Source organism: Sphaerodactylus townsendi, linkage group LG01 (assembly GCF_021028975.2).
Source record: "Sphaerodactylus townsendi isolate TG3544 linkage group LG01, MPM_Stown_v2.3, whole genome shotgun sequence".
NCBI lineage: Eukaryota > Metazoa > Chordata > Lepidosauria > Squamata > Sphaerodactylidae > Sphaerodactylus > Sphaerodactylus townsendi.
The window spans coordinates 75,628,262-75,772,440 of record NC_059425.1 but is presented as its reverse complement, the minus strand read 5'-3'; the positions used below and the strand labels follow the sequence as shown (position 1 = coordinate 75,772,440).

Sequence of the window (144,179 nt, the reverse complement as noted above, 5' to 3'; positions counted from 1 at the left end):
ACTTCAAGTTTTTCTTAAAACTAATCTTGCTGTGTAGGACCAGAGAAGCGGCTCTGGCCCCACAATTACCCTAGTATTTTCCATGTCTCATCAATGTTTTATTGTTTAGTCTGAAAGATAAAGGCCTACCTAGTGAAGGTACACCTCACTGCTATATCTGCCCTCCATGCTCCCATAAAAGGAAAGCCTATCTTCACACAACATAGATCAAAGGATTGGCTAATTAACCTTTATCCACCTCTCATTTACCCAATTCTGCAATTGAGTCTTTTGTAAATCCCCTCAAAACTCATGTCACAGTTCTGCAGGTCTGTAAGATGGAGCTATTCCACCAGACCTACAGTTGAGGCAGCTGGCAACCATGCTCCCTTGCCCTATCCCAGTGGTGGCAAACCTATAGCACGGGTACCAGAGGTGGCACTCAGAGCCCTCTCTGTGGGCACACGCAAACAGATGTCCCCACCCCCCATCTAGGCTGGCCTGGGCCGCTGGGCTCGATTATTAGCATTAAACCTAAGACCTAATTTTGGGGAAGCAGTGTAGGTAACCCTGGTAAGTGCTGTTAAACCCCACTGATTTTCATGCGAAGAACTAAAGCGCAATCCTTTACCTGGGAGTAAGCTTGGTTGCTGGCAATGGGGCTTGCTTCTGAGTAAACCCTCCTAGGGTTGTGATTCACCCATTGGAAGAGTTGCATGGATGCTTCAAAGCAAAGCCACTGACTACCACCAAGCTTACTCCCGAGTAACGCACGCCTCGGAGCCAACCGTTTTTTCTAAATTAAGACCTCAGTATTCAGGTTAAATTGCCTTGTTGGCACTTTGCGATAAATAAGTGGGTTTTGGGTTGCAATTTGGGCACTCAATCTCGAAAAGGTTCACCATCACTGCCCTATCCCATTCTTTTGTCCCTTTTCTTATCTCCCTTAATTAGGTTGATTTTAGCATCATGGGTTAACATGGCAAAAACTGAACTGTTTGTATTTTAATGTTATGTATTTCTGTAAGCCACTCTGAGCCTGTAAGTCCAAAAAAAACCCCAAACAAATAAATACATGTCCACACCATTTGGGCCAATGGTAGGGTTGGGAAATACCTGGAGACTTTTGAGTAGAGTCTTAGGAGCGTGGGGTTTGGTGGGGGGAAAGACTTCAAGCGGGTAGAATACTTTCCAAAGCATCCATTTTCTCAAGGTGAATTGATCTCTGTTGCCTGGAGATCAGTTATGATAGTGGGAGATCTCCAGCTACAACCTGGAAGTTGGAAATCTAGACAGTGGCCACCTGTTCTCTGCAACTCCTGTCACCCAAGACTGCCTTCTTGTAACTGTCGTTTTGGCTAGGAGTATGAGTGATATTTGAGCCCTCAGATCAGGCCCTTCTTTCCTCAAGTTCCATAATGAGGTTTTATATTGCCCCAGCCCTCCTTTCCTTCCAAAAGTAGGTCCTCTTTCCACCTCAACCAACACATTGTATTTCCCTTTTTTCCCCCTGTATCAAAGGTTGAAAAGGCATTACATATTCTGTTTGGACTGGTGGTTGTCTGCATGGCCTACCACCAAAGGTCAAGTGTATAGAGTCCCCCAGGAAGAATTCCAGAGGACAATTCTGTAGAATTATAGGTCATCCTGTCCTGCTGTTCAGTCTCCCTTCAGAGAACCTGGCTTGGTTCCTTGCATGTGCCGCTGAGAAACTGAAGCTAGTTGACAAAGCAGGTCATCCTACCTCTCAGGGTGATGGCTGAGATAAGTATTCTGCCTGGAACTGTATCACCACAAAATGAGATATTTTTTTCCTGATATGGATAGAGAAAAATCATTTGGCTTTCGGAGCTGCCTAGTAAGATAAAGCTTTGCAGAGCTGTAAGGGTGTACAGCTGATTTTAGGAGAAAGACACTGTTTTGTATGTCTATGTGCCTGTTTACTTCCCACCTGCTTTACCAGTGTATGTAGAACTAAACACATAACAATAATAGACATCTCCAGCACTCTTCCTCCACAAAGAAGCTGACTCAGAAGTTATTCATACTGATCTGAGAAACAATTTTTGAGGGTCAGAAAAGTACTAGGCTTTTTAGATGAAATGTGCTAATTCCAAGGACATATACTTTACTAATCTACATCTTTAAAACATTTCACTGTAAAGCATTAGCTTTATTTAAAGATCAAACTAATTTTACTTTCTCTTGTTCTCAATTAATTTAGAGTACAGATGTTTGGAATTCAGTCATGCATACAAAAATTATACAAGCTATTTGTGGAGATACCTAAGGATTAATATCTGTAGGCCCTGATCCTTTTTGCGTGAGTCAAACTATTTCCCCAGTACATTGGACAGAAAGAACTAATCCTTTTTTATTTGCTAGTGAAATGTAAATATGAGTAAAATGGGTAAGTTTCAAAAGATAGACATCTTGTTCAACTAACTTTCAAAGACCCTATCACAACTTAATATGACTATAATAAATTTATAATATTCTAAAATGTTATTATACACTGTCCAATAAAATAATCAATATAAAATCTAATAATCAATCTAAAATAATACAATACTTTCATCATAATAGTATACAGTATTTAAGAATACAATGTGAGGAGTAATTCCTTGGAGCCAACCACAACTCAAATTTCTTCCAAAGTATAATCTGGAAAGGAGTCATTTAATCTCTGGGAAATGATACATGGGAACCCTGGACAAAGGATGAAAGGCTTTCTGCTCAAAATGTCCTTCTCAATTCACATAGTTAACACAAAAGCACAAAAATTGATTTGCCTCACATTTTGAAGCACATAATATTTCTGTATTATTAATTCTACCTTAGGAACTGCAATGGAGATTATAACTAGAGATGCAAGGAAGGGTAGCATTTGTTCCGTTTTCAGACATCAAGAGTGAAACATCCCATGAGCCATGCGCTGCATATGATTTTCCTATAAGGTGGCCACCACAAGTAGAAGGACATATATATGCTGTATTTGAAGAAAGTCATGAAAAGAGTATAATTTTTTTGTTAAAAAATAGGCAAACTAGTGATAAATGAACCTTTGTAGAAATTATTCTGCTGAATTTAGTGGAACACCTTCCTTACAACAACAAAAGAGACTTGTGGTGAGCTTTCAGTGGAATTTTTTTAAAAATCCTTGACCGACCATCTGGGTGCACCCAATACAAACTAGAGCCTCTGAGTGGCAGCTGTGAGAGAGCCAGGACTGGGCGTGCCCGCATGAAAACAGTGCCCCCAAGATGGCAGCAGCAGCTTGCTGGTGAGGACAGAACTATGGCTGGGCCTGTTCATGTGGGAGCTGAGGCCGCAAGGCAGTGACAATGGCGACAGCTCGCCAGCAAGCGGAGAGTCATGGCTGAGCGTGCCTGTATGAGAGCAGAGACTATGCAAATCTCAAGACAGCAACAGAGGCCAGTGGCAGCGGCCCCTGAACAAAGCTCAACGGGACTCCCTCAGGCAGCTCAGACTGGGTGGACCAGTGGCATAGTGCCGAAGGAGCAGGGGGCATGACACCCCAGGCAGAGGCTTGGTGGAGGCATGGCCAGGCCATGGCAGGAGCATGGTGGGGGAGTTCCAGGGTGTTCCAGGGCAGGGCAGGGCAGGGGGCGCCGCAGCAGGGGCACAGGGCACACGCATGCCCTGGGCACAGTTTCCCCTCACTCTGCCTCTGGGGTGGACCTTAGAAGGAATGCAGAGGTGGTGGCAACAACACCAGTGGTCACCTTAGTAGTTAACATTAATTTTAGTCATAACTGTTATGTATTAGGTTTTAGCTTAGTTATGTTTAGTGTAAGTTTAGCCAGTAGATGCTGTTAGTTTAATGTTAGTTGCTAGGTTTGAGACACTGTATTATTTATTAGTACCGTGTTTCCCCGAAAATAAGACAGTGTCTTATATTAATTTTTGCTCCCAAATATGTGCTATGTCTTATTTTCAGGGGATGTCTTATTTTTCTGTGTTCTGTTCGTCAGACATGCTTCCAAACAAAAACTTTGCTACGTCTTACTTTTGGGGGATGCTTTATATTTAGCACTTCAGCAAAACCTCTACTACGTCTTATTTTCAGGGGATGTCTTATTTTTCTGTGTTCTGTTCGTCGAGCACGTTTCCAAACAAAAACTTTGCTACATCTTACTTTCGGGGGATGCCTTATATTTCGCACTTCAGCAAAACCTCTACTACATCTTATTTTTAGGGGATGTCTTATATTCGGGGAAACAGGGTATTAGTCATAGTGGTTATGTATTGTTGGCCTAGTTGGGTTTAGCTTTAGCTAAGTGATATGGAAATTGTGTTTAATTTTAGTTGCTAGGCTAGAGTAATTTATACTGTTGCCATTTGATTGTTGGAATGTTAGTCCTAGATTGTTATATTGCAATAGCAGCTGTAGACTGCAGTTTCTAGGTTATAGTGTTCTCTGTAGTTATGCTACAGAATGGGAAAGCACCATCCATGTTTATTACTGTCTATTTATTCTGATTATGCTGCCTTACAAAGTTTTGATATTATAATTATTGTGGTTGTTGTTATAATGCTATGTTTACTGCTATGAATATTTTTGTTTATGATGCTTGACAATTGATGTTTGTTATTTATAAAGTTATGTTTACTACTGTTCATAATGTTATATTTACAGTGCTATGTTTACTGCTGTTATGCTGCTATGATTATGATGTTATGTTTGATCCTATGTTTATTGATACTATGTTTTGATGGTTGTTGTATGATGTCACGTTGTTGTGCACTGCCCTGAGCCTCTTGGGGGAGGGTGGTATATAAATTAAATATCCAATCCAATCCGATAGAAATGTAATAATTGAGAGGTATAACCTATTTCAGAGAAATAGACCAACTAGGAAAGGAGAAGTAGCATTATGTATCAGAGATAATTACACCTGTGAGCAGGTCCATGACTTAAATCTTGGAAGTCAGGTTGAGAGCATCTGGGTACAAATTAAGAGAGAGGGAAACAACAGTGATATTGTGATGATTTATTATAGACCCCCCAAGCCAGGCTCAAGAGCTGGATGTGCCAAGACAGGTGATGTGCCAAGACAGGTGACAAGACTTTCAGGAAAAAGAGAAGAAATAGTAATGCGAGATTTCAATTATCCTGATATTTGTTGGAAGACAAACTCTGCCAAGATTATAAGGGTCCAACAAATTCCTCAATTGCCTTGCAGACAATGTCATGGTCCAGTGGAAAGGGGATGCCAAGCATAACCAGACACACATTGTAGAGTTTGAGAAAGCTGATTTCAGTAAACTTAGGAAACTACTGGGTGTGATCCCATGGTTAAGAATACTAAGAGAGAAAGGAGTGCACAATGGGTGGAAGTTTCAAAAGTGAACTCTTGAAGGCATAATTTCAAACTGTAGTAATGCACTGCTGACCCAGCAGCACCGTGGTAGAACGTTGGGACGCCAACGGACCTACGGCCTTCTGGTCGCGACCAAGCACTCTGCACTCCCCATCCCCTATGAGTCCACGGGTCATGAACTTTGTCTGAAGCTCATGTCAATCGAGTAGCTAGGGACAATGGTCTTGCCCCCAGGTGAGGATTAGGCTCAGACGCTTACGCTCCTCTCCGGTGACGTAGTTGTGGGTGAGATCATGCATCACATGATGATCTCCGGACCTCCCGCCTCCGCTCTCCGAACTCCCCCCCGGTCCCTCCCCTCCTCCTACACGATAGAATAACAATAAAAGGTGCCAGGAACTGGTGCACGCTGGAGACCGCTTAAGAACACGGACCCCTCCCGGGCTCCTGCTGCTGGCGATCTCCACCAGATAATGTTATCCCCGCGTCTCGCCTCGCTTCTTACGCTGACCACCGGGTCGCACTACAAGCTGGTGCCAAACCCGGAGATCTCCTCAACCTCCACCCTGCTCACCGTCATTTTGGGAAAGGGTCAGCGATAATCGAAGATCGCGCAGGATCGGCAGGCATCCAGGGACCACCGCTTTCGTATCGCGCTGTCCCTCTGGATCGGCGTATCCAGAGACAAGCGTCCTAGGGGACACTCTCGTCCGACGGAACACCGGTGAGTATGGGGAGCTTGCAAAAGCAGGGCTTAAGGACAAGCATCGCTGGGATCTAACCGAAAGCTGCTAGCGAAATCACGGCAGTAGGTCCCTCGTGAAGAGTAGCGAGCTATGCAAATTGGTTGAGAGGAGATTGGAAGCTCAGTGTCCATGGTACCCAGAGGGGGACATTGAATCTTAAGGACTGGGGAAAACATCGGGCTTACTCTTAGCGACAGAGCCTGGTATTCATACCGATGTCACTGGCTACTGACGAGTATGGAGACAATGTTATGTCAGCCTATCAGCCTGCAGGACCTATGGCTCCCTTGCTGTAGGTCAGCCTCCTTTCGATCTTTCACCTTCAATTTCAACCCGGAATTTTCTCTATCCACTAAAATTGGACGCCTGTCCTCCTTCTGCCCCCCCCTTGCTCCTTCTTCTTCGCATCATTTCAAACTCTCCCGCTGCCTGGCCGCCTCCGCCCGCCCCCCCTTGTTCCGCCTTCTATTTTCCTCCGAAGCCACTGTATCGTCAAGCGCCACACATAATGGCTGGTTTCAGAACCTCGCCAGAACGTGATTAGCCACGCGATCTGCAGAAGAAAGAAAACCCTGAGCCCGGAAGAGCGACGCCGAGACTCTTTGCATTGTGCCCCGGCCCATTTCACAGATAACCGAGGGGAGGGTGGCGCCATTCAAGCTGAGTTGTCGAAAATCGCCCTCTTTAAACTATGGCAACATCCTCACCGAAGCTCCGCCAAAGATTACGCGAGACGTAGGGAATCCTCACTTCAGCCCCCACGCGGAGAGGTAATGCTGGAGGCAATCGCTTTAGGAATCACCTAATGGTTCGGACGACTGGAAAAACCACCTTCGCGTATGCCCTGGAGCTCCTGCACAATTTGTAGCGATCTGGGAAAGCGAAGAGTTCCGGGCCAGCAATAAGCATCAGCAGGGCAGCTACCGGGCGGCGCCACTACAGCAACAGCTCAGCTTTATGGTTTTCGATGCTTTCGCCAACCCCAAACGCATCAGATTGTCCTGCTCTTGAGGCCACTCTCTACTGTCGCCTCTGAGTCGCTCTCTATAAGGCATTTATCAAAGTCCCCAATGCCGGCCAGCTAACCCAGAGTTTCTTCCACCATCCGGCAAAACCCCGGCAGAGCCCTATGGCCGAAGTTTGTGAACCAGGCTCCAGGAAGTTTCAAGAGGCAGGTAGGTAGCTAAGAGGCTCCAAAGCGAAGGCTCCTCATGCTTCTCGCAAAGAGAAGCGCTTCCAATGGAGTGCGCCTCGCGAGCAATCCACGGCCTGGGCAAAAACTCTGGAACTGGCTCAGCATGCTTAAGGCTTGCCGTAGGACATCGGATCCTCCGCTTCCACCAAGTTAGCCTCCTCGCATGGCACTTCCAATCAAGGGAGGCAGCTCCTTTCTAGGATGACTGCTTTAACTGCAGCAGACCCGACACTTCTCGGCGGGAGTGCTTAGGCAGTCCGGGTTGGGGGGGGGGTCACAACCCGAGCGATGAAGGAGGGTCCTCCCCCAGGTGGAGGAGAAAGCCACCTAAAACCGGTGCCCATCGAAGTGCCAGAAAGGTTTCCACTTGGAGAAACTTGACTGCCCATTCGGGAAGACTCCTCACTCGGGCGCTCTCCCCAGCCCAGGGACCAAGGAGGAGAATACTAGAGCAGACCCAAAACACCAAGGCCCCTGCCAAAACCACCCCCCCCTCGCGGCATCTCGCCTGCGATGCCCACCCAGCCCATCTCCTTTAAGTTCCCCACTCCAGGATGGCCTTGTCGCCTCTAACCCAGTATGACGCAGCCCATCCCTACCACGGGACTATTGGGCTAGTACTGCCTTAAAGGAGCCTTCTGCCGCTGAACAGGGGACTGGTTCATCGCCCCCGAGGTGATCGACTCCACGCACTAAGGACCCATCCATCTCCAGAGTCTGGACAAACATCCCACAGGAGTTGCCTCTGTCGGAGCCAGCTGGCGCGCTCAAAGTTGATTCTCCTTCTGCCCCATGCGCGTGCTTCGCTGCCGCACCTGGCAATAAAGGCTATTACAAGCCCCAGCAGCCAACACGCGGCGCAGGCCTCACGCACCGGGCCGCAGCGGTGGAGACGCTTCATCGGGAGCTCCCGCCCATACCTGGAGCCTTCCGCCATAGAAGGATGTATGTTCAAGGGCCTGGTGGACACCGGGCGCTGATGTTACCGCCATCAGAGCAGCCGAGCGAAAGTCTCACCAGTGGGCCGGCCCAGGCCTCTGCCTCGCACATCTGGGGGGTGGGGAGACAAACCACGAGACGGGAGACATCCCCATCAGCCACGGTCAACAGCCCAGGACTCCTCGAAAGGCAGCTCACGAAGTCCATGCCCTACTTCCATCGCTTTGTGACATTATCCATGTCAATCTCTGGGGAAGGGACCTCATGAGTCCAGTGTCAAAATCCACTTTGGTTCTGGGATGGGTAAAGCCGCCACTGCAGATCATTGATCCTACCGGGTGCTCTTCCGGGGTAAATTACTTTCTAATTTCCATTAAGAAAAAACTGTTTCCCTCTCCTCCCTCTTCTCTTTCTATGTTTTCGACTTTAGTAGAGGGGCGGGAGGGCCACAATGGTGGCCTGACTGGGTTCCTCCCTGGATTAGGTCTGGGGTCTGGCTCCTGATACCCCATGGCACTGCCAGGGACAGGCCCCAGTGTTAAAAAGGGCTGCCACCATTATGCCTCCTAATACCTGTCCAAAACCTTGCTTAAGCAGTTATGGCTGCTTGGCAGCCTGGCAACTTTATCAAAATTAATCGCTAGTTATTAGGACGCTTAGGAATGTAAAACCGCCTCTCAAGGAGCGGGTTGTAGCTCATATGGGGCAGGCGGCAATACCTCTCAAGATAATTCGACTACAAAACTTTAGCACCATCCAGCTTCTCGCTATAGCCACCAAGGTCACGGGTAAGTGCAACTCCTTTGCAAAGAAACCCCTCTTCTTTGTTTGTGTGTATGGAATCTGCCTCCTAATTGCCTGATTGCATCATTCTCCTCCTGATGCACTCCATCCCCAAAAAAGGCGCCTAAAAGCCCCTTTTGTGTTGCTGGACAAGCATGTATACCCACAATCCCCCCCCCAGGACCCGCACTCTGTCCCTCCCCTCGGTGGCTCGGACCCTCAGCCTTGGTCGCACTCCCTGGATGACGGCTCTCTGAAGCTACTTCCCACCAGGGTCGCTCACCTCCTGCACCCTCCCCTGTCAAAGACAATTAAAGAAAGAGGGAGTAGGGCGGCCCCCAGGAGGGATTGCATTAAAGCAACCTTCTACAGGCTGCAAAACAAAAAATGCCTTCTTATATTAAACTCTAAACTCTAACCTCTAACTCAAAGCAAAACTCCGATCCTGGATCTCCCCGCCATCCAGCTTTAGGAGAACTGAGCTCTCTGAAGTGGGACTCCGCCCCCCCCCCCATAACCTTGGGAAAGGGGTGTGGTTTCTAGTCCCTCTCTTCCTACAGGTCCCTGTGGGACTCCTCATTCGCCATGACAGGCCAACCCATGGAATGGCTTGTGGAGGGAAACTAACCCTAATCCCGGAGATGGAACACATCTTCTAAAGGATCTCGCCCCAGCGGGTCTTCAACAGGGAACGGCTGCCGCCAACGCCTTCAAAGACCAGAATTTGACCTGGGGAGACGCTGGGCATGCGACCACCAGCCAAGCTCCTAGAGACGCTGGCGCCAGCAAGACCACACCCTCGAGACACCTCGAGAACCTCTGTGTTGCTCTCTTTGCTGCGTCATCACTCACAACTCAAAGTGCCACCATCAACTTTTGCCTGCTCTGTTGCCTCCTGCCGGCATGGCGACCGGCCACCCCTGACGAAGCCACCACGCAGACCAACATCTGGGAGCAGTTTGCTGTCACAAGCTAACGCCTCATCATCTTTCTGCCTGCTGGCCAGGTACTCTAGGAGCTCGGAAGCCTGCTAAGCTCCTGCCTGCTCCTCGCCTGGGTAGCGCCTCGAGACTTCCTAAGCTGGAAAGTCTGGGCTAAGTCTCCTTCATGAATGCCTCATCCATCAGGGTACTTCTATGAGCTGACTGGGGACCCGGCCGTCTAAAACCCCGGGTTGGCGCTCTCCCTTTGTCACCAAGACTGTCGCATTAACCACGAATCCAACACTCCGCGCTCGTGATCACCGGGCGCAAGCTAAACTGGGAACCAATTCGGGCCCGATGCGATTCGGTTCGGCTAATTGGAACCGGGTGCACATTATTGAGTGACGATTTCCCCGTGTTCGAAAACATCCTGCTCCCTGTGGGTTGGTTCTGCGGAACTCCAAGTGGGAGAGAACGCTTTAATTACATTCCCACGGCACTCTGCCGGAACTCTTTGTTTGCCTCAGTCGCCTCACCATCGTCTCCACCCTAGGCTCCACCCCTCGAGCTCCTGGATACGCCGGACGTCAGCCTCCGCTTTGCCTTCAATCCCTCCTGTCGGAGCGACGCCAGTCGCCTCCCAAGCGGAGTTCGCCTCCCTTTCCATAGCTTCCCAGTGGGAGTCCCCGACTCGGCTTCTTACAATGCTAAGACCATTACCGGCTGGCTCCGTGCCCCCTATAAGTCCATCAATCCCTACCTCCATTGCTCTGGATATGCTCTGGGCTCTCCGAAAGCAGCAGGAACCCCCCGCCGTTTGCACCCTAGACAATCGTGTCAGCCATTGATTACTTATTGTTATTACATCACCAAGGTTGTGAGAATGCACATAATATGTGTTGTTTTAATCTTTCTGGACAATTCCCCCAATTGATTCATATACTATGAAAGTACGTGAAGGCTGCAAGAAGTTGTATCTAATCTGAAATAAGGATGTTTTGTGCCTCATTGGTGGTCAGCCCTGGGAGCTGGCTGGGCCGGGAGGATGGTTGAGTGCTATTGTGCGAAGCTACTTGCATTGGTTTAATTGTTGTGCCCTTGCTATCGGATCTTGTTTACGCTCAATGTGTATCTGTAATATTGCCTGTAACGCAGGTGTAAGAAGCCCCCCACTCTCTTTACCCCTCGCAACCAAGATCTAATGTTACACAAGCTTGGCTCGGTCAGCTTGACCAGACGGCGGGAGGGAGAGACAAGCGGCCCCTTTAAATCACCCCTTAGCATTTCGGGTCCCCTTCTCTAAATGTAAAAAAGGAGGAGATGTAGTAATGCACTGCTGACCCAGTAGCACTGCGGTAGGAAACGTTGGGACGCCAACGGGACCCTAACCTGACCTCTCTGAGTCGCACTGCACTTCCCACTCCTCATCCCCCCCTATGAGTCACGGGTCATGAGCACTGTCTGGCCTTGAAGTCACCGGGCTTAGGGACAATGGTCTGCCCCCAGGTGAGGGATTAGGCCTTAGACAGCTTCACGCTCCTCTCTGCATGAAGCCAGGTGAGACCATGCATCACATGATGACTTCCACCTCCCCGGCCTGCCGTTCTCCCGAACTCCCCGGTCCGTCCCTCCTCTCCTACACTGGAGAATAACAATAAAGGTGTTGTGGAACCAGCACGCTGGAGACTTCGCAAGGGAAATGGACCTCCTCGGCTCCTGCTGAAGGACATCTCCACCAGATGTTATCTCCGCGTCTCGTCTCGTTCTTACGCTGACCACGTGGGTCGACTACACAAACAGTTCCAGTGAGGAAGAAAAATGGGAGGTGTTTTAAATAAACCAAAATAGATGTCTGTAAAGAACTTTCAACTGAGCTAAGATTTAAAAGGGCCAAATACAGGAAATGGAAAATCAGGAAAATCACCAAAGAACAATTCAAACAAAGAGACGGGACATGTAGGGGGAAAGTCAGAAAAGCTGAAGCACTGACCAAGCTCAAGCTTGCTAGAGAGATTAAAAACAATAAAAAGACTTTTTTTTGTTAGGTCCATGGCAAAAGGGGGGGGGAAGGATATGAGAGGGTCACTGCATAGAGAAGATGGCAAAATGCTAACAGGGGATGAAGAAAGGACAGAACTCCTCAACACCTTCTTTGCCTCAGCCTTCTCCCAAAAGGATAACATTGGTCAACCAAAGGAAATGGAATAGAACATGCTGTGGGGGAAATTCAGCACAGAATAAATAAAATGGTACTACAGGGATACCTGACTACTTTAAATGAATTCAGATCTCCAGGATCTGATGAACTATATCTCAGTATATTAAAAGAACTGGCAGAAGTAATCTCAGAACCATTTGCAATAATCTTTGAGAATTCCTGGAAAACAGAAGTCCCAGAAGACTGTAGGAGAGCTAAAGTCATTCTCATCTTTAAAAAAATGGGGGGGGGGGGTGGAACGGACCAAACTATTACTGCCCAGTCAGCCTGACATCAATACTAGGAAAGATTCTAGAGTGGATTTTTAAGCAGACAGTCTGTAAGCACTTAGAAGGGAATGCTGTGATCACTAAAAGTCAACATGGGTTTGTCAAAAACAGGGTCATGCAAGACTAATTTTATCTCTTTTTTGCTATAGTGACACGCTTGGTAGATAAAGGAAATGCTGTGAATGTAGCATACTTTGACACCAATAAAGTCTTTCACAAGATCCCCCATGGCATTCTTGCAAGCAAGCTAGTAAGATGTGGGTTAGACAATGCTACTGTTAGGTGGATTTGTAATTGGTTGACTGACCAAACCGAAAAATTGCTCTCCAATGACTCATCTTCATCCTGGAGAGAAGTGACTAGTATGGTTCCACATGGCTCTGTCCTGAACCCAGTGCTATTCAATATTTTTATAAAAGACTTGGATGATGGAATAGAGGGCATGCTAAAAATGGTAAAAGATCTGGATTCCATCCCCTGTGAGAAGCAGTTTAGGGAGCTAGGTATGTTTAATCTGGAGAAGAAAAGGTTAAGGGGTGACATGATAGCTGTGTTTAAATATTTGAAGGGCTGTCATGATGAAGATTGAGTAAGCTTGTTTTCTGTTGCTCCAGAGATGTAACGGTTTCCAGGTAAAGAAAAAGAGATTTCACCTAAACATTAGGAAGAACTTCCTGATGGTAAGGGATATTCAACAGTGGAATGAACTGCCTCAGAGAGCGGTGAAGTCTCCTTCATTGGAGGTTTTTAAACAGAGGCTGGATGACCATCTATCAGGAGTGCTTTGATTGCGTCTTCCTGTATGATGGTCCTCATGATCCCTTCCAACTGTACCATTCAATGATTGTATAGGGAAACTGTCATGATGCATTTTTAAGTTCCACTGATCTTCTGCAACACTAAGTCACACACATGATTGGATGCAAAAGTCTGGCAACAAGACCAAGAACAGCTGATTACCCAATATGCAAGGATGGAGCTTGTTATTGGAGAGCTTAATGCAACCTTACAAAATCGGAGTCAGTGCCCTATTTAAAGATGGTTCAGAAGATTGTTCATGCAAGTGGTGAGGCCCAGAAAACCACAGTAGTCGTGTCCTGATTTATGGCAATAATTTTAACAATTTGTGAAAGTAGTAAACAGCAGTACAGTGAATATGCATAAATAAATATGCAGTCTTGTTGTTAGTGGATTTGCTAGGTTTCAGCATGAAAAGGGAACACACGGTTTGGAATACTGGAACACTCCCTGGTTAAAGTAAACAAGGGACACATTTAGAATGAAGTTCATTTGTCAAGTTGACAAGGGTTGGAAGCATCTTGCATACCAAATGAAGGAGCATCTGGCTATCACAAATACTTGAGCCTTGCTTACCTATCTTTTTATCCCTTGAAATGTGTGAGATAACAAGCTTCAAAGTACAGCACAGAGAACAATTACATAGAACATTTAAATAAATAGAAACCAATCAACAGAACTTTGTTGCTGCTGTCCAGAATTTTAGATGGAAGACAATAGAAATAAAATAGGGGATGGGGCGGTATATCATATCTAAGAAATAAATAAATAAAAATAGAGAAATGCAGAAGATTTGGCCTAGTAGCAGAAATGGATGGACTGCAGAATCCTTGTGCAGCAGGATGATGCAGAAAAGTTTATGAATTAGAACTTGCTACTCATATATTTTGATGTGAAGCAACAAAGCAGAAGAATTCTACTGAGATTAATAGAGCCGAGTGGGCATCGTGATGTGGATAAGGAATACAATCTTAATTCCAGCAGACTGTAATTTATTTACTTCCCACCTTTATTTGCAGTAGGAACATCCAAGTCAGTGAACAAATACAAAATTTAATACAACAAAAACAGTCAGTAAATTACCAACAAGACATGGGGTGGAGCTGAACAGATAGAAAAGCTCAGATCTTGATTAAAAGTTCTCCTCGACAAAAATGATAGCCTGCCCCTTGTGTTACCGGTCGAAAGGACTCCCCTCTCCCCCCATATGGGTCAGTGATAGGTGCTGGTAGACAGCCATCTTGGGGACCACAGCACATATAATAAAGAGTTTTGCAAAGTCCCGGGGCTGCATGGCCCTGTGTGGTGCAGGCAGTGGAAGCAGCACAATCTGCTGGCTCATCCCTGACATACAGATTGAACAGATACGTGTGCACTTGGTCACCTGTGGCAAGAAGGAGATAGATATTGGGGAGCCCCACCAAGTGACCTCCCCCCACCTGCAGAAGAGTTGCTTACCAGGTGGTTGAAGCCAGACATAACAAAGATCTGTCAATCAAAAACGCTGCCCAAGAACTCAGTCATGAGGTCCATGAAGGTGCCTTCGTGGTCACAACTGCTCTGGATATTCAAACTATAGAAGTGGTGTCAGTTTGGTAGATCTGTGGTTCATCCTGGATATGCACTCCTGTCCTGAGGCTATGAGTGCAGTGCTCAGCCCCACTGACATTTGTGAAGCCCACAAATGGAGAGAAGACGGGATTCATGGGCGCCAGCTCTAATTCCTTTTGGGGAAGTATACATGATCCTGCAGGCACAGCAGAATGGCATCCTGAAAGTCAAGAGACAACAGCTCTCCAAAGACTACCACTTCCTGGCATGAGCCCAAGATAAGGGCTGTGCAGCATCTTCCACAGGATGGGGATTGCAGGCTCTTGGTCCTATAGTGAAGTGCCAAGAGTTACTGGGGATCTGCAGGGTGCTGCTGAACAGCATCGCTTAGAACAGCATCACTGTGCCACCTAGACATACAAAACAGGCATGAGGTAGATCAGCTGAGTCATTGGTGGGGGTGGCGGATGGAAGACCCACCATCTTGGTGCAGCCTGTGGGGCTGGGGGCAATGTATTAGAAACAGGGTTCATGTGGAGGGGCCTCCCTGCATAACAGGGCCCAAAATGGGCTCAGCCCCATCTTCTGTTGTAATCCTGAGGGGGTAGGTTCCATACCCTGGATACATCTTGCTGCATCAATCTGCAACTGATTGGCATGGTGAAGAATTCTGTGGCCCATAGCTTCCGTGGTCCCTGGCCCTTCCCTTGCACTTTCCTGTGGCTTGCTGGCATAGCCATATGCATTTTCATTAGCTTCTGTAAACCAGTCTTCTGCAGATCTAGTTCAGATACCTGCTCAGGTATATTTTATTTTTTATTTATTTATTTATTTATTTATTTATTTATTTATTTATTTATTTATTTACCGCCCTCCCCAAAGGCTCAAGGATTCCATGAGAATCACTTTCAGGAAGGGGTTCGTGTTATTTCTCCATTTCCTTGATTAGTTTTAAATATTAATCAGTATTTTAAACACGCAATCAGCTAACAAAGAATCTTCAATGAGATGTAAATAGAAATTGCCATAATTTTCAAGAAAGAAGTTGTATTAGAGAAGATTCTGCCCATGTCACTGGGACTCTCTATTCAAATATGATTCTGTTTGAATCTGAGTTCATACTTGAAAAATCTTTGTGGATAGATATTATAATTTTGTTTAATGAACTAATAGTGCATACTTTGTCCAAGATGGTAACACACCATTGCCTTGCACACAAGACACCCAAAGCAATTAAGAATGAATATTAAAGAATTCCAGAGCTCAATGTCAAAACAGTAGCAGATTCCAGCCAAGCTGGAATCATGTCTAATAGCAAAAAGGACATTGAGCTCTCCTCATTTACCAAAGACCCTGACACCTTTAAGAAGGGCAGTCTTGGAAAAGAAACTGTGACCTCCTTTGCAGTCAAGATTCTTTTCTTCTTCCGCCCCCAATGAATATATGGCTCATTAGTCAGTGTTATAAGACAGCCAACCTTGAGAGGCACTCATTTAGAATGGAGCCAAACCATCAGTAAAAGAAGGCCCTTGACATTTTCTTTCTCTTCTTTGATCCACTTAAAAGGGCAAATAAAAAATGTGATTGATTCATGGGGTGGTTCAATATCAATAAAGCTGGCTTGCTGCCAGCCCTTGTAGTTTGTAACCATAACTCCTCCAATGACTTGGGGTTCAGAGGTTGGACATAAGCGCACAGCCTAGTTTGAGGAGAACCACATAATGTGCATTAAAGCAAGCTTTCTCAATGGATAGTTTGAAACCCTAGGCTGGATCCTTGCTGCATTGGGAAATGCATTGTCAGATTTCCCTTTGCACAGAAATCTACTAAAAGGAGTCTGGCATATATGGATGATTCTGTGCTTAGCCTCTGCCTACCAATTGAATACTTAGAGTCAGGCAGTCTCTGCTGAGCACTGATGAAGCACCTGGTTGTACAGGATCTCTTTCTCTCCTCTTTCCTCTCTCCTCTTTTGATCCGCAGGAACAGCATTAGAAAGGGAGTAAGAAAAGGGAAATTGTTAAAAATCATGCACACCTTTCTGTCGGTAGGAATTTTGCACTGGATGCATAAGCCCTTGCACCACTTTCTTACCTGAACTGGTGAGGGTTAACCTTTTGGAATAATGGGGAAATTAGCTAGAGGCAGACCAGCTTCCTTGACAGACAGCCTGTGACAGGCAGGTAGTAGACCCAGAGGTGTAACTTCCAGGGGGTGGAAAATTACCCCCCACAGCATTCCCCCCCCCCCCCCCCGTGGCGCCCCTCACATTCACCTTACTGAAACAGTGCAGGCTGAAGAAGTGGCCTGTTCCCTTCAGGCTGAAAACGGCCTGGTGGGAACTATACTTCCCAGGAGACCTTGCAAGCCCCAAGGTCTCATGGGTAATGTAGTTCCCACCACAGCTGAAGGGAACAGGCCACTTTTCCAGCCTGCATTGTTTCACTAAGGTACTGAGTATTCCTGAAAATAAGACAGTGTCTTATATTAATTTCCACTCTAACAGATGTGTTAGCGCTTATTTGCAGGGGATGTCATATTTTTTGCACCCCAGGGGCCAGGGGCACTCCAGGCAACCAGGCCTGTCTGCCATGCCCCCTGTGAGGCCACATACCTCATCCCATAGTGCTGAGTATGCTTTGGCTAACCAAGCACGATGCGGACATCCAGTGGAGGGACAAGGTGGTCAGATTCACGGAACCCCCATATGGAACTCACACTCGCACCCAGACCGGGTATGAGGCAGTGGGGCATCCTCCTGTGCCAAAAGCGTGGGCCCCTTTAGCAGCTCGCAAGGAGGCGGTGCCCTCCATCCCCCAATACTAAGACTTAAAGAGAGTCTTCGAGGAAGGGGAATGTGGTAAATTACTACTTCACTTAAACCCAGATGGGACTCTCAGTGACAACAAGGAGTAAAGCCAAACAATCAACTGAACCACCCTCGCCCACCCCTCTCCAAAAATCACTAGAGAAGGATGCTGACAGGAAGCGTCAGCCAATAAACTACAAAGTGGGTGACTTTGCTTACCTCTCCACAAAGAACCTACGGGGCTTGCAGGGTTCATGCAAACTAGGGCATAAGTATATCAGACTTTTTAAAGTGATAAAGGTGGTAAATCAAGTAGCTATGGAGTTGGAGCTGCCCCAAAACTTACGCAACATACACCCTGTGCTCCACTGCAGCCTACTGAAGAAAGCTGCTCCTGCTGATCGTTGGCACCCAAAGATTGATGCACCATCCCACAGTGGATTTACGAGGAACTACACCATGAGGTGGAAACTATTGTGGATTCACGCTTGTATAGGGGGCACCTCCAATATTCCAATTCCAAAGCCTTTATTGGCATTATAAATTACAGAGTTAGTAGAAAAGGGGCATTTATCTACTAACTGAGATATTAAAACATTAAAATACATTAAAACATTAAATACATTAAAACAATGTTGAACATTCACAACCACGCCTTGTAAACCGCACATATAAATTAATTTAACCATTACTACTATGTAGGCAAAGATTGCGCCTGACCAAATAGTGCCTCAAAAAACTTGCAACATTCTCACATACAAGATCACAGGATCCGTTGAGTAGAAAGTTCATCACAGATGGTAACCTGACAGCGTTTGAGCTCTCTACCAATGGACAGATGTACATGGAGCGTAACGACTCGTATATTGGACATTCCAATAGTACATGTTGAACTGTCTCAGCAACGGCCATGTTACATTGACATAACCTGTTCTCATATGGAGTGTTATTATACCTGCCAAGAGTCATAGCGTTAGGTAGAGCAGCAATATTTGATTTCTTGAAAAGACTACCCCCCTGGGTTTAACGAATGGTTTGATAAGGAAAAGGTCTGAGCCTGCCGTCTAACCAAAGCCTTTCATAGAGCCTACCCTGATAAGCCGGGGGGGGGGGGAGGCCTTAGGGGGGCAGAATGTTAGGAATGGCTCTGCCCTCCTGGCATCCGTCAGGGAGACACCATGGTTCACACCTGGAAGAAGGAATATTGGTTCCAATGTATAGGGATTGATCTATGCTTTTACAATGTAATCTACTCTCTGACATGTTAAGGTATCTTCCCTCTGTTTGATCTTTCCTGTATGCTTGTAAACATAGATAACTAGGCTGACCTCGCTGGAGGGGGAAAGAGGAAACAGCCCAGCGGGTGGCAAACCAACTATCGCTGCTTTGTCCTTGAGACGCTCGCTTTCCACAACAATTCTGTTCATATCTCGCATTCGTAAATTCTCTGGGAAAATTGGAGGGGGACTGTCAAGGAGCAATCTTGGGGGATAAATGTGTCTGTAGAAAACAGGTAATCAGAACTGGCTTCCTGAGTCTAGGGAACTTGTGCCTACTCAATAAAGACTACTAATCTTGTATCCAGAGTCCCCTTATTGTTACCGCCAGGAAAATATAAAAATATTTTCCTAAGCCTATAGACAGACTACACTGGCTAAGGACCAGAGCAAAGAGACCAGTGTCACCCAGAAGTCTCCATAGGGTCTGGAAAGGACGTGTATATATGATTGTGCCAATATTTCATATTGTGTTCTTCCTGCTTTTATTTCTTTTAAGACTTAGTGTAAGCCCCTCAGTGTTAGATTTATTGTTTGCCCAATGTTTATGCTTATGTCTTAGTTAGGTTTTCCAGTCGATTCAAGGTTTATTAATGTTAGTTTAGGATATTCTTGTGTACATATATATGTGGGTGCTCTTTATTATATTGGAAGTTCTTTAGGATTGTATCTAATGTTTAAATTAGAAATGTTACTTTAGATATTTGTATCTGTTAGTAAAAGCAATAGCTTGTAGCAGCTGACATTAAGACCCAAGGAAGTTAGTTCTGGAATTCAGTTTGGACCAACACACAGTAAATCTCTTTAGCAAAACAAAGACACTTTTGGAATTACAAATTGAATCTGATGATGGCACCCCAGATGTCCCAGCTGTTGAAGAACGTGCCAAGATCACCATTGGACCATTTGAACTTTCTTTTGTTGTGGGACTGAGGTGTGGGAGCCTCAGGACATAACTCAAGGAAACAGCCTATCTCAGTGGTGGCGAACCTTTGGCACTCCAGATGTTATGGACTACAATTCCCATCAGCCCCTGCCAACATGGCCAATTGGCCATGCTGGCAGCGGCTGATGGGCATTGTAGTCCATAACATCTGGAGTGCCAAAGGTTCGCCACCACGGGCCTATCTGATAACCAGATACCTGGGTGCGTTAACAGCCTCACCCAGTTTTATGAATGGACACCCTTCACCCCCTTCTGCACTATCGTAAAGTCTCTCGGGAAGACGCCTGACAGCGAGATCTCATGGTCCCATTCACAAAGTTGTAACTGTACCTTTATTTTATGTGTTGATGTTTCTTTATTGTTGAGAGGTAAGGGACCTGCCCCCTTACCTGCCCCTTGCCCTCTTTTGATCTTTGTGTATAAAAGGTCCTGCGCTTGGCTACGGTGGCGCAATATCCCCTGCCTGAGCTGTATCAATCACTTTCGAATAAAAATATTATGCTTTCGAAGAACACCGGCTTCCTGCCCCTCACTACGTTGCCTGAACTAAGATCGCTTAATGTTACCCGAGCAGCAGCGGTAACATTATTGGTTAATGGTCCAAGACCTAACAGCAGTACAGGAGGTTCGCTGACAAGATTAGGCTGTGGACATTTGCAAGCTCATTGCAGTACTGGAGCCAGGTGTGTTTTCTCAAGGCTAGGCTGTTGTTAACCAGATATGAGTGGCTATGCTCTTAGGAGGGGCATTGTCTAAAGCTCTGCATTCCTAATTTGGGAGGGGAAAGAATGATGTCATATGTCAGGGAGACCCTCTTGATATCAAGCTCTTGCTTAATTCCTGAGTCAAGACTGACATCCATTTTACCCTTGCTCTGCTCCATGATATCAAGATATATTATGGGTAGGGCACTGTAGCTTATTCCAACATAAATGGCCCCCCATTTGATGATGAATCTGCCTGGAATCAGCTCACTGTTAATTCTCATGTTATTCTGAAAGAATATGCATGTTTTTTGTGGGGGGAGGGGTATGGTAATATAGTGCTGCCTTTGAAACTGCCTGGAAATTTCAGTGGGTTCAAAATGCAGTACTCAGGCTACTGACAGGAGACAGACATTGGGATTGCTGAAAGATCTGCAAAGATTGCCCTTTCCAGACACAATTCAGAGTGCTGCTTCTTATCTTTAAGGCCCTAAATAGTTAGGGATCAGGGTAGGGTTATCCATTATCCTGCTGCAATCTCTATTTTCATCCAATCCTTACTTTCCATGCTGTTCTAGCCTGGTGCTGTTGTGAACGTTACAGATTCATGGTAATACAGAAAAGCCTTTATAGACCCTATACAACGTTGAGCTGCCAATGTGTGTATACAATTCAGGGTTTATTTTGGTCAGGAGCAAGTCTAACTCCCAAGTGGTGCTTTTACAGGTAAATTTCAAGGATACTGCTGCTGCCAGTAACAGTGCCTTTTGCAAAGCATCCTTTGGAGGGGAAACGAGCAGTATCTCCTGAGAGAGGATGTCTGTATTACATAAAAATATAGTCTACCATTCCCTGGGAAGTCAGTAACCCCATAACCTGAGTTCAATACCAACAGAAGACAGTTCCAGGTAGCCAGGTCACAGTTGACTCAGCCTTCCATACTTTCCAGGTTGGTGGATGTATTTTTCTAAGACAATGGCAAACCACCCCGTAAATATAGTTTGCATAGTAAGGTTGTGAAGTGACGTCACTCCATGTGTCAGAAATGACCCAGTACTTGCACAGGGGACTACTTTTACAGACTGGAATCAGTCCAGCATGATGGAATAGAATAGAATAGAATAGAATAGAATAGAATAGAATAGAATAGAATCTTTATTGGCCAAGTGTGATTGGACACACAAGGAATTTGTCTCCGGTGCATATGCTCTCAGTGTACATAAAAGAAAAATACATTTGTCAAGAATCATAAGGTACAGCACTTAATGATTGTCATATAGGTCTAGTAAGCAATCAGGAAACCATCAATAGTAATGAAAACATTAAATGTAAAATCATATAATAAAATAAATGTCAGCACAGGCTATAGTCATACAGTCATAAGTGGGAGGAGATGGATAATAGGAATGATGAAAAAAGTAGTGCAGTAATTATATAATAAATATACCATAATAAATAGTTTGACATTATCGTAGGGAATTCATTATTTGTTTAACAGAGTGATGGCATCTGAGGAAAAACTGTTCTTATGTTCTAGTTGTCTTGGTGTGCAGTGCTCTGTAGCGACGTTTAGAGGGTAAGAGTTGAAACAGTTTTATGTCCAAGGATGCGAGGGGTCAGTAAATATTTTACAAGCAGCCGCTTTTTTTGACCCGCTATGGCAGTATACAGGTGGTCCTCAATGGAAGGCAGGTTAGCAGCAATTGTTTTTTTCTGCAGTTCTGATTATTCTCTGAAGTTCTGGTAATGCGATCTTGTTGCTTGCAGAACCAAAACCACACAGTTATAGAGGTGCAGATGAGCAGACTCAATGATTCCTCTTGTAGAACTGTAATCAGCAGCTCCTTGGGCAGTTTGAGCTTCCTGAGGTTGGCGCAGAAAAAAAACATTCTTTGTTGTGCTTTTTTTGATGACATTCTTGATATTAGGTGACCATTTTAGGGTCATGAGATATGATGGAGCTCTTACTAGAAATTTAAAGGTCTCTACTGGGTTGATACTTGTGCTTTTGTCTAGTATTGTGGAGAGGAAGTAGGATGGGAGGGTTTCTCCTGAAATCTACCACCATTTCTCACGGTTTTAAGTGTGTTCAGTTCTAGATTGTTCCAGTGGCACCACGAGGCTTAGTTGTTCAACCCTCCACGTCAATTGTATCGCGGTTTCATCAAGCATTGTCTCGGTAATTAAGGACCAATCACTGTTGTATCATCTGCAAATTTCAGTATTTTAACAGATGGATCGTTTGAGATGCAGTCATTGGTATATAGAGAGAAGAGAAGTGGTGAAAGTACACAGCCTTGGGGGGCCCCTGTGCTGTTTTTACAGGTGTCTGGTGTAATTTTCCTGTATAGCTTCACCTGCTGGTTTTCTCTATATCTGTTAGGGAACGCTTGTAATCCACTTACAAATATGCTCAGAGTACTGCTAGCTGGATTTAGTTTGGTTAGAAAGAATGTCCGGTCTGATAGTATTGAATGCTGAACTAAAGTCCAACAAAGAGAGGACCCTTGCATATGGTCTTAATGGCGATTCAAGATGCTGTAGGGATATAGTGCAAAGCCATATTAACAGCATCATCTGGCTCTATCTATTTGCTTTCGGTATGCAAATCTGCAAGGGTCCAACAGTGGGATCCGCGGATGGTTTTCTAAATGGTACATCACTAGCCTTTCAAAAGTTTTCATAACTACAGATGTTAGAGCAACTGGTCTGGTAGTCATTCAGTTCCTTGATGGAAGGCTTCTTCGGCACTGGGACGATAGTGGGCGTTTGAAGCAGAAGGAAGGAACATAGCACACATCTCTAGTGATTTGTTGAAGATTTGCGGTGAAAGATGGGGGCCAATTGGACAGTTACACAGACTTTTAAGCAAGAAGGTGTTATCTTGTCTGGGCCTGGTTAGCTTTTCCAGAAGCTTCTGTCTGTGAAATAGATCTTGCACTTCCTTTTCACAAGGAGATCAATTAGGGTTGTAAACCCAATGTGAAATGGGTCTTCAGTTGTAGGAAGTCATTTTGGCTATTGTCGGTTGCATCTGAGATAGAGGTTGTGGAGGAAAGGTGACTGTAGATTGTTTCAAACCTACAGTAGAACACATTCAGGTCGATCTGCCAATTGCTGATTTCCTTCAGCTTGGGAAGGTGGTTTTGCTGTAACCTGTGAGTATACTTTTTTTTGAGAGTTTTCCACATGTTTGCTGCTGTTTCGTTTGGTGAAAACTGATTTTTTAGCTTTTCAGAGTAGTTTCTTTTGCTGCTCTGATCTCCTTCTGTTAATACATTTCTGGCCTGATTGTACAGCATTCTATCACCCTTTCAGTAGGCCTCTTCTTTGGAATCCATCGTAACTGCTTAAGTTTAGCTGTGAACCAAGGTTTGTTGTTACTGTATATCACGCAGAAGTTCCTGGTTGGTATACAAAGATCTTCACAGAAGCTCGACATATGATGTTACAGTATCTGTGAGTTCATCCAAATCTTCGCAGAGGTGTCTCTTAAAAATATTCCAGTCTGTACAGTCAAGGCAAGCTCTGCAGCTTTAACTTTGCCTCTTCAGTCCAAAGTCTCTCTCCACTGGATTTAATTATTGGTTTTGTGGCTTTAAATCTTTGTTTGTAAGCAGGTACAAGGTGAATCATGCAATGATCAGAATGGCCTACAGCTGCTCGTGGTAAAGACCGATAAGCATCTTTCAATGTTGTATAGCAGTGGTCTAAGATATTCTTGCCTCTGGTGGGACAATTGACATGCTGAAAGCATTTTGGTAGGTCTTCCCTTAAGTTTGCTTTGTTTAAATCTCCCAAAATAATAACCAGTGAATCAGGGTATTTGGCTTCAGCCTCCATAATCTGATCGGCTAGAGTTCTTAATGCCTTTTTTACAGACGCTTGTGGATGCACATAAACCAAAAAAAACAGAACTGAATTTATCTCTCGAGGGGAATAAAAGGGTTTTCAATTAATAAGTAAGGACTCCAAGTTTTCAATAGTAATTTTCCCCTGGTGTCAGGAGCACGCCTGTGAACGTGACGGCTCAAGCCGGAACAAGGGATCTTGTTTGGGAGGCCACAACAGAACGAGGCTTCAGGGCGCGCTGCATGGAGAGCAGCCGCCCACGAGCAGGCGTTCCTTGTCACGTGAGCCGCGAGCGCCCTCTTTCCTTCTTTGGCGTCAGAAGAAGACTTCCGCCCTTAGCGGCTCACCACGCACGCGTAACTGCCAGCTTTCTCTCCCAGCGTACTTAGCACCTCTATCATGGCGGCCTCCAGAGGCCGGTGGCTGCACGTGGATTAGGCTTGGTGGAGGAAGGAGGGTCTTGTCATACACTGGAGAAAGTGGCCGCAGAGCCAACAGCCGCTTCGTCGTTTGTGCCGCGCATCTGGGGATACCGGGGGGGAGGGGGGAGCGCAGCAAAATGCGAGCGCTTGAGCGGGTGTTGTTGAGGGGCTTTCCCAGCGCTGCGGAATCACCGCGGTGGAAACAGAATGAGGCAGCTTCGGCGACAGGTAAGCTGAGCCCAGCCAAGTGGGGCTGAATGGATCTCTCATTTCCTCTCGCCGATGTCATCGTTTCTCAAATGATCTTCTCAGCATCAATAATCACGCACACACGTGCAGTAGTTGTTTAATTGGTGGACTGCGGTGGCTCCTGTCTTCTTCCCGGCCCTCTTTCTAACTGATTGGTGTCCGGTCTTTATTTATTTAAAACGTTTAATTAGCAGCCTTTTTCCCTGGCGGAATCAAGGCAGCTGACATATTACGGTTCTGGAGAGGGTGGGAGAGATGCGCCGCCCCCAAGTCAAAATTGCTTGTGCGGTCTCGTTAGAGGGTTGTTTCCCTACATAACAGTTGTTGAGTCGCGCTGCATTTCTTGCTCGGATTCGTTGGCACTGGTGAACTTAAGGCACTGAGCCTGCGAGCGGGTGGGTGGTGAGGCACGGACTGAGTTGGTGACCAGACAGCTTGACACACATGGGGTATTTCATGGCTTTCGCCTCAAAGCATTACCTTCTGTCTGCTCAGGATTGATATCCTGGGCCATATATACAAGTCAACTAGTGGGCATTAGGATTACTTTTTGCACATCTTCCCTCACTCTCTGTTGTGACAGGCAGTGTGTGCCAATATTCTGTGGTTTTCACTGGTTATGCTAAAGAGTACTTAAGACATTTTGTAATTTTTTTTCTAGTTAATTGATGTTCCAGTGTCTCCCTTATGATTAAATTTTAATATTGTTTTGTGGCTAATGCATTGAAAGCAATAATGAATTTTAGATACATTAATACCTGGAAATTTTTTGTTGCTTGTGAATTATAACTGAGCTATACTGTATCAAAATAAGCAACTACATGATGAAGTATCTTGACTTATTTTCTGCATGGGCTAGTTATAAGATTTATTTAAATGGATTTGAAATAACTATCAGATTCTATTTCTAATTAGTGCATTTTTAAACCTTATTTGAGAATTCTGGGGAAAGTATGGGTGAGAAGTTGATAACTGAAATAGTTCTAATGCAGTCTTATTACTCAGTTAAGCAATAATAGTGCTTGATAATATGTATGATGTATCTGCTTTGTAGAATAAATCATGCAGCTTCAAAACAATCTAGTACACTGAAATAATTCTGCAAAGAATTTTTTAGGGTTAGCAGTAAATGGGATGGCATTTGAAGTCAGTACTTGGTACTCATCAGTTGCTTTATAGTCTAATTATTTAGAATGTTTGTAGGATCAAGTATGAATTCTGTTTGAATATACTGTAATATATATGTATTCTTGAAAAGCATATGAAGTTCTTTTATTCTGGTATGTGATCTTATTTGGTGTGAAACTTCTATTTGGGGTATTCTTAAGAATTTCAATGTCCTATCTGATCTGTCTGATTTCAGAAAGTGGGTCCTTGTTGCAGTTGCTGTTGGAAGGGAATTATGAAAACATCTTACTAAGTGAAGCAGTTCAGAATATTTTCACAGCACCTGCAACAGTCAAAGAAGAGAAGTTTGACAGCTATTTAGAAAAGCAGATTCAAGTTTATCTGGACTGTTCTTCTGCAAATACTGATAATGTGGAAAGGTACAAATATTTTTTATTTGGAAAGGTGTTCCTAAATGTGGCATAAGCTCTACTTATTCCATGGTTCAGCTTGTCTTGTAATAAAGGTTTTTGCTTCTGAGCGGGAGTAGGGGGGAATAGCACAAACAGATATCACTTGTGATCGATGCACATCTGGAATAAAGGAAGGAGGACAAGTTGCTTTAACTGATAGTAGAAATGTTGCAGAGAAGGGTTAGAGACAAAAAGGGTTCTACTTATTGCTAACAGTGAGGTATTTTAATCATTATACCTTTTATATCTCCAATGTGTAGCAAATATTCAAGAGGTTCTTTTTTAGTCTCAGTGTTTTGCTTAAGATTCTGTCGGGTGTTTCCATGGTACCTGTGAGGATAATTTGAATTTGATGACAGTCGTAGCTGAATAATATCTAGTAGGATCAAATATTGTAATCTAATTGCAGTTGCAGCAAGCAATTTTAATAATCAACTTTAGGGTTAGCTGTGGGATTTGCATATATTCATACCTCTCATATATATTTATGCCTCTCATTTTCTTATGTGCCTCTTTGTACTAGTTTCTCCCTGTTGCCACCAAGCCAAAGGATATGTGAAGGTTTTTCATATGCACCAAGTGAATTGGTGCATATGTCTTCTAATAAAATCTTAGATACACTTCTTTGGGGTTTAAAGTCTGTGCTGCAGCCACTTCTACAAGTAAAGAGAAAAGCTTCTTTATAGTTCATACTTTTAACATTTAAATTGTTTCTTTTATAGTTATTGCTAATATTTTTGTAATTGCTAAGAGGACACGTCTTGTTTTTCTGAAATTGTAGAAGTGTTGCTATCACTGGAATCTTATTTATCAAAGGTAAATAAGGTAGACTTGTGTTGAGATAAAGTTATGAAGTTTCCCATCAGTACTCTTTCTGCAAGAGTTGCATCCATTGTAATAAAGAGAGTTACTTTTGCATGTTGTCTTTTTGTGTTGCAGCTGGCAACTGTGTGATGTACTGGTTGGCCTTCATTGATGCATCTAAAATGGCGAGATGTGCCAGTAGACCAAGTTCTTCCTATGCGCATCTTGTTGTTTAGACATTGCTTTCAAACAAGGTGTATTATTTGTTGAATAGCTGATTCTTGTAGCCACAAATGCTTTACAATGCCATTCAGCCAACTTGATCTGCTCTTACTTTGATGCCATTATCTTTAATTCTGTTGCATCTAGAGACAGTGCTTGTTTCTGTTTTTAATGACTATATGTTAATTGTTTTGCTATATTGTTTTAGTTGTAAGCTACCTGAAGCAGCCCTGACCTGTCTGTCCCAGGTAGTCATATCTGAAAAGCTAAGAAGGGTCGGCTCTGGTAGTATTTGGATGAGAGGGCACCAAGAAAGTCCAGGGCCACTATTCAGAGGCAGGCAATGGCACACCACCTCTGAATGTCTCTTGCCTTGAAAACCCTACAAATCATCGTAGGTCACCTGCAATTTGACAGCCCTTTCCACCACTACCACCTCTGGAGAGGTGGCATATAAATTTTCTAAATAAATACATTGTAACTGCTGTTGCTATTGCATAATGTGGTGTGCCAGAAAGACAAAATCTGACAACCTTTCTTAAAGGATAATGGGAAGAAACATTCTTCAGGTCTTTTATTTGCTTGCGTAGAACTATAGGCATTCAATTGTTTGGGTTTTCCATCTGCCAAACTAAAGACACTTAACAGAAGCAGAAAATTGATTTAAAGGCTTTATATATTTCTGTATTCTGTTAATACAATGGGATTGCCTTTTTGTTTCTACAGGCAAAGTGTGGTGTTTCTGGTTGGTGTGGGGAGTTTGCAGTTGTTTGTTCAGAGCAACTGGACTGGCCCTCCTGTTGAACTGCAGCCTCAGGACTTCCTGCCAGCTGAATTACTACAACAATATGCTGAGGTACTTTCTCCTCCACAATCTTAAGCCAACACATGCAACTAGTATAGGAGCTGTCATTAGGATAGTTAATGTTTGAGCTGTGCTGTCTTAGCACCAGAGATGACTGATTGATGCTCCAGCACAGTAGTCAATCCTCTGAATTCCACAGTATGATACTTGCTAAGCTGTGCTGCCATTCTGAACCACCCATGTATGAATTTATTAATACAAGTTACATTCCAGCTAAAGCAGAGTATTTTTCTATCACATTAATTTTGGTGCTTCAGTCTTTGGATAACATGTCTGGTTGGGTTTTTATCCCAGGCTCAAGAGGTTGGATTAATGTTTGCGCAACTTGTTTGAAAAAAGACATAAATGTTCACTTCAGCAGTGTTCTTTGAGCATATCTACTTCAAATTTACATTAGTTTAAAAGTCAGTTCCTCTCCTTGGGGAACTGCAGTGGCACTCTCTAACGGAGAATTCTCAACACCCTCCCAAGCATCAACTCCTGGATTTCTTTTGGGAAAAGTTGTGATTATCAGTTACCAAGCCAATGCAACTTAATGCTGTAGAGGGATACTTTTTGATGATCAGCAAAGCTGAAAGCAAAGCTTCCAGCTTAACTTTATTCCTCAGATATCTTAACGTACAACATTTTTTGCAAAGTAGTGCTCAGTTATCAACCCAATTATACTTTTGCAAGCAGAGAGGCTACACCTGCAAGGGAAGGAAATAGTTTGGGAGTTCTTTGTGACTTTTAACATATTTTTCACATTCTTCCTGGCTGTGAAAAAGAAATTTGCTCCCTTAGCTATTGGAGTAGGACTGTGGCTTTGCAGTACGGTATCTGCTTGGCATGCAGAAGGTCCCTAATTCAGTCCCTGACATTGCCAGTTAAAATGGATCAAATTATAGGTAATCTGGAAGTCCCCCACCTGCGACTCCAGAGATCCACTGCCAGTCTGAATAGATAGTACTGACCTTGACAGAGCAAAAGCTTGATTCATTATAAAACAGGTTCATGTTTTCAAGGGTCACTTGCACACTCATATGGATCAAGGCTATCAAAATGTGTGCCAGGGAGTGTCAATTATTGATAACCATGATATTTGTTAGGAGATAAAATTGAAGCCTTGGTGGTGAATAATCTTGATGAACTGATCACATTGTGCATTCTTCATGTCTGCAAAGGACAATGCACTTGGATCAGGAAGCACCAGTGGACAGCCACTTGTGCAATAGGTATTCTTCCCATTCTTCCTTGAGCTTCTCAATAAACTGATTGTGAGGAGTGAGGTGCATGCAGCTGGAGTGGAATTGGTGGAGTACCCCTTCCAGGCAAGAGGAAGTACCTTTCTGGATTCAAACCCGTACATTTTTCATCTCAACCTTATTTCTGAGTGTGTGTATCGATAGCATAGTTTTGCTATTAGGTTGTCTCTTTTGGTTATTCATTTCTATTGGTTTTGTCCTTACTTGAATTAACTGGTCTAGAGAGTGGGAATATTAAAGAGGTGGATTGACAAGACAGTGGAAACTGCCTAATGGGGCATTTCCCTAACATTGCAAATGAATGTCTAACTATCATTTGGAGTACAGGTTTTATTTTTATTGACACTTCTAATTCTTTCTTATATGTTTGAATATCCCTGGTGAGAGATGGGAAGAATTCAGATTTTGTGCTTACCACAGTGGCATTAAAGTACACATTTCTAATGTAATCCCCTCTCTGTGTGGTTGAACATGTGCTGCTTTGTTAGACAATAAGTTTGGTTCTTTGATTACATGGCCAAAAGGCATTCACAGTGGTGGATCTTCCTTTCCCTTCCCACTACTGCTCTCTGCAATTCCTGAAAGGTCATTTCCAGATATCAAAGTACATTAAGCAATGGAGTGGGTGGGCATCTGCAGTGAGGGACAATTAAGCAAAAATGTCCCATTCTCTCCCCACTTCATCCAGTCACCACCAATGGAAAACTTGGCAGAGGAAGCCCATCCAAGAACACCTTAAAATCTGACTAAGAGCAGTCAGATTGCCTTGGAACACCTAGTAAGGGGGGTGGGGGTGGTGAAAGGAAAACAAAACCAGACACTCTTACAGCCCAAGAGCCTAGTTGAACAAGACAGAGCTTGTTTGATATCCGGTAGAAAACACAGAAGATGCTAGGCAAGTGTCCCGTTAAGTGGGGTGCCGCTACAGAAAAGACCCTGATGATCCTTTGTAAATAATAATTAGACTCTTCTTGTATAATATGTGGGTAGTATGTATTTTTGACAACAACACTGGAATAAAGTAAAGCTGGCTTGTTGCCCTTGGCTGCATTGTTTTGAATTTACCTAAAGCAAGTCTCTTGCTTTTTCTTTCTAGCCCAGGGCACTGTCTGCAGCTATTCTGAGCATGCTGGTTCTAGATGGTGAATCAATATATGGTCTAACCTCCCAAGCTGTGCTGCTGATGCTAGCTAAAACAGTGCTTATCAATTCAAGACATAAACTTGAAGCTATTCAGGTAAGACAAAAACATAGAGAAATGGTTTTGATTTACAGATTTAAGTTGATTTTATATTCACACTGTTTCTTATGTTTGCTCTTCTGAGTCCAGAATGGGAGGGGCGGTATAGACGTTTAATAACAATTTTTAAAAATTATTTCTTCAGTTAAGCTTTCTATTACAATTTTTAAAAATCATTTTTGACACTTCAGATGGTTATCATGGTATCACATCATAACCAGAACGTGAGCAGTTCTGAGGAAGAAAGTGGATTACAGACTTTATGATGCATAGATCAACAGCATTTGCCTTGAGCTGCTGGGAGCCGCATAGTTATAGTGAAAGAGTGGAGAGTCCAGAAATAAAGTAAATAGAAGGTGCTGTGGGTCAGAAAAGAGCAAAAGGCAAAGCAAAGGTGTGGGCCCTATTCAGTTGGAATTCTCCTTTGTTTCTTCTCCTGGGGACCCTGTTGCATATTGACTATCTTGCTTGTGTTCCTGCTCCCTTCTTGCCATTTTGGTTTACCTTTTAAAAATATGACCATGCCTCATCAGGTTGTTCCTGAGTTCGCACCAAATTTTGTTCTTGTGCTTGTTGGTTTCTTTTAGATTGTGCATGCTGTTGATCTTGGTATCCATAAAATGTCCTTCAAAATGCCAATGGCTTGGGGAATCCTGATATTTCAGACAGGTAACCGCCAACTGGTTAGCCTGCAGTATTCTTGCCACATAGCCAGTCAACCTGTCAGTTACTGGGTCTATATTTTCTACATTGCCTCAGGAGTTCTCCATCTCTCTACCATTTCTGAATCTGTCTGGGTTTTGCAAGAATACTGTAGGATTACAGGATCCCAGTTCAATCTTATATTTTCTGATGTTTAGAATTTAAAGCTAGCTTCCCCCTTCACAGAAGAAAGGATTTCATTTGTGTGTACATTCTCAGTGGGACATCTTATCTCTTGTCTGGCTCTTCAAATGGCCATGTCAAGGACCCTTCTGTTTTAAAAAGCTGTCATGCAATAGAGCAGATTGCTTCAAATGCAGTTCTGTATACTGTATTTGTTTCATTTAGAGGTCCTCAAACAACTGATCACAGTAAAGGCAGTACACAATCAGGTGTAGTTGTATGTAAAATAATTGTTTAAGGTACTTGCAGAGAAATTAGTAATATTTAACCTCTGAAAATAATATATATCAGAATATCTCCACAACAGTATAGTGAATTGATTGCACAAGCTTGCTCCTGATTTTTCATAGCAGCATCAGTTGCAAATAGTCCTGTCTTAGTGGAGACAAATCTGTCCAGATATGACAGTAAGTAGTACATCTTTTGAAACTCCATAGATCCCAGGAGATTGCTCAGAAACACTGACAGAAAGCAGTATCTGAGGACTTCATACAATGTAAGGTGTAACAGACCTTGGCCTGGATGCAGTACAGCATTATATAGGTGGAAGGATTTCTGTCCACAGAGCATGACTTTTCACCTCTTGCAAATGTGCCTGAGTAGCATTTCAAGGAGCATGTCATAAAACTGTCCTGGTGTTTGTGGATTTCAATGACTCCCCTGTGTTGTCTGAGACTGGGCTCTGCAAGCAATTGGCCACTCCACAACAAACATCGGAAGAGCTATAAAACTGAGAGAAAAATGCAGAACTGAGGAAAAACTGCCCCCCACAGGGAATATATTTGTACCATACGTCAAGGGGATCACGAATTGATTGGGCAAACTGATGGAAAAATATAACCTTCAGTCTTCAAACCCACCAGAAAAATACGAGTGCTGTAGTCAGCAAAGGACAAGAGAGATCCCCTTACATCTGCAGGAGTCTATCATATACCATGCAACTGTGGACAAGAATAAATAGGGACAACAAAAGACAGCATTCTGATAAGAATTTAGGAACATGAAAGGTACTACCGACTAATCCAACCTGAGAAATCAGCATTAGATTAATATATCCATAGGTTGTCCTATGTCCCAAGATGGACATAGGGCTTTATTTGAAGACATTAAAATTCTTGATAACACTGACAACTACTGTATCAGACTACACAGGAAAGACTTTGAAATTCATGAATACCAGGACAGTTCCAACAAAAAAGAAGATTCTGAAAAGCAACAAAACCTGGCTAACAGTACTACAAAACACCAAAACCAGAGACATTCAAAGGTAAATTAACTCAATGCAGACTCATGCTAATATGATTGCAAATTTGATTGCAAATGAACTCCATCCAGACATTAAATTCTGTTTCTTGATAGTTAGAAGAAATGTGGTCTCCTGTGATTGACTGAGGCAAAAAAGGTGGTGTGGTGTGGTCTTTTCTCCATCCCCTGTTAGCATTTTGCCGTCTTCTTGACGCAGTGACCTTGTCATATCCCCTTTTCCCCCTTTTGCTATGGACCTAACCAAAAAAGCCTTTTTATTATTTTTAATCTCTCTGCCAAGCTTGAGCTTGTTTAGTGCTTCAGCTTTTCTGACTTTCTCCCTGCATGCCCTGGCTATCTGTTTGAATACCTCTTTTGCTTCTTAGCTCAGTTGAATGTTCTTTAGATATATATGCTGGTTTCCTTAGACACCTTTCATTTTTCCTCCTCACTGGAACTGTTGGAAATTGTGCCTTCAAGACCTCACTTTTAAGAAACTTCCATCTTTCATGCACTCCCTTCTCTTTTTAGTATTCTTAACCATGGGATCACAACCAATAGTTTCCTAAGTTTACTGAAATTAGATTTCTTAAAGTCTAGAATGTGTGTCTGAGTATGCTTGGCATAACCTTTCAAACTCCAGAAGAACATGGTCACTCTCACCTAGAGAGCAACGTGCAAGGTACAGCACTTTGCAAATCCTGCGTGATGGTGTCAATGATAAGAATGAACAGCAATGGTGACAGTGCTGAGCCCTGGTGGACGCCAGCGTTCACTGGGAAGTGTCAGATGTTCCAGCTGCTCACCACACTCGACTCATATAAAGAAGTTTGACACAGTTGTTAAATTCTTCAGGCACACTGTGATCATGCAGCGCATACCAAATAAGCTGATGGAGTACGTGGTCAAAGGTCTTCTCCAAGTCTAGGAAGACGATGTGTCTTGAGCTTCTAAATGTCTGCTGGCAGGTTGTCTAGGCCAGGGGCCTTCTGGTTTTTCATATTACCAATGGGCTTAGCCACCTCCTCAGTTGCAATGTGAGGGAATGGACCAAAGCATGGCAGACCTTCCGGAATTGGTGGATGCAGGAATTCGATGTTTGAGATCTCATCAAAGTATTCATGCCATTGACTCAGGATTTTCTTCTTATCCTGTTCATTCCTAGATATTGCTTCTCTTCAGCCTTTTCCGCATTAGTTGTTTGCAGTAAATCTTACTGCCAAATGCTACATTTTTTTCTTTGAGTTCTGCACATTTTCCGCTCTGTTTGGTACCATATACATTCCCTTCATTTTTCTTCTGTTGGTTTTTTGAGCACTTTCACCACAGTGTTTTTTCCATCCATTTCTGAGCCAACATGTGATCATGTTGAAACAGTCTTTATTTCTCCACCCCACCAAAAACCTGGGCGTTATCAATGCCTCCATGCAGTTGCTCAACCTTCCCTTCAGCCATTTTCTCGTTGCTGTCATCCTCCATTTTCAAAAGTAATTTTAATTTTTTTCTTTTTGTCATATCAAACTAGCAAAGTAACATCAAGGCAGAGATAAGGAGCAGGGACGATTGGATCAGCTTTGTCAATTTTACCTATAGCTTGCGATGAAAAGATTCAAGCACTGATACAAGAAAAAGCAGGGACTATTAGATCATGTTTGTCAGTTTCACCTAGATGTTAACGTTCAGGCACAGATAGAAAGAAGAAAGGGTGGATGATTGGATCAGCTGTGTCAGTTTCATATCAAACTAGCACTGAAACGTTAAGGCAAAGATACATTTTTTGTTGATACTTCTCAGTGGTAGAAATAGAGCCTGAGACTTTTTTGAATTGCCACTTCAAAGTAATTGTGCCGAAATGCTAAGGCACCTGCGCAGAAGAACAAAAAAGGTGGAAGGTTGTTCTTCTGTTTCAAGATGACATCCCACTGCCAATAGGAATAATATGTTTTCAGCAGTAGTATGTGGAATAAATGCAACTAAAGAGACAAGGGGAAAAACGATAGGGGGAATGAAGGTATGCGGATTGATTTTGCAGAAAACATTTCCAAGACGCGAAGGTTGACCACTGGGAAAATCTGTAGTAAGCTCTGCATGTGGAAAAGGCCTTCATTTGTTGTGGTTTCATCCAGACTGGTGTGTTTTTAACACAATGCATGTACAGTTTGTCAGCTGCTGGAGACCAGGCCATGTGAACGGTTGCCTTCCCTGTTCCTAAACTTCTTTCCAGAGTAACAGGAGAATATGAGTATATATGTCCCCTTTAAAAACATGCTACAAACATTAGCAGTTCTCATTGGGCAACAATGCAATCTGTATCTAACCCTTTTTTTAGTATTTGGAAACTGGATTATTATTGGTGATAAATTTCCACTACTGATAATATAGAATTCATTTTGTCACTAGAATTTTGTCTTGGAGACAAAATTGCTTGCATTTTGGAGCTCAGTAGCTTGTTATCTATGGAAGGGAGCACTGAATTGTCTCAAAGGGATGTCTTCTTGGTCTGTGGCTATCTTTGTTAGGAAAGTTCTTGCAACTAAAACAGTCCCACTATGTAACTTGCTCTGAATAAAAGGAGTTAAGAATAATTGGAGATTCTTTTCCTTTGTGATGAGAAGGTTTTATGAATCCATGACTGCATTGCAATCCAGTGGAAGTGATTTGAAAAGTAGTGTATTTAATTTTCTCAAATATATGTTTTATTTTCAGACACTTCCTTGGTGGACGTTACGATGTGTGAACATCCATCAGCAGTTGTTAGAAGAAAGATCACCTGATCTTTTTGCTATTGCCCAGACCTGCATACTTCAAGGTATGTCTACATGTCACATAGGTAATATTAAGTCATTAGAAGTATTGGATCATTCAGAAATATTTTACTTTGATAGAAGGAACTTTTCTCAATGCAAATACTGTTGCATCATGGAACGCTTCTCCCACTGGATGAAAAACTATGGAATTCAGTTGCAGGATCTTACCTGCTTATTCTGTGCAGATGATCATTTTTTTTCTTATTTTGAAGACTGTGTGTATGAACGTATATTTCAGGGGTAGGGAACCTGCTGCTCTCCAGATGTTCAGGAACTACAATTCCCATCAGCCCCTACCAGCATGGCCAATTGGCCATGCTGACAGAGGCTGATGGGAATTGTAGTTCCTGAACATCTGGAGAGCCGCAGGTTCCCTACCCCTGGTATATTTGAATCCAAATGTTGCCACTTAAATAGTCCTCTTTACAGTTTCTGTATATGAAAAGAAATGGGTTTCAGTGCATAATGCCATTAACTTTGTCCATTCATTGCTTGGCAACCTTTGTTAGTATTCAAAATCTGGCCGTCGGCAGTTTTGTCAGAAATGAGCAATCAGCCTTCTCATTTAAATAACCGGACTCTCATTCAGCTGAAGCTATGTACAGTTTGCACAGTTCTATTGCTTTGCACTTAATGTAACATATAGAAGAATGACAGCATTTTAAGAATAACATGATGAATAATGTCTCTAAGGAGTATAGACTCTCATATTTGATTTAAAATGGTCTGCTTTTAAATAATGTACCACACAGAAGTGTATTACAGCAATTGTTTTATATTGCTCTCTAAAAGCAGCTTGCTTGTAATTCATCTTTACAGCAACCAGGTAAGAATGGTCCTTATTGGCTGTTTAATTAGATAGAATTGATGGCAGCTCATTCTTTAGTTGAAGCAGAGTTGATTACCAGTGCTTCATTCAGTAACATTGTGATTAGCTGAATTGTGGGCTACAATAAGTGATCATTATTACACAGTAATTGCTGACCAGCAATCCATGGATAGTTCAGGGTAGCCCAGAGTGGATGGGATTTAAATCAAGATTTAAAACTCTAGTCAGTAAGTCGTGATTTAAATCATGGTTTTCTACATAGACTCATTCTGACTGGTATAATCTCAATATTTACAACAAGATTAAGGTTTCATTTTTAGGATAATAACTTTTCAGATCAGTTTTACAATTATATAAAAATCCACTAATTTGGTTATACTATTTGAAATACATAGATAATTATGAAATTATTGCAAGGTGAATTATCTTAAGTTTCTTTCTGGCTACTAGGCCTTGCTTTTTTTTTTTTTTTTGCAGTGTTTGCATTTTGCATGCATGCCAGCCTTATCCATAAGTAGGGAAACGTCATTAAAATATTTCCAAACTGGGTCTGTAAACAGCATGCTTCCATTATAGATTTTCTGCTCCAGGGAGAGCAGAACAATATGATGGATCTCAGGCTATACAAACAGAAATTGCAAGACTTGTGGAGTATTGTGCTTATAAGGTTTCTGTGGCCACCTGCCCCCTTGGCCTCTGCTGGAAAGACCTGTCCCGACCCACCTTCCCTTTCCCGGGTGGTGTCTGACCCATCTTGACTCCCAATATCAGGGGAGTCTTCAGGGGCTTTGAGCCTCTTGACCCACAGCTTGTCTTAGGAGCAGGCTGCTGTCCCTGTGGCTTCTACCTCCTCACCATTTTTCCATTCCCTCCTCTCCTCTTGCTCACCTGACCCTGTGGTCTTGTGCTGCCTCCTCCTTCGTCTTTCCTGTTCTCCTTTACCATTTCCAACACTTCCTTCCCTTCCTCCTCCACCACTATGTTCTCCTTTCCAACACCCACCCTGTGTCTCCCCATCTTCCTGGCCTTTATATCTTCCAGGCTCCTTCCAGATGGGTGATAACCCGCCTCTCCAATTGGTGCCCTGCCCCCAGCCAATGGTGTGAGCCTGGTCTGTCATGGAGCTGGACCACGCTTCTCATGCTCGCCCCCCTATGGAGTTGGACTGCGGGCTGCTCGACCCCTGCGGGCTGCCTAACCCAGTCCTGCCCAACCCTTGTCGCTTCTGGCTCCCCTTCCCCACAGTTATCCTTGTTGCAGCTGCTGCTTGGGTCTGCTGGGTTTGGAGCGGCCAGCTGGCACAGGCTGACTTCTGTCACTGGCAGGTCTGTTTCCATCGGGGTGGGGTGGGGTTGCAGCCTGTTCTTCCCAGCTTCCTGAAATTCCCCTCCCAGCTCTGGGGCCATCTCGCCAGCTTGTTTGTGGTCCGCTGGGGGATCCAGGGTGAAGTGGCCACCCCCAGCCCCGGACAGTTTCATTTTCATTTTTACTGCTTGCTCCCCCTCTCACACTTAGCTCCTTGTACAGATCTTGTACAGCTCTATTCCATTCCAATCTTCAGTTCACTTAACTTCTTGAAACGTACCACTTCAGACATAAGGCTTCAGACATGATTCTATGCGCATAGATTTGCAAAAGAATAATAGGATTAAAGTCTTATTCTCAACTCTTTATGTTTTTTGAGAGTCAGTAGTGGTTAAGAATTGTGGACTCTATTGTGGAGAACTGGGTTTGGTTCATCCACATGAGTGGCGGCATCTTATCTGGTGAACCAGATTCGTTTTCCTGCTCCTACACATGAATCCTGCTGGGTGACCTTGGGCTAGTCACATCTCTCTCAGAACTCTCTCAGTCTCACAGGGATGTAGCTACAGAAAATGGTGCCCGGGGCAAGAACTAAAATTGTGTCCCCCTCCAAACCCCAGACACCCATTTTTTTGATAACCGTATCAAACCAATGCCCCCCTTTCCCCCTGAAATACTTCCACATTTATTCTTGACTCTTTATTTGATCAAACAAGGAAATCTACTCTAAAAAATCTATTGCACATAAAAAAGAACAAAATTGCTTTAATGCATTATCGAAGGCTTTCACGGCCGGATTCAACTGGTTGTAGTGGATTTTCCAGGCTGTGTGGCCATGATCTGGCGGATCTTGTTCCTAACATTTCACCTGCATCTGTGGCTGGCATCTTCAGAGGTGTATCACAGAGGGAAGTCTGTTACACACTGACACAGTGTGTAACAGACTTCACTCTATGATACACCTGGAAGATAGCAGCCAATTATGCTGGAAAACAACATTAGGGCTGTAAAGATGCACCAGGCCTGCAACACAGCCCGGAAAACCCACTACAACCAAAATTGCTTTACATCTGAAAATAGATTTGTTGTGTCACCTGGCCCTGGCATGTAGAAGTATGGCTAGCATCATTTAGTGGGATATACTTCCTAGGAACTGTACTCAGAACTGCAACACCAGCTCCCATAGTGGAAAATTTAAGACTTCAAAGGCATTGGAGATTGACTACCCCGACCCCCTGTCTGCTCTGCAAGATTATGTATTTGATTTTCAGATACAGTGCAGCATATCTTGTGATGCTCAAGTTTGTGAATCTAAGTATAATGCTACAGAGTTGCAAAAAAGACTGAGGAGGGAACTAACAAATCAAAGGAGATTAAATTAACTATATTTTTAAAAAGATATCTACTGATTGTGTATGAAACTTGCCAGCTTTTTTTAAAAAAAAGTTGTAGAAATTAGCCCATCTTTTGCTTGCTACTTTGATTACGGTTATCAAAAATAACTTTTGAGTTTTTAAAAATTACAATAGCAAGAACTTGGGATGGTACATTTTATAGTAATCATTTAACTGTTGAATAAATTGATTTATTTTATTTCAAGTTAGCATTTCATTATAAAATGTTTAAACTTCCATTAGTATCAAAAAGCACGTTTTGAGGTTTTCTTGGTAGACAAGCTATATTTCATTACAACCTTTCCACCAATTAAACAAATCACCAAGAAACAAGAAGTGGAATAAATGTTTTAGATAAATATTTGATTTATATATTCTGAATATCGCTTCTCGGCCTTTTGGCTAAGATCAAGTGTAATATATTCTGAATATAGATTGTAATATAGATATATCTCAAATATACTTTTCACAAGTATGGAAGTGAACATTTTCTGTCATATCACGAATTCACTTGTATATTCTCAAACATATTTGTTTATAACACGGTAGGATGCTGCTGTAAATTCTGCCAGAGCTTTGAACGGGGACTGAATGGCAGGGATTGTTTAAGGGGGAGGAGTGGGGAGAGATGAAGGTCTGGCTATTTTATTTTAGGCTCATTCCACACATGCAGAATAGTGCACTTTCAAACTGCTTTCAGTGCTCTTTGAAGCTGTGCAGAATAGCAAAATCCACTTGCAAACAGTTGTGAAAGTGGTTTGAAAATGCATTATTTTGCGTGTGTGGAAGGGGCCTCAGTTTTCATAGAAAAGATTTTCTACTATTATTGGAAGCTATCTTGAACCACAAGTAAAGACAGGATATAAATGTTTTTACAAAATTAAGGTAGTACATTTGGAGATTTTTTGTGAAAGATTTTTTGGGGGAGGTCAATAAGACCTATAGCAGTGTAGACTAAAGTAATGTTAAGGAGGACTTTTCCATAATTGTCATTTGTTTAAAAATTCAATAAGAAAACCTTAGTATCCTTGTATTGAACTTATCCAGCAGCAAAGTTACATGCTGCAGTCGATCCTCTTAATGTTATGCAATGTGGGTATATGCAGTGGTGCGATTCAAATAATTTAACAACTGGTTCCAGAAGTGGGATTCAAATAATTTAACAACTGGTTGTTTACAAGCACTATTTTAACAACCGGTTCTGCCGAAGTGGTGCGAACCTGCTGAATCCCACGACTGGAGATATGGATGAATATTTCCATCCAATACAGAGAAGGTGGGATCCTTTCAGGCCTCACACTAAAACACTTGCCTTTCCCTCAGTATTCTCACTCCCAGAATTTCCCAGTGGTGAAAGGCAGAGGCGTTCCTCCCATTGGGCAAAGTGGGCAGTTGCCCAGGGCGCCCCCTTGTGGTGGGCGCCAAAAATGCAGGTTCGTTTGTGGGATTTTTTTATTTTCAGTTTTTTTCCATTTGTGGCCTACAGGGGGCGCATATTTTAGGCTAGCTAGCAGCACCAGAATTTCAGGGATTTTTCAGGAGACTCTCCTGATGATATCACCCAGGTTTGGTGAGGTTAGGTTTAGGAAGTCCAAAGTTATGGACTCCCAAAGGGAGTTCCCCATCCCCCATTGTTTCCAATGGGAGCTAATAGGAGATGGGGGCTACACCTTTGAGGGTCCATAACTTTGGGCCCCCTGAACCAAACTTCACCAAACCTGGGTGGTATCATCAATAGGGTCTCACGAAGATACTCTGAAATTTTGGTGCTGCTATCTTAATAATTGCACCCCTGACAGCAGGCACCCCTAAATTTCCCCAAATTCTCCTTTTAAATCCACCCCTTCCTGCCGATGCTTGTCGTCGTCGTCTTCGTCGTCGTCGTCGTCTTTGTCTTCTTCTTCGTCTTCATCTTCGTCGTCATCTTCATCATCATCATTTGTTAACTATTCTTATGATGTCACCCAAGTTTGGTGAAGTTATGTTCAGGGGGACCAAAGTTAGGGTCCCTCAAATGGGTAGCCCCCATCTCAGGTTAGCTCCCATTGAAAACAATGGGGATGGGGGCATTCCATTTGGGCGTCCATAGCTTTGCTGCCCCTGAACCAAACATTGCCAAACTTGGGTGGTATCATCAGGGCAGTCTCTGGATGATGCCCTGAAATCATGGTGTCGCTAGCTTTAAAAATGCGCTCCCTGCAGGCTGAAAAAACACCAAAAATACCCCCCAAAAACCCAAATACCTTGCATTCGCATTTGTTCATATTTGGGCAGGACATAATCGGACAATTTTTGTCTGAATGTGCCCAAATTTGCCCAGATTCCAGCCGAATCTGCTATTTGTTTCATCTGAATCTCCAACCCTCAAAAGTGATGCTGTTTCAGGGTGGGGGAGAATCCACCCCCAAACAACATCACTTTCAATTTTGTTTTAACCGGGACCGCAGATTCTCCCTTTAAGGTAGATTTAAAAGAAGAATCTGAGCTCCCTAGTTTAAACACCACCATTGAAAGTGATGCTGTCTGGAGGTGGATTCCACTGGAGGTGTTTTGTGAGAGATGATGCCCCGGCATTTGTTTACAGTAAATGTTTTGCTTCCAGAAGTGATTTGTGAGAGATTTACATGCTTAATACCCACTTGCACTGGCTTGGAGTTGTTTCTCAGGCTAACAACCTACCTCATAGGGTTGTTGTGATTAGGAAATTAGGAAAAGAGTTGGTGGGGAGCGAGCTATGTATGTTTTGATGGGAGGTGTTTTGTGAGCTGGTACAAAAAATCATTGTTTGGTCATGGTGGGGGAGGGTGGCCAGGGCGCCAAACTCAGGTTTTGTCCCCGGGCGCCAGTTTGCCTAGGTACGCCCCTGGTCCCTGATATTGGGGTTTCTTTTAAGTGGCAAAGACAGCATGTTCAGTTCCTTGAAGATTTTCTCATACCTTCTACTGTCTTTCTGTTTTGCAGTACTGGAGATGGAGACTTTGTTCACTGATGATGAATGTTGGCATCTGGCTGTTCAGTTCCATCTGGAGTGTGCTTACACATTTTTGAAATTTTATGAGTACAAAAAAGCCAAACAACACTTCCTTGCAGCTAAAGACATGACCAAGTTACAAATTGAATTGACAGGTATTCTTCTTTTTCTGTTTAGCCTTTGTAAGGATTGTAGAAATTAACTTGGGTTACTGACCTCTAGTTGTTTCCCATCATTTTAATTGTGCTTATGCTCCTTTTATTTCTTGTCTTAAAATGAATGTTCTTTAAATAATATTTATTTTTTCCTTGAAGACTATTTTTTTCTTGAAGACTAACTCCAAAACTTGGGATTCACATTTCAGCCAAGCGGTGATGCTTCATGTGAATAAATAAGTAAGCATATAGGGCTTGAATCTATTCACATTTTGCTATCCAAATCTTTTCCTCTTAGTGCTCATTTTTAACTGGCATGTTCTGTTACAAATTAACTGGTTAAGGGAATTGCCAACAGCGTGGGACAGGTTTATGACTTGCAGTTGGTAAACTTGCACAAGGAACTGGAGCTGGGTTTGAAGAGAGTGTGAGCAAAACAAAATACAGCTGTGGTTTGTACAAATATGACCTAGTTGGGCATCTGCTTTCTTTGATCTCTGACTTGGTCCCTTTGATCACTTTGGACCTCACTCGGCTACAGCGGGTGATTCTGTCTATTTACAAAAACAGAACAGGGACTTATTTTGAAATGATAGAAATATAGTTTAAAAGTGTATCCTGTAAGATGCTGAATGACCCTGCTCTTTAGAAAACCCAGTGATTTGAAAAAATGGTGGAATATTCTTTATTTTTTCTTCATGGTTCTTGCACCATAAAAAAGACCAATAAGCATCATTTGCTCACTTTGCTTACTTCCTTTTAATGTGAGAGTAACCTGCTGACCTAATAAATGTAATGAGAAAGCACACATTGTACACAGCATCAGAAACACCAGTGAGTAAAGATCTTGCAATAGAATGTTGGGAAATCAGAATATGATATTATGGCGAAATTAACTAATTTTGTAAATTGAGGTTCAGAACATGAATTTGATGAGAAATGGGGTCCTTATTTTTTATATGAATCCAAATTGATCATTTAAAAAAAACAACTCAAGAATTAAAAATTGTTGAGGATTAAAAATTAATAATGATTAAGATATAACAATCTAACTAGTAAAAATGCTTTGGAGTTGGTGGATAAATGGCAGAGATTTCAAGACTTGATAGTGGTCTCTCTAACAATTTCAGGGTTGTATTGGGATCCATTATGTAATGTGTATTCAACATAATTTTGGGTAAACATTATTTATGCTTTATTCTTAACTATTAGCATTTGTTTATTTCTGTTCTGTTTAATATATTTTGGAAAATAATAAAAAATTATATATATGCACACAATATTTATGTAAGTAAATAAATAAATAAATAAAAGAAACACCAATGAGTAGACTGCCCAGCCATCAGGGAAAGGAGAAACAACTTGGTAGTAGATCATGTGCTTTGAAAAAGTCCCATTCTCAGTTTCTCCCACTTAAAAGGAGATATTATGGAAAGGTCAGAGAAAAACTGTTTACTGAGAGTCAAAACCAGACACTTAATGGTTAAAGTACCTGGATAGGGAGAAGCATCATACATCAGCTTGAAACATCAGAACTCTAAATGTTAGTCTGATAGGGCAAGGTATAACTCTCCAATAAATGTGTTGCATTTTAAGTTACAAGTAGTCAAATGTTCTGGTAGGCCAAGATTCTAGAGTGATCACTGTCCAGAAATCTGAAGAAATGATTTTTGGCCTTTGAGAACATAAATGATAAGCTCATTGATGGTGCTTCCAAGGGACAAAGAGGGCTGTGTGTATCTGGCCTTTATGCATGCGCCTCTGAGTGAAGGTAAAAGTTCAAAGTCTGTGTAATGGACTGTGTTATATGCAGGTACAATCTTGGGAGATGATATTTTGGGTGGAATTGTGAAAAGACAGCATCCAGAACCAGATTTGATGTTTGTTGAGCATACACAAGCAGAAAGAAAAAGTGAGGAGAAAGAGGATAGGCAAAGGCAACATGGGAAAAAGCAGATACCAAGATTGGGCAGTATCCTACCATTGATAAATCACAAAGATACACATCATGCAAATTGGAATGAGCCATCAACAAACAATTTAAAACATTCTTTGGAAAGGTGTCTTGCAAAACCAGATTTATTTATTTATGTTATATTTCGATTTATAACCCACCCTTCCCCACAGGGCTCAGGGCGGCAAACAGTAATAACTCATAAAGACAACATCATCGTGAACATTTCAGCATAAAATAACTTAAAAACAGCTTAAAAACAACTTAAAAGCATTTACAAAGCCTGGAAAACCCACGATAACCAGTTTCCTTCAAGTTTTTGAGACCTTTCTAAGCTTTCTACTAGTAACTTACCTGAATACAAATGTTGATAAATATGCTTTGCTGGAGTAAATATTTTATGTGTTGGCTATAAATCTATACTCAAGGGGTGGGAGCAATGATGATCCATAATTCAGTGCATCAGTACTATAATTAACCTGCCATCTTTTTTTATAACATAGGTGAAGCCAAAGCATCTATGAAACTGTTATAAAAATAGCTCAAAGGGTTTTGTTTTTTCTCCCTGTTTGATTAAGCATGCCACATCTTGACTGCTTCTTAATTTTGTTGTGCTTATTGTTTTGTTAGGATTTAGAGTAGAAACAGTAACTGAAACTAGGGCATGTTTTTTGTAACATTCCATAGAATAAGTAGGGCAGAATGTAATTCCTAAAACCATTGAATTTTCCATGTAAAAATATACATTATTATTGTTTTTTCTTATAAAACTCATTGTAGAGTTTTTCATGTAATGCGTTGCACTAATTAAATTCTGGCTGTCCTGAATAGGGATGAGCACAATGACTTGTGCTTGGTTAATTTCGGGGTTTGTGGTGCGGGGGGGGGGGGGGTTGATTGCAGAAATTTTTGGTAAAGCTGAATAAAGGTACTGCCCATTGGCTTTTTTCAGCTGTTACTAAAACAATTTGAGTTAAAAAAAAAACACGAACCTGAAATTTTTCAATTCCCCCCCATTTCCCAAGCCCTGGAAGGCATCGTTGGGGGAGAGGACTCTGTGCCCCTCTGAGCCTGGACTTCTTTCTCTCCCTCTCCTGCTGATGATTTCCAAGATCAGGAGGGCAAGCTCAGCATGGCATGGAGTACTCTCTCTCCCCTCCCTCCACTGGGTCCCAAATCCATTCAGGCTTGGGAAATGGTAGCACTGGGGTAGGGGGGAAGATTTAAAAAGCCAGATGTTATTCAGCTTTTTCAGGACCAGGTATATTCAGTTTTTCCAAATACATCTGCTGGGGGTGGGGCTTATCAGTAAATGAATCACCACCGCTGCCCCCAAAAAGCCACTATGGTTTTTTTCTGGTTTTCCTGTGATTTGGATTTACCTGAATCACCAGCCCCCAAGGAAGACATCTCTGACGCATCCCTTAGCATATTCAGCAGCACTGAATACAGTAGCTGGATGGTGTTTGAAAGTTAATTTGTGTTATAGGTTTGAGTAGTTTTGAGAAATGTGTTCTGATATTTTAAGTTCTACTTTTTGCGTATCCACATTTGCAACTCTGCTTCTGGCTTATGAATTACTGCTGCCATTTGAAGGCACAAGTGGTTGCATGGTTATCTGTTAACATTTCTTTAGTAATAGGTGTCATGCTGTGTTACATATGCCTTAGATCCAGTGAACAATGAGCAGATTCCACTCATGGAATGGGCCTGTGTTGTATATGACCTGAAAGGGTGCAAATGACTTCTCTTCAATGTCGTTCCTTTGCATTCTAAATTTGTAAAAATATGCTAAGGGCTCGTTTGTGCTGAGTACATGGGCATTTAGTCATCCATCATACAGATTTCTTAATGTTTTGCCTCTTTAAGTGAGCGGTCATAACATGATACTGAAAGTTTTAGTGTTTAACTTGGAGTTTAGTGGGCAAAGTAAACTTCATGTTAAATTCACCGTGAATTTCTCTTAACATGCATTTCAACAAGTCTAATGATGATTCTACAGAGTTTATTTTTATGCTTTGCCATGTAACTTGGTTACAACATTTTACTTTGTTGCACAAACATACCTAAGTAACTTTTCTCTTGAAAGTATCCTGAAAAATTTTGTAGAAGCTTCCCAATTCCTGACTGAACTAACCCTTGACAAGTAAAACATTATTTCTGTGACCATTTGTTTAGGAGAAAGCAACCTGTTCTTAGAATTTGTGGTGCTGATTACATTTTAAACAGGTCCTGTTGCTTTGGAATGTCTGGCATGATGATATTGACTGATATTCATGAATTTTAAAGCTAGTTTTTAAAAAAGCTTTGTTCTAAGTAACATCACTCAAGCCAGTCAAAATGAGTTCAGATTCTTTGGTTGTACAAATGGAAGACATTTAAGGGTGCAGATCTCTCTCCGCCTTCCAACCCCTGTTGAAGCTCTCTGGTTCCTAAAAAGGCATTGCTGGACTGTGTGTGTTTGTTTGATAGATGAAGGGTGGTGGAGTTCAACCTGATTTCTCTCTCCTAGCTGCTGGCCTTTGTTCCCAGTGACTTTCTGGCCATGAAGGTCCCTTGATTCCCAGCAGTGCCATTTTTGGGGTGTGGAAGGAGATGTCAGGAAATATAAGGGTTCCATTTATTAATAGGTTGCTATTTATCACTATGTCCTTGTTCACATATGTTTAATCTCTAGCTTCTGCTCTTATGACTGCTGGAATTATTGTTTCATCATAATGGCTGACTTTCTGCAGGTGCTCTGGGGAAAAGGACGCGATTTCAAGAAAAATATGTAGCACAGCTTATATTAGATGTTCAAAGGAAAGATGGTGTCCTTCCTCCTCACCAGGAGCTTAGTCCAACACCTACACCAATAGAAAATTTGACACAGGTATAGAGCTAAAAATGAATTATTTTCTTTTGCAATGCAGTGTGCCATTCAGCTTGCAGTATTACCTTCCCGTATGTCTGTGTGTTGAACTATTTGTCTTACGGTCAAAGACTTTGGGTTTCACTTTTAAGCAATAAAAGTGAAACCAGTGTAATGCATATGTTAAGAGGTATACATCAAATTACAGTACTAACTTGTCATTTCCTGACTCTGTGCGCTTAACTGTGTGGTAGCAAGTGTTGATAATTTTATATAGAACAAAGAGCATTCTTTAGACTCTGATGCATAAATGTATTTTACAAAACAAAATGGACAGTGCCACAAGAATTTGCGTAATACCTAATGGTAAATAGAAAACCTTTCATGCTTCTATCATCACATATACACTGCTGGGATCTGTGCTGGTAGCAACACACAAAGAAAGAAATATTGAGTGGTAGTGGATTGCTCAATGAAAACAACAACAGCCCAGTGTTTGGCTGCTGTGAAAAATGTCGATTCCATGCTGGTCTTAATTAGACAAGGAATAGAGAATAAAACTTCTGCTATTATACTGCCATTATGCAAATCTATGGTGGGACCCAGAGGCGTAGCTAGGGAAAATGGAGCCCAGTTCAAAATCTGAATTTGGCTCCCCTCCCATGTTCGTTTGTATTTTTTAGTGTTTTTCCAGCTTTCAGCCTGCAGCATGCGCAGTTTTAGGCTAACAGCATGAAAAATACAGGGTATTTTTAGAAGACTCTCCTGATGATACCAGCCACGTTTGGTGAACATAAGAACATAAGAACAAGCCAGCTGGATCAGACCAGAGTCCATCTAGTCCAGCTCTCTGCTACTCGCAGTGGCCCACCAGGTGCCTTTGGGAGCTTACATGCAGGAGGTGAAAGCAATGGCCTTCTGCGGCTGTTGCTCCCGAGCACCTGGTCTGTTAAGGCATTTGCAATCTCAGATCAAAGAGGATCAAGATTGGTAGCCATAGATTGACTTCTCCTCCATAAATCTGTCCAAGCCCCTTTTAAAGCTATCCAGGTTAGTGGCCATCACCACCTCCTGTGGCAGCATATTCCAAACACCAATCACACGTTGCGTGAAGAAGTGTTTCCTTTTATTAGTCCTAATTCTTCCCCCCAGCATTTTCAATGGATGCCCCCCTGGTTCTAGTATTGTGAGAAAGAGAGAAAAATTTCTCTCTGTCAACATTTTCTACCCCATGCATAATTTTATAGACTTCACTCATTATCCCCCCCCCTCAGCCGTCTCCCTCTCCAAACTAAAGAGTCCCAAACGCTGCAGCCTTCCTCACTCATAGGGAAGGTGCTCCAGTCCCTCAATCATCCTCGCCGTTGCCCTTCTCTCTCCGCACTTTTCTTTTTTCTATCTCCTCACATATCCTTTTTGAGATGCAGTGACCAGAAACTGGACACAATGTACATCAAAATTGCGCGGCTTCGCACTTTTCACTGCTTTTATATAAGGGCATGACTATCTTTGCAGTTTTATTATCAATTCCTTTCCTAATTATCCCCAGCATAGAGTTTGCCTTTTTCACAGCTGCCATGCATTGAGTTGACATTCCCATGGAACTATCAACTAAGACGCCCAAATCCCTTTCCTGGTCTGTGACTGATAGCACTGACCCTTGTAGCGTGTATGTGAAGTTTGGATTTTTTGCCCCTATGTGCATCACTTTGCATTTTGCTACATTGAACTGCATTTGCCATTTCTTAGTCCACTCACCTAATTTATCAAGGTCCGCTTGGAGCTCTTCACAATCCTTTGTGGTTCTCACCACCCTACATAATTTGGTATCATTGATTTGATTTGATTTATTGTATTTATAAACCGCCCTCCCCCGAAGGGCTCAGGGCGGCGAACAGAACAAACAAATAGAGCACAAATAAAATCAAAGTTAAATATAGCTCTATATGCTAAAATTAACCCCATTAAAATGCAGCATCCTAATATCAAAATTAACGATGGCGACCTACTAGCAATCCCCTAAAAAAGAAAAAGGGGAGGAGAGGGAGGGGGGAACGGCAGGGTCCACAGATGTTATAAGAGAGGAGAGGGGAGGGGGGGTTTCCATCCACTCAGTTTCCATCCTGGCTGTTTGTGTATGATAGTAATGAGCATGACTTCATCTGCAAACTTGGCCACCACGCTACCCACCCCTACTTCCAGGTCATTTATGAATAGGTTAAATAGCACTGGTCCCAAAACGGATCCTTGGGGGACACCACTCCCTACATCTCTCCATTGTGAGAACTTCCCATTTACACCCACTCTTTGCTTCCTGTTTCTCAACCGGTTTTTAATCCATAGGAGGACTTCCCCTCTTATTCCTTGATTGCTGAGTTTTCTCAATAGTCTCTGGTGAGGAACTTTGTCAAATGCCTTTTGGAAATCCAAGTAGACAATGTCCACTGGTTCCCCCTTATCCACATATCTGTTTACACCCTCAAAGAACTCTAGTAAGTTTGATTCAGGGGGTCCAAAGTTATAGACTCTCAAAAGTGTAGTCCCCATCTCCTGCGGTATTACAGGGGTGGCCAACCTATGGCACTCCAGATGTTCATGGACTATATTTCCCATCAGCCCTTGCCAGCATGGCCAATTGCCATGCTGACAGGGGCTGATGGGAATTGTAGTCCATGAACATCTGGAGCGCCATGGGTTGGCCACCCCTGTCCTATTAGCTCCCATTGGAAACAATGGGGGATGGGGCACCCCCTTTGGAAGTCCATAACTTTGGACCCCCTGAACCAAACCTCACCTAACTTGGGTGGTATCGTCAGGAGAGTCCCTGAAAACTCCCTGAAATTTTGGTGCTGCTAGCCTAAAAACTGCGCTCCCTGCAGGCCAAAAACTGAAAAACACTAAAAAATACAAAAAACAAACCTGAAATTTTTGCTGCCCCCTCCCCCAGGCACGCGCCCTGTGCAACGCAATCACCGTGGCCCCCTTGTAGCTCTGCCTCTGGTGGGACCGCACTTGGAATACTGTGTTCAGTTCTGGTCACCACACCTACAAAAGGATACTGCAGAGCCTGAACAGGTACAGAAAAGAGCAACCGAAATGATCCGAGGGGCTAGAACAACTGCCCTGTGAAGAGCAGCTAAACCATCTAGGACTGTTTAGTTTAGAAAACAGGCAGGTAAGGAGAGACATGATAGAGGTCTATAAAATTATACAAGGGTTGGAGGGAGTGAACAGGGAGAAGGTTTCTCCCTCTCTCATAATATTAGATCACAGGGACATCTGCTGAGTTGAAGGATGAGAGATTCAAAACAGACTAAAGGAAGTATTATTTTCACACAATGTTTAGTTAAATTGTAGACCTCCCTGCCCCAGGATGTTGTGATGGCTGCCAACTTGTAAGGCTTTAGGAGAGGAGTGGACATGTTCATGAAGGATAGGGCTATCCATTCCTACTAGTCAAAATGGATGCTAACTCATGATGCATACCTGTTCTCTCCAGTACCAGAGGAACATGCCTGTTATATTAGTTGCTGTGGAACACAGATAGGATAATGCTTCTGCAGTCATCTTGTTTGAGGGCTTCCTAGAGCAGTGATGGCAAACCTTTTCGAGATTGAGTGCCCAAATTGCAACCCAAAACCCACTTATTTATCGCAAAGTGCCAACACGGCAATTTAACTTGGCTTTGAGGTATGTGTTACTCAGGAGTAAGCTTGGTGAAGCAACCGTGCAACACTTCGAATGGGTGAATCATGACCCTAGGAGGGTTTACTCAGAAGCAAGCCCCATTGCCAGCAACCGAGCTTACGCCCAGGCCCAGGCCAGCCTAGATATGTGTGTGGGGTGTGGGTGATTTCCCCCCCCCCCACATGACAAACTCTGTTCACGTGTGCCCACAGAAAGGGTTCTGAGTGCCACCTCTGGCACCCGTGCCATAGGTTCGCCACCACTGTCCTAGAGGCACCTGGTTAACTACTGTGTGAACAGACTGCTGGACTTGATGAGCCTTAGTCTAATCCAGCATGGCTTTTCTTATGTTCCAACTAACAACATAAGTGCAGCTATAGTGGAGATCAGACTAGTGGTCCATCTACTCCAGCCTGCGGTTTTCACAGGCAACCAGATGTCTTTGGATGGCCTATATAAGCAAGGCAAGGAGGCAAAGCCTCTCTGTTGTTGTCCCCCCCATCCCACCATCAGTACTTTCATTCAGAAAATTACAGCCTCTAAGTATGGAGGTTCAATTTAGTTGTTGTGGCAAATAGCCACCAATGATCTGTTCTTCATAAATTTGTCCAATCCTTCTTTAAAGGTAGTGATCATTACTACATTCTGTGGTGGTGAATTCCATAAGTGAATTACTGATTGAGTAAAGTGGTACTTGATTTTTAAATCCTCAACCTCCTGCCCAATAACTTCAGCAGGTGTCCTTGAGTTCTGGTATTATGAGAGAGGGAAAAAAATTCTTACCCCTTTTACAGTTTTATAAATCTCTCTGATGCTCCTCCCCACAACCATCTGTTAATTAACGCAACCTATAGGATGCTTATCTTCAACATCCAAGGTGACTTTTTCTGCTGAATAATTAACTTTAGAATTCCTGACCCTGAAATTCAACATTTCCCCCCCTAAACTGCCACTTTCAGACAGATGGAATGCATCACCTTTGTATATTTCCCAACAGAATTATGCTCTAAATGATGACACAGTACTAAATGAAATAAAGTTTGCAGAATCTCATCCGAACCAGATGCCAGACTTATGTGCAGAAGAACTCGCTGTTATTCTTGGAATTTGGTAATGTGACGCATTTGTTTCATCATATCAGTTTCCCCCTTGAAATCTCTGCAGAAACACAACCGTGTTAGTAAAAACAATTTAAGGTTCGGGTAGTGTTTGCATTGCATTGTCAGTTGAGGCTGGCATATGCAGAACCATTTTGGGGCCCACTAACATTTTCAGAGCTGTCACCTTCACACAAAGCAAAGTTTGCTGGACTGTGTGATACTTTTGATAGGACTATTTCAAGGATACATGAAAGATATCAAATTTTATTCATTTCTTTTTGTAGATAGCTCAGTCAAGTTTTGAAATGTATTAATTCTAAAAACGAAATCTTAACAGCATGCTATGTTTTAATTTCAGTATAATTTATTGTTCATACTGAAAATAAGATTTGATTTTACAGCATAGACTTTCAGAAGAACAACCCAGTCCACAAGCTCACTGAAGAGGAGCTGCTTGCTTTTATATCGGTAAGGAACTTATATCCTTTCACTAGAACTGCATATCAATTTGTAGCACTCATAGAACCCTTTTTTTAAAAAGCTATTTTTCAGGATTGGACTGATTGGTTCCCAATTACTTTTAACAGCAGGGATAATTGCATCCTTCCTCTTGTTGAAATCATCTTGTTCCTGAGGACCATGCCATCCTTGAAATCTGGCTTGGGGAGCTGCAGTGATAAAATTAGCAGAAATGCCACACACCCTCAGTCTTGTGTGAGCACCTGTCCTATTCATGTGAGAATGCGGGTGTGGGGGTAGCAATTATTTTCAATTTTTCCACTTCAAGCTCTAATGCTGCATCCTGCACTATTCTGAAAATACATCTTCTTTTCATGGAGGACAAGAGACTACAAAAAGAAGGGAAAGGAGCAGATATGTATTTTATTTACTTAATTTATTCTCAACCTTTTCCCCCAGTGGGGATACCAAGGAGCTTATATTGTTGTTCTTCATTTTGTCATCATAACAGCCCTATAAGTATGTGAGGCTGAGAGTGTGTGACTGGACCAAGGTTACTCAACAAGCTTCCATGTTAGGAAAAAGATTCAAACCTAGGTTTTTGAGATCCTAGGCTGAGACTTTAACTTCTATTCCACACTCACTTTCCATCATATGGGGATTTGAACCTGGTCTCCTAAATCTAGACTGAAACTCTAACCACTACATTCCCTACTCTGGATTCAACCATATGCATTTGGCATTTCACCTTGGGGTGCAATAGAAAACCCATACAAAAACAGTCACAAAAATATTTGGATGCTTACTAACTTCAACTGTTGACATTTCAAATTAACATAAAAATGTTCCTTGGAAGTCAACTGTAAATAAAGCCATTCCAGTATTAAGATTTTTAACAGCAAAAACAAAAGAGTAGGCATTATTTGATATAGCCATTGGCATAGTCATACAAGATATCATAAATATTGCTCTGCAAATAACCACATTAGCTGTGCAGAAGCAGTACAGTATACTGAAGGGCTGCCAGAGGAGGACAGGGAGCTGTTCCTGTTGGCAGCAGAGGATAGGACTCACAATAGTAGGTTTAAATTAGTCAGAAAGGTACAGGCAGAAATTAGATTTTTTTTCTTTTTTACAATAAAGGTTGTTTAGCGGTGGAATCAGATTCATAGGGAGGTGGTGAGCTCGCCCTCACTAGCTGTTTTCAAGCAGTGGCTGGATGAACACTTGTCAGGGATGCTCTGGCTGAATTGAATAGGGAGTTAGACTAGATCAGGGGAAGGGAACCTTTAACACTCAAAGAGCCATTTGGACCCATTTTCCATGGGAAAAGAAAACACTTTGAGCCGCAAATAATTTTTGACATTTAAAATAAAGATAACACTATATATATAGGGTTTTTTTTACCTTTTACTCCGCTCATTCTGAGAAGCGCATGGATGCGCCCGCCCTGCTGCCTGCAGGGCGGGCAAGGATGAAGCCAGCGGCTCGGCCTTACCGGCCGCTGGAAAAGCGCCCACCCCCCTCCAACAGGGCGGCTGAGAGGGGAAGCCTGCGGCACGGCACGGCCGACCGCGGGCAGTTGGTGCGCCTGCCCTGCTGCCTGCAGGGCGGGCAAGGATGGGGCTGGCGGCTCGGCTCGTGGAGCCACAGTGCAAGGGCAGAAGAGCCGCATGCGGCTCTCGAGCCACAGGTTCCCTACCCCTGGACTAGATGTATGGCTCCTTCCAACTCATGATTATTTTTCAAATTCTTGGGTTCCTGGACTTGCTGCAGTTGTTATCTTGGCACTATTATTGAGATGTTGCTGGAGAGTGCATTCACTTTATGGCAAAATAATGACTTTGTGTGATGGACTTCTGCCATGACCTGATGCTTTCTGATCCACTGAGGAAATGTTTCCCTCCAAAAGACCATCAGTCTGTCTGCTCAGATACTGAGTAGCCTTTTGTTTATGAGCATAGCAGGTCAATGATGTTATACAGGCATCCAAATATTGTCCCACCCTTTAATTAAAATATATTTATTCAATAAATTGGGCTTCTTCCCATCAGTCCCAAGGACCTTTCCAGAAAACTGGTAGAGTATCACTTTATTTCCACAATCTATTCCTTGTTGGAAATAATTTGGCACTAGAGGCTATTGAACAGTTAAAGGAAACTAGAAACATTAATTAAAACTATGTTATATGGCGTTGTCAAAAACAGAAAACAAGTAAGTTTCAATATCTAGCAGTTATTTGCAGATTGATGTTGCTTTTTCAATTTAGACACTGTTACAAGATTTGGACACATTTCTCAGTCTCTGGCAAGATGTTACAAATAACTTAATTGGCAGAAAGTTTTCAAAATGCTGGCAGTTTTCCTTAGGAAGTTATAATTCTATTTAGATCTTTGAGCTTCTAGCTGCCAGAGTTATCAGAATTCTATCACCTGTAGATAGCTTGAGTGAATACTTTTACACTGAGGTAAAATCTTTAGCAGTTCGACCTAACACCAGACTAAGGATATTCTACTAGAAGATTATTCCCTATTATATAGATTATTTATTTATTTATTTATTTTTATTTTTTGAATTTGTAGACCGCCCCATCCCCGAGGGGCTCTGGGCGGTGCACAACAATATTCATTACAATCAATACAATTATCAATCCAATAAAATCTATTAAAATCTATTAAAAGCAGCAGTCAATACAAAATATAAAAATATATATGTATATATGTATATGGCACCCCAAAAACCCAATTTAATTAAAGGCCTCCCTAAAGAAAGGGAACGGCCGGACTCCCCTCCAAGAGAGTAGCGTATGATGGTAATCAGACATAGAGGTCAGGATTTTGCCTTCTGATCTCAAAAGAATCCGTTCACTCTTTGGATACTGACTGAATTAGAAGTCTCACTGCCTCTCCCATTCAGTGTATCTTTCCCAAATATAAACAGTATCCCTGGGTGTGTCTGTGTTAAACTGCTTCCAGGGAACACAGACCAGCCATGTCTTTCAAACAATCCCCTCAGAAAGCAAAGCTTTCAGCCAAGAGTACAGAGTTGTTCCCTCAACTTCTGCCTCTCCAAAATCTCTCCTCCAGCTATCTTTTCTGTTCAAAATAATCGCCCACTGATTAACTGGTGCCCTCTCCTCCAACCACTCAGAAGTGATCTCTCTCTCTCATGTTTCTGTAGTTGACTCTTTATTTTCAGATTGGCTCTGCTTAGTTACACTTTAGCAAAGTTCTAGAATGAGAATTGGACAAATCCTTTATATAGAAAAATATTGCAGTGACATTCAGTGGCCAATGCATGAATTAGTAAACAAGTAATTCTGCAGCTACTCCTTGATGATGCCTATAATTTCATTAGCTTAATTTCAAGGAGGCTGTATTTCACTATTTATTGCTTGCAGTTAATTGTGAGTTTTGTTTCTAATTTGAATATTTATTTTCATATTTGTTGCTTAATATGTTTTACTGTAGAAATTTGACACAAGGAAACATCAAGCTTCTGTGCTAAATTGCTAACCCTTACTACAACCCAGGAAATCAAAATACTGTCTCAGCTAGGGATATAAAACAAAATAACATCTCTAGTCTTCATGAACTTCCAATGTGCCTGTCAACACTGTAAAACATTGCAAAATTGCCAGCACCTTCTTGACATAAATGTTATATAAACATTAATAGTGAAGCAGAAGTTGGTCAGTAAAGCCTAGATAGATATTTGACCCTAGTTTCTATATCATGTACACTTGGGGTTTTGTGTGTGTGTGTGTGTGTGTGAGCAGGCATCTTTTCAGCCTACATGTGGATTCCTAAATCTGCAGGCTGGTCAGATGGTTGTCATACATTCATCTGATATCCGCTTAAATGTATCTGTCCTGAAGAAGGGAAGATGTCTTGAAACATAAGAATACATACAGATCTCTTAAAAGTAAAATAAGAATCGTAATATCAACATGGGCATTGTATGTCAGTGTCCTATAACTATGTTGATTTCAGAACCAAAAAATCCAGATCAAGAACAACAATTTTCATTGCATCTATTAATATTTAAATTTAAATTTTTGCTTTGAACATGTATACCAGAAAAAAATGTTCAGGATCTCAGATTTTGTTATTTAACACATTTTGTACCCTGGCAACTTATGGCAATTAAAAAACCCGTCAAACTGGATAGAAACACTAAACTAACATTTACTGCAGGCAAGGCAGAAGCACTTTTGGTGGAATCATGGTAGAACTAGAGATGGATGTAATATCTTTTTAAACTGAAGCTGAACATTTTTCAATTATTCAAATCTGCAGCTTGTAGCTTTTCATGGATCTGTGGCTGTTCCTGGATGAAAAGGTGGCAGTTGTGGCCAGAGATGCCATCTTTTTTTGTTTAAACCTCTGTGCTCCTTATGAGACAGTAAGGATCTGTGCATGGGGTTCCTGCTTTATCTGTGTCACAGTTAGTTTCTGTGTCCAAATTGAAGTGCTAGTTGTAGAGATGTAAATATCTGCAAACTTTGAAACAACAGAGAAAAGTCTTCCTTCTGTTGGGGGAGTGGAAAGAAATTTGAGGAAACAGTGAGATCTAGTAGGTATTTACTTTCTCTCAAATTTAGGCTTATTTTACTACCAACGTAAAATGTGTCATTTATGAATTAGTGTGTAAAAGTCTATTTGATGTATTTGTAAAGCTGTAAATGCCTTCATTTATGTAAGCAAAACTGCAAATATATTCATTGAGAAGTAGCAACAAGTAAGTCTGTAAAGGTCCCCCATTTTTTAGAACTGCCTTCCTGGAGTGTTCCACTATGATGTAAGTCCAATTTATTCATTAAAATGCCCATGTGAACACTTCATTTTTGCATGTCCTGTGGAACGGTCCAAGTATGGAGACTTCCTAACAACCTCAGGCATGTTGTTTCACAAGGTGGGAATAACAAGAGAGAATGTATGTGTGTAGGCTGTTGCCATACAAGCCTATAGTCAGATAGGGGGGCCCTTTCTGACGCACTACCAATCATTTCGTAATATCATAGATAGCAGAGACTCATAAAACAGAGCAAGGGTAAGATGGATGCCAACTCTTAATTCAAAGGCTTTGATATCAACAGGGTTTGCCTGACACATGACATCAGTCTTTCCCCCTCCTTAAGTGAGTATGCATAGCTTCAGACTATGCCTTTCCTGAAGGCACTGGCATTTGAATCTGGTTCACAGTAACTCAACCCTGAGATGGTAGGTGCACTTGGGTCTGACTTCACAAAGAACTTGTGAATGCCCACACCCAGATTTTATCAGAAAACCAGCTAGATCACCCTGTACTATTTCCTCCCAAATGTTAATTTAATCTTACACCTCCTGTCCAGTTCTTAACATCTATCAACCTTCCAGAGGTGGATTTTTTTTTTTACATTTCAAGCTCATCGAAACTTAAAATGCCCCTAGTCTTAATTTAATCAGCATTAACGCAAACCTCATCAAGACTCCCAGGTCTTAATCGAATCAAGCCTTTTTCCACAGCCTTGTCCATACTGGGAACGGAACTTTGCTTTGTTCCAGGAAGATTGCCTCTCTTATCAGAGAGATAAGTGTTAGAGAGTCAATTTTTCCTATAGCTAGACCCCAAAAATCCATGGGAAATTTCACTCAGATGTCCTCTTTGCACCCATGAGAAGTGCTGGCTGCTTCTGTAGTTGTCCTTGGACCTTTTCACTTCTGGAATGGTAAATATCACCCTCCCAATACCTGATCTGTCTCTGCTATTTCTCATCTTGTATTTTCTTAGGAGCCTTAAAATTCTCTGTGTTTGTTTGCCAGCTTGCATGTGTATTTTTAAATTATTTTTAATCCCTTAATCAAATCGTAATCCTTTTCTTAATTCCAGTTTTGAGTGAATTTCTTTGGGGAGGTACCTCTGCATAAATAGGTGTAGATTTCCCCCTTACTCACCTCTCACTTAGCAAGTCTGTTCCGAAGTAACTCCTCCCATTAACGGTAACAGACCAGACCAATTCAGGTCACAGGGCAGTTACTGGTCTTACCTGTTTGCAAGTTGGCACCCTCAGAAGGCTTTCTCAGATATACTTTAACATTATGTGGTGCAACATAATCAGTGGAGCCCAAATCAGAGAGAATGCAAGTAATTTTTATCATAATACTTACCTAGGGGGACCAATGGTCTTATTTTGTATAAGACACTTTCACATGTGCAGTGATTTTTCTGTGACATCAGGGGTTGCTGTTCCCCCACTGTCAGACCATAGTGCCAAACACATGATCCTCTATATGTGTGAGAACCAAGATACTTAACATGCTGTATTTCCAGGCAGTGCTATTCAGTGCAACAATCCAACATTGCATTAAATGTGATGTTGTATTCTTTGTTCATGTTCTATTGCAACAAATTGGTAAAGCTTTGATCATAAATTGACAGTGCTTCTCTCAGCTGGATTACTTTTATTTTCTTTCTCAACCTTCACAAATATATTGTGCCATATGTCATGTAAGTAAATGTATAGTTGTTTTGCAATCTCAGAAGTTTAGCAATGTACATTTTTGGAAAAACAAGGCACAACTCTTGTTCTCTTTTGTTTTTTCTTTTGTTTGCTCAAGGTTCTGGCAGAATCTTGGGTCCAAAGTGGGGACGGAGGGAGAGGAACCTGTTCACACGCCCCTTGCCCCGCCCCTGTTCCTGGGGAGGTGGTCAGGGGTGATTTTCTGCCCCACATAATGCTAATGGCGTGCGCCCCCCACCCCGTTGCAGCTTTACCACTGGTCCAAAAATCATATTTTTTGTCATTTATTGTTGGCTGACTATCTTCTGTGAGTCATTTGATTAGGAAGACTGAGTTCTTTTTATCATGTAAGCAAGGTTACAGTGAAATGCTGTTTGATCTGGCATATAACTTCAGATTGTTAAAACAGTTTGTGAAGAACAAAATCTTATTTCTCCTAATGTTTCACCTTCATTTGTTCAGCTTCTGCAACCCTGAGGTGCTCAAACATGGTGCTAAAACTGGCATTTCTGTTGTGATGGGCAGCTTACTTTAGATGGTCCATGTATATTAGAGAGACATGTGGAATTAATTTTAGAAGTGGGAACCTATGAGGATCGTGGCAGGAGAAATCTTGTTTCCTTCATCCTTCATTACTCTAAAATTACCAGACCATGGCCACACATCCCAGACACTCACAACAGCAAGTACTCTGTTACTGTTTCCTGCTGCCTCTCCTGGCTCTGTTGGCAAGGAGAACAGTACAATGAAGGAACTGATGACACTTTGCTCATGACCTTCATACGATTCTTGGGCTCAGTGTCATTAATCCACTAACATTTGTGTCTTCATATATTTATGTAAGCATCCTTCTCCTGAAGTAAAAGGCTCTTATATTGTGGAAAAGCACATTACAGTGAAATAAATTATTATTTTAGTGGAATGGAACTGTAGGGTCCTGCCCCCATCCAGCAGTTTCCAAAAGTTGCTTAAAAGCATGAGAGACAAGACAAAGATCCCAAGGGGCTTCGCTGAACTGTTCTGGAGGAAGGGTGGGATAAAAATGTATGTTTTGAAAAGCTGAGTGGTTGATTTTCTCAACATACCAATGCATACCTTGTTCATTTGACTATACAAGAGGTGGAAGATTCTTTCTTTACATAATCTTCAGAAAATGAGCTAACTGCTTGTAATAGTTTAGCAGAACACAGTCTAGTTTTACATGTTTTCTCTAGGACTTCCTTGTTCAGAACTTTCAACAATATGCTCAAGGGAGAAAGTACTGAGTTAACACAGACAGGACAAAGCAGGAATTTCTAATGATATGCTGTCAGCGATTACCCATGAAATTCCTTGAATCTGGCATTGAGAAATTAAAATGCTTTTCATATAAATCCAAGTTCCTGATTTATTGCTGTTGATATTGGGCCTTGGGAAATGCAGACCAATGTACTGTGATGTGGTATGAAAGTCTGAACTTGAATGGTTTCAGGATCTGATCCAATCTAAACACCTGAGGAGGGGAAGGACAGTACTGGAGTCAAGCTTATCTGAAGTGGTTTTCAGCCATAGCGTAGTGATATGTTTGGAGTTGGGTATATGTTGGTAATATGGCTCTGTTCCATTTTAAGTGAAAATAGAAACCATGCTTTGTGTAGCTTTCCCCTAAGAACAAATTCCTTAGAACATGAAAGAAATCCATTTTCATGGCATAAAACAAGGTTAATTTCAAATCTTTTGGTGAAAAGCACATTCTAGAAATGAAATATGAGCAAAGAAACATGCAAAAATGAATTTCATTACCAAAAAAAATTGTAGGAAAATGAGGAGATGTCTAATCTTGGTTGGACACTATTCTGCTAAAAATTGAAGTCAAAAATAGTTACAGCTACCTGGGCACCAGTGGTTTGGTCAGCTTCCTGTCCTTGACCATCTTTGTAGCTTTGCAGAATTCATTCATTTTTGTGGGTTCACTGTTCTGGCCCACATTTGGTCTGTGCATGTTTGCAGGCCAGCCACTATGGACTAGAAAGCTTTTAAGTGCTAGCTAGCTGATTAGAAACGCATTCACTCCCTCTCCTGCCTAAAGTCACATGATGAGAGGGGATGTTACGCAAAATGGTGAGACACAACGACCCTCTTTGGTTGGGGAAATTAGCTGTAGAGCACAAGGTCGCTTAGCGTCGCTTAAAGAGTGTTGGGTAACTTTGATCAATATATTGCCTGTGTATACGGGTTCCAGCTCTTTATAAGAATGCACCAGAGAAAAATAAATTCTTTTAAATGGTTCTATTAAGAAAATAAGGAAATGAAATAAAACAAACTTTCACTCACAATCACTCAATTACTGGGGTAAAAACATGCATACACGGTTCCCTAGGATGTAATTTAGAGGTGAAAGACATGTTTTAGATATAGAGAGAAGGGATGGGGCATCAAAGAGTATATTTACCAGTCTTGTAGTGGACGTCCAGGGGGCAGTGACCTAATGGCCAGCACTAGGCTCTGAGATGATCAGCACTGATGGCACAATATTATCAAACGGCAAGGTAGTGTGTGACAATATTGAACACCTGACTGGGGTCTAGGGTGGGCTTTTATAGGCCAAAACGTATCTTGGGGCAGGGGAAATCCTTTTACAAAGGATTTTTCCTCCTGCTCCAAGGTGAAGTAATAGACTGTTAGACCATTGGCCTGGTGGCTGACCCATTATCTCGATGGGTTTTGCTGGCTGTTGGGCAATACAGGTAACGACTCTTAATGGGCATTACAAATAAGGGCAAGCCCACGCATATACGAATAATTTTAACTTGAGTGACTTATTTTAATGCTAAGTTATGGATTGGATTCATTTTAACGCTACGTTATGGATTGGATTTTTTAACGCTAAGTTATGGACTGGATGTATTTTAATGTTAAGTTACTGTATGTATGGGATAAGTGAAACAAATTAGGCCTCAGTGTTGATTTTAGGGTATTTTATATATTACAATTACACTGGGAATTACAAGGTTGAGAGTGTGTATAGAATTTGTTGATCCTGGACTGTAATTTGCTGTATAGAATTTGCTGGTCCCTAACTGTAATTTGCTGGTCTTTGACTGTAATAAATTGAATTGTAAAAAAAAAAAAATTGTAATGGGCATTACAACATAGATGGACCCAGGAGGATGAGTCAGAGGAAGACTTCCATCTGGGTCAGGACATTGTTTTTTCCCCCTTCCCTTCTTCTCCTGAGGTTGCTATGCGCTCTTTGGGTGTCTGCAGGGCACTTTGGTTTTATATAGACAAGACCACTTGGTTTCATAAAGACAACAATTTATTTATTTGTTTTAATGGTCATCGCAAGGGTCAGAAGGGTTCGAAGCAGAAATGATCAAAATTACACACTAAGGCTATCATTAAAGCATATGATCTTCCTAAGGTCCCCTTCCCCCTAGGGAGCCATGCCCATTCCACCAAGGCACAGGCTGCTTCCACTGCATGGAATCTCGGTGTCAGCATTCTCGATATTTGTAAGGCAGCCACCTGGTCTTCTCCATTGACATTCATTAAGCACTATAATGATGGATGTTAACTCTTGGAACGATGCAGTTGTTGGGAGAACAGTGGTGCAAGAATTATTCAAATAGACTGCCTCATGCCCACCTCCAAAGGGGTTAAGCTTGCCACTCTCCCACTGTGGGCCTACACAGTGAACAGATGTTCTACAATACTGGCTGTTCCTCACTCCTTGAACTTAGGGGGTTCCAGTGGGAAGGAATGAAACTTATACATGAAAGTTCAAGGGCTGAGGAACTTCTGGGAACAGCACAGGAAATGGTTCAGCTGCAGAGAAAAAGAATTGTCCACCTCTTGTGAACTAGTACTTTGCCTATGGAAATGTTCGTGCAGGTGTGAAGTGATCATCTTACACTTTTTATCACCTATTATGAACTCCTGATTAAATTACCACTCTGAATCCTATTCCTAATTCCCTCCTTCAAAGATAGGTTTGGTAGAAGATCGTTCAAAGTAATCTAGTGGAAAAGGAATGATGACTAAGACTGTTTCCACAAACTCTGCTTCATTTATGATTCCCTAAATAAAACTGTTTTGTTAAACAAAAACAGAACAAATGGATCTGGTGCAAACATTTATGTATATACAAATGTATGATTGTTCTCTATTGACCAAAAAGTTTAAAATTCATGGGATCCAACTCATAGGATGTTGCAAATTTTGTTGTAATGGCACAAGTCTTTGAGTTCACCAACCAGTGATTAGACTGCTGAACTGAAAAAACATCTCCTCTTCCTACACTGTTCAGTAACTTCATATTTTTGTCTTTTTGCACCCCTCAGTGTCTTCTTTCACAACCAAAGTTCTGGGCAATTCAAACTTCTGCTCTGTTTCTCCGAACAAAACTTGAGAGAGGAAGTATTCGCCGAGTTGAACGGGCAGTGAAGCAAACACAGGTGAGACTTTTTTGAGACATAATCCAATTTATGTCCTCTCTTTCTAGCTGTGAAATGTTTTCTTCCTTTCCCCATAAAATATTTGATTCAGTTTCATTGTGTTGCATTTAAAACCACAAACCTGCTCTTTTGTGGGAGTGCACCTCCATCCTGAACTGGAGATATCTCATTTCCTAATATGTCCCATAAAGATATCCCATTTTACTGAGGAAATCCAATTGTAAGAAATGTTAGGGATATGCTAACTTACTGTGGTTTTTTTCAGGATGTTGAATTGCCCAAAATCACCATGGTCGATTCCGCACTTGCATTATCGACCTAAGTTCGAGCTGTGTTCGACCTAAGTGCTCCGCACAACCACTGGGATCAACGTGGTTTTGTACCAGCTTCGCCCCGTGTAACGGTCAAATTTCCGACTCCAGTTGGGAACTACTACTTTTTCAGGGAACCACGCTCAAACTCAGCTCGATTCCAGTAAAGTGCGGAATCTCTGGTGCCAGGAGTCCCCCATTCAGCCAATCACAGCTGAGTGTTTCGGGCATGCGTACAGCTGGCCAATCAAAAAACGCCACCTTCGTCCCTCCATTCCTGTGGCAGTTTTTTTTTTATAACGTGTGTGGGGATAGACCAGGGGTCGGGCACCTTTTCCCCTCAAAGAGCCATTTGGCTCACCACCAAATTTGGCTCACCACCAAAGAGCCATTTGGCTCCCCCCACCCACTCGCTCGCCCCCCCGTCCACTCCCCCGCCGACTTGCTCGCTCGCTCGCCCTCCCTCCCCCCGCCCGCTCACCCCCCCCGCGGGCTAGAGATGTGCCCGCCCTGCTTCCTGCAGGGCGGGCGAAGAGGGGCCCGGCGGCTCAGCCTGCCCGGCCACCGGGAGAGCGCCTGCCCCGCAAGCAGCGGGGCGGGCAGGAGCCAAAGCCCGCAGCGCGGCCTTGTCGGCCGCGGGCTAGAGATGTGCCCGCCCTGCTTCCTGCAGGGCGGGCGAAGAGGGGGCCGGCGGCTCCGCTCATGGAGCCGCAGAACAGCGGCGGAAGAGCCGCATGCGGCTCACGAGCCGCGGGTTCCCGACCCCTGGGATAGACGGAACATGGCCATAGACCAGTAGCCAATCGGAACGGAGCAGCGAAGAGGCACAGGATGATTCTGCCCTCCGAGCTGGGATCAAGCTGGTTGCAGTGGGGAACAACAATGGCTTCAACCTAGGTTAGTACCCTTCTCAGGGAACTGGGTCGAACCTATTTTACTCGTGTGCGGAATCGGCCCATGTTTACATAATTTTGGCCGTTTATCAGAAATCTTTCCTTGCATATTTGTGTGGCTTATAAGCAAAATATATGTGGTAATTAGTACAGTCTGGAATCCTCTGCAGTCAAAGCCATGCCAACAATATTTTTCTTTTCTATAATTCCATTGTTAGAGAGTGCAGCTTTTGGTCAGTTGACTTTTGTTAGACAGACATTATTTGTGTTGTTCTGATTCACTGCAACACAGTTCCCTTTTCTTGAGGGTCTGAATTATGTGCCATATGAAAGATGGCCTTAATGACTTCTTAGTCAAGAAGGCTGGAAACTGAATGGACGCTAGTGGTTCTCTAAAACTGAAAGATCAACCAAGACAGTTCTCTCTCTTGGGTCAAACACAGAAATATGCACAATTAGCAAGAACTATTGTCTTTACAAGTAGCATATTTGAGAATTGTTTTGACTATCTTTGCGGGGAAGAAAGAAGAATAAAGGTTTGTGACTGGAGTCCTTCTGAAAACATATTAGTATTCATCACTTGGACTTGGGTCAGAACTTTGGGTTGTGTTGGATTGTGGTGTGGATGTATATTCTTAGAGAACAGCATGCAGGATAGAACAGAGGCATGAACAATTCTGTACATTCTGTTCAGATTGAATATTTCAGTGCAGTCATTAACAGAGGACATTTATTTGGTTAAATGTATATTCTGCCCTCCCCATAGCAACACTTTAATCTTTTGCTTAGTACTCCTGCAGAAAGGGGAAAACACTTTCCTTGCTCATAGTTTGTTGACCTACCTTATTGAAATAGATTGGGCAAGGATGTCTGGCTGAGCTGCTATAAGAGAGAGAAAAAAAGACCAATGAAGTGTCAATGGGAGGAGCTACCGGGTTGAATTGGGATTCAACATTGGGTTGAATCCCAGCTAGTCCTTGCCCAAGTGGGTTCAGTTTTTAGATGGAACCTCAGTTTGGATCCAAGCTTTAAAATCTAATATTGAAATGCAATCAAATAGTGGGGGTCATCTCTACACTTTTTTTGGAGCTCCTAGATGTGTAGCCTTGTCAGGGTTGCCGTTGGAAGTGGGTGGGAGGCAAATTTCCACTTCAGACTGGTCTGCAACAATTAAGTTTAGGTTAGCTATGGCTTTATCTGCTTCTCTTCCAACATTGGTGAACTGGCTTCGATCTGATTCTTGTATCAGTGCTTGAATTCTGTGCATAACTGAATTGTATAACAGAATTGCTGAACTGTGGTTTTCATTGATCTGTCAATATTGTGGTTAAATAAAGCTTGTATTTTAGTTATAGAAAGGCTTGAATAACTAGCTTGGTAGTTTCTTGTCACTGATGCTAAGTGAGTTGGTTCTCTTATCGATCTGGAAGCCCCACTGGAGGTTATAAACCTAAGCCAATGGGCAGGATTTTTGTGTTGTTTGAACTTAATTTTATGGTAGCTGTATCTGTTGGTCCTTTTAATTGTTATTTGAAGGAACAGTTGTACAGTTTTATTATTAGTCAAGTTTTTTGAGGCTGCTGACTTGAAATTTATTTTTGAATTGTGATTTAATGTAGTCCTTACATTGGGTGAAGAATTTTTGTAAAAAAAACTGACTATAGTGGGTTTTCCATGCCATGTGGCCATGGTCTGGTAGTTTTAGCTCTTAATATTTTACCCTTATCTGTGGCTGGCATCTTCAAAGGCATCTTCAGAGGCATGTCAGGTCTGCATGTTTCAAGAAAGATGCAGTCAAAATGTTAGGAGCTAAAACTACCAGATCACACCCAAACAGTGTGGGAAACGCACACAAGCCAGTTGATTCCAGCCATGAAAGCCCTGAACGATAAAATGGGGGGGGGGAGTTTATTGTGATTTATGGAAACTTTTAATTGATAATAAAGATTCAATTTCACTATCAGAATAGTAAGGAACAGCAGCAAACAGAGAATTTGCAAGTTGTTTATACTTCTAGCAGCTGTTTCCTGAAATGTGTAGAGAACATCTCTAGGTCTCTTGTCTATCTCAGGTTCACCTTGCTCTTGTTGCGATGAGGCATTAGGACAAATCCATGAATAGTGGGAGGCTATGCCTGCATTCCCGCTGCCTCTGTTTTGGGGAGTCCCATACAGTGTCTTGGGAGGTGGAGCCATTCAGCAGTATGCCTGGTCAGGGGTTGCCACCTGGCTCTCAGCAGTAGGTAGCAAGAGGTCCACACGGTGATTTTTGCCCATGTGGGATCCTGGGACGTCATGGCTCCTCTCCCCCAATGGGCTGGGGGGGATGAGTTTATAGGGCATCAGGCAGGTCTCCCAGTGCTGGGTCCATCCCCGTTCTGTGCCACTGTTCCTGTGTTCACTAAAGCTGTGGCCTACTTTTCCCCATTTGGTCGTGTGTGGTGTGTTGATGTCCTCCCCTGCTCCACTCCCTCTTTTGCCTCTGGGCCTACATTTGGAAATCTGTTGCCTCTTCAGTCAGCTTTGAAATCTTGATCAACTTAGTCATACATTTTGCCTTTAAAGAATGTTTAGAATGTCCCCATACCTTATGACTCAGGCAACCATGCTCCCCAATAATTCATTGCTAAAAAGTCCCTGTCTCTTGCCCCTCTCCCTAAATCAACATTCTGAAAAGATCATGAATAAGTAGATGTTAGTTTATGTGAAGAACATTATGCAAGCAGACTGTGGCCAGATATTCACCTCAAAGTAGCTTGTGTTATCTGTTGGGGGAAATGTTGGCAGATCTCTTCTGACCACCTAAATGCAACCCTGATATTCTATGAATACACTTCCATTTCTTGATTGCAGTGGCTACTCCTGAGAGTACTGCAACTGAAGCAGTGTGAGGACTTGCAGTCAAAAAAGGGAATCATGGAAGCCTGAATGAGCACATGGAAGCACTTCAATATGCCCTTGGGAATCTTTGGATTTCAGCCAATGTGCTTCTATCCTCAAATGTAATAAAACTAGAATAGTAGAGTTTCCCGACTGACAAATGATTTAGCTCCTGTCTTCTGTTACTGAAATGAAAAAGCTATTTTACATAGCTTTAAGAGAATTCCAGTGGCTTGAAATTTGCAACAAAGGCTAGTGTTTTTTTTAATCTGTTGCAGCTGTTTCTTTCTTGTGGTTTCTTCAAAAGAGAAGTTGTGTCGGCAATTAAATGAGTTATAGTATCCAGTGTACAGTTCAAAAGATTAATTTGAAATGTGTTTGGCAGAACGTTACTTTTCTTGATTTCTATTTTTTACATCAACTTTGAAAAAAACTGACTAGTTTTAAACAGCTTCTTTGATGGACCTAAAGTCTCTTGCACCATTCAACTGTTGTTTAATGTGATAATTTCATATTCTCTGAGATGGACCAAACTTATCTAAAATGAAATATTGTAATTACCTTGTAAGCACCCTATCAGTGCAGCCTTGGCTCACCTACACTGGCTTTCAATTTGTTTCAAGTCACAATCTTGACCTTTAAAGCCCTATATGGTTTGGAACCAAAATACCTGAGGGACTGCCTAATCCCTTTTGAACATTCCCAGCTGTTACTGTCATCTTCGAGGGCCCATCTTCAGGAGCCCTGCTTCTGTGATTATCCAGGTAGCAACCTGGAAGAGGGCCTTCTTGGTTATGGCACCAAAGCTCTGGAACTCTCTCCCCAGAGATATTCATCTGTTCCCTTCTGTTGCTTTAATGTTCTCTTTATGAGGCACATTTGGTAGAGAGTTGTTTTGTAATGATCTAATAATGTATTTTATCTTGTATGCCTTACATTTGCTGCCTGGGCAGTCATTTTAATCCTGTGTAAATTCACCTTGTAAAGCCTGCATTTATAATCTCTTGAGATGAAACCATGAATATCAATCATTTTTGCTGTCAAGTCCCTGCTGACTTGTAGTGACTTATGTAGGGTTTTCAAAACAAGAGGTGGTTTGCCATTACCTGCATCCACATCATGACCCTGGTATTCCTTGGTCTCCCATCCAAATAGTAGCCACAGTCAGGGCTGAGAGTGTGTGACAGATCCAAGGTCACCCAGCAAGCTTCCATGGAGCGAGTGGTCTGTGATCTCTCAGCAGTTTAAGGAAGTCCAAAATGCCCAACTGTAGCTGAGTGCAGGGAGAAAGTAAAAATTTCTCCTGAAAAATTGGCCCGTAGCAACTTTGTGAGATTCATGTGGGAAGATGGATTGCTGTTTAGAAAGCATTTAAAAAAGGGGCTTACCTGATTTGAAGCAGACTCTAGAGCAAGTAAGGGAAGCTGCAGGAGTTGATTTGAAGGAAGCCTGGAAAGAGCAAAAGATTTATCATGATGCTCATGTCAGGTCTAGAGATTTTTGTGTTGCTGGTAAAGTACTGAATCATGTGGCTAAGTTTTTGGTGGCTTGGGATGGCCCATATGAAGTTTTAAAGGGGTTGCCGCATGATAATTACCTAATTAAGGAATTGAATTCTATTTATAAGTTATGGTTGTGCAGGCAAACAGGTTGAAGCTGTACAGAGAAAGAACTGGCATGATTTTTCCACTTATTTTATTTTATTATCCATCTATCCATCTATCCATCCTAAGCCGCCCTCCCCCGGAGGTATCAGGGCGGTGAACAACAGACAATAGAGCACAATAAAATCAATAGTCTCAAACTATAAAATCATTAGGGATAGCTCTATATATTAAAACCCAACCCCATTAAAAGCAGCGTTCTAACATCAAATATATCGATGGCGTCTCTCTAATCAATCCCCTAAGAGGAAAAGGGGGAAGAAAGGGGCGGTAGGTCTATAGATGTTATAGAGAGAAGCGGAGGGGGGGGGGACCATCAGCGGCCGGACCCCTCAAAGGCCCGGTGGAACAGCTCTGTCTTGCAGGCCCTGCGGAGGTCATTTAGATCCCGCAGGGCCCGTGTAGCTGGAGACAGAGCATTCCACCAGGCAGGGGCCAGAGCTGTAAAAGCTCTGGCCCGAGTGGAGGCCAGCCGCATCATTGAGGGACCAGGGATCACCAGTAGGTTGGCCTCTGCTGAACATAGAGGCCGAGTTGGGACATATGGGGCAAGACGGTCCTGCAGGTACGGAGGTCCCAGGCCGCGCAAGGCCTTAAAGGTCAATACCAACACCTTGAAAATGATTCGGAATTCAACCGGGAGCCAGTGTAGGCGGCGCAACACAGGTAAAACATGGTCTCTGGCGGCCCCCCCCGTGAGCAAACGGGCCACCGCATTCTGGACCAGTTTTAATTTCCAAATCAGACGCAAGGCTAAGTCAGAGGATATGAGTTGTCGGAATTATCATTTGAAGGATGTGCTGGAGTCAGTGAACTTCAAATGTCTGATGGTTTTACAGCTGAGCAGCAGGTTTTGCTTTGTTTTTTTGCTTTATTTTTGGTCTGTGTTTATTAATAAGCCTGGAAGGACACATTTGATTGCCCATGTAATTGATACAAGTAGCCATCTGCCTTACCCAGTCTTTACCTATTGAGTGAGTCTATGAAACAGGTGGTTGCTATGGAAATACAACAAATGCATCAATGGGGGAATATCAAGTGGAGTGAATCAGGGTTCGGGGCACCACTTGTAACAGTGTAGAAGAAAAGGCTAGCAGAAGGGAACCTGCCAGAGTACAGGCTTTGTGTTTATCCGGTGCCTGCCTGGCCACCCACCTGTCCCCAGCCTTCCCCATGCCAAGATGGCCACAGGGAGTAAAGGGGAGGGGCCGATGGAGGGGACAGCGAACAGTCGCCACCCCCAGCCTGGGAACAGGTGGCCCATGCTGCATCAGCGGCCATCAGCCGCAGTGCAACCTGGAGCCCGAGCTGGCAGCCAGAGCTTGCTGGATCACCCACCTGGGAGGGAGCCAGCCTGGATGGGCCCCAGATGGCACTCGAGAGGGGGTTGCTCCTGGAAGCCCTGAGGCCACAGCGGGCACCATGGGGACAGACCCCAGGATGGGTGTGCGCACACTCCGTCATGCCCCCAACATCAATCACTAAGTGGCCAGGGGGTTGCAGCCGGGCCTGCCTGACCTGGCATGCCCCGAGGGGCAGAGTGCTGGGTTGAGCAGCCGGTGGATGGGCTGAGAGCAAGGCCTGGGAGGCGAGACAGGGAGGACCTATTAGGGAGGGGGGAGGGAGAGAAAAGGAGGAGGAATGGTGGTGTGATGTGTGTGTAAGAGAGGAGAGGAAGGAAGGGAGAGAAGGTGATAGGAAGGAACAAGTGGAAGAGGCAGAGGAAACGCAAGGGTAGCGCCAAGGCGCAGGTCCAGATAGGGCCAGCGCAGTGGGAAGTGGACACTCGGAAGAGGGGTGAGGAGGACCAGACATAGGGACAGCTGTTTAGGCTCTTGCCCTGTGACTGAATAAGATACCTGGGCTATGCCATTCTCATACTAACACGAGTGAGGACGAGCAGACCAGCTCCTATGCAGGGAAAGGAGGGTTGACTTTAGCTCCGGATGCGAGGCTGGGGTGGTTGGACCTGACAGTGTTGATTTTAGAAGACTTAATAAAGTGACTCAGTTGGATACCTATCCTGCTCCAAAGGTTGTTCAGTTAGTTGAACAGTTAACAGGAGCTATGTTTATTTCAGTTTTAGATTGACCCCAGAAGCTTCTGGCAGAACAAGCCTTGTCTGTCCACTCAGGCATTTTTGGCTATGCGGTTTGAGTTGAATGAGGCTAGTAAGACTTTTCAGAGGGTAATGGGTAGAGTATTGGGCGGACTTTCTTTTGCTAATGCTTCTCAGGATGATGCGGCTATTGTGTCTTCTACTTGGGAAGAGCATCTTGAACATCTGTGTGTTGTGTTGCAGAAGTTACATGAAGCAGGACTCACTGAGAAGTGTCAGTTTGGTTGCAGTGAAGTAGTCATCATGTTGGAGGTGGTGAGATTAGGCCTTTGGAAGCCAAGGTGTCTAGCATTAAGGAACAGCCTTTGCCAGCTACTAAGATGAGTGTTGTAGAGAGTGGGACTTGGTCTGGGGGGAGAAGATTTTTAATTTAAGTTAAAAAGGCCCTTAAGAAAGGTGAAAATCTAGCCCTGTTGTTGAGTCACTCAATTGCTTTAAGTGTCCTTCCTTATACCTAGTTCTGATACCAGAAGTGAATGCTCCCATATTTGGAGTAATAAACTCCCTTCATACAGAAAATTAACACAGGTTAGATGACTAAGCTACACCTTTCACCCTAACAAATTTGACTCCTAGAGGAAATTTTTATGTGGTGTTAAGAGTTATACCATGTAGAGAAAGAAGAGAGAACTTCTCCTTGTCATTCCAGACTTTAGAGCTCTAGATTACCCCGTAAATTTACAGGTAGGAGATTAATAATACTGTAATTTCAAAATATGAAACTGATTTGAATTGTTTTTCTCATGATTTATTAAATCACCTTGATTTAAACTCCAGTCGAATATGCACTTCTTCCTGATATGATATCAAGGTTGAGACACAAAGCAATAAAATGCTATCTGGCACAACATCAAATACATTTATACATACAAATACACTTCTAGTACAGATTGTGTTGTTCTGTTTAAATCACAATACAAAAGGTTTGTCTTTGCATTTTAATTTTTTTTTGAAAGGCATATTGAAAGATTTGCATATGGGTACTGATTTCAGTTTTTTAAAATATTCTGTCATTGGCAGAGGAGAAGCCTGTTCGTTTTGAGTCCAATGTTGGCCAGATTAATATAACCCTAGACAAGTTCACCTGAATCCCAGCAGGCTCTTTTTAACCTTAGTATGCAGCATTTAGACTATCTTCTGGCTTTTTTTTCTTACTCGCTGTTTTCTAAGTAGGTGGTCTGTGCCATTCACATTTGTAATTTTAGTAAGTTTCAATGAGGCTGCTTTTATAAAATATCATGTGGCAGATACCATTACCTCATCTGATTTATGGAATTCCATTGATGACCTTTGGAATAAGTACCCAGCTAGTTCTCATATGTTAAATGCTGAGCTGTAGCTGTAAGGAATGTATGGTGAGATTCTGTGCAGGTAGCCCCTGCAGTGGTGGGAAGTAATTCTATAGTGCAGAGGTCAGAGGTGCTCGTAAATTAATTCTAATTCTTATCATTTCTGCGAAAATATATACATATGTTTAGCTTGTTTGGAAATTCAAAGTTTTGGCTGTGTGTGGTTTAGCATCACTGCAGAATGTATGCAGGCCTTTATGATATTTGATGACTGGCTTATATTGCATGTGAGTCATTTTCTCTGTATTAATAGTTCCCCACAGCACACAGTGTCATGCATTCTTCGTTGTTAATGAGACAGATGTGTCTCCCTCCCTTTATGTGGTAATACATCCCTGAGGAAGTTTTCCTCAGATGCTGGGTCTTTAATACATATAGATTTTTATTGCTTTAAATCTCAATGTAGTTCATAAATGTGAGGACTTGATTGGGAGGGGTAGAAACAGATAAGACTTTATTTTTCATAACTTTGTATAAAAAGAATAATGCAATTATAAAAATAAAATGAAAATGGAGAAGTGAATAGGAAAATGTTTCAGGGATCATTGTATCTAATGTACACACATGTTTCCTGCCTAGCAAGAGAATCACCAAGAGATAAGATTTACTTTTCATTATGCCATATTCTGTGGTCTATTTTGGGTAGTTTTCATCACTATTTCTCTTGTATTCATGTTATCAGCCAGGAATTAAATCCCACCCATTAACAAAATAGCTTAGTACTTTTATGTCCTTTCTTCTATCAAATTGTTTCATTTCAGTTGGAGAGTCAGCCCAAAAAAGTCAATATTTTGCCCTCCAGTGAATTTTGGAAGTCTGGTTATGTCTTTGTCCTGACTGCTTTGATTAGAGGGGTTGACATGTTATGCCAAATGTTTCCTAATAACCTTGGATTCTGCTGTTTTCAAAGTGAACAGCTTTAAATAAATGCTTCAGAATTATAGTAATATAACATCTGTAGATAAGATATTGTAATCTGCCATGCGCAACATAGGGCACAGAAAAGAGAGGACTTTTTAAAGGCTGGAAAGCTAAATTTACCTTATTTATTAAGCATCAAATACAGGAGTTCTCAAACCCCACTCTACTAAGAGATCTCTGAATGTTTCCACAGTTATCTGTACAAAGAAATGTGAATGCAAACGTTAGTATTGCTCTGCAGTTTTGATTCCATCAATTACTCTTAACAGCGAGTTATTTTTCTTGATCCCCAATTCTAGAGTTACCGCAGATGGGAAGTAGGAGCAGCTTCCCATCCCTACCATGATACATTTAGGTGTAGAAATATTTGATTACAGTGGTTGATTGCTAACAACAAAAAAGGATTTAAATTGTGCTCTAAGAATAGCAGTTTCATTGAAAAAGATTTGAAACTCTGAAATGTTTCAGTACACTGTTTTGTCTTTTACCCTTCATGTCCCAGGATAGATTTTTGTAAATTGGGTCTCTGGCTGAGATTAGGGCCACGGGGAAAATATCCTGGGGTTGTTACCTTAGATATCTCAGTTTGTGTGAGGACTCCCCACGGCCCCCGGGCCAAAATCGGCTCTGTTCTGGCCCTGCTCCGCACTATCCTCCTCATTGCAGGATTTTCAAAAATCACCCGGAAGGTAGATCTTTTTGATAATCTCGGGCCAAGGCTGGTTTCATGGGGAGACTAACCAGGTTTATTTTTCCCGCCCCATTTGCCCGACAGTTCATTCAAGCTGCCACTCTAAACACAACAGCCAATCAGAACGCAGTGGACTGGGCATGCTCAGAACGGTGGACTCCAGGCAAGCTGGGATGCACTTTTTTTTTTTTTGTGTTCTCTGCATGGCTACGAAGCAACAATTGTGCAAAGAAAAAAAATCGCCAACAGTTTCCCCAATGCCTTGCGGCTTTATAATGCACCTCATCAGAGGACAGGGGACGCTCTATTCTTTGCAGCTATGCAGCCGTAACGGTATATATAAAAAAGGATGCTCGTTCACACTCTTGCGCCCAAACAACAGCCAATCGGAATGAGGAAGAAAAGAGCCACAGAGTAGATTGCGGGCTCATGGAAAGGGATGTGGAGGTTTTGATCCTAGTATTAACTTGAGCCCTCCACAGTCATGGGCTGCAGTGGAGAGGGAGAGACTGGGATAAAAAGGTACAGGACTTTATGGAACCGAGCCAAACAGGTATATTTTCAACGTGGGGAAATGGCGTTAGAGGACATTGTGGCTTTCTAACTCTTCTTGGCTAATGCATGCCACCCCTCCCTCCCTCCCTCCCCTTCCCTGGCCACTCCTCCTTCCGCTAGGGTGGGTGGGCCATGTCCAGATGCCGGGCTCCCTCCCCCTCCCTTGATTCCACTCCTCACTCTCTCCCCTCCCTCACTTCCCTTCCCTGGCCACCCCTCCCTCCTCTAGGAAGGGTGGGCCATGTCCAGATGCCGGGCCCCCCTCCCCCTCCCTTTCATGCCACCCCTCATGAGTAAGAGGGTGCTGATCTGGATGCCTCACCTTACAAATGGCAAAAAAATAACAGGGAGCATGATGACCTCTTCAACATTAGCCCCTGGGCTGTGGATCTGTCATCTTTAGAATGGTTTGCCAAGTAAGATACCTTCCAATTTTTAGAAAGCTGGCTGAAGCGTTCCTGGTTACTTGTATTTTTAATTGTAATATTTTTATTGGATTGTGTTTGCTACTAAGTTGTGAAAAGCTTTCAGAGCATAGGTCAGGATCTAAATTTAATAAATTAAATGAAACAATACCATTAAATTGTTTATAATAATTTTTTTGGTAGAATAATGCATTCCTTGTTTTGTTATTTTTTTCCCAAAGAGCCCTCTGGAATTGACCACTGGGCTTGTTTGAGGTAGTAGCTCATCCTGTAACTCAATCTTCTATTTAAAAACGGAATAATCCATTAGACACCTCCTTGAATAATGTGACGGGGGGAGAGGCACATAGGTTTCTAACAAAAACTCCAATTTGTTACCTTTAGTTGAATCCATAAAAAACACATTCTGTGTGATGGCAGAGATTAAACTACAACAATTTAGAGATGCAGCCTCCAGAAAATAATTGATGTCCTTTATTCAGGGGGAGGGGGAGGGGGGATGAAGATTATTCTCTACTTGTGTTCTGTCTGCTCTAGATATAATTAAAGGACTTCAGTCTCTAGGTCAGTCAGTCTAGCCACTTTCATGATTGCCAAATCACTGCTTAAAATTCTCTGTAGTTAATCTGAGCCCTGAATAACATTTGCACTAAATTCAAATCAGCTTTGAGTCAGTCACTGAAATAAAACTATGTTTCTCCAGATTTGTATGAAACACTAATTTTAAATTTGCAGGCCAACTGTCTACAAAGGAATGTTGTTCTCAGACTTCTGGCATATTTATCTGTGACATATTTGGAATACCCTTGAAAGTACTTCATCTGTAGTACACTGCAGAGGCCGTTCTGGTTGATTACATTCATTTATAGCAAGGGAGCATTTAATCTTTTTGCACTTATAATTTAGAAGTGGAATACATTTCTTTTCAGTGTTGTTTTGCTTTGTAATAGCATCCTCATTCTTATAAAGTAGTTTCTACTTACCTAGACCAAACATTTTATCTAGACAGCCAGACAATTGTACTATTAATGTAAAGCTGACAGTGGCCTTTCTTGACTGATAAAATCTTGCAGAAAACCTTTAATTGCTGTTGTAAATGCTTGTCTTATTGAGGAGGAGACTGTAATTAGCTAATTTTTAAAAAAAATATCTTTTTGGATCAAACAAATGTGGCCAATTATATTATTGTAGCTTCAAACTGGCATCTTCCTAGGGTAGATAATTGGGAGAGTGAAGGCAAAGCAGCTCCAGAGTTTCCTGAAAGACTCACCTATTCTTGATTGCCTTGGTTGCTCTGGATGATCTCTGTTTCTAGATTGACAGGGCGAATGCCAAATTATTAATTTGGCTGCCTTTAACATGCTTGTGGCAGCACTTGGAGAATGATGTAAAGATCTAGAGGGAAAGCACTTGAATCATTTCACTCTTTTTTAGGACTGCGTTCAGAAGGTTATGGTCAGAGAATCTGAGTCATTAGCATGGAATTTAGCATGTAGTGTTACTCAAAACTATGTTTAATTTGCAGTGCTTTGTCATATCTATCTAAGGTTGTGGAACATCAATGTTTGAGGCTTTGGAGTAGGTTGTCATCAACAGGCTGAAACGCAACTGCATAAGCCTCCAGAAGTAGCTGTCTCTACTCCAGAAGTAGCCATCTCTACTGACAGGCTGTCTGTTGGCTGTGTGAAGTAGTTTAGGGAAGATAATTCATGTGATGCTGGATGACAATTCTGATGGTGTGAGTGATGTGTTGTGGTCCACCTTTGTGGAGCTAATTAATCTTTTCTCAGATTCAGTTAAGTGTTGGGACTTGTATCCCTTTCAGTGCAGGCAGAGTTGCATTGCATAAATGGCAACTTTCCTATCCCTTTGTACCTTTTAAAAAAAACCCTTGTAATTGTGTGATTGGAATGGAGTGGCTATTGTTTTAGGTTGTTCTTAAATTGTTTTGAATTTTAAAAAACTAATATAGTTACCGGTAGCTGCCAAAACCTTCATTAGAAGGTTTAAAAATGGTTACTGGTAGGCTTGCAGTTGCAGTGTGCTTTGCTTAAACAGAAATGTCTTGCAGGTATTCAAACAGGCTTTTGAATGCAAACGCACACATTCTTCATTGAAAAACAGAAATAAATTGTATCCTTTTAAGCTGCTGTTTTAATTAATGATTATGTAAATGTTGAATATGAAGTTCATCAATAAGCAGTTCATGTGACAAGCCAAAGAGACAATTATGTTCCTTTTATTACTCATCATGTTACAGTATAGAGCTAGGACTTATCGGCTGCTCTTTAAGGCAACAAATTCTTCAGTTCTATCTGTTTTGATATATGTGAAATGGCTTATTTCACAAACCTTTTGAACTTTATTCAGCCAAGCGTGTTTTGTTTTGTTCCACTGCTATACTCTTTTCCATGTAAAGATCAAAGTAGAATTGTGACTTCATCCATTGCATGCTGAACTGTCTTGTTTTAGTTATGCTCCGTTTGAGTCCTAGTGCCTACCTAGTTCTGTTAAATTTATTTTTCTATTTATGTATTTATTTGGGATATGTGTGCCCTGCCTCTCAGTGAAATATTCTTGAGGCAACTTAAAATATTTTTGGTATTTTCAAGGCTCTCGCAGATCAATTTGAAGACAAGAAAACATCAGTTTGTGAACGTATGAAACTTCTTTATAGTTGTCAAGTTCCTCCACGCTGGGCTATACAGGTACAAAATTACACTGGTATATAACTGGAAGTTGGGTTCATGTTGATTTTAGCATTTCATCTTGTAAATTTGTTTAAAATGATGCAGAGGGGGAAACAAGTGCATTTCTTTCAGTATTAGAACCCCCCCTCCACTGTTTTGTAGCATTATCCTCAAGAAAGTATCAGTTTGTGAACATATGAACCTTTTTAATAGTTGCCAAATTCCTTCACATTTTATACAGGTATAAAATAACACTGGCATATGACTTGAAGTAGGATTTATGTTGGTTCAAGTGTATCATTTTGTACAATTTAAAAAAAACGTTGCAGACGGGAAATTAGTGTATTTCTTCTAGTATTAAATCCTTTCCCCCCATTTTTTCCTGTAGTATTAACCTAAATGAATGAGCATCTGAAATTAGCTCCTTTACAACAATGAGGAATACTTTTAAATACATATTTTCCTTAATGCATACTCAAAGAGTTATTAAGCAGTAAAGATTTCAAACCTTGATTTAACAATATTATTCAATCATGCTATATAACCACAAAAGTCTTGGATGATAGGAGCCTGCTACGTAAGATTTTTCTGACTCTACCTTTCCAATGTGTGCTTTGTTCTCTGACACATAAATGATATTACATAATTAGCATTGTTTACCTTCTTTGTTCCTTGTTAATTATCTCAATAATCTTTCCAGTACTGAAAACCAAGTGTAATTTCTGTCAGCATAGCTTTTCAGGCCAAACCAATTTTCTGAGCAACAGAAAAATATTATTAATCTTGATTGCAATGTTATGCCCCTAAGCAGCATTGATGTTTCAGATTTTTTTCTGATATTCAGCCTCATAATTGTTTCATGCAAACAATTAAATCTGTCAAGAATTATTTCTCCACAATAGGTAATCTCCCTTTTCCCATGGAGAATGGTGGTAAGCTTCCTGATTTGGAAAACTCCAGTCAGATAACAATTTACTGTGGCATCCAAATACAAATGCCTGAAGTTTGTCCTTCTTTTAAATTGGAATTCTTAATCATGGTTAAATCCCAAATTGAGAGGAGGAAACAAATTTCCACAGGTGCAGACACCTGCATTCAGATCCCATAGCCATCTGGAATATAGATGAAGGCTACCAGAAAGTTGTCAATCATGCTTTACATGAAGGAGGACATAGGGGACCTTGTGAGTATACCAACAACCTATCACCATTAAGAAAAAAAAGACGTTTTTATTTTGTTTTTGTTGGAAGTGGAGGACTTTATGCTATCTTTTAGAGACAGACTTCAGAGGGATCCGAAGTTGTTATATAGATAGATCAGGACCTGCCTTCCTTTCTAATACTCTGATATGGTCCTTTTGGCCTGCTACTCTTTGGAATTCTTGCTTCCTTTCAGTTAACACCTTCTCTTTCTCCATCTTGCAACCACTAGTACTTGGTTCAGCTCCATCCATTCTAATTTAGCTGTTTTGTTTAGAATGCTCCCTCTATCTTGTCCAGAATGGAGTAAAGGGCTTGTGTTAATTTATTATGATAAAAAGCCTTCATGTGAACTTGATTTCCTTAAGCAGCAGCCTAACATAATTCCACTGTGATATGTGCTTGTGCACTCTTCAGATGCCATCAGTTTGGATGCAGACATGTCTGAATGTGTTGAATCCTCAAGTGAGGGACATGGGTCTCTGACCCTTAACACACAAATGTTGTATGTAATCGATAAACTAATAACATCAACATATAATTTATTCTGTCATCCCTATGGTGTAAACAAGCCTAATATATTTAAGCTGCAGCCCAAAATTTTTCTCCCAGCATATCATGACTGTGTTACGTTATGTTGATGCATTGGGGCAGACGTTGGTGCAGTCTTTAATTACAATTTATTACTTGATTAGTAATAATAATTAATAAACGATTGAATTACAATTTCATAATGGTAATTTGGGAGCAGATGGTAATTGTTTAACTGTTTCTATTTGGTGCAGAGGAAATCAGGAATCTTCTCTTTTCCTCTTATAGTTTTTGCTTATCATAATTTGTCTTTTTAAAAGTTCCAATAAAATTATGAAAAGTTTAATTATAATTCTTTCACAGTTATTCACAGTTCCATTACAGACAAAAGTACATAATTTGCATGAAGCACTCTTCATGGAACTGTATCCAGTGACTCCATTCACTTTAATGGAAATATAGTTGTTGGATGCAACCCATTGTCTTCAGTTTACTTAAGCTGAAATTTTTGCCTGGCTGCATCATGCAGGTGATTTATTCCTGCAGTTGCCACTTTCAGATGTCTCAGAGTTGAGATGCAAGAATAACTGTTATCACTTGTGTTCCTGTAACCATTTTGTAATTCAGGTACACAGGGTAAATTTATGATTGTGGCTCACTTTTTATGTTTCATACAAATGATTTAAGGATTAAAACTTGAACCATGCTGAACCTTTAGAAGATATATTGAAATCCAGTGGAGTGAATCTGCTCTCAGAACGTTGTGCAAGTTAACCTAAGGAGCCTTATCGTTATAATCATATTAGCAATAAAACCTGTTGCACAAAAAAATAGAATGAATCAGTGCGCAACGACAGTATATCAAGAGTGAGAAAACAACATTGCACACCAAACACAAACACAATAGTATAACTTTGATCACATTTATGTATGCTTGTATAAATATCTATTACGTGAACTAACACCAGTCATTTGCTTATTGCATATCTAATTCTTAATAATTATCCTAATATAAATATCTATATCATGCATGTAAAGGATATGATACCACTCATATGTTTAGTTCACAGGAAAGGATCAGTCCTTATATTCAGTGCAATTATCCTGTATGAGCAGTCAAAAGTCCACCTTTACACTGTCCTGTGAATCAGCTTGCGACTTTCCAACAATAAACAATCAGTCTTTTGTCTTTTCAATTACCTTCTATTTAAATGCCAGCTCAACAATCAGTCTTTTGTCATTCAGTTGCCTTCCAATTGCCAGCTCACGCTTCATTCCACATAACGAGGTGAAACAAGTATTGGTCAATCTGAGAAATCAATCAAGTTTCACAGAATGCAACACGTGTTTAGCTGCGCTTTCGCTTATCTTCTTCAGTGTTGATGGGAAGATTAAGGACGTGACCAAGGCTCAAGAGGTCCTTTGTCAGTATGGGTTCTTGGTCAAGCTCGCCAAAAGCAACACGACGCCGTCTCAGCGAATGGAACATCTGGGGGCAATCATAGACACCAACATGAATGCTCTATTTGTTCCCCCAGAAAAGATTGCGAGAATTCAGAGCTCCATGAATCACAACGTTACAACCAAAAGAGCTTCCCTACTGCAACTCGCCAGCCTTCTGGGACTGATGGTGTCGGTCTTCGACATGGTTCACTGGGGAAGACTTCATGCACGGCCGCTCCAACTTTTCCTTCGTCCATATCAACCTCAGATTATGAAGCAGAGAGACTGCACATTGGTGCTACCTGCTCACCTGAAATGCAGCCTCAAGTGGTGGACTCACTGCCACAACCTAGCAATGGGGAAAGTGTATCTTCATCTAAATTGTGTGGAAATATTCACAGATGCCAGCCTACAGGACTGGGGGGCCACAGTGAAGGAACAATTCATCCAAGGCCAGTGGTCAGTGGAACAGGCAAATCTCCCCATCAACTTTTTAGAGACCAGAGCCATCTACTTGGCTCTGCAACACTTCAAACCATTAGTCAATGAGTCTCATGTTCTGATCCACACAATGTGTCGGCCAAAGCCTACTTGAACAACCAGGGAGGATCCCGGTCATCTCAACTCCACCAGGAGGTGATGAACATCCTGTCTTGGTCGGAACAACATCTCCGGTCGGTGACTTCAGGGCCACCTCAACATCATGGAGGATTGGCTGAGTTGACAGCTGATAGTGGAAGTAGGATGGCAACTCAATCCTTCCATCTTCGTTCTGCTCACCCAGAGGTTCGGCACACCGAAGTGGACCTGTTTGCCTCGGCTACCAATCATCAGGTGCCAGTGTTCATGTCGAGATTTCCTCATCCAACTGCCTTCGGAGTGGACGCCCTCACATCACCTTGGCCCAAGACCTTGCTTTATGCATTTCCTCCGACCCCAATTCTACCCAAGGTACTACGGAAGATTATGGTGGTGAAGGCCCATGTAATCTTGGTGGCGCCATTCTGGCTTCATCACCCTTGGCTATCATCCATTTTGGAGATGGCAGTGGAACCAGGATTCACTCTTCCAACTCCTCTAGACATGTCGTCACAGGGTCTGGTTCTTCATCCAAAGCCTCAATTGTTCAAACTAACCGCTTGGCTGTTGAACTGAGACTTTTGAGAAAAAAGGGGTATTCAGAATAAGTAACGTCCACGCTCCTAGCCTCTCATAGAAGTTCAACAAACAATATATATGATTGTTCCTGGAAGTCATTCATGAGATGGTGCAGGAAAAAAGTGGTGGATCCGGAATCTCCAACCATTCCCCAGATTCTCATGTTTTTACAGGATGGCTTTGAATTGGGGTTACGCAGTGCCATATTAAAACATCAAATCGCAGCCCTTACTACCATCTGGCGTCATAGTCAGGGGCTCCCGGTGTCCAGGCACCCGGATGTAGTTAGATTCCTAAAAGGTGTTAAACAGCTGCAACCCCCAGCTATCCATCGGTTCCCGATTTGGAGGTTGCACCTCATCTTATGAGCTCTTACCAAGTCGCCTTTCGAGCCTGTCCAGATCATACATCTTAAATGGCTTCGGATGAAGACCTTGTTTCTTCTAGCAATCACTTCAGCTAGACAAGTTTAGAGTTGAATGCACTCTTGGTCAATAGTGACCTATTCACATTCCACTAGGACAGAGTGGTTCTGAGACCTGATCCTACGTTCATCCCAAAGGTCAGGTCTACTTTCCATCTGAATCAGGACATCGTTGTGCCCAACTTCTGTCCTAATCCATCCCATCCAAAGGAAAGACTTTGGCGCAACCTGGATGTCAGGCGTTCACTGAAGGCCTTCATCATTCAGACTGAATCAATACGCAAGTCAAGTAGTCTCTTCATCAACATTCCACACTCAAACTTGGGTGGCGAAATGACGAAAGCAGCCATTAGTCATACCATCAAGGCCTGCAAAATTGAAGCATATAAAGCTTCCAGTCATCCTGTACCCACTGGGATCATGGCCCACTCCACACGCAGTACCACCACTAATGTGGCATTCAGAAGGCAAGTTTCCTTGTCCAATATCTGTTAGGCAGCCACCTGGTCTTTGGTATCTTAATTTGTCAGACATTATAAGATTCACTCCATGGCAGCTTCAGAAGCCACCTTCGGTAGAAGAGTGCTGGAACATATTATTGGAGACTGATCCTGACCCACCCGTTGAGGGACACTGCTCTGGGAGATCCCAGCAAGATGTCCTCCGCCTCCAGTAGAATGGTCCATTGGTTACCTACCATGAAGCGGCCTTCTACTGGAAGGATAGGAGGACATCTTGGGCTTCCTGGGATCACCATTAGTCTCCAATCATCCTCCACACTCTATTGCCTCTCATTTCATTAGGGGCCCTGTTAACAGTACCAAAATGTATTGTTCGTGTTTCTGGTTCTAGTTATTGTTATTGTGTTCTTGTCGCTTCCAAGTTTTCCTGGTCATTCTCCCATTGTTATGTATGTGGGAAGTGGTTTTTACTGCTTTGACAGTCGTCTACTGAGGAACAAGATGGGCGACCAAGCAGATCACAGGAAGTGACAAGATTTGAGTTCCTGCCTCCCTGAGATCCGGTTGGAAAACACCCAGCAAGATGTCCTGCTATCCTTCCAGTAGAAGGCCCCTTTGCGGTAGGTAACCAATGGACTGTTCTGGCCAATTGACTGTTCTTTCTCTTTCTGCATTTCCCAGCACTCATTCTCTTTCTGGCCCTCTTCCCACTCTTTCTTTCTCTCTTCCCCCCAGCCCAGTTCTTGGTAGCTGAACTTGGAGTGCTCTGGCTGAGCATGGTGAGGCCTCCCATGCCATAGCTTCACTCTCACAGCCTCAGCTATCGCCATTCTGGGTTTGGCAACACCTTCCCCTCCCTCCCCAAACAGCCTGAAGAGGGGTAGTCTGTTCAGTCTTGGCCACTGGCTTGCTGCTGATTTACTTTAGAGTTGGCTCAGGCAAGGAATAGGAGAGCTGTGTCAGGACTCCAAAGGTTTAAGAAGTTCTGTATTACTGGCTGAGTGAGAAGGAGTCTGGGAGTTGTAGTCCCGTCAAGTACTTTGTACATGAGAAATGGCACCCTCTGGACTACATCTCCCACAGTGTGTCACTTTATCTGGTTTATTGTCAAGAACATTCTGCTCAATTATATAATTAGATGGATTAGAGGTTCACAAATCTAGTTGTCTTTCTCAGACACCTTCTAATTAAAATAATGCTCTTCTAGCAAATGGCTTCATAAAACATTTATGGCAACAAATCATAAAGAAGAGCAGCATATAACTTATTAAAATGTAACACAATGAGAACACTAAAACTATACATATATTTGGCTGAAAGTAAGGATGATGTAACAGATGACCTTGAAATATGTATATGCTTAATGTCCACTGATTTTTAGATTTGCATTCTTTCTCAAGTGCTAACACTGCATTGCATAAATATGTGGTTTTGACTTTTTTGGGGAAAGGATTTATTTGGTGGTTCTGGGTTTTCCGAGCTGTGTGGCCGTGGTCTGGTGGATCTTGTTCCTAACGTCTCACCTGCATCTGTGGCTGGCATCTTCAGAGGTGTATCACACAGGGAAGTCTGTTACACACTGTATCCAGAGAGAAAGAAATGTTTGGGGTATATATTGTCCATGTCCCATGGTGGGGAACCAAGCAGTAAGTGTTTGGGTGGAACTTGTTATGCAAAGATGTGGTTGATAGTATTGTATTGCGGGTGGGGCTTATCACACAGCCCGTAAAACCTAACAGAACCAGTTGAATCCAGCTGTGAAAGCCTTCAACTTACTGATTGGTTCCCCACCCTGGGACATGGACAATATATACCCCACTAATTTGATAATACAGTATAATCAGCTGGGGGGTAGGTGAGCAGGCAGGGGAGAGGCTGAGGAAGTGGAATGAGCCCAAAGCCAGTCTGACTAAATTAATCCCATGGTTTCATTTGACTTTCAGGGCAGGAGCTGTGATGTGATTTGTCATATTAGGAGTTAATGTCAGATTCACTAGGTTCCTGATTTGGTGCCTGACAATCGGAATCCTATAATGTTCTCTAGCATGTATTCTCAGAGAAGAGCACCAGAGAAAGGGCAGATTTATACCTGAACTTTCCTTTCAGACTAGTTTGTTTTTTGCATGTTTGCCTGACTAAGACAGAATGCCCCTATAAATCACAGCAATGTGGGTACTTTAGTGCCTCTTTTTTAGCTGTGCTGTTCGATGGTATTAGGATACAAAGCTGTAATTCGCCTTTCTGATCTTCTTGTTTCCTTAGAGATTAAAGAATAATGTGCTGTGAACCCATTTGGTCCTGCCCTTCTGTTTTGCCTTACTTTACTTCAGACTTGCTTTTTTAAAATTTACCATTGGTAGAAGAAGAGTTGGTTTTTATTCCCCACTTTACTCTACCTTAAAGAGTCTCAAAGCAGCTTACAGTCACAATCCCTTCCTCTCCTCACAGCAGGCACCTTGTGAGGTAGATGAGGTTGAGAGAGTTCTGAGATAACTGTGACTGGCCCAAGGTCACCTAGCAAGCTTCATTTGAAGGAGTGGGAAATTAAACCCAGTTTTCCAGATTAGAGTCCGCCACTCTCAACCACTATACCATGCTGGCATTGTAACAAAGTTGGGAATTCATTCTCTGGAATAGGTTATTAAAAAGTGTATTTTAAATGTTTTATTTCCTGATCATGGCTATTTAAGCTGTGCAAGCTGGCCAACCACTCCTCCCCCCAATCTCTCTTCATCATCTCTGGGTAAATGGAGAAGAGAACAATGTGAGTCACTTTGGGCCCCATTGGGAAGAAACGAAGTGAATAATCTCTGGATATAAGATTAAACAGAGAAGTGTTGGTGTGGCACAGTATGTACCTGTATGATCAGCCTGCTTTACACAGATGTATAACCTATGGGTCACCTGGAGGTATTTTGCGTATAGCGGGGAAAGCCATCTGTTTGTATATGTGAATCAGTTCTGAATTAATTCAGTTTCTCCAATCCATAACTATTCTCTACTCATTTCAATTTTGAAAATTATTAGTACTAACTGAAGCTCAATAGATTTTTTTAAAGGTTGATTTATTTAACTGCTGCATAAGGCGTCTTAAAATTCCTGTTTCCTTCAGCACTGGACTTCAAACATTCGACACAATCAACATAGCTGAACTCTGCTCACAAAAATAAAAAACCAAAATTGTAACATCAACACATGCTGGACCAGGGGTAGGGAACCTTTAACACTCAAAGAGCCATTTGGACCCGTTTTCCACAGGAAAAGAAACACTTGGAGCCGCAAATAATTTTTGACATTTAAAATAAAGATAACACTGTATATATTGGGTTTTTTTACCTTTTACTCCGCTCATTCTGAGAAGCGCATGGATGCGTCCACCCTGCTGCCTGCAGGGCGGACAAGGATGGGGCCAGCAGCTCAGCCTCGCCGGCCGCCGGGAAAGCGCCCGCCCTGCTCCAATGGGGCGGGCGAGAGGGGAAGCCCACAGCATGGCCCAGCCGGCCGCGGGCAGTTGGTGCGCCCGCCCTGCTGCCTGCAGGGCGGGGAAGGATGAAGCTGGCGGCTCGGCCTTGCCGGCCGCCGGGAAAGCACCTGCCCCGCTCCAACGGGGTGGGCGAGAGGGGAAGCCCGCGGTGCACCCCAGGCGGCCACGGGCAATTGGTGCACCCGCCCTGCTGCCTGCACGGCAGCCAAGGGTGGGGCTGGCGGCTTGGCTCGTGGAGCCGCAGTGCAAGGGCAGAAGAGCCGCATGTGGCTCTCGAGCCGCAGGTTCCCTACCCCTGTGCTGGACCATCTTTGTTTTAGAATGCTTGTTTGGGTCCTGGTGCCTATACGTAACTTTAATTTTTTAATATTTTACAGCGTCAGCTTGCAAGCCTCCTGTTTCACCTTGGATGTACCAGTTCAGCTCTTCAGCTCTTTGAGAAGCTTGAAATGTGGGAGGATGTAGTTATCTGTTATGAAAGAGCAGGACAGCATGGAAAGGTAGAATATTTTTGTTGTATCTGTACATCATATATCTTAGTGACTTGAGTAGTCATACATTGTGCATGTTTGTGTTTGTTTTGCCATCAAGTCACAGTTGAGAGCCAATGTGGTGTAGTGGTTAAGAGCAGGTGGACTCTAATCTGGAGAATTTGGTTTGATTCCCCGCTCCTCCACATGAGCTGTGGAGTCTTATCTGGTGAACCAGATTTGCTTCTGCACTCCTATATTCCTGCTGGGTGGCCTTGGGCTAGTCACAGTTCTTCAGAACTCTCTCAGCCCCACCTACCCCACAAGAGAGAGGGAGTGGAAGGGAAGGGAAGTCCCCACAAGGGAGTGCGGAGAGGAAGGGAAAGGAGTCTGTAAGCCCCTTCAAGTCTCCTTACGAGAGAGAAAGAGGGGGTATAAATCCAAACTCTTCTTCCTCTGGCAACCCCATACAGTTTTCAAGAGACTTTCAGAGGCGGTTTGCCATTGCCTGTCTCCAGGTCATGACCTTGGTATTCCTTGGAAGTCTGTCATTGAAATACTAGCCAAGCTCAGGGCTGAGAGTGTGTGACTGTTTCAAGGTCACCCAGTAAGCTTCCATGGCATGATAAGACCTGAGTTTCCCAGGTCTTAGTTCGACACCTTAGCCACCACACCACGATGGCTCACTGTGCATGTTTACAGAGGGTAATATATCAAAGGCCTGTTGGCAGCTGCCATGTAACTGTTTTAATTTCAATGGAACATACATTAGGAGGATCATAATAACAAAGTTTGCAGAACCTTTTTCCATCCAGATCTCAACACCATTCAGAAAGGTCTTTATTACTGCCACGGAGAAATATTACCGATTTATGCAAACTGTCTTTTCTGAAATCTTAAATTGAAAAGGATCAGAAAGCATGATGGTGCAAGTTCCAGACAAAACAGCCGAGGAGAACAAAAGGCTCTTCGCTCCAAACAGCTAAGCAAAGGTGCTGAGCAACGTAGTATCCCAAAACTGTAAAAAGTCCAAGGCAAAACTTCCCACAGATCATTTCCATTGGGCTCTGTGAAGAATGTGCTTTTCTTTGGAGGTCTGGACTTCATCTTGAGTTTTAAAAAGATTTTCTTTCTTTTGGCAGAGTACAGGCAGGTCGTGGGGGAATCAATTGCTCACCAGCCTCACTCACCAAAGCTTCAGAAATGAACATGGTAGTGAGGTGGTCTAGTCATACAGACCCCTCCAGATAGAAGGGTGACACTGATCAGGGAACAGAGTTTATTGAATGTAAACATTTGCACTGTGGTTTATTTGTTTATGCATCTGCTTCATGTGTACTGAACCTTGCTCTCTCCCCAGTGGACACCCAAAGCACTTGCGGCATTTTCCTGTTACATTTTATCATCAGGACAACACTTTGAAGTAGATTAGAAAAAAAGAGAGAGAGAGAGAGAAGTTCCAGTTCACCCAGTAAGCTTCCTAAGCAGAGTGGGGATTCAAACCTGGGCATCCCAGATCCTAGTAGCGCAGACTCTGATCATTGTAGTGTATTGGTTCTCAGTTGACCTGCAGGACGCCTGTTTGCTTATCCTAACCCATCATTTATTTATTTCATACATTTTTACCCTGTTCTCCTCCAGGGAGCTCAAGTCAGTGAACACTGATCTCGCCATCCCTCTGCCTTTCATCCTGTCAACAACTCTGTGATGTAAGTTAGGCCCAAGGTCACCAACAAGCTTCACGGCAGTATGGAGATTTGAACCTGGCATCCTAGCCTAACTACTACATCACACAGCCTGACCTTACTCATTAACTGGAAGCATAAAACACACACACAACAAAGATTTTAGAAAGGAGTGTAGAGAAAATGGTTTTGGCAAATAAAGCAGGGAAGAGAGGAGAAAGGGAGAGACTGTTCACTCAGTTTTGATGTAATGTTTAGAAGAAACCAGTTGATGGGATAGCTCAAGTAGTTGTTTCAAGGTTAAATTATTAGTGTTTAAGACATTGCATCACTTTTTTTCACACCCAATTCCAACGTGTTCTGCACACTAAATTCAGTTTTGGGAATATGACTTGACTTTTAGCACTAGAAGACAACTGTTCATAAAGTTTAGAGCAGCACTTTACATTCAACACTTGCATGTTTGTATAATGCTTGAATCCTAGGTTGCATCCAAAAAACAAAATGATAATCTAAAAAGGCTATGTATAAATTCACGAGAACATCAGCCTTTCACCAAAATTCAATTATTCTGCTGCCTCACAAATACAGATGAAGTAGATTTTTCTGAGCACTCCCTGCTCGCCACCATTGCAGGGTAGGCCACCTTGGCCTCTTAGTAGCTTGACTATCCTTGTGAAACAAACAGGACCCAACTCCAGCTTTAGTTCATAAGCTCTTTACTTGCATCAGGTAGTTAACACCACTCCTGAAACCTTGAGCTCCCACACCACACCAACCTCATCTTTCTTCCCCTGCCTCCCTTTTATCCCTCTCAAGAGCTTCTATCCCTCCTGGGAGCTCCCTGCTCCAGCCTCCTAGAGCCTGGCAAGCTGTCTGTCTTGCCCTGCCTGCCTGAAACTGGCTCTTCAGCCTTCCTGGCTCTATTCCTTGATTGCAACCTGGCTGGGGCTGTGCCAGCCTCACCCCATTCTCGAAGGTGGCTGTGGGTTGTTGATTGCAGTTTGACTAGGGCTGTGCTGTCTCCATCCTGTTCTCTGGAACTGCTGAGGCTTGTTATTGTTGCTCAGGCTCTCCTGTCATTTATTTGCTGTTCCTTTTTGCTGCTAACTTCCTGGAGGTCCCTGCCTTTTGTGGTAAGTCCAGGTTTGGGGCTTTCAGTTGTGGGGTGCTCCATTGTTCCGGGGGGGGGGGGGCTTTGTGACAAAGAGGGGGGTAGAACAGGCTGACAGATGCTGGGAGGCCACCCCGTCCCTGGTCAGTTTGCATGTAATTTCCCCACATCTCTGCTGAATAATACCATTAACTACCACATTTTTGATATATGTATATGTAGTATGCAGCCACAAGGCCAGCAGAAAGAGAACAAAGATGAATTCAAATTGTTCATGTATGCAGCAATCCATGATAAAAGAAACCTCAACTTGCAACATTACTACAGTCTCCATAATCTAATACTGCTCCCTGTATTAACATGGATCTACACTTTCTATATGCTAACATACAGAATTTATCTACCTGCAAAGATATACAAGGAACCCAGTCTTCCAATAAAATTCTTGAAGGAACTAATCAGAGTCACCTGCGATTGAATTACTATAGCAAATTAACAATGGTTGAATTAGAGACTTCCTTTCCTCTTTGTGGAGCTCACAATGCAGTAGGATGTGTGGCATAGAATCTACTTCCCCTGAACTGCAAACACATACCCTCCTGCCGTGGGATTTTTTGAAATCTTCCCGCTAAAGTGGTAGATGGAAAAGTGTTGAAAGGGAAAATCAAGAGAGTCGAAAATGTCCAAGATGCTTGGAGGTTATTTAAAAACAGTCTTAAAAGCTCAGCTGGAATGTGTTCCGCAGGTTAGGAAAGGCAGCGCCCAGTCCAAAAGAAAGCCACCATGGTTAACAAGGGAGGTTGAGGACATTATTAGGAAAAAAAAGGATGTCTTTTAGAAAATGGAAGTCCAACTTAACTGATGAAGAATACCAGAGAGAACACAAATGGTGGCAAAAGAGAAGCAAGTTAGCTGTAAGGGAGGCAAAAAAGGATTATGAGGAACCGCGATTGGCTACTTAACAACATCAAGACTAGCAACAAACAAGTTCTTCGCTTACATCAAAAGCAAGGAAAGCCAGCTATATAGGGAAGCGGTAGGCCCAAGTTAGATGATGAAGGAACAAAAGGTGTGCTAAAGCAGATGACAGAGAGATTATTGCAGAGAAGCTGAATGAATTCTTTGCATCTGTCTTCACCCAAGAGGAGGTGAGGAAAATTCCAGCACCTGAACCAAGCTTCTTAGGAGGTGAATCCAAGGAACTAGCGAAGATAGTGGTAGGCAAGGAAGAAGTTCTGGCAGCCATTGATAAACTAAATGATACCAAATCCCCTGGCCCAGATTGCATTCATCCAAGAGTTCTTAAAGAGCTCAAGCATGAAATTGCTTGATGTTCTCACATTAATATGCAACTTATCCCCTGAAATCAGGCTCCATCCCTGAGAGACTGGAAAATGGCCCATGTCACACCAATCTTTAAGAAAGGGTCTGGGAGGGACTCCAGGAAATTACAAGAGCCAGTCAGTTTTGACATCTGTTCCTGGTAAATTAGTAGAATCTATCATTAAAGATAAAAATTATTAAACGATGTACGAAAGAAGCAAGACCTGCTGAGGAAGGGAAGTCCAGCATGGCTTTTGTAGAGAGCGGCAAAGTCCTGTCTTGACAAACTTACTAGAGTTCCCTTTGAGGGTGTAAACAGATATGTGGATAAGGGGGAACCAGTGGACATTGTCTACTTGGATTTCCTTCCAAAAGGCTTTTGACAAAGTTCCCTCACCAGAGACGATTGAGAAAACTCAGCAATGAAGGAAAATAAGAGGGGAAGTCCTCCTATGGATTAAAAAAGCTGGCTTTTCGCTGAGGAACAGGAAACAAAGGGTGGGTATAAATGGGAAGTTCTCACAATGGAGAGATGTAAGGAGTGGTGTCCCCAAGGATCCTAGATTGGGACCAGTGCTGCTTTAACTTATTCCCCCGGAAGTAGAGGGTGGGTGAAAGTGTGGTGGCTTTTCAAGTTTGCAGGATGATAAACAAATTATATGTAGGGTGGGTGAGAACCGCGAAGTTGATCATGCTTGAAAGAGCTCCAAGTGGACCTTTGATAAATTAGCCTTAGTGGGCCCAGAAATGGTAAATGCAGTTCAATGTAGCAAAATGTAAGAGTGATGATGCACATAGGGGCAAAAAAATCCAAACTTCGGCACATACACGCCAGAGGGGTCAGTGCTAATAGTCACAGACCAGGAAAGCGGGATTTAGGGCGCCTTAGATTGATAGTTCCATGGGAATGTCAACCTCAATGCATGGCAGCTGTGAAAAAGGCAAACTCTATGCTGGGGATAATTAGGAAAAGAGTTGATAAATAAAACTGCAAGGATTGTCATGCCCTTATATAAAGCCCGTGGTGCTGAACGCACTTGGAGTACTGTGCAGTTCAGTTCTGGTGGCACGCATCTCAAAAAGGATATTGAAGAGATAGAAAAAGTGCAGAGAAGGGCAACGAGGATGATTGAAGGATTGGAGCACCTTCCTTATGAGGAGAGGCTGCAGCATTTGGAACTCTTTAGTTTGGAGAGGAGACGTCTGAGGGGGGATATGATTGAAGTCTATAAAATTATGCATGGGGTAGAAAATGTTGACAGAGAGAAATTTTTCTCTCTTTCTCCTGTCTGCATACTAGAACCAGGGCATTCATTGGAAAATGCTGGGGAAGAATTAGGACTAATAAAAGGAAACACTTCTTCACGCAACGTGTGATTGGTGTTTGGAATATGCTGCCACAGGAGGTGATGATGGCCACTAACCTGGATAGCTTTAAAAGGGGCTTGGACAGATTTATGAAGTCAGTCTATGGCTACCAATCTTGATCCTCTTTGATCTCAGATTGCAAATGCCTTAGCAGACCAGGTGTTCAGGAGCAGCAGCAGCAGAAGGCCCTTGCTTTCACATCCTGCATGTGAGCTCCCAAAGGCACCTGGTGGGCCACCGTGAGTAGCAGAGTGCTGGACTAGATGGACTCTGGTCTGATCCAGCAGGCTAGTTCTTATGTTCTTATGTTCTTATGTTAAAACAGGCCCTAGAAAAGGCTGAGCAGCATTTTGTGGATGTGATGTTAGATAAATAGGGGGCCGCCAAAATTCCCAACCTGGTTTATGTAACAAGGGGTAATATGTTTGCATTTCAATATCGTTAAGCCACTGATAAACCAAGACTGTTGCTCCAATTCCAGTAGTTGCATAGGATCCAATCAACACTGTTTAAGTTTGAGTATTATTTTTGCTGACAAGTTGGATATGGTGAAACTGCCAGCAACAAAGGCAGTAGACCCAGAGGCTGAAGAAAGATTTTAAGCCAAAATTTAATAGCCTCCAAAAGGTTGTCTGTACTTTGACCATCCCTGCCTCTTGCCTTAATGCTGCGTTAGTTGTACATTTAGGTGTATTGAACAGGGCTCTAAGGAATGAAATCCCTGAAATCAGGCTCCATCCCTGAAGACTGGAAGATGGCCCATGTCACACCAATCTTTAAGAAAGGATCTAGGGGGGACCCGGGAAATTACAGGCCAGTCAGTTTGACATCTGTTCCTGGTAAATTAGTAGAATCTATCATTAAAGATAAAATTATAAAACATGTAGAAAAGCAAGACCTGCTGAGAAAGAGTCAGCATGGCTTTTGCAGAGGCAAATCCTGTCTTACAAACTTACTAGAGTTCTTTGAGGGTGTAAACAGGCATGTGGATAAGGGGGAACCAGTGGACATTGTCTACTTGGATTTCCAAAAGGCTTCCTCACCAGAAACTATTGAGAAAACTCAGCAATGAAGGAATAAGAGGGGAAGTCCTCCTATGGATTAAAAACTGGTTGAGGAACAGGAAACAAAGAGTGGGTGTAAATGGGGAAATTCTCACAATGGAGAGATGTAAGGAATGGTGTCCCCCCCAAGGATCCGTTTTGGGACCAGTGCTCTTTAACCTATTCATAAATGACCTGGAAGTAGGGGTGGGTAGCGTGGTTGTGGCCAAGTTCTGCATTGATGATAACAAATTATGTAGGGTGGTGAGAACCGCAAAGGATTGGCGTAAAAGAGTCTCCAAGTGGACCTTGATAAAATTAGGGTGAGTGGGCCCAGAAATGGCAAATGAAGTTCAATGTAGCAAAATGTAAAGTGATGCACATAGGGGCAAAAAAATCCAAACTTCACATACATCGCTTAGCAGAGGATCAGTGCCATATCAGTCTACCAAGACCAGGAAAGGGATTTGGGCGTCTTAGTTGATAGTTCCATGGGAATGTCAACTCAATGCATGGCAGCTGTGAAAAAGGCAAACTCTATGCTGGGGATAATTAGGAAAGGAATTGAGAATAAAACTGCAATAAAACTGCAAAGATTGTCATGCCCTTATATAAAGCAGTGGTGCGACCGCACTTGGAGTACTGTGTTCAGTTCTGGTCGCCACATCTCAAAAAGGGTATCGAAGAGATAGAAAAAATGCAGAAAAGGGCAACGAGGATGAGTGAGGGACTTGAGCACCTTCCTTATGAGGAGAGGCTGCAGCGTTTGGGACTCTTTAGTTTGGAGAGGAGACGTCTGAGGGGGGATATGATCGAAGTCTATAATATTATGCCTGGGGTAGAAAATGTTGACAGAGAGAAATTTTTCTCTCTTTCTCACAATACTAGAACCAGGGGCATTCATTGAAAAAAATGCTGGGGAAGAATTAGGATCTAATAAAAGGAAACTCTTCTTCACGCAACGTGTGATTGGTGTTTGGAATATGCTGCCACAGGAGGTGGTGATGGCCACTAACCTGGATAGCTTTAAAAGGGGCTTGGACAGATTTATGGAGGAGAAGTCAATCTATGGCTACCAATCTTGATCCTCTTTGATCTCAGATTGCAAATGCCTTAACAGTCCAGGTGCTCGGGAGCAACAGCCGCAGAAGGCCATTGCTTTCACATTCTGCATGTGAGCTCCCAAAGGCACCTGGTGGGCCACTGCGAGTAGCAGAGAGCTGGACTAGATGGACTCTGGTCTGATCCAGCTGGCTTGTTCTTATGTTCTTATGAATAAAGATAAGACTCTCTCTAATAAAGTAAAATCCAATATTATTGCCAATGGCGCTCCATACGTAAGTTGAGCCAATGATTTAGCTTCGAATAATCTGATTGTAGTTCGGATAAATCAGTGGTGGCGAACCTGTGGCACTCCAGATGTTCATGGACTACAATTCCCATCAGCCCCGTCAGCATGGCCAATTAGGAAAGGAATTGAGAATAAAACTGCAATAAAACTGCAAAGATTGTCATGCCCTTATATAAAGCAATTTAGATTCAGCAACCTTGATAGCTGCTGCCCACTGCAATCCTTAAAGCAGAACTCACTTCTTGGTTTCATGAAAAGCATATGCTGTAGATTCAGATTCTATTTTAGAATTGTTTGCACATAAATAACAGATTTGTGCTCTCTTTCGGTCATACAGCCTGTTGCAGTGACATCAGTGTTCTTTGCTCATGAGTCTTGGTCCAAAAATATATTCTTCAGACATCAAAGAACTGTTTCTTAGTGAGAATCCCTCTTGTTCTTCCAATGCATTAGCTGTAGTCTGCTTGGAAACCAGACAGGATATTCTATGGAAATCATCCAGTGTCTACAATTTATTAATTGCCATCTGCCTTCACATATTTGCTTCTTCAACAGCTGGATATATAGACAGACTATATTCCAGTTATTGCAGACATTGGTTGGTTGTAAGATTGCTTGCCATTACAGTCCTATCCATGGCCACCTAACATACTGCATCCTGTGTTTTCAGTTCCCTATGTTTAGGATTTGGGTCTTTTCTCAATTAATGTTACATTATCTTGAATTTATTTATATTTCTTATCTACCTCTTCAGCAAGCTGCTTGAGGTAGTTTCCACCTATTTTTAAACAAAAATCAGTGAGAAGTTAAAAAGACTGTAAAAGTATTCAAACAATAGCATTGCAAAACAGTAATAAAAAGCTCTTTAAACCAGTACAAGATATAGTATAATAGTAACAGCAATTTACTGAGGCAAAAGTATAAAATAACATAATCAGCAAAAGAGGGCCAGTCAAATCAAGCATCTATAGATTAAGTGAAATGGTCAGGAAAAGGAACTCAGCCAAAGACTCAAGGAAATAAAATTGCCTCTATCTGACACCTGAAAGGCAGAACGTTAGGCACTAGGCCAACTTTTAAGTGGCAAGCATTTTACAGAGGGGATTCAACCATTGGGAAACCAGACCTCTGACTGCTACCCACCTGGCCTCCGTAGGAGGGGGCACAATTTGTGCAAAGTCTGCCCTTAAATTGAGGACCCTTGGATGGTAATCTACATTTGCAGTATAGTCTGTCTTTTGATGGGGGAAAATGCGGTTTGAAAAATATACAAGGCATAGTATCTGGATAAAAATATTTTGTACACACATTGAAAATGCATTAACCAAGTCTGTGATAAGACCTTTGTTTACTGAATTCAGACTATTAAGTAGGAGCACTTCACCTGTAAGTTGAAGGGCAATTTAATTTGTGCTTTGTCAACAGTTTATTGGGGTAATGAATAAACAGTTAATTAAAACATTTAAATTATCTATTACTGTGTTCCAGAGCAGCAGTGGACAAGGCATCTGGGCCAGGAAGAACAGAGTGACTCTGGTGTTCATTTTGGAGGGCTTTTCTCAAAGCCACATCTTTTAAAACAGTGTATTTTTAACAGGGGTTTGCAGGGGTTATCTCTTTTTCTCCTTAAGGCTACTAGGAGCTGAGACTGCTGGAGGTGGGGCTTAACAGGGGTTAACAGAGGTTACTCTTTGTCCTGGGCTGCTAAAGGTGGGGCTCCTGAAGGTGAGTCATTCAGTCTTTAGTTCAGTCTCTGGAACCAGCGGCGCGCGCCTAGTGGCGCGCGCAATTTCTTTCTCTTTCTTTTTTTAAAATAAATAAATTAATTCAATGAATAAGGACATTTCTTGAGGGATAGTAAGGTACAGATAGCTCCAAGGGGGCACTGACTCAAAAAAGTTTAATATCTAAATATTCCTAAACAAAAGCAGATATGAAGGCAGGAAGCCAGCAGGGGATGGGGGCTTCTGCCAAGTGTTTTTTGCACTGGAGTGTCACATGTATGACTCATCTCGCCACTAGGCCATTGTGAAGTGGAGTGGGTGTGCCCTCCGCTGCAATGAGCTCCTGGCACCTCCAAGCGAACGTGGTCCGGTTTCCTCTTGAAGCCAAGGTGGCAGACCTGGAGAAGCTGAGAGAGGCAGAGAGGGCAACAAACAAGGCTTTCAGGGACCTAGCAGCTGGGTCCCACTCCCAAGGTGACATCTCTTCAGATGTCATAGAGAATGAGAGTCCTGGGGTGACAGGAGGGTGCCAGCTCTGAGGTGAAGATGCTCCCTTAGATGGGGATCCCCTTCCTTTAACTGGTGATCATCAAGCTATCCTCTCGCGACTGGAGGATGCACCCCTCCAGCAGGGAGGTGGGGGAGCTCCTTTGTAGTGGGTGATTCGATCATCAGGAATATAGAGAGTTGGGTTTTGTGACAGGCGTGATGACCGCGATGGTGACTTGCCTCGCCTACAGTGCAGAAGGTTGGCGGATGCTGTCACGCCATCGCCTAGATAGGCTGTTAGACAGTGCTGGGGTGGAGTCAGTCAGCAGTTGGCTGGTCCACATTGGTACCAATGACATTGAGAAATGCTTAGCCGGGAGGTTCTGGAAGCTAAATTCTAGGCTGCTAGGAAAAGGTTAAAAATCCAGGACCCCTTCAAGGTGGCATTCTCTGAAATGCTACCCCGCTCCATCGCCTAAGAGGGCTGAAGCTAGGGCAAGTGCCCCGGAGATACAGGGTCTCAACAAGCGTGGATGAGAAGGTGGGTGCAAGGCAGAGGGTTTCAGCTTTGTCAGGAACTGGGGAACCTTTTTTGGGATAAGGCAGGCCTTGTATAAAAGGGACGGGCTTCATCTTAACCAAAGAGGGAACCAGGCTGCTGGCGCTCAACATTAAAAAAAAAGGTGGCAGAACAGCTTTTAAACTGATTCCTGGGGAAAGCCGACAGGAGCTGAGGTGACTTCGGTTCCGGAATGGGCTGGTGAGTCCATGGGGATGCAGACAGAGAAGCGAGGTTTTTTTTAAATCAACCACATACAAGTGAGAGAAACATAGCAATGTGATAAGTGATAGTGTCTACAAAAGTTGCAATAGAGGGCAAAAACACATAAATCCCAGGTTAGGGACAGAGACAAGAGTATACAAAGTGTCTCTATGCTAATAGTAGAAGCATTCGGACCTAAAATGGGGAGCTGGAGTTACAGAGTTTTGGAAGCGAGGACATTGTGGATATAGTGGGCATCACAGAGACATGGTGGAATGAGGAGAACCAGTGGGATGCTGTTATCCCCAGGTTACAGGCTCTACAGGGAAGGATAGGACAGGGCGTATTGGGGGTGGGGTGGCCCTCTCCATCAAAGAGAGCATAGATGTCACATAAAAAATAGACAATGCAGGGGGGAGCTGATTCCTCTACAGAAGCACTGTGGAGGATATCAATACCAGGGTGAAGCATAGTTTAACATTAGGAATATATTATCGTCCCCCTGACCAAAGCCAATAAGAGGATTCTGAGATGGAAAAAGAAAAATTAGAGAGGCCAACAAAAGCAAACAAAATGTCGGTGGTAATGGGCGATTTCTTAACTATCCCCATATAAACTGGAAAATGCATGTTCAGGTCATAGTAAGGAGAGAACATTCTGGATTATGCTAAATGACTGTGGCTTAGAGCAGATGGTTGTAAGAACCAACCAGGGGAGATGTGATCCTAGATCTAATTCTATGTCAGGACCCGGACCTGAGTGCGGGAAGTCAGTGTTGTTGAGCCGATAGGGAACAGCCACCACAATGCTGTCAGATCACCAGGTATCTCTGCATGCGAACAAGCTGACAACTACTAATGTAGTTACATTACGCCTTCAGAAAGGGAAATTTCTCAAAGATGAGGGGATAGTGCGCGCAGGAGAGCTGAAAGGGAAAATCAAAGAGAGTCAAAAATGTCCAAGCATGCTTGGAGGTTATTTAAAAACACAGTCTTAAAAGCTCAACTGGAATGTGGCATTCCACAGGTTAGGAAAACTGGCAGCTTCCAGTCCAAAAGAAAGCCACCATGGTTTAACAAAGGGAGGTTGAGGAAATTATTAGGGGAAAAAAGATGTCTTTTAGAAAATGGAAGTCCAACTTAACTGATAAAGAATACCAGAGAGAACACAAATGGTGGCAAAAGAGAAGCAAGTTAGCTGTAAAGGGAGGCAAAAAAAAAGGATTATGAGGAAGGCATGGCTGTGAACATCAAAAACCAGCTTAACAAACAGTTCTTCAAGTACATCAAAAGCAGGAAGCCAGCAAGGGAAGCGGTAGGCCCATTAGATGATCAAAGTGAACAAAGGGTGTGCTAAAAGATGACAGGAGATTGCAGAGAAAAGCTGAATGAATTCTTTGCATCTGTGCTTCACCCAAGAGGAGGTGAGGAAAATTCCTGCACCTGAACCAAGCTTCTTAGGAGGCCCGAATCTGAGGGAACTAACGAAGATAGTGGTAGACAAGGAAGAAGTTCTGGCAGCCATTGATAAACTAGAAATGCTACCAAATCCCCTGGCCCAGATTGCATTCACCCAAAAAAAAAGGTTCTTTAAAGAGCTCAAGCATGAAATTGCTGATGTTCTCACTTTTAATATGCAACTTATCCTTCAAATCAGGCTCCATCCCTGAAGACTGGAAGATGGCCAATGTCACACCAATCTTTTAGAAAGGATCTAGGGGGGGACCCGGGAAATTACAGGGCAGTCAGTTTGACAGATCTGTTCTGGTAAATTATTAGGTAGAATCTGTCATTAAAGATAAAATTATAAAACATGTAACAAAAGCAAAGTTCCTGCTGAGAAAGAGTCAGCATGCTTTTGCAGAGGCAGAATCCCTGTCTTACAAAACTTACTAGAGTTCTTTGAGGATGTAAATAGGCATGTGGATAAGGGGGAACCAAAGTGGACATTGTCTACTTGGATTTCCAAAAGGCTTTTGACAAAGTTCCTCACCAGAGACTATTGAGAAAACTCAGCAAGGAAGGAATAAGAGGGGAAGTCCTCCTATGGATTAAAAACTGGTTGAGAAACAGGAAGCAAAGAGTGGGTGTAAATGGGAAATTCTCACAATGGAGATGTGGGGAGTGGTGTCCCGGGCGAAAGTCCTGTGATGTGGGACCAGTGCTCTTTAACCTATTCATTATTAATGACCTGGAAGTAGGGGTGGGTAAGCGTGGTGGCCAAGTTTGCAGATGATACCAAATTATAGTAGAGATTGGTGGAGAACCACAAAGTGATTACGAGGAGGTCCAAGCGGACCTTGATAAATTAAGGGTGAGTGGGCTAAGAAATGGCAAATGCAGTTCAATGTAGCAAAATGCAAAGTGAGAAGTGCACATAGGGGCAAAAAATCCAAAGCGTCACATAACCCTGCACGCTACAGGGGTCAGTGCTATCAGTCACAGACCAGGACTGGTGGTGCGATTTGGGCTGTCTTAATTGAAGTAGTTCCATGGGAATGTCAAGCTCCTCAATGTATGGCAAAGCTGTGAAAAAGGCAAAACCTCCTATGCTGGGGATAATCAGGAAAGGAATTGATAATAAAACTGCAAAGATTGTCATGCCCTTATATAAAGCTGTGAGGCGACCACACTCGGAGTACTGTGTTCAGTTCTTGTCACCACATCTCAAAAAAGGATATTGAAGAGATAGAAAAAAGTGCAGAGAAGGGCAACAAAGGGGATGATTGAGGGACTGGAGCACCTTCCCTTATGAGGAAAGGCTGCAGCTGCTTTGGGACTCTTTGCCCCAGTTTGGAGAGAGAGGAGAGCGTCTGAGGGGGGGATATGATTGAAGTCTATAAAATTATGCATGGGGTAGAAAATGTTGACAGAGAAATTTTTCTCTCTTTCTCACAATACTACTAGAACCAGGGGCATTCATTGAAAATGCTGGGGGAAGAATTAGAGACTAATAAAAGGAAAACACTTCTTCACGAAACGTGTGATTGGTGTTTGGAATATGCTGCCACAGGAGGTGGTGATGGCCACTAACCTGGATAGCTTTAAAAGGGGCTTGGACAGATTTATGGAGGAGAAGTCAATTTATGTCTACCAATCTTGATCCTCTTTGATCTGAGATTGCAAATGCCTTAACAGTCCAGGTGCTTGGGAGCAACAGCCGCAGAAGGCCATTGCTTTCACATCCTACATGTGAACTCCCAAAGGCACCTGGTGGGCCACTGCGAGTAGCAGAGAGCTGGACTAGATGGACTCTGGTCTGATCCAGCTGGCTTGTTCTTATGTTCTTATGTTCTTATGTGTTAGAAACATGTGATCCCTCTGGAAAATATTTGTCAGTGGTCAAAATGCTATTGCAAAAGAGGGATTTCAGCCTTATGGTAGGCGATCCTCTTTGGAGTCCACAGCAGTACAACAACGCAACAAATGGCAAATGAGAAGTGAATGTGAAATATTAGTAGTTGTGAGTATTTGACCATGATATGATTGCAGTCTTATTCTTTGCTTGGAATGTTTGAATGGCCAGAAGATTATAGAAAGTCAGTAAGGCAGACATAGCAGAAATTATACATTTATCACTGGTACTTTTCAAGGAAACAGTCACTTCTGGGAGAGAGGCATAAACTATATTCCTTGTTCGTATGTACATAAAGCATGTCCAGAACAAGATAACAGCACAGACTGTACTCTCTAAGATCAGGGGAAAAGACAGTGAGAAAAAGGTGAGCTCTGTTTTTTTGTGGGTGTTATCCTTAAAGCTCAATCCTTATCTGGTGTTTGTGTTTTTGACAGCATGTATGTTTGTTCTTTGAGAGCTTGGGGAAGCTTTTATTTATTTTATTTATTGGGGAAGCTTTTATTTATTTACATTAATGCCCCACCATATCTCTATGACTAAAGGCAACTTGTCTGTGTGGGAGGTTCCTATGTTGTTGGCTGTGTGTTTGCCTCAAGCTGTTGAGGGGTGGGGATTCTGTTTAATCACCCAACCAATTTGAATCAACTGCCACTCACTCTTTGACTTGCTCAGAAGCAACGGTGCGTGCCATAGGCACTCGCAGTTCTTACCAAGAAGGGCCCATCTTTGGATAGATAGCAAAATATAAGGTGGTCATGGAAGATTCAGGAATTCGACATGAAGATTGAACATATTGCCGGACACAACAATGTGGTTGCGGATCTCCTTTCCATGAAGGACATAGACTCATGAAGTGGATTTGTGTATGTATTCTAACTTGTACCTAACCTTAAATGGCTTTGGTTGGATTCACTGCAGAGCACTCTTCTGAAAAAGGGTGCTCCTCCACTTGAATCTTGGGAGGGAGAGATGTGAAGAAATTTCTCCTTCCTCCCCCCGCTTCTTCCCCTCTCCAAGCCGGTATCATAGATTTGGAGGACTTAAAAATTCCAGAGGGACATCAGGAAAAGCTATCTGACCTAGGGGGAAAACATATCTTAACCCAGACTGACCCTGAGAGAGGGGTGGGGCATGGGAACTCATAAAACTGCTGGCAACAGAGAGGCAGAGGAAAATGGAGCCTGGGGCAAAATCTGAGTCCCCCCCCCATATGGATGGCCCTCCCCCCCACAACCAAACAAAGTTTTTTTGCATCAGGTCATCTCAGAGTCACCACGACATTATAGAACATGCTCCAAATCACAAATCTGGGTAAAAGCTGGATTCAGATGATATTAAACAGATCCTCATGAATTCATATGATTTTTGCATTGGAATGACTTGAAATGAAAGGAAACCATCATAAAACTATAAAACATGGCTTAGTCTACAAGCAGCACCAAAACAATCATGCATCCCATGCTCTGTGGTGCCGCAGTGGCACAAAAACCTGCTTGAAAAACATGGATGCTCATGATTTTTGCACTGTCATCCCAAAATCACCAGCACATCACAACTCCAGCCATTAGCGACATGTCTGAACACAACAATCACACATCCCATGCTTGAAAGATGTGGATGCTCTTGGATCCTCATGATTGGTCACTCAAAAATCCCCTGCATATCACAGCTCATGCTGCCAACATGTCTGAACACAACGATCACACATCCCATGCTCCGTGGTGCCACAGTGGCACAAAATCCTGCTTGGAAAACAATGATCCTCCACTTAACTTAGGTGGTATGGCTGTGGTCTCGAGCAGCCTGGCAGGGCGGGGCCAAGGGCCACCAGATGGTTTTCCGCCCCCCACGTGACTTAGTGGCAGTCTGCCTGGGGTGTTTGTCCCCACCCCTTCCCTTTATAGCTACGCCTCTGCAGAGAGGCAAGCTCTTTTTCTGCTGGGCTACTAAAGGAAGCACAGGTGGTGGCAGCAGTTTACCGAGAGAGAGAAAGCAAGCCCTTTCCAGGAAAAGGTGGCAACCTCTGGTAGAGGCTTGGGGTGGAATAGGACCTGCCAGGCAAAGCAGACCCATTCCACACACACCATTGATCCACCTATCTCGATACTGGCAGCAATTCTACAAGATATCAGGGAAGATAAAACTTACCATCTGATATGGTTTTTAACAGAGATGCCAAATATGGAAGCTGGATTCTTCTGGATGCAAAATGTTTGCCACTGCTAGGAAAGAGTTCACTATAGGCTCAGCCCAGAGAATGCAGTGGACTTGAATGTAAAATATTAGTGAATATTAGTAAAATATTTAGCCTGCAGGACTTGCATACACTGCTAAGCACTGCCACTGAGAGGCCTAGTTTTAGGAAAGCCTTACACAAGGTTGAGTTAAAGGAATGGCTTACAGTGCACTTACAGTGCAAGCTATCATTTTTGAAGAAGGATAAAGGGAAAATAGAGTGCTGCTTAAATGAGTTTGTGACTTCTTTGTATGCCTACGATAGTTTAAATCTTTTTAAAAACCCAATTATGTAGCTTATGAATTCTTCCCAACAGGCAAGTTTTGTTATGGTCTTGCAATTTTTTTGCCTGTCACTTGATTATCCTTGTGTTTCCCTTGAGCTTTTTGCTTTTGCTTTTATACTGAGGTTTTTTTAAAAAAAGCTAGAGGACAGGGAAGGGGGAAAAAATCCACCTGCCAATGAATTAGCAGATAAGCCCTGAAGTTAATATAAACAAGTATGAATGTTTAGTAGTTACAAATAGTGGCATGGTTTAGTTTGATTGTGCCCCGCCTTTCCTCCCAATGGGGACCCAAAGTGGTTTGCATTGTTAGTCTGAGAGTGTGTGACCTAATGTCACCTAGCAAGCTTCCATGGCGCATTGGGGATTTGAACCTGGATTCCCAGATCTCAGTCTGACATTCTAACCACTATGCCTGCCTCCAAAGTGCCCAAGGACCAAGTTTCCTGTCACTAACTTCTACCACTTGCAGTCTTTTGTACCCCTCTCAATGCTGTTTTGGTGGGAGGGGTTTTGAGGGGTGCAGGGGAAAGGGTAGAAAAGATCCTGTATATGTTCAAGAAACATAGCATGTACTTCTTTGAGTCCAAGCCATATGAACCTTCCTGCCAGCTAAGATAGTCATCAAATGATTCTCCTAGTCATCTGAAGTAAGGTTTGTGTTTACTATTAGATAGAATTTATTTTGCTGTAGTTATTCCACTCTTGTGGAATTTCCACCTGTTCAATTGTTGCCACTTCTGCCATCTTCTAAACACCAAGCAAATGTCGACTTCATGAAGGCTCACGGGGGGAAAGGATCTTTCCTAAAGGAAATCTAGACCCAGGCTGTTTATGTTTAAAATTAGCCTTATGAACAGCTTCTGGAAGCAATTTGGCTTCCAGTGTAGCTCATGAACGATTGGCATGCTGTGGTGTTTAGTCACGTGCTCCTGTTAGACAAACTAGGTGCAATCATTCTTATTTTTCAAAATGTTGTGATTGTTTCATTTGTTGTAGACATTGTTAATATCAACAGGAAAATGACACATTGTATACCTGTCAGAAGGTAACGTAAGCTTTGACTCATGACTAGTTCTTTTGTTAAGATGGCAGCAGCAAACAAAAATTGAGCCGTTTTATTTGGCAGTGAATTATCACATGATTGCAACTTGAAATTTGATTGCAACTAGAACTTGTATTCAAAATAGTGTGGACCTTTCTGGCTATATGGACTTATCGAATATAATTGTAAGATGTTCCTGGAACTGATTTGCATAAACTTTTCAGCGCCTCCAGTTTTCCCCACACTTCTCTCCTGATGGGGCTCGGCGGGGATGGGGAGGCACAACCACACAGCCCTTCGCCCCCCTGGGGTTGGAGAGCAGTGTGGGAGTGGTTCCCCATCTCCTGAGCTCCATCAGGAGAGAAAATGAGTTTGAGGAAAGGAAATGGAGGTGGCTCTGTGGGCAGCGGCTGCTTTGGGGCCACTCGCACCTCAGCATACAAATGGCCCTGGGGCTCCACCAGCATCATTTATGCCAGTGGGACTCAGCTGCCCCCTGCCTGTGCAGAATCTGCCTCTGATGGGTAGGATCTCCTGACATATTTGGTGATGCAAGCTTTAAACTGGCAGTGGGTAATATTCATGTTACAATGTGGCAGGAATGGTGTATAAAGCTTGGTAAAAGTAGCTTTATCCTGTTTAATGATCCTTTCCATGTTTGTCTATTTTCATAGGCAGAAGAAATATTGAGGCAAGAAATAGAGAAAAAAGAAACACCTGGATTATATTGCCTGCTTGGAGATGTTCTTAAAGATCATTTTTATTATGACAAGGCTTGGGAATTGTCCAAGCATCGTAGTGCAAGGGCTCAGCGTTCCAAGGGTCTTCTCTACCTTCGTAACAACAATTTCAAGGAGTGTATAGAATCTTTTGAGCGCTCCGTACAGATTAACTCTATGCAGGTAGGCTTACACGATGCATGTACTGATTTCTTTTATTTAGGCATCCATCTCGCACTTTCTGTTATTCTTGGTTCATATGTTTCTCCAATATTCATTTAAAAACAAAACATCAGGGCCAACATTGGCATCCACATTTAATAAATATGCCTAAGGCAGCCCTCTCCCAGTCATCAATTCTCCATAGTGTGGAATACAGTATATACCTTCCTAACTTTGGTATGGGTTGGTCTGAAGCAGCAGAAAAAAGTTGAATTCCAGTGACACCTTTAAGACTAACACCGTTTTATTCTTGGTGCATGCACACAAAAGCTTATATTAAGAATGAAACTTTGTTGGTCTTAAAGTTGCCACTGGAGTCCAACTTTGGAGTGAGCATTTAATTTGGACTGCACTACATGTATCCTTAGCAGCTAAGCTTTTTTTTGGGGGGGGGGGGGAGTGACTGTGCTTTGAGAGTCTGATCATTTTCTTTTCCGTTCTTTCTCTTTTTTGAATACTGCTGAAAATTAGGGCAACAGTGTGCTGCTGCTGCTGAGGGCAAACAGTAGTCACAGGAGTTTTGGAAGGCTCTCTAACTGCTGCCCCCCCCTACATAGCCACCAGGGAGGAGTTGATTGATTATACACATTCCAGAAGCATGCTTGTGACATCTAATGATTTTAACAAATGTAAGCTGGAGAAGAGAGCATGTTGAGAATATGGCCTGCTCTTTGTCGACACAAAGATGCAAATCTGGGCAAACAATAAGAAATGCTGCAGTTGTTTACGAGGATTTCTAAGAGGGAGACAAAAATTATATAGAAGTTCTTGAAGGAAGAAGGGGGAAAACTGCAAGATTACTGGTTGTAATGAGACATCAAATTAAGTCAAGTACTTTGGAATAAATTTTTACTGGACAAAATGACAAATTATTTAAAGATAATTATAAAATGACATGGATGAGGATACAGGAGGGTATGCAGAGATGGGCTAAATTAAAACTTTCATGGCTAGGAAGAATCTCTAGTATCAAAATAAATATTTTATCAAAATTGAACTTTTTATTTCAAATCTTACCAATTTATGTGCAAGAGAAAAAACCCTTAGAGAATGGCAGGACATAAATAAATTCATCTGGAATGGCAAAAAGTCAAGAATAAGTTTTAAAGTTCTACAAGATGAGAAAAAGAGAGGAAAATTGAGAATACCCAATATTAAATTATATTGTCAAGGAGCTGGCTTCATTTGGATCACAGATTGGATAAAGAACCCATATCAGAGAACAATAAACAGCAGATCTGGAAGTAGGTTTAAACCATTAGAATCCCACCACTGATTACCAGTAATATGTATTAGCTGGTTTAGAGCACAATTCATTAAAAACCTGTCCCACCCAGAATTTTAAGTTAACAGGGTTAAGCTGTGTTCTTTAAGGGTCATTGTGACTGGTTTCCTAGCACAAATCTTTGATTGGGTGCAACTGTGCCATTCATAACTTGGACAATGCATGTATATTTTGAATACTCACAGACAAAATGTCTTGTGAGAAGTAACGTAGTCTTTGAGAATGGATTTATTTCAAGTATGCTTTCAGAACTGTTGTTTGCAGACATTGTAGCAATATAATTGGAATGAAAATTGGTTCTTGCTGGTCACAAACATTGGTTATTGCTGGACACAAAAAATGACTCCAGAGGAGATTTGTTTTGCATATCAAATTTAAATATTATTTTTACTTAAACATTGCTAGGTGTTGCAACAGAAGTGGTAAAGTCAATTTATTACAAACATTAAAGTACTGGGAATGTATAAAGCAGCTCAGTAAAGACTTTAGCAAATCTCTAGTCACTTGTTCAGTTTCAGTAGTTTCAGGTCATATTGGTGTGCAGTAGAAGGGAAAGGTTAAACCGTGTAGCACCTTAAGGACCAAGAAGATTTCTGAAGTAAAAACATTCAAGCATCAAAGTATCTGACAAACAGAGCTTTGACTCTCAAAAACTTATAGCCTGGAAGTCTTTAAGATGCTACTGAATTTGTATCTTGCTACTTTGGAGTTCGAATTTTTAATTCTACAGTCTACAGAACTCCCAAGTGCCTGAATCTACTGTGCATATTTTCTTACAAGGAGCAGTGTTTGCATCTGTTCAGACAAAGAGCAGGGCAAGTTCTTCTTTCAGGCTTTACCAGAATCTGTAAATCTTTAAAATAGTTGTTTCAAAACCTGTTCTCTTTTGCAAGAGCTTGACAACATGATTACACTATATTCTTTAAAAAAAAAACCCCTGATGGAGGATTTCTGTTTAGGGTTTCCATTGCACATGGGTTTTTGTTCTATCCAGGTCTCATCTTAAACCCATTATTTACATTTTCTGTGCAGCTGTGTACTTGCACACTTTGTCTTCTCTACATAAGAACATAAGAACATAAGAACAAGCCAGCTGGATCAGACCAAAGTCCATCTAGTCCAGCTCTCTGCTACTCGCAGTGGCCCACCAGGTGCCTTTGGGAGCTCACATGTAGGATGTGAATGCAATGGCCTTCTGCGGCTGTTGCTCCCGATCACCTGGTCTGTTAAGGCATTTGCAATCTCAGATCAAAGAGGATCAAGATTTATTAATCTCTCTTTATTAATTTATTAATTTATTAATCTCTCTTTATTAATCAGGAACAAAATCCTATGAAGATCCAACAGTTGCAATTAAACAACATTATGCTAGTCAAGTAATCTCACTTATTACAAGTAACTTCTTCCATTTGAAGAATGTACATTTTATTTGCCTTTTTGTGATGGCAAAGTTGGGTTAGAATTTTCATGTAGTTTGCCCTCAGGGACCTCCCTTCTGTTTAAAAAATTGTATGCTTTAAGAATGTTTTTATTATTCCTGAATGGTTACCAGTATGAAGTCAGGATAGAAAAATGAGACAATGCAGGGGATCATTTTTATTGGGATTTTTTCATTAGGCCAGAATTTCTTAACCTTAAATAGTCAGCCAATGCTATACATTCTTTTAAAGTAAATATACCATTAAATAGTTATGGCATTTGTTTGTGAGGGCTTGTTCACAAGGTCCTTTTTGTCTCCATGGTGTTTCCTATGAGTCTCCAGAGGCCACATTTACATGGAGAATGACTCATCATTAGACCAAGAAATCTCTTTGGGTATAGCTGCTGCTTTTCAGCAGTGTTTTCCATCATCATAGAGACTGTTTTTTCACACTTCACAACCACAGGCTTCTCTCCTCTCCCTCCACCCCCACACTGTATCCTTGGAAAGCTAACCTGTTTTAGAGAAACACATTTCAGTGGGGGAGCTGTGTTGGTCAGTTGCAATGAAAAAGAAAAATGGTGTCATCTTTTCAGATTTATTGAAGCATCAGCTACTTTGTCAGAAATATATTCCCAGACAACATATACTCAAGTGAGACAAAGAAAAAAATTATAACCAATGGGGTTAAAAGGCAATGAATTGATAGGAATATGTCTCTATGTCTTTCTATGCAAAACTCAAATTTATGTAAAACAAGCGAATATTTACAGTAGCAGTAATGAGTGATAGCAGGACTGAGCCAAAAGGCAGCATTTACATAAATGAAATAAATAAATAAATAAAATGTTAAAGAAAGAGCATTTAGAGAAGTGTCTGTATTTATCTCCTGGACAATTAGCTTCCTGTTGTAAGCAAACAGTGTTGTAGTTGTAAGCAAACAGTGGTTTGCAAACTTCATACAAAATGGCAGTTTGCTGAAATTAGGAAAAGTGAAAGGATATGAAGACCAGCACACATGAATCTTAGCTTGTTCAGTGTCTGAACAGTCTAATTGTAACCTTTTGCCCGGTTATTTCTTCCTTTCAGTTGGGAGTGTGGTTTTCTTTAGGTTGTGCATACTTGGCTGTGAAAGATTATGAAGGTGCAGCTAGAGCATTTCAGCGCTGTGTGATGTTGGAGCCTGATGTAAGTATAATAGATCCAACATTATCCTGTTTCCCTTTGGTTAAAACTTCATTATTATCTTTTTCTCATCTTTTATGGTATAATTATGGCATAATGTCAATTAAGACCTGTATTTTGTTTCACACTGTGTGTATTTATACACATATATGCTAAGGGGATTTCTTGATTGATGGCTCAATTATAGTGCTGATTTCTCCTTTCCTTCCCCCACCTGGCTGTATATGTGCCGCAGGACATTTCCAGAACAAAAAGTCCATATATAGATGGGTCATGTTCACAATTTTAATTTTTAATTTTAATACTTATGTCATAAACCTGTTGTTCCCAAATCCTTCCATACAGACTCCCTGCAATGTTTGATGTTTAGAACTAAATCATAAGATTGGTTCATGTGTAAAATTATGAAATGTCATGTAGCTGCACAATATCTCTCTCATCCTTTCTGCTTTTGGTTTGAATAATCCATATAAGCCATAATTTGCTTTTACAGCAAAAGTAACTAAATTAATTACAGTGCTTAGAGAGACAAGGATATGCTTGAACACAAGGCTTGTTTATTCAACCCAAATTTTGCTGTAGTGTCTTAACCAACTCTTTCAGTTTTCTTATTCAGATCTTTGTAGATGTCCTAATAACTTTAAGTAGACTTGCTTTTCTAAGTCTAGTATCAGGATATTGACCCAAATGAAGTAAAATTCAACTACATTTTAAGGACACTGTCAGGGCTATGTGTGCCTAATATTTTAAAAAATCTCAACCTTTTCTTAAGAGAGTGCATGAATATCATCTCACATAATGGCTGCATTCAGAATAACTAGAATTTGGTTATGATATTAGTCTCAGTAAGACAGTTACTAATGATACTGAAGCCAGCAGGTATAAAATCAGCACAGCAGGAGACATTATGGTGCATTGGATGACCTTGACTCTTTAAGCTTCCAAATTCCTGTTTGCTCATGATTTGGTTTATTCCCAAACTTGCATGCTTAATCTCCTTCTTGTATTGAAGCTGAGATTGAATACTTCCTCATTCAAAATAAAGAGCAATTGGCTGTGAAATCCATAATAGGTTTGTTTGTTTGTTTAATATATAGGTTTGCCCACCTTTCTTCTAAGCATCTCCAATCCTGTTAACAACAACATAAAAACGATTTGATGAACACTAAAACAGATACAAAAAGATTAAAAACAAATCTAGAAGCAAATTATGTGCTCACCATCCCCCCCTTTGTCAAGGCTCAGGTTGGCTCAAAAGCTCTCTGGGATAATTCTTCTATGCCTTGCCAGAAAGTTAGGAGAAGCCCCTGAACTTTTTCCAGAAGGTGTTCCAGAGGTATGGGGCACCCACTGAAAATGCTCAAGCCTGGACTGTTGCAAATGTTCCTTAGACAAAGAGGTTGCTGACAAGAGATCTTGCTAGGAAGGGCATAACTGCCATATGGGAAGCTACAGTGAGAGGTGGTCCTTCAACTGTTTCAATTGACAAATTGTAGTTTGTTTTACCTAAAGTTTGAAATTCTAAACACGGAAAGGGGAAGGAACCTGAATCCAGAGGACAAAGAAGGTTTGTTCTTACCACAAAGAAAGAGGAATCTGAGTCTAGGTAGTCAAGTCGTCCCACATGCCACAGTTTCTCCTGCTACACTGTGACTTCAACAACAAAAACAGGGTCAGTAACACAGTATAGTAACATGCTCTAATGGGCATGATACAATCAAAGGCAAGAAATGGGACAGTTACGTATGCGTTTATAACTCTCCTCCTGAAATTAACGGCACTTAAAAATGTTTAACTTTGGCTTGATTGTGGTAATTGATTTGATGCTATAATTTTAATTGTAACCTTTTTTCTTTTTGCAGACAAGATTAATGTTTACAAATAGAAGTCCAAAGTATTTTCAGTTTTAAAATATTTCTCTTACTAATTTTAAGTTAATTCTCTTATTTTGTGTGTTTTGATTGCAGAATGCTGAGGCTTGGAACAATTTATCAACTGCATATATCAGATTAAAGCAGAAGTAAGTGATACCTGCTTCTAAAGGAATAATGCTATTTTCCTCTCTTTTCTACTCCCCAAGGGCTTTCCATAACTGTAAATACACGCTATCCTTCTGATCCAATTTGATCATCCTGTACCGCAGGATTCTTATTTGGCCTCTCACCACATTGTATGAGCCTGTGCCCTTGTCTGGCCTTTCCGTAGCTTTATAGACCAGATAGCAAGCAGACTATTATTATTATTATTATTATTATTATTATTATTAGTAGTAGTAGTAGTAGTAGTAGTAGTAGTAGTAGTAGTAGTAGTAGTAGTAGTAGTAGTAGTAGACTTAATAAACCGCCCAGAGCCCTTCGGGGTGTACAATGAGACATAAAACAAATACAATATAAGGTCTCATAAATACAATATAACAATAAAACATTAAAATTCATTAAAATACATTATAGCAGCAATTCCAAAAATTACAAATAAAAATACATGCCCAGAGGCATGCACAGATGGCGCCCAACCCAAAGGCCAGGAGGGCCAGCATTGCCCAAAAATGGATGGTATCAGCGATCAGGCAATGTTGAAGATGGTAAAACTGTCGTGGGGGCTCCGGGGGGTGGGGGGGCAGAAGGTCTACGGCTGGCATCCCCAAAGGCCCGGTGGGATAACTCGGTCTTACAGGCCCTGCGGAACTCACCAAGGTCCCGCAGGGCCCGGACAGCTGATGGTAAAGCATTCCACCGGGACGGGGCCAGGGCTGTAAAGGCCCTGGCCCGGGTAGAGGCCAGCCGTATCGATGAGGGGCAGGGGACTACCAGCAAATTGGCCTCTGCAGAACGCAGAGGCCTATTTGGGACATATGGGGTCAGACGGTCTCGCAGGTATGAAGGCCCCAAGCCGCTGAGGGCCTTAAAGGTTAACACCAACACCTTGAAGATGATCCGGAATTCCACTGGGAGCCAGTGCAGACGGTATAGCACAGGGGTAATGTGATCTCTAAAAGAACCACCTGTCAAAAGCCGGGCCGCTGCATTCTGGACCAGCTTTAACTTCCGGATCAGTTGCAAGGGAAGACTACAGACGCCTCCTTTTTTAAATTCAGGAACAGGAGAGGAAAGTCCTCTTCGATAATCAGGAGAGAGCAAATAATTCAAAACAAGCCTCTCAGTATACCGAGAAAAAGAACCAGAGCCTCCATTCCCTTACCTTCCAACTCCCCCTGCCTTATCTGACTTTCCTCATTAACCCGCAGGTGACTTCAGTCATACCAGCGATTGCCATTAATCAAGCCTCAGGTGTTTTCATTCTGAGAAAGTAATCTTTGTTTCTTACAGGCTATATTTCAACTGAGCCCTTCGGGGGTGGGCGGTCTATTAAATTGAACAAATAAATAAATAAAATAAACTGGTAGTGTTGTTTAAGACTATAATGCAACTCTTGCATACACACATACCATTAAAAATCAGAGATTATGTCACTAAAATTATTTAAAAAGAAGTAGCTATTTAGATGTACAACTCCCCCCCCCCAAAAAAAAATAATGTACACTTTATTATGCAGAGTACTATTGAGTCAGTATCCCTACACTCATACAGCTATAGAGAAGAAGAAGAGTTTTGGATTTATACCTCACCTTTCTCTCCTGTAAGGAGACTCAAGGTGGTTTACAAACTCCTTTCCCTTCCTCTCCTCACAACAGACACCTTGTGAAGTACGTGGGGCCGACAGAGTTCTGATCAACTGTGACTAGCCCAAGGTGACCCAGCAGGAGTGTAGGAATGTCGAGGAAAAGCTGCACTTTCAGGGCTTTCAGAAACTGCAGGGGTTCTCTAAAAGCAGGGTGACTGCCAAAGGGGGAAAACATGTACATAACCAAGAATCAGACCAAAGGGAATGTAAATTCAATGCCAAAGAGGTCACAAATGCATAAATGGCCAAGGATTATTTTTTAATTATGTAGCATGAGGTTGTATATTCATACAGTGTTTAAATGTTTCAGTAAATGAATTTCATTAATTCATTCACAATGTCATGCTTTTCCAGAGGCTTCTCTAAAATTATTTTGGACAGTTTTTTCTGTCTAGAACAGGGGTCTGCAACCTGTGGCTCTGGAGCTGCATGTGGCTCTTTCATTCTTGTACTGCAGCTCTGCATGGCTTGGGTCCTCTCAGCCTCCTTCGGAGAGTTGCCCTAAGGGTTAATGGGAAAGAGTCCCCATTCCTAGAGAGGCACAGCCCGAGACAGCTATCCCAAGCCATTTTCGGCTTTCCTGTCCCAGCTGCCTGGTTGGCTGATGATGGTGATGTAGCACTTCATGGATTTCATAACACACTATAATTATTTATGCAAAGTGTAAATGTAAATATATATATATATATACAGTGTTATCTTCCTTTTAAATGTCAAAAAGTATTTGCGGCTCCAAGTGTTTTCTTTTCCGTGGAAAACGGGTCCAAATGGCTCTTTGGGTGTTAAAGTTTCCTTACCTCTGATCTAGAAGATATTATCACAGATGTTTGGTCTTGCAGTTCTCAAAACTGTGAAATTTGTGACTGCAGAGGTAACATGCCTCTTCTTCACAGCAAAAATGTTATAAAATACACACACACAGTTGAGAAAAAGGCCTTAATCTCATTGTTCCTTTGCAAATCTATGCACACAGAAGCAGCCCCTTACTTCTTAAGTGCTACGTTTCAAGAAGTTAAATGAATAGAAGATTGTTTGGAGTGGAATATATCTACACAAAGAGCTAAGTGTGAGGAGGGGGGGCAAGTATTAAAAATGAAAGTGAAACCTTTTGAGCAGACTGCTTCACAAGTCTTGGGATCTTTGTGTGTCTAGCCCAGGGGTAGGGAACCTGCGGCTCTCCAGATGTTCAGGAACTACAATTCCAATTGGCCATGCTGATAGAGGCTGATGGGAATTGTAGTTCCTGAACATCTGGAGAGCCGCAGGTTCCCTACCCCTGGTCTAGCCTAAGGTTTATCATATTATTCTCTCTGTGAAGGAAAAAATCTATAATGCCAGTAGCCCCTAAAAGAGACCCAGTTTGGGAATGTTTTGATGAAGTTCCTTTACCTATGGGTAAGGCATGTATGCATGCAAAATGTAAACACTGCAGCAAAGAAATACAGGCCGTTTCCACACGGAGGCGGAAATGGCTGGAGTGCAGTAGCTTATTTAGCGCCGACCAGTGTGGCGGGCTTGGCGTGAAGTAGGCGCGGCTGTGATGCAGCAAGCGCCGATCCCCAGGCGCCATATTCATACATCACGTGGCTTGAAAACGGCCTCAGACCCAGTGGCCTGAATGAATCTGAGGATAATTATGAAATTATTGTGAGGTGAACAATCTATGTATTTGTAATATAATTGTAAAACTAATCTGAAATGTTATTATTCTAAAACTGAAACCTTAATTGGGTTGTAAATGTTAAGATTATACCAACAAAAAGGAGTCTTTATGTAGAAAACCAGGATTTAAATCTAGTCTTACTAACTAGTGATATAAATTGATTTGATTTAAATCATGATTTAAATAGATTTCATTTAAATCAAATCCACCCTGCTTGAAATGAGTACTGATAAAGGTTAAAGCAGCACTACAGCTGAACAACAAGAAGACAAAAGTAATGACTACCAAAGAAATTTAAATTATTCAGGATTTTCTTGGCTCCATTCCTTGGCTTCATCATTAACCAAAAAGGTGACCATAACCAAGAATTGCAGACAAGGCTAAGAAGAAAAGCTATGAAGAAAATATCCTTAAATGTAAGAATGTATTTTTGTCAACCAAGTACAAGATAATTAATATTATAGTATTCCCCATTATGAATGGATAAGAAAGTTGGATAGTGAAGAAAGCTGACAGAAAGAAGACAATACAATAACGCTTCAAAAACTTGAAGGCAATAGGGAAGGAAAGAGACCCAACATGAGATGGATTGACTCAAAACAGGGAGCCATTGCCTTTAGTTTGCAAGACCTGATCAAGGCTGATAATGATTGTTTTGGAGGTATTCATTCATTCATTCATTCATTCATTCATTCATTCATTCATTCATTCATTCATTCATTCATTCATATCCTGCCTTTCCTCTTTGTTCAAGATGGCTTACAATAAATAATAGTTAAAAGATCCACAGCAACAAACGAAGATAAAATTACAAGCCCCAAGTCCTGCCCTTCCCTTTAAAAAATGCTTATTGTTCAAACCCCTCAACTTTCCTGGCAAACAGGCAGACTTGCTGAAGATCTCCAAGGAGGGGTCAGAGCATCCATTCCACATAGCCAGAGCCATGATGGAAAAAGTGTAAACCCTGGTTGATGTCAGATGGGCCATTAATTCATAAGATCACCATAAGTTGGAAGGGACTTGGCACACATAACACTCTGTTGAGCTCATGATGATCAGGAATTGAATGGATTGTACCTGACATTTCCGTTCCACTGGTACAAGGAGCATTCTGCTGGTGGAATAGGCATATGCCCCCAGTGTGAAGTTCCTTGTGCCTTTGATGCAAACGCTGTTCAAGCCAGTGAGAGGCTTCACCATTAGCAGAATGGATATATTGGATCCAGTCCCAAGGGTTTAAACAAAAAAATTCTTGTAAATTGCTTCAGGTGGCATGCAAATGTTCAAATGAGATCAACTTCTCCCATACATTCCTGCCTAGGAATTAAGATAACAGGGAGAGGCCTTCCCATCAATCAAAGAAACTTGATTGGTGGCTTCATAAGACTGGGTCTTTTCAGTAGCAGACCAATTATTATGGAACAACCACCCCACGGAGGTGCACCTGTTGCTCCCTCCTTTCGATCTTTAGGAGGCAGTTGAAGATGGTTTTATTTAGGACTGCATTTAGTTAAGTTTAATAGCAAAACTGAGTAGTGAATTTAAATTTTGTTTTATGTTTTTAATGTATTTTTTGCTGTCTCTTTTGTTTATGTTTGTAAACTACTTAGAGCTTTGTAAGGAAGGAAAATGGCTAATAAATGTTTTACATAAGTAAGTAAAAATCATTAACATCATTGAAAATGGAAATGAAATCTAAAGGCATTCCATTTTAAACCTAATATACAATTATACTCTCCTCAGTATTGTACTTTAGATATTCCAGGGAGAAACAGACAGCTTATTATTAACCTCATGGAAATAGATAGATTGATAGGTAGATAAAAGGTTTCATAATAGACTATTCATTTTCTTATTTCTAGAATAAGACATTAATAAATCTTGTAGAGGCAACTGATCTTTTTAGCTCAGTATGCTTGTTCATTGTCTGAAGTGGTGTCTGGTATGGCCACTTTGTCTGATAGCGCAGTTATTTTAAAAGTTTAGAATCATAAGTAAGCTGAGATAATTTTGGTTTCCTTGGACTATTTCATTAATCATCTGACAAAAGAATGCAATTTTAGAAAACAAGGGGATGAAATCAAAGGGGTTTTTTTTGGTGGGGACGACGACTGATAGTTTAGCTTTGTTTTTCCTTATATCACAGTGAGCCATTTATCTGCTATCTGGAAACAAGCTGAAAATGAGAAAACCAATAGGAAGTTCACACAGTTGTGGATACAGGAAACAAATTGCCAAGAAAGTGCATTGAACCAAAAGCCATAAATAAGTTCAAGAGACACTTAGACATATTTATGGAATGTAGAGACTGAAAGATGCAGTTGCTGCAAAGACTGCAAGAAGTAGAAAATAGATGTAAAGAGATAACAAGCTTGTTTGTCAAGAGTACTTTTTGGAACAAATGTCCTTTTCAGCAGCTTTGAAAGCTTATGTAAAAGGGTGTTGCGGAAAGTTTACAACCAGTTACTCAAGTGAACAAAATCAAACTATATAATTAAAGTGACCAGATTTACTGCACTTTGGAAAGAACCTTCTTTTTAGGCGTTTTCTGGTTGCCTCTAAAAAGCTGCTGTTAGGGTGGGGGGAGCAATAAGCATTGGGGCCACAGTCTTAAGTCTTTCTAAACACACTGCCAATAGGACTGAAGCGTACTAGCAATGAACCGTGAACAAAAAAACACAGCCAGTCCTGCTGCTTAAGAACACAAATACACAAACTTTGATACTTACTACTAATTAATAAGTAAATTGAAAAGTGAAAATAAGTGCACTGCAGTCTATTGTCTAAAACAGCTATAAATACAAAAATACAAACCACTAACAATGTATGCATAGGGACAATTATGATCGATGAGTTCTTTTTGTTTTGCTGTGTAACAAAACACAAATAATTATAGTCCTTTACTGTCAGCATACATGAAGGGCTTGGTTAGTGGTTATAATAGTTGTACACCTTCTTTAGGAGTGCAAAAATGTCCAGAAAGAAACATTCTAAAACACCATTTGCAATGTTGAGCCAGTAGAATGCTTGACCATTAGGTAAAGAAATAGTTCTCTGCACTGTGACAATAGAAAGCAAAACTAAATTGTACAGTATTTCAACCATAACATAGAAATATTACATAAATCCATGCACAAGAACTTACATTAGGTAATTCAATGCCCAGCAATGTCGTTTACATGAAGAAGCCCGAACACTTGTCCTTGGACAATTGCTTGATGATCAGAAAGAACTTTTGGATAAGGACTGTGCGAAGCTTTTGTTGGCAGATAAGAATGAAGCAATCACATCTACGATGGCTTATTTCCTATCTGTAATAATAGTTGACAGATCTCACTACTTCTACCATAACAGCAAGTTGAAGACATAAGTTGTTTCCTTGCCATAAACAAACTTTTAATCTGTTTGTGATTTTCTTCTATGCACCTTGCTAATTATTTCTAATATGCCATTAAAGGTTTTTGATTTGATTTGATTTGGCAGGCAAGATATGGGAAATCTGAGGGTGAAAATGGCCTCCAGCGATCCATTTTTTTCATCAGGGAGCCTTGTTCCAATCCCATGGCCTTGATGCATCATTTTCCCCTATCCTGCCCCTTCATGTTGTGGCCAGAAGATACATTGTTGTCACGGAACATCTGTTTTGATAAAGCTTAACCCTTAATTTGTATGTAGAGCTTTAGTCAGTTCACATTTATATCAACTTAGATCACCTTTCATTTGGAGGCTGTTGACTAACTTGATTTCTGTGTTCTGTCATTCAGACATGGCCTGCTGTATGTGATAGATTATATATTATCAAGTCAATTTTGAGACAAATTGAAGTACTTCTTAATTGGAATAATCTTCTCTTTCTAATTCTCTCTGCCCAGCATCAGTTCAGTTTACAAGGAAAGAGCTAAACTGAAATTTCACCAACTTTGTTGGTTGCACTCATAGTGCTGTATAGTAGTTACATGATTTTACATGCTCATTTGTGCCTCAACATATTTATCACTGTATCAAGAAAGACTGGCATTTTGTTTTCCCAATTTACTGGAACAGTGCATTTAAAATGGCAAAGGAAACATATGAGTCTAATACTGGCACATAAAAACAAGTAGCTAGTTAGGAAGTTCCTGAGCACAGTAAATCTAAAAAGACCAAAAATTTTGTCATTATATCATCACCTGGCAATGAGTTTGGTCCAAACTTCCACTGCATAACTGGGATGGCACAAAGTAATTGTTCTGTTCTTCTTTGATTGTCTATAAAACAAGAGAGCAGTCATTTTCCGTAAGTATTGAATTTTAAACATTCCTCTTGGAAAAGTTCTAGCAAAAGGAACATATTCACTATTCAAATAATAGCAGTTTTGTACTGACATCAGATACTTAAGCATTTAGTATAATGATTTATTTATCGTGTACCTTTCTAATTGGTACTTAGTGATGTGAGCTTAACTATGTGAAAACTCTAAACTCGCTTTATAAGTAGTCATGTTGGTGTTAGGTATGACTTTCCTGCACACTCATCACAGGGTTACAAAAGTAGCTCCCATTTTGCTGTGGCTGTGTTGGAGTGGTCTTCATCAGTATATTTATAAATGGAGCACAAGTTAAATGTACAGTGTGAAATAGACTGCCATTCAGAAGGGATGGTCAATATTTTTGTGAATTTTAGTAAAATGACTGATCGATGCTGAGATCACATGTTTTCTAACTGTATGTTGAATGTTTTCTAACTCTATGCACAAAAACAGAACATTCTTGAATTACAATGTAAAATGTTTGTTTGTTTTTTATTAACTAGGATCAAAGCATTCCGGACTCTTCAGGAAGCACTCAGGTGTAATTATGAGCACTGGCAGATATGGGAAAATTATATTCTTACCAGTACAGACATTGGAGAGTTTGCAGAAGCTATTAAAGCTTATCACAGGCTTATGGATTTACAAGAAAAGTACAAAGATGTCGAGGTGGGATACATTTTCATTTACATTCAGGTGTTCAGTTTACAAATTTCATGTCTGGCTTATGAAAATCCAGTTTGGGTTATACTTCATTAAATAGACTTTCCCCCATTTTACACTGAAGACTCCAAGGATCTGTTTTTGCTGTTAAAAAGAAAGAGTTTCAAACAGACCTAGTGAAACATAAATTCACCCCTTTCTCAGCCATGTTATTATTGGAAAATACATGCAGTAAAGGGAGGGTGGACTTGAGGATCGTTATGCCTTGCCTTTGTATATTAACCCATTTCAGTATGAATAGAAACACCTCCCTTGCAGACTTTCCTTTTCTCGGAACCTTACAGTTTTTACCCATTCTGAGAGTAGAGGAAAGCCTGGGAGCAGGGGAGGGATCTTGGGCCATTTCTAATCTGTCTTACAATGATGAGGAAAACAGCCAAGATTTTTCAGCCTTCAACACACCTTCTCCAGTATGCTTAGTGTGATTGAACACTGGAGATAGACCAAGGTGTTTTTTTTGGGGGGGGGGGGGGGGGGCATAGTGAGACTAGATGCTTCTCATGAACTGCCTAAGAATGTCTTTCAGGTCTGTCAGTATCAATAAACTCAGCATACATTCAAAAACATCTGACTACAGTTTTAAATATCTTGGTTCTACTTTTTCACTTTCAGCAATTGATTTGATTTAAAGCATTTCTTTCTGCCACTTCAACGTAGTAAGTCCGTACGTTATCCTTGAAACATGGGGCTGCCAACTCTGGCTTGGAAAATTCCTGGGGATTTAGGGGCTGAGCCTGGAAAGGATAAGGTTTGGGGAAGGGAGTGAGCTCAGCAGGGCTGTGATGTCACCGATTCAGCCTCCAAAGCTGCTTCAATCTGAAGATCAGCTGTGATTCTGGCAGAACAGGAGGTTGGCAACCCCATATGCTACATGGTTCATGTTTGGAAGCTTTTGTAATGGAAGGGCAAAAACAAAATTGGTTGCTTTTGAATTTCATTGTTGGCATACTTTAATGAAAGTTATTTCAAAGCTGATGAGGAGGCAGAACTAATGGAGCCAACAGACACCTGTGATTTCTAATAACCATTTCCTTGTTTTTAAGCTTTAACATGGGGAGGCATTTACAGCATGGTACCCTTGTAGATTCTTGGCTTATCATGTGAGAGTTGATCTCTAAAACCATTTTGCCTGCCTGAATTCTCCCAGCTTTGCTGTAGGTGTCAAGGCAGCTTGTGAACATGTTTTGACAAGCTGAATTTTATTCAAAGAAGCTTTGGAACTAGATTAATAACAGCTAAGATGTTTGGAAGTGTAGATTTTTGTTTGAAGCAAATTGATGTAAGGTGTACAAAATAGGGTGGCAAGGAACAAAACTAGGGCAATTGGATTACTTTTTGCAACACAGATACATAAAGAAAGTGCTAGGAGGACTGACTACAGTGTATAAATTTAGGATCTGCACAAATGCTACGCCAATACATTACAACGTCCTAGGCCTCTAGAAGAGGCTGGAATTGTAATGAAAGGCCAACAACCAGCTAAAAAACTGGCAGCTGTGATATTAAACAAATTGAAACAATAGTAATAATCTTTAATAAACTTTTCTGAATCCAAATATGCTTTTCATTGTTGCCATAATGATAAAAAGCCTTGGAAGAAATTATGTCTTGGCCACTCCAAAGAAACTGGCATTTGATAATGGTTGACCTCAGCAATTATCAGCCAGGCTCCAGCATTCCATATCTGGGCAAAATGTTCAAGTGCCAGCCTATCAGTGCTCTTGGATAATATTTGTCTCTTCCCTCTGGCTTCAGGCCTGGCCTTGAGACTGAACCTACTGTGAGTGCTCTTCTAAATGGCCTAAACTGAGAAATGAACATGAGAGGATAGGACAAGAGCATTCCGGGTCATTCTCCTGGACCTCTCCAAGGAATTTGATACAATTGTAAATAGTACCTTTCTAGACTGCCTCACCAGAATGCATTGGGGTGCTTTTTTGAGCTGCATCTGATCCTTCCTAGAAGACAGATTACAGCTTCTGTATCTCATGGTGAAGAGGAAGAGTTGACTACTGTCCTTAAACGTGGGTCAGGATTTTGAACGCACACACAACTCAGAGAAAAAATTGCTTTTAAAACATGTTTCTGAAGTTTATTGAACTCAGTGCCATTCAACAAACTATAGTAAGCTGGCATACTATGCATACAATCAGTTGAATAAGAGCACATAAAGACAAAACTATTGAACCAACTAAAATCAAAATATAAAACTTATCCATGATTGCTTAGTGGTTATAATAAAAAGCAAGCAAGTCTTATTGTCAAAAACAGACTCTAGCTGAAATGAGGTAGCATTGTATAGTATCAGCAGTTACAGGCGGGAAGAAACAAAAAAATGGATTACCCTATTACAATATTGAAAAGCAGATATAGAGAAATTACACATCAGGGGATCTTAGCAAACCAATCACAAAAAAATGCCAATTAGTCAAGGCAGTTGGTAGGATTCCTCATTCTTATCAGGTGTTGTGTCTGAAGGTTTATTGAAGTTTCAACCGTTAGCAAAACTTTACGCAGCCGGGCCAAGACCTTCAATTAACCGCTACTCGGTACCAGGATGGAAGAGCTGGTGGGAAGCCAAAAATAGGCAATTATTTTCGAGAACCGTTTCATGGAAAACTTACAACAGAATGGCTGCGATTGAGCTATTACAAAGTTCACAACAAAATGGCTGCGGTTAAGCTAATATAGATACTTTCTCTACACATGGTATTTGAATTGTGGGATGCCACAAGGCTCTGTCTTATAGCTAATGTGACTTAACTTTTGCATGAAGCCTCTGAGTGACATTATCCAGGGTTTTGAACTGAGACATCATCCTTTTGGTGTGATCAGTATGCCAACAGTTAGCTCTGTTGATCCTTCCCATCTCTAAGCCATTTTTAAAAAACAGTGATAGGCTAGGTAACTTTTAATACAGTAAAGCTGATAAGATTCAGAAAGGTACTGTTGGTTACCAATGGCTACCAATCTTGATATGGCTACCAATCTTGATCCTCCTTGATCTCAGATTACAAATGCCTTAGTAGACCAGGTGCTCAGGAGCAGCAGCAGCAGAAGGCCATTGCTTTCACATCCTGCATGTGAGCTCCCAAAGGCACCTGGTGGGCCACAGCGAGTAGCAGACTAGATGGACTCTGGTCTGATCCAGCAGGCTAGTTCTTATGTTCTTATGTTGATGATCAGGAGTTAGGTATTCAGTTTGTTCTGGACAGGTTTGATCTTCCCCTGAAGAATGCATGCTTTAAGTTTGGGAGTACTTTTTGATCCAGAGCTGCACCTAAATATCCAGGTGGTAGAAGCAGAAAGGAGTATCTTTTCCCAGTTTTTCAACAGCACTCTTTTCTTGGTAGGAAAGTTCTAGCTATCCATAATCTGATGGCCTCCACATCAGGCTGCTGGCAATATGTGCCCTGTGTGGGCTTGAATTTGAAATACGTAAACTACAGAAGCTTAAAGTAGTGGCCTACAATTTTAACAGTGGACCATTGTGCTCCTGTAATGCCAACGTTAAAATAACCTCACTGGTTGACTATTTCAGGGTTGAGTTCTAGCTGCTAGTTCTTACTTTTCAAGACTTGCATGATGTGGTAGATAAATTAATGGTAAATGCAGGGTAGCCTTGACCTGGATACCCCAGGCTAGCGTGATTTCATCAGATCTAAGAAGTTAATCAGAGTCAACCCTTGCAAGTATTTAGATGGGAGACCTTGGACAGGAAACCTCATGACATGGAGGCAAACAGTGGCAAAACACCTCTGAACATCCCATGCCTTGAAAACACCACCAGGGGTCTCCATAAGTCAGATGTGACTTGACCACAAAAAATGGGGGCAGGATATAAATGCTTTAATAAATAAAATGCTTCTTAAGAAATCAACCAGTCTTCTAAACAACAATCTACTTTTGAAACTCTTAATCCCAAATCATCTATAGTTAATATTTTAGAAAAAGGGTACTTTAAAAGGCTGTTGAGGGTTTTCCAGGCTGGGTGGCCATAGTCTGGTAGTTTCAGCTGCTAACATTCCACCCTCATCTATAGCTGGCTTCTTCAGAGGCATGTCATAGTAAGATGTGTTTCTCTTTGTGGCAGAATGACTGCACAGCCTGGAAAGTCCACAACAGCCAGTTCATTCTGGCCATGAAAGCTTTTGACAATACATTGTATTTTAAATGTATTGTGTTTAAGGAATGCCCTTCAAATATGTAGTGACTTATTTGTGTCTGTGAGTGCACTACATTTTTTCTTAATTAATGTATCCAAAACTGTTCATTCTTTAAGGTGCTTAAGATACTGGTGAAGGCAGTAATGGATGAAGTGGCTGATCGACACGGAGAGACAGCAGCAGGATTAAAGGCAAAACTGCAAGCGCTCTTTGGCAGAGTGACTTCTAGAGTGACAAATGATGGAGAAATTTGGAAATTATATGCAAGACTTTATGGCAATGGGCAGAGTGATAACTATGAAGATGTTGAAAAGGTAATTCCTATTGATAGTGAAGAATGCAGCTGTATCAAGTTTTGTTTTAGAGATTTAGTTTAGTTGAGTTTAGTTGTAGGGCAAACAATATGTACCCGCAGCGATTAAAGTGTTTAATGCCAAGGTATCCCAGCAGCTTCTATATGGAGTCTTGCTTTGGATAGCCTCCTGGTCTAACTCAGTTGAGCAGGTACAATCACGATTCCTGTATAGGCTCCTTGGTATGCCCCAGTGTGTGCCCTACGCCGCTCTGTGCCTTGATACTGGACAACATCTATTGGAGACAAGGGCCTGGCTTGTCATTTTTAAATTCTCGTTACGTCTGTGTTTCAATTGTGAAGCCGCCACTCTGATTAATAAGTCACTACAGCTTTTCCATCAATCTGAATGGTGGGGCCATACTGAGTCCAAAATGCTTAAGCTGGCCTACTCTCTGGATTCCTTGACCATATTTTCATCCAAAGAAATATTTCAACTCCTGAAAAGGAGGCTGCTAGATCAGGAGCACCAAACTCTAATTGAAAAGGCCACAAGGTCTTGCTCCCTTCTCACCCTGTGTATCCCCTGCTGAGGAAGCAGGGGGGCTAAATATCTTCATCAATTAATCCCACCCAGGTCTCGGAGAGCAGTGATGCTGGCCCGCTGTAATGCTCTCCCGCCAGCTGTGCTATCAGGGAGGTTTGCCAAAACTCCCTATCAGCAAAGGCTTTGTGCATGTAATGGGGACTGTCCAGACACTATAGTACATATTTTGTTATATTGGTCCCTCCTTATGTCACCTAGCACAAATTGGCTATCTCCGCTGTTAGCAAAAAAAGAGCACGCATCCGATTTGCAGAAGATCATCTTTTTATTAGATAACACCAGCAGCAAGGTAACAGATCCAAATTTCTTGTCCTTTAAATAATCCAGAGATCCAAGGATTAATTAATTCTTTTCTCCCCCTCTCCCCCTTGTTTTAGCTTTCAATTTATGTACTGATATTTATTCATAATTTTATTTTCATTACCTGTTTGGTGACTGACTTCTCTGTTGATAGAATTGTATTATTATGCCAATAAAGGTTGTTGAAGTTGGCAGAAGTCTCAGATATGAAGTCTGGAGTAGAGGAGGCTGTGGTAGAGCGGGGAATCAAATCCAGTTCTCCAGATTTGAGTGCACCTGCTCTTAACTACTATGCCACTGCTGCTCCCTAAGAGAAAACACTAGTCGTTATCTCAACAGCTTTGCAGGTGGAACCATTTTCTAACACCAGAAGAATGTTTTTCCCAATTAAGTTTGCTTAGGGGTCCTGTTGACCTTGGCAGATGAGGCACATCATTACGGCTGTGTTTAATTAATGAAGGAACAGACAAAAATGTAAGTTTTAAAAGCATTCAAATATGGCTACAGTTATGTTCAAGTTAACACAGCAATAAGTTTAAAATTGCAGTTTCTTTACATCACTTATTAAAACACACAAGTTCCTTCGCTCACAGCAGTGTTTCAGAACACTTTATATTGTAAGCAGTATTGGAATGTGTCTGGAAGTCAGAGATTCACCTCAGGTTTCATTTCTGTAAGGACCACACACAATATGAATTTTGCTGTATGTGCTTTCATTTTGCTGAAGACAGCTAGAAACGCAACAAGGAAGCATTTCATCTTTGCTCTGGAGCCCAAGGTTATCTGATGTCTTTTTCAGTTGTTAAAAGCAAAGCAAACTATGGCAGTTTTTCAAAAAAGTCACCCTGTATGAAAGAAGTATCATACTCTGAAAATAAGTAATATTTGTAGCTTACAGAACATTGTAGTGTATGGTAATGGAATGAGCATGTTCAGTTATCTGAAGACATCTTTCTGGAACAACTTAATTACTTTCAGAGTGCTTCAAGAAATGTCTGGGTATTTTTTTTAAAAAAAAATGCTGCTTATGTACAGTCTACAGTTTACCTTTTCAAGTATTAAAGCATTAAAACTAACTTTTTAAGTAGTAAAACTAACAAATAGCCGACCATTCATTCATTCATTCATTCATTCATTCATTCATTCATTCATTCATTCATTCATTCATTCATTCATTCATTCATTCATTCATTCATTCATTCATTCATTGTTTAGTTTTATAACCGCCCTATCCCTGAAGTTAAGGAAGATCCGTTTTAGGAGCCACAGTGTCATAAGTATGTCTGGTGGGGACCCACACAGAGGCTTTCTCAGGAGTCACTCCTCTTCTGTGGTATCTGACAAAGAGAGTTTTGATTCTCAAAGGTTTATAGCCTGGAAATCTTGTTGATATTTAAGATGCCACTGTGCTTGAGTCTTGCTCATCTACTACAGAGCAACAAAACTACCATCTGAAACTTTGGCCCTTTCCGCACAGGCAGAATAATGCGCTTTCAATGCACTTCCACAATTGTTTGCAAGTGGATTTTGCTATTCCGCACAGTAAAATCTAGCTGCAAAGTGCATTGAAAATGGATTGAAAGTGGATTATTCTGCATGTGCAGAAGGGGTCTTTGTTCTCTGGAACTCCTTATTTTTTTGTAAATGATTCCTTTACTACAAGCCTTGCAGTACCCATCAATGTTGTTCCTAAATTCTAGAAGGACTTTGTATCTGACCTTCCGAAGTCTTCATTTCCTAGTAGAAAGAGGGTGTAAAATATACCAAATAAGTTAAGTTCCTAAAATTCTAAAGCAAAGAAGTCTCCTTGGAAAGGGATTCTATAACTGGGGTGCTGTGTGGTTTCCGGGCTGTATGGCCGTGTTCTAGCAGCATTCTGATTCAGGATTCTATAACCTCAGTTTCCTGACAGAGAATTCATAGCATTAAGAAAAACAACACTTTAAGACAACATTCACAGCAAAACCTAATTACTGGGGTAGTTATTTCTGTGCTGGATGTGTGTTGTATAGAAGCATAAAGTAAAGTACTACTACTACTACTACTACTACTACTACTACTACTACTACTACTACATGGAAGCGAGTTCTGAATCAAGAAACCTAGCACAATTGAGGATGTATAGGTTCTACAGTCCCTTTTTAGCTCCTAATCAGAAAAAACATCCACTTTTTGGACTGCCTGTTTTTTATAGACAAACCAAAGCAGCTTTGTAATTCCATTAACTTTCTTTGGGAAAATTGATTTTAAAATTTGTGTGATACCAGAGCCTTTGTGAATTGTGTGCTTAAATTCTTTTTTAAAAAACAAAATTGAATGTGTTTCTTTTCCTACTGCTGCTTTGGTTCATTTGCTTCTGCTTAGTTTTTGGGCAGTTGCCCTTTTATTTTCTCTATTTCTGTTTTTCTTTCCATGTTGAGAAACCAATTGAGAATAAAACTGGCATTTAGTCCCTGTGTACATTTGAGCAATTTATTGAGGTTTACATTCCTTAGATGCGGAATGACTCAAAATATTAAAATACTAGCATATTCCTGTTTTCATATGCATTTAATCATTGCGACCTAGGAAAACGTGGGTCACATTCATCTGTCTAGACAGATCTTTTAAAAGGTAAAGAATTGTCTTTTAAACACGTGTTACTTACAGGTCTGTCATACATGAGAAGCAATAATAGCAAAAAACATCTGTGCTGCAGCTGTAGAATATAGTTGTAGGAGAAGAAGCCATCTTAACTCCAAGAAACTACCAACTGCAGATTCAGAGTGACTTTTCCTTTGTATACAGCACAAAAACGAATTGAAAATATTTTGTATATTTCTGTTTTGCAGGCTCTGCAATATCTCACCAGAGCACACAAATGTGACATCCAATCAAGGGACTGGGACAAAAATATCTTGTCTTTTAAGGAAGTAGCAAAAGGTGCTGTAGACCTTGCACATGGTATGAGCTGCATGAAATCTTAATATAAACAGCTGTTGGTTAACTGTCATGCCCACTAGCCACTAATATAATCCACAAATGGTAATGGTGAGTGTTATACTCCTGTTGGAAGTACAGTCAGATTATTCTTATGACATTTTTGAAGAGAAGCCTGTTGTCAGTGAAGAAAGATGGTAGAGTCTAAAAGCAACATGTATTCTGTAAATGTTCACTGTAAAAGCAGCACCCCTAGAGAGGTTTTGGAGAACAGAAAATATGAGACTTTTCTCATTATTGGAAACAGAGGTTATTTTATGGGATAATTGATAAATGTTGTTATTTTTTCAAGCTCCTACTGATCTCTGCCTTGTTTGTGGGGCTTATTGGAGTCTGCTGAGTTTGGTCCAACCATGTAAGATATGAATACTCTCGAAGGATCTGCTGAGCAATGTGCTGTATTTTTTTTATGGTGAATGAACAGTTATATGGAGATGCTGTACCAGGGTGGTTTATTCATGATTGCGAGCCAGCGTGCTATACTGGTTATAACAGGGTTCACCTTTGTGGCACCCACTCATATTTTTTCTGGAGCCCTCACAGCTTTCCAGAAAGTGGGCAGGGCCATTATAAGGCAAGGCTTGTTATTAACTGGCTTCAGTCAAATGAGAAGGGTTTTCCATTGCTTCAATAACAGCTGCATCCACTGGAGGGTCAGGAGGACAGGTAAGCACCCAAGCTTTTCTTATCTGGACTGTGGTTCCATTTAGGCTTTCCTTTTTATTCCCCCTTCTATTTCTCCCTTCATTGCCCCCAGTCTCTCCTTTGTCTCTTTTTTATTCCTGTTGCGTGATCCTTATGCAAAGGGAGGTGTTGTGTTCGGCTCTGCCTTCTGCAAGAGTCATTTGGAGTTTGGCTTTCTCGCAAAATTCCGAAGATGCTCACAGGATCGAAAAGATTAGGGTCTCCTTGATCAAAGTATTGGAAAAGGATCTGAGGGACCCAAGTTTGAATTCTCCCGTGTCATGACATCAGCTGGGCCACACTCTGAGCCTAACCTGCTTTATGGGGATCTTGTGACAGTAAAATGGAGAAGAGGAAAATTATGCAGGCCACTTTGGGTTCCCACTGAAAGCAAATAAGGGGTGTAAATGAAGTAAAATAAAAACAAATAATAAATGTTTTTTTCAAATGCCTTTGAATTATTCCCTTAGAGCTCTGTGAAAAGCTGAGTTTAACACCAGTGGGTGTTTATAGAAAATTACTTGATGCAATTGCAGGTACCACATTTTCCCTCTTAGAGTAGTCCCATTGTAAGTTGAGAATTGAAAAATCTGAGAGCTACCATGTCACAATGCTGGTTTTTGACATTGGTGATCCTTATAGAGATCGTATCAAATAATGGGTACTGTATGGTTTAATAACAGTTTGCTATGTGATCTTGAAATATAGAATGTCATGTTATTAGATAGTGTAGTAAACAGATGTCCTGAAAAACAGAAAACAACGCCCTGCTGCCAAAAAGCCCTCCACTGGGCTCTGTGGGCCTACCTGCCCTCTAAGACCCTGGCATCCACATCCCAGCAGGTAAAGGCTGGGTGGAAGCAATGTTGGCTCCACTCCCAACCATGCCTCCAAAAATGCCCTACTACACCGGTGGAGGTAGTGGGGGTACAGGAGTGCTGGTGTGGCACTCTGCTCTGCTGTGGCTGACCACCGAATGTGGATTCACGTCACCCTCTGAATTAGGATGTTGATGTTGTGTAATGTTAATAATATGTTGTTCAGTTTAAAATATGTGATTCATGTTTGCCATTACTCTAAACATTTGCATGACTACACTTATTAAGAAGCTTTAGTTGAAGTGATTTTTCATCTAAAAAGAACTGACCGAAAACTAAGTATGGTGGGTGTGCTGTCAATGTAATAACCACAAAATTTTTGTTTGCTTTTTAAAATCTTAACTTTCAGTGGCAATAAGATGCAGCAAAACTAAATCTAATCACCAGGAAGCACTGCAGATACTCTCTTCAGCTCGACTCAACTTGTGTAGTTTGGCAGCTAAAGCCAAGGTAAATGAAGGAGCGCCGGAAACACAAGAGATATTATCCATAGACACAACTAGCCCATCTCCCATTGGAAGTCACTGCTTCATTTTCAGTGAAAATGAGATCCTGAGATTCAAATGCAGCCTTAATAGTGAGGACTTTATCCTCTCCATTATTACTGTTTTGTTGCTGCAAATTCATCAAAGCAGCAGCAGCAATGGGGAGACTGATTTTTGTGTTTCAGAACTAGATCCGCTTTGGCGTTTAAATCCCCTGACTTACGAACAGGACCAGGTCCTGTCATTACTAGATCTGTTTTGGATCCCTCCAACCTCTAATGTCTATATTTAATATTCAGTGAATCTGGAAGACCTGAAAGTCTGCTACACGGCATAATTATTTTGAGAGCATAAAGTGTGCCTTTATGGTGTGTATGACCGAGACCTGGGTGAAAGAGGGCAAAACTGTTGCCCTGAAAGAACTAGCATCCCCAGGATTCTCGGTCCTTCATTACTTGTGGACAAAGGGTGGGGGGAGGATGCAGTACTCATCCAGGAGGCTTTCTCCTTCAGGGCACTCCACACCCCAAAGATCCCAGGTATTGAATGTGTTGGCCTTGTGTGAGATGCTGAGGAGAGTTTGGCTATCTTGCTGGTGTACCATCTGTCTAATGCACCAACAGATATTGTGTCAAACCTGTTGGAGGCAGTGGTCAAGTGGACTTTGCAATTTCCCAGGTTAATAATCCTTGTGGTTTCAATGTCCATGCCAATTCCACTGCCTCCAGTTGGGCTACAAACTGGGGTTTGTCTCATGTCCCACACATCAAGTGGGTCACACACATCCCATCTTTGGAATGGGGATAGAAATTGGGCCAGTGCAAACTGAGAAAGCACCGTGGTTGGACTGTTATGCCCTGAAGATCTGCTTGGGTACCTGAACCCCTCCCTATATAGGTGGAGAATGGGTTTATGGTTGGCCACGGAGTCTCATGAATCCTATTAGTTTTCAGAATGTTCTCAGGATCCAGTGCTTCCCAGCAACTCATTGGATGAGCTGATAGAGGACTGGCAGAGCTTACTCTCTGAGACAGTAAACAAGATCATGCCCTAACATTCCCTCTGCCCCCACTTCAAATTAGCTCTTTGGTATACCTTGGAGCTGAGGAGGAAGAAGTGGGAGCTGAGACAACCACAGTGAATTTGGTGGAAATTGTGACAAAGCTACAAGAACATCTTACAGGATGCTTATGAAAAGAAGTGAAGACTACACAGAGAACATTATATACAGAATCTACTTCATCTGCAAGCTGATGCCCAGAATAATTGTTTAGGGTAGTTAGGTCTTTAACAATCCTCATTGAAGAATATCTGCAGTACCACCTCTCCCAATATGGCCCCAAGAGAGCTCTTCGCTCTGCTAATAACATCCTGCTGGAGTTCCCTGACCTGAGAAGTGTCCAACTGTCGTAAACTGAGGCCGGAGCTTTTTTGGCTCTGGCCCCAGCCTGGTGGAATGCTCTGTTGAATGAGACCAGAGCCCTGTGGGAGTGTCTCAGTTCCACAGGGCCTATAAGACAGAGCTATTCCACCAGGCCTACCATAGTTGAGGACAGCAAGCTGGCCTCCCTCCCTCCCTTTTACCACCCCTCTTTCATCTTTAATTGAGGTGGGGGTTATTAGCCTACCTTTAAACCGTTTTAGTGCTACCGTGTTTCTCCAAAAATAAGACAGTGTCTTATATTAATTTTTGCTCCCAAAGATGCGCTATGTCTTATTTTCAGGGGATGTCTTATTTTTCTGCTCCACAGCTGCATGCTCTGGTGTTCTGTTCGACGAGCATGCTTCCAAACAAAAACTTTGCTACGTCTTCCTTTCGGGGGATGTTTTATATTTAGCACTTCAGCAAAACCTCTACTACGTCTTATTCTCAGGGGATGTCTTATTTTTGGAGAAACAGGGTATCATATATTTATCATTTGAACTTCATGATTTTATATAAATTGTACTTCATGATTTTAGCTGCTCTGAGCCCACTCTGACAGGAAGAGTGGAATATTAAATCTAACAATAATAATAATCCACAATGCACAGCTGATAACTGCAACTTTCAGCACCATCTTTCTGTAAACTGCATTAGCAACCTGATGTTGAGCAAATTGGAAAATGTCTAGGCAGAGGCTTGGATCCACCAGAGCATCTCCACAAGTTTGTGGGCCTCCTTGCAGAGGCAAGGCCACCAGTGTAAGAGGACATTTCAAAGAAAAAATTGTCTTCTATCCCTCCCACTGTAGCCCTTAATGCCCCCACTGCTGGTCCTAAGTGACACGGGACTTCAGAAGCAGTATTTAGGGCTGCAGTGGGAGGGAGAGAAATGTCTACTCTTTTGGCAGAAAACCATCCAACCTGCAGAAACTCTGTTGGATCCAAGCCATGATATGAAGTGCTCTGGTTCTAAGCAGACTGCTAACATCCACTGATAGAAGTATTGTCGCCAGAGTTGTATTAGCATAATACCTTTGAATGGCATTGTATCCAGTTGAGGGACAGAAAGATAGCAGATCAGTGTGGTCAAAGAAATCCGTGCAATGGAAAATGTTTTAAATATGTTTTGAAGATAATCTTCTTGCCTTTTGTTTAAACTAAAGCAACTGCTACAAATTATTTTTTGTTTTGTTGTGCAGCAACTTTTTGCAGATGTGACCAATGTTGACGTTCCTGGAGATTTTGCTGAAGAAATTACAGCAATGGAGAATCTGATAGCTGAATTGCAAGAACTTAGCAATCAGCTAAGGAATCAGTCCTGAAAAGAGAAGAGCCTGTATGTGCTAATTAGCTTGCACTTATAACACAGCCAAACTATTTTCTAATAAATATTTTGCTATGTAACATAGACTTTAATTGTGGCCAGTATTGCCAAGATTGTATAGTGCTTCTAAGGTTATGATTGTTCGCTCTCAAGTTGGGTGTTCATGTGATTTTTTTTTTATGCTGCCCTAGGTTTCATAAGAACAAAATGGATGGATTTCTATTTAGAAGGCCTTTATATAGGATTAGTGCTGCTTGAGCGCAGCCCATAATTGGCGCCTGTCCATAGCTGTGCACTTTGCAGACGGGAAAGATTAACGAGTGCTGGTGATATTGGAGACATGAAGCAAGGGAGAGACTGGAGTTGCTTTTGTTTTAATTGTGGGTGAGTTAGAAAATGCAGAAAATTCCACAACAATTGTAGTCCTTCCGAATAGCTGTCTTCTGTAAAGTTTAAAAGAATTGTAATGCTGCAGTCTGACCCAGCGGCTATATTTCATTGGAACTTGTGCATTCACAGAAAATGAATAGCACAATCCTACAGATGCCATAGCATCATCTTTGTTCCCCATTCCATCTCCTTTGCTTTCTGGGAATATCCATGCTGCTCTTCAGCACTGGCACGATGGACCACGTGTGGCATGGCAACCTTAATAGTATCTACTGCACTGAACTGGATATTCTTCTCAGCTTCATCCTACCAGTTGAATCCTTATAGTGGAGTCAGATTTCATCCTGAAGGTCCTGTCAGGTTTACACCTCAGCAGGAGTTTGGGGTGAGAATCTCTACTAATGAAGCTGTTCTAATCTACTCTGGTTAAATTCCACAGTAATCTGCAAATGTATCAGAACAAGATTCAGCCCTTTCTAGAAAATTAAAGTCAAGTATTCTGTCTGTAACAATGGCCTGTCAGCCACTGCTGGGAAGCACCCTTCTGAAATGAATGCACTGTTTTTGCTAAAGGTCATTGGTGTTTCCTTTATGACAGCATTACTTTTATATTGAATTGGCATTCCTTTCTCCATGCCAAACTGTCACATTTGATTACTTTCAATTTTGATCCCATGAATAAAAGACTATGCTGTATTCTAAGTGATTGTGCAATGTGTGTTTCATCTTTGCAGCAGAAGAATGTAGAGTCAAAAAAGATGCTGAGAAGGCTCCATCTTCCAGGTTAGCTGTGCTGAAATTTAGACTTGAAGACACACTCATCCAAATAGACCTTTTTAGATCAAATAACTACCCCCCCCCCCAAAATTATGATTCCGGTAGACTATCAAAAATGACTTCTTGAGACTTGTGCTTGTATGTGACATGTTCTGAATGTATTAGGAATATAGTTGAGGGTGTAAGTGTTCATTGTATTCAACTCTTCTGGGTGTAAGATAAGATGCCTTGCATTTGGGGAGCAAGTTGTGTGTGGTTTTTTTAACTAGAAAGTGAAACTATTTTCCTTTTGCTGTTAGATGTCTTATTTAACTCCACTTTTCTGGCATGTGGTACTGTTTTTTCAGAACCATGCATAGGCATGCTGTTGTTTCCTGTTATTCTAGTAAAACAGAATGAAAGGGGCTATTTCCTCTGAAGTTAGTTAGTTATACAAGGCCTCATGAGTCCAAAAGGAGGATCCTGTTGTAAGCATCCTAGAATGGTACTTTTCCTTCAGAAATTATTATTAGTGTTTTTGTGGGATGAAGTCACCCCAAAGAGAGTTCAGTGAGTTCTTCATATCAGTTTGTACATTTCTTTCCTATCATTCTTGCTGCTAAACGTCATACAAAAAAGGTGCTTATTACAATGTTTTTATTGTTGAAAGGGAACTTAAGTATCTCATGTTTCATTGTTTGAAACTGTCAAAATATCACATTCTTAAATAAGGTTACAGGGTAGTTAAGATACATGGCAGTCTTGGTCTGAGACAGTTGCATTAATGAAGGCATTGCATTAATGAAGGGTTCAGCTACATTGCCATTTTCTGGCTTTCAGTAACCTATGCTAAGATGGTGACCTCAAGTGTCTCTTTCATGCCTAGCATCCTTTTGCTCGGTAGTTGTCTCTGAATTACAATATTGCAAGTGGAACAACTATAAGGGCTGCAGTGCACCAATACCTCCTTTGCAGCCTTTCACCTTCCATTCAACCTGACTAGGAAAAAATTGCACCTAGCACAGGGGAGGGGTGGCACAACAAAGCACCATTTAACTGGGTGCAGCCCTAGCAGCGAATGTGAATGCTTGCAACATCAAAACACTTGGCTCTGCTTATACACCCACAGGGAATACATATGCTATCATCCGTTTGTGGGCCACACAAGCTGTTTCTTGCATATAAGAGTGTGTAAAACCAAGTAGCATTAGCATATTAACTCTAGTCAGTTACTAAGAAGAAATCTGAAATCACCAAGATTAAAAAATTACATTGTTATTTATATATCCTTAGACTGTTTTTCAGTCAGCTAGTGAGACTCTTACATATGCAGTTTGTTTTTGAGCAGAATTGCTAGATGAAGGACATCATCATTTTGCCAATTTTTCTTCCAATACTTAGGTAAAATCATTTTTTTTTCAGAATTCTAGTATGCTATATGCGATTGATTCCACAATAGTATAGGAGTTAAAACAAATACTCTATTGAACAATAAAGATAATGTTTGATTATTTTAAAAAATCTGAATACATCCCTGACTAGTTGTATAAAGAACAAACTAGATCAAAAAGAAGCAGAGTTGGTGTCATGTACTTTGTGTTCTTTGCACTTAAAAATAAACTGGACGGTTCCTAGGAAAAAATGAAGCTAAACAGGAAAAGGGCTAACAAATCTATGGAATTCTTGTCAGAAAGATTACTCACACTGGCTTCTGTGTCTTCCAAACCCATTTCAAAATGCCCATGGTGATGGAAAAACATTATTTAAAAATATTGTAGTCATATATTTGTCGGGTTAGGAACCTTCTAAGGAGGATCCTTGATGTTTAAAAATAAACAAACAACAAACATGATCTTCTGTTAATGACATAGGATGGTGGTACTCAAAGCTGATCTTTTCCTTAGTTCCTTGCTCCACGCAGTTCTTAACATAGACTGTTGTATCTTGATATTATGCCTGCAAAATTTTAAAGAGAAAGAGTTCCATGTGATCGCATTTATACTGTCTGCTGAAGAATTTTGCCAGTAATATTGACAGTCAAATGTGTACTGCACGTGGAATTAATGTGCATAAATATAGAGTGACTCCAGATTTATAGGAAAAACACTATATGAAGCACTTTTATAATAACCAGATTCATTTAGTCAGATTCATTTAGTCATTTAGGAAAAACACTATATGAAGCACTTTTATAATAACCAGATTCATTTAGTCATATGGCCCTCAGGACAGGGGGTGCCCTCTGTCCCAGGTGCCATTAATCTGGTCACGTGGGGGCCCCCCACATTACCAGGAAGACGGCAAGGACTTCCTGCTGCCTCGTCCTCTTCAGGTGCCCTTGGCTCCGCCCATGTAGACATCAACATAGGTCAGGGCAAAGAAACCCAAGGACACCGGCCCTCCAAGCCTTGCTTCCAGCCGGCAGTCCCTTCTGCCCTACCCTCTGGGGAGAGCAGAAGCAACTGAGGGTCCATCCTCATCTCCTTTGCTTTTGTAAGTATGGGGGCAGGAAGGCCTTGCGCCCCAGGGGCCATCACCCCAGCGCTTATAAAAGCAAAGGAGACGAGGACGGAGCCTCAGTTGCTTCTGCTCTCCCCAGAGGGGAGGGCCGAAGGGGCTGGGAGCTGGGGGTGCACGACTGGAGGGCTCAGAGGGCCCACCCCCTGAGCCACACCACCGTGAGCATAATGGGGGGTGCTCGGAGAACAGGTGTCTCTGGGGGCCATTTTCCCACTATGCACCTCTGCATTTAGTAATACTATAACTCCTTGGGCACAAAAAAATCAACATACAGGATGCTATCCAGTGCTTAGGAGGGTCTTTCTGATAGAGGCCATGACCTTCCCATGTTTCTATGGACATGCCAAAAGATCCAGTTCATACCAGAAGGAGGCTATGCTGCAGCTGCTGTTTACAGGTGAACACTGTTCCATTTGGTAGAATGGGTAATGGTGACATGGGAAATACCTGGCGCATGGCCACATTCCATGTGGCCCAGATCTTCTAACATGGTTGTAATTACATAGGAGAAGTACAAGTTGTGGTGACCCCTACACCCAAAAGTATTATTTCTTTCGTTTTACTTCACTTACTACCTGCCTTTCTCACTGAGTCTCATGGCAGATTACAGTATAAGATATTGAACAATGAAATAGGACTAGGATGATAGAATTAGAAAACAGTGCAAACAGAACTGTTTAAGGCATAGCATACCAGGGGCAATGCAAAAAGTGGGTTACAAAGGTAGAAAGTGAAAGCAAAATGATACATCCAATAAATACTGCAACAGCCTAAGCGTATTCCCATGGATTGTTCCATTATCATGTAATTGGCAGTAGAGCTCACTGTAGGGTAACAAATACAGCGGGCAAAGATAGGGTGGGGGGTGAGGGCAGACCCATTGCGGGGGAGATGCCATGGGCCCTATCAAAGGGTCAAAGAGAAAGCATTTCCCTTTAGTGGTTTTTAGTGGGGCCGTAGGCAGGCAGAGGAATGGGAAGGCAGGTGGCACGCCCAGCAGGGCTCCTGGCCACCAGTCTGCTTCAACTTTGTAGGGAGGATGAGGTTGGGCAGGGGGGTGGTTGGTGTGGGTAGGGGAGAGGGCAGGGAGGGCTTGTTTGGGGCCTGGGAGGATTGTGGGGGGTGGGGGAAGGCCAGAAGGTCTTGTTCAGGCTCAGGGGGGGTTCCTGGGGGTGGGAGGGCAGTGGGCTTCTGGAGCCCTGGGGCTGAGGCAGAAGAGAATGGGAGGGTCTGTTCGGGTGGGGGGGATAGTGAATGGCCTTTTGGAGCCCCAGAAGAGCCAGAGGTGGCTTGCTTGGGGAAGGGGACTTCTGCAGCCCTGGAGCAGCGGTGCCCAGGCAGGGATGGTGTAACGAGGACACTTATATTCAAGGGCGAGGGAGAGATTGGCGCCGACCCCCTCTGTGCGCAGCCTGGGGGTCCACCTGGATTTGTCTCTTTCAATGGAGACCCAGGTGGCCCATACAACCCGGGTTGCTTTCTTCCATCTTCGCCAGGCCCGACGGCTGGCTCCTTTCCTCTCCCAAGCGGACCTAGCCACTGTGATCCATGCAACGGTCACCTCCAGATTAGACTATTGTAACTCGCTCTACGCGGGCCTTCCCTTGCGTTTGATCCGGAGACTGAAGCTGGTTCAGCACGCAGCGGCGCGTCTACTCACAGGCAGCGCCACCTACGATCACATTCAGCCTGTGTTGCGCCAGCTGCATTGGATCCCAGTGGAGTTCCGGATCATCTTCAAGGTATTGGTGTTGACCTTCAAGGCCTTACACAGCCTGGGACCCTCGTATCTTCGAGACCGCATCACCCCATATGTCCCTGCACGGCCTCTCCAGTCAGTGGAGGCCAATTTATTGGTAGTCCCTGGCCCCTCAATGATGCGTCTGGCCTCCACGCGGGCCAGGGCCTTTACGGCTCTGGCCCCGGCCTGGTGGAAAACCCTTCCTCCGGCTGTTCGGGCCCTGCGGGACCTTAATGAGTTCCGCAGGGCCTGTAAAACGGAGTTGTTCCGCCGGGCCTTTGGAGGGACCAGCTGCTGAAATGGTGCCCCCCCCCCAGTTAGTTCTGTCATCTTGATCCATCATCTACTGGGATTCTGTCCTCCCTCTCTCCTGGGGAGAATTTTAAAGTGGGGTGGCGGACGCCTCTATTACTGTTATTCGCTGTTTTAAAGGTTTTAGTAATTTATTTATAATTATGTTTTATGTTGGACACCGCCCAGAGCCCCTAGGGGATTGGGCGGTATAGAAGTTTAAACAATAAATAAATAAATAAATATGATCCCACCACTAGCCACCAATTGTAACGGGATGGGTGGCCTGCAATCACTGTTCCCACTAAACTAACCAGTGGGGTTTCCTTTGCCACCCAAAATATCCCAAACTAGTGTTCAGGGATCTTTTTACTCTGCTGCCACCATAAAAGAGAAGGAACTAGGAGACCCAAAACTGGCCTCTGGCTGCCAAATATAATAAAGGATCCCACCTCACATTCGCTCTTGGTCTGAGGGGAATGTCCTTCAGAGTCCCATATACAAAAATGGAGGGAACTCAAAATTGGCTGGGATTCTAGTCTCTCAGACAGGTGGGGGGGTTAAATTAGGGCCTGCTGCCTTACTTTTACTGTCACCCAGGCCTCTCTAAGCAGGCCTGCTTCACACCAGCCCTTCAGGATGGGGCAAGTCCGTTACACCATATTTTAACAACAGCAGGTTTTAAAAATACATGTTTAAATCTGTGCAAGTTCTTTCTGCCCAAAGGTAATATTTGCCGTACTTGGGGATTTATCTGGTAAACTTTCTATAGAAATCCATTGTGGTTCTGGGTTTGGCAGTGGACCATTGCTCATCTGGTAAAGGCAGGCAGGTGGGTGGGGATGAGAACATGTGCCATCTCATAATGTCAAAGGAAAGCTGAAGGTATGAAATAGCTAATATGATCTTTGCTCTTTGTGTATTTGCTTGCTTCCATGAATGCCCAGACAATGTATAGCTGATATTGCCTTACCCATAAAGATGTAAGGTACTACCTTCTCACAGAGGAGGTCTTATAGAGTGTGTTGACAGAGGTTAATAGAGTGTGTTGACATGCCCATATTTGGTCTCCTTTGCGCTCAGTGTACATTCCCTTTGGATTGGATTCCCAGTTACACGTTTCCCCCTGTTTAGTACTTACCCTGCTTTAAGGTCAGACTCTGCCTGCAATTTCCAAGACTTTTGGGGGGAAAGCTAAGGGAAAGTGACGGGAACCAACATGCATTTCACTTCCTTTGGGTTTCTTTGCTCCTCCCAGCTTTCCCTGCCCGCGCAGCAGCAATTCCTCCCAACTGGACAGAACCAGGAAGTGGGAATAGCAGATCAAATGGTGGATTGGATTGGCTGTGGACACTTCACAACAGGAGAATACCATTCGAATTAAAAAAAAACATGGGAAAGCCCACTGTGAAGCATGCAGTCCTGCATGCATAAGAGCCCATAAGCTGAATGTGAACCTTCTTGCACTGCTCAAACTAACTAGGTTCTTTTTCCTATTATACAGCTGCCCTATTTTTGTTTTGTTGCTCCGACCAAGGGGACTGGCCTTACAACAACATTAGAGTGCCAAATTATATTTGGCTGCTGCTGTTCTATCTCACAGGTATGATTGGGAAAAGTTTTTGCATGTAATGCCGATCCTCTGTAGTTCTTATATGTTGGGGGAAAGATTTGCTTCTCAAGCAGTAGCTAGGATGTGTGTACATTATAAAAGTAATTCAATTTATTTATTGGCTTGGTTGGGGATCAAACTTATAAATTCACAAAAGTGACATCGCTATAATGCGCTGCAGTTTGCTGGCTTGGATAAGCTTCTGAGTAACACTGAGCAATTAAGATGACTTTTTATAGCTCTTTCAAGTGTAATCAAGTGAATAATTGAATAAAACTGAATGAAGGCCACAGCAGGCCACCCACAAATATGCTGGCTTTTCATAGCTGCTACAAATAGATGAAAAACTCAAGGGGGAGGGGGTCAGTTGTACTATTTATGGTACATATAAACTGTTCAGTAAGACTGTGCCTTCTGTTTGTGCATGCATAAATTCAGTTCTATAGCATCTACTACTTGTGTTGATTGATGTTCAATCATTCCTTCCGGTTGTATACTGTAAATTACACTTGTTGATATAATAAAATAATAGTATATTTTTATGTGGCATTGTATGATGGACCTTTGTTATGCTTTAGTCCAGAGATCTGACCTTTTCCCACCTGAAGCAGAAGGCACCCTTGTATGACAAACTACTTGTGAAATGCAAGGAGTTTTGGAATACTTTGAGATGCAGCATGAGGCAGTTGTAACTGAAAGAAAAATGCTGAGTCCCAGAAAGCACTTGCAAGCTCCCCATGATTTGTCAAGGCACTGTTGGGACACTGGAGTCTGCCATCTAATCTTTGGAGAGTGAGTGTTGTGTAATAGATGAAGTGGCCAGGAAGATCTGGGTTTAAATCCCTGCTCAGCAATGACACTCCTTTGATGAAATTGCATCAGTTTGTTATCTTAAGTAGCTGCACAGTAAAATAAGTGCAGAGGGTTAAGATCTTACTTTGAACTCATTTGAGGAAGGATGGTTTTCAACTACAACAATGATAGGTTATTAATAATAATTGGTGACAATAATAGTACATGGGCAAAAATGGTACTGAAAATCAGGTGTTTCTGGTGTACCGACAGTACAGAGAGCATCAATCCTGCACTCTTACCTGTTTTTCCAATGCCGTGCTCTTTGGCCAAGCAGATAGAAAACACTAAGGTACTATTGTGTATGCCCAAATGTGTGTCACAAAGTGAGTTTGGAACACACTTTGCAATTGTACTAGTTTGCAACAAGAATCCTGGGATATTTTTAAAAAATCATAATCTTAGGTTTGCAAAATAGTTCTTCTGAATGCCATTACTGTTCTGTTATAGAAAGCAGAAGCAAGCTACTTCAAAGGGTGTATAAATTCTGGTCAATATGATTTTTAAAACTTGTGAATAGAAACTACTTTGCTTCATTTTCATTAAAGGCGCAATAAAATAGATCCTCCCTTGTGGCTGAATCAACATAACTGTCATGCCCCTGAACTGTTCAATAACAAGAACTGTTCAATAACAAGATTCAGTTGATTTCTTTATTATGAAATAGTATCAGAAATTAGCATGTAGTCCTTAATGAGTGGCAACGGGTAGCAGTTGGTCAGGAAGATGGCATTGAGACCCCAGTAATTCATAAATAAGAATAGATAGAATCTTTATTGGCCAAGTGTGATTGGACACACAAGGAATTTGTTGGGGGGGGGGGGTGTGGGCGGGGGGTGGTCGCGTGTGGGGGGGGTGCCCAGGGGGGGGGGGGGGGGTTCACCGGGGGGGGGGGGGGTGGGGGGGGGGGGGTGGGTGGGGGGGGGTGGGGGGGGGGGGGGGGGGGGGGGGGGGGGGGGGAATAGGGGGGGGGGGGGGTGGGGGGGGGGGTGGGGGTGGGGGGGGCGGGGTGGGGGGGGGGGGGGGGGGGGGGGTGGGGGGGTTGGGGGGGGGGCGCAGAGGGGGGGTGGGGGGGTGGGGAGGGGGGGGGCTGGGGGGGGGGGGGAGGGTGGGGGGGTGGAGGGGGGGGAGGGGGGGGGGGTGGGGGGGGGGGGGGGTGGGGGGGGGGGGGGGTGGGGGGGGGGGGGGGTGGGGGGGGGGGGGGGTGGGGGGGGGGGGGGGTGGGGGGGGGGGGGGGTGGGGGGGGGGGGGGGTGGGGGGGGGGGGGGGTGGGGGGGGGGGGGGGTGGGGGGGGGGGGGGGTGGGGGGGGGGGGGGGTGGGGGGGGGGGGGGGTGGGGGGGGGGGGGGGTGGGGGGGGGGGGGGGTGGGGGGGGGGGGGGGTGGGGGGGGGGGGGGGTGGGGGGGGGGGGGGGTGGGGGGGGGGGGGGGTGGGGGGGGGGGGGGGTGGGGGGGGGGGGGGGTGGGGGGGGGGGGGGGTGGGGGGGGGGGGGGGTGGGGGGGGGGGGGGGTGGGGGGGGGGGGGGGTGGGGGGGGGGGGGGGTGGGGGGGGGGGGGGGTGGGGGGGGGGGGGGGTGGGGGGGGGGGGGGGTGGGGGGGGGGGGGGGTGGGGGGGGGGGGGGGTGGGGGGGGGGGGGGGTGGGGGGGGGGGGGGGTGGGGGGGGGGGGGGGTGGGGGGGGGGGGGGGTGGGGGGGGGGGGGGGTGGGGGGGGGGGGGGGTGGGGGGGGGGGGGGGTGGGGGGGGGGGGGGGTGGGGGGGGGGGGGGGTGGGGGGGGGGGGGGGTGGGGGGGGGGGGGGGTGGGGGGGGGGGGGGGTGGGGGGGGGGGGGGGTGGGGGGGGGGGGGGGTGGGGGGGGGGGGGGGTGGGGGGGGGGGGGGGTGGGGGGGGGGGGGGGTGGGGGGGGGGGGGGGTGGGGGGGGGGGGGGGTGGGGGGGGGGGGGGGTGGGGGGGGGGGGGGGTGGGGGGGGGGGGGGGTGGGGGGGGGGGGGGGTGGGGGGGGGGGGGGGTGGGGGGGGGGGGGGGTGGGGGGGGGGGGGGGTGGGGGGGGGGGGGGGTGGGGGGGGGGGGGGGTGGGGGGGGGGGGGGGTGGGGGGGGGGGGGGGTGGGGGGGGGGGGGGGTGGGGGGGGGGGGGGGTGGGGGGGGGGGGGGGTGGGGGGGGGGGGGGGTGGGGGGGGGGGGGGGTGGGGGGGGGGGGGGGTGGGGGGGGGGGGGGGTGGGGGGGGGGGGGGGTGGGGGGGGGGGGGGGTGGGGGGGGGGGGGGGTGGGGGGGGGGGGGGGTGGGGGGGGGGGGGGGTGGGGGGGGGGGGGGGTGGGGGGGGGGGGGGGTGGGGGGGGGGGGGGGTGGGGGGGGGGGGGGGTGGGGGGGGGGGGGGGTGGGGGGGGGGGGGGGTGGGGGGGGGGGGGGGTGGGGGGGGGGGGGGGTGGGGGGGGGGGGGGGTGGGGGGGGGGGGGGGTGGGGGGGGGGGGGGGTGGGGGGGGGGGGGGGTGGGGGGGGGGGGGGGTGGGGGGGGGGGGGGGTGGGGGGGGGGGGGGGTGGGGGGGGGGGGGGGTGGGGGGGGGGGGGGGTGGGGGGGGGGGGGGGTGGGGGGGGGGGGGGGTGGGGGGGGGGGGGGGTGGGGGGGGGGGGGGGTGGGGGGGGGGGGGGGTGGGGGGGGGGGGGGGTGGGGGGGGGGGGGGGTGGGGGGGGGGGGGGGTGGGGGGGGG

General features: G+C 42.7%; 2 protein-coding genes and 1 pseudogene across 2 annotated transcripts; 2 read left to right on the top strand and 1 right to left on the bottom strand.

The window, feature by feature from the left end:
* The first annotated feature begins 24,704 nt into the window (after positions 1-24,704).
* On the top strand, positions 24,705-134,406 carry TTC27 (tetratricopeptide repeat domain 27). The gene is made up of 20 exons (XM_048484148.1): positions 24,705-24,984; positions 26,369-26,552; positions 28,338-28,467; positions 30,817-30,957; positions 35,797-35,899; positions 42,387-42,551; positions 47,241-47,377; positions 52,041-52,153; positions 52,545-52,611; positions 63,427-63,540; positions 77,960-78,055; positions 87,115-87,237; positions 105,663-105,890; positions 109,724-109,822; positions 111,787-111,839; positions 119,955-120,120; positions 124,457-124,654; positions 128,371-128,482; positions 130,430-130,530; positions 133,190-134,406. Exons 1-20 carry the CDS (start codon positions 24,894-24,896, stop codon positions 133,310-133,312), a joined length of 2,544 nt encoding a protein of 847 aa, XP_048340105.1. The 5' UTR covers positions 24,705-24,893; the 3' UTR covers positions 133,313-134,406.
* LOC125425563 lies at positions 39,808-39,915 on the top strand (annotated as a pseudogene).
* Positions 134,407-142,573: 8,167 nt separating the features above from the next.
* LOC125439503 (basic proline-rich protein-like) lies at positions 142,574-143,776 on the bottom strand (the record flags this gene model as incomplete). Its single annotated transcript, XM_048508605.1, has 1 exon — positions 142,574-143,776. A coding segment is annotated over one exon (1,203 nt), but the record flags the coding sequence as incomplete, so codon positions are not given.
* Between the last annotated feature and the right edge of the window lie 403 nt (positions 143,777-144,179).

Excerpts from the sequence above, each read along its gene's own strand:
- TTC27 (XM_048484148.1), top strand. The coding sequence starts at position 24,894 with ATGCGAGCGCTTGAGCGGGTGTTGTTGAGGGGCTTTCCCAGCGCTGCG. Across the intron at positions 52,154-52,544 it reads GCTGTTATTCTTGGAATTTG|CATAGACTTTCAGAAGAACA; the intron begins GTAATGTGACGC and ends TTGATTTTACAG. Across the intron at positions 87,238-105,662 it reads GAGCAGGACAGCATGGAAAG|GCAGAAGAAATATTGAGGCA; the intron begins GTAGAATATTTT and ends CTATTTTCATAG.